This window comes from Lytechinus variegatus, chromosome 16 (assembly GCF_018143015.1).
Source record: "Lytechinus variegatus isolate NC3 chromosome 16, Lvar_3.0, whole genome shotgun sequence".
NCBI classification, from domain to species: domain Eukaryota; kingdom Metazoa; phylum Echinodermata; class Echinoidea; order Temnopleuroida; family Toxopneustidae; genus Lytechinus; species Lytechinus variegatus.
The window spans coordinates 19402735-19546913 of NC_054755.1; the positions used below are offsets into that span (position 1 = coordinate 19402735).

General features: G+C 36.9%; 2 protein-coding genes across 2 annotated transcripts; both read left to right on the forward strand.

Moving 5' to 3' along the window:
- Window positions 1-3188: 3188 nt before the first annotated feature.
- On the forward strand, window positions 3189-100686 carry LOC121430346 (ras GTPase-activating protein 3-like; the record flags this gene model as incomplete). Its single annotated transcript, XM_041627625.1, has 23 exons — window positions 3189-3331; window positions 7049-7250; window positions 9245-9318; window positions 14852-14932; window positions 23929-24001; window positions 28778-28854; window positions 34090-34197; window positions 56714-56867; window positions 74933-75081; window positions 82211-82400; window positions 84282-84405; window positions 85028-85134; window positions 89270-89350; window positions 90581-90664; window positions 91211-91281; window positions 93613-93725; window positions 94145-94227; window positions 95499-95569; window positions 96762-96851; window positions 98205-98252; window positions 98585-98688; window positions 99322-99502; window positions 100083-100686. Coding segments are annotated over 23 exons (2454 nt in total), but the record flags the coding sequence as incomplete, so codon positions are not given.
- Window positions 84651-85015, forward strand: LOC121430347 (histone H2B.1, embryonic-like). The gene has a single exon (XM_041627626.1). It carries the CDS (start codon window positions 84651-84653, stop codon window positions 84984-84986), a length of 336 nt encoding a protein of 111 aa, XP_041483560.1. The 3' UTR covers window positions 84987-85015.
- Window positions 100687-144179: the final 43493 nt, after the last annotated feature.

Sequence of the window (144179 nt, forward strand, 5' to 3'; positions counted from 1 at the left end):
ATTTCATATGAGAAGGAATTTTATTTTCAGGCGTCATATATAAAACCAAATAGTGAATGTTCTTATCATTTGTGCAATGGACAAAATACTTCATTCGGTGAAAGATCCATTCAACTTGGCTACGCCTTGTTGAAATATCATTTCATCTTTCACCTCATGAAGTATTCTGTCCATTGCACTCGTAAAATTCATTATTTGTATAATGTTGTATAGCGTGTATCACATTAGTTTCTTTTCAGGCTTAGTGAGTTAAACCGTTGATTTATTTGGTGTGATTAATTTTCAAAATAAAATGGCCCTCATTCAGCCAATGGCTGTTTTTCAGAGAGGCCTTGCATGAAAAAACATTTAAGTACAAAATTGAATCAAAAACTGTATAATAAATAAAACACAAAAATGTATAAAATAAAAAAACATAAAAATAACGAGGATAAATAAGTAAAATACATGTAGGAGGATGAAGGTATCAGGAATCTTATAATTTTATTAAAAGAAATACATGAGAATTACATGCAATTCAGTTTCCGTCAATATATGGATTGATCTTGGCATTCTTTGTAAAATATGAATTCATGTGATTGGTGTGTTTCATTTGAACAGAGCAAACTTGTATTTCATTTGATGCAAAACAAGTATTTCTGTATTCAGTTATTCATACACATTGTGGTCTATGATACTCTTTTGCCCTTTTTACACAGGATTTTCTTAACCCCGGACTATCGCTAACCCCGTACTACATGTATCCTTAACCCCGTACTATTTTTTTTTCCTTTTCTCACATGCCAAATTGTTATTGCTAACCCCGGATAAGGAATGCTTGCTTTTCACACACGAAACTCGCTAACCCCGGACTAGTGGTTTTTGTCGATCATTCGTAGTACAAGTACTTCACTCGTACACTTTTTACACACGCTACAATTTCCTTAACCCCGTACTGTAGGTGGGGCCAAATTGCCATTTTGCCCCACCTATAGTACGGGGTTAAGCTTAGCCCACTTTCGTTTTACACATGCGATCTTAACCCCGTACTATTGCTCTTAGCACCGCAATTGGTGGGATAACCCTGCTTTTTTGCAGGGCCAAATAATCCCGTACTATAGGTGGGGTTAGCCCACTTTGCAAAAATGCTGTGTAAAAAGAAAGTGGGCTAAGCTTAACCCCGTACTATAGGTGGGGCTAAATTGCCATTTAGCCCCACCTATAGTATGGGGTTAAGGAAATTTTAGCCTGTGTAAAAAAGGTATTTCTTCTTTCTAGAAAGCTGTGAAACAATCCGGGCATTTTGAATGCTTTTGGAGGTTTATAACTCATTTGTGCAACTTTGTACTCTGAATACATCTATCAGTTATAAAAGTATGGCATGTTTAGCTTTTAAATTTTATGGTATCAAGTATCGGCCTATATGGTGGGCTGGTTGATTTATCTCATATCAGATCAGATTCAATCATGCACACAAACACAAACTACAATGCACAGTGCATGGGTCACATGAAAAGAGACTGACTTGCTTTGTATATTAATGAATAATTAGAAGTGAATAATAAGGGCTTGGTTTCTATTACCAATACAAGTGGATCTAGATCTAATTAATGTATCCATCATAATATACCTGCCTATACCTAAGCCCAGGGTAGTGTGTTGGTTATAATTACTTTTGTTTGAGAGATAGAGGCCATTCTCATTATGCTTTTTAAAACTAGTTTACTGGAAACCGATTCAGAAAACCAGTTTGGGAGATCGCTTTGCTAGCGTTCCCACTTGATCATACGAAAGTGGTTTTCGAAAATTGTATTCGAAATCACTTCAGGTAAAGCGATCTTGTTGCTATGGAATCGCTCTCAGTGGGGCGACACGTTTTGCGCGAAATTCAAAACCGCAGTGTAGGCATTCTACATCTGTCGTGTGGATTGGCGCGCTCAAAATGTGCGAAGATTGCTCCTGGAAGAATGGTTCTGTCCTCACTATACGCTAAAACCAGTTTAACGAGGCAAAGCGATTTTGAAAACTACATCACGAGGTGGCTTTCCGAAATGGTTTAGTTAGAAGATAGCTTCCAAGACCGCTTTGACCGTTCTCACTACGCGTTAAACTAGTTTCCACTAAGCTAGTTTTAGGAACGTTGTGAGAATGGGGTCTTAGATAGTGAGAGAGAGCTGGAGAGAGGGGGATGGGGTTGAAAACTGCATTTGATTTTGAATTACCTCCTTCCTGAGAAAATAAGTTTCGGTTGTGTAATATCTACCTTGTAAACATTGCAAGTTTTTTTTTATAAGAATGAATCTTCTGATTTTGCTTGACATGAGTGCTTGTTAAACTCAGATTTAATACATGAACATGAACATTACAAGAAAACATGTTAATTGAAATTATAACATCCTTCATTGGGCATTGGAGAAATAGTGAATCTTTTGAAACCCTTATAAAAGTGATTGAATTCATATAGAAACATAATTGCAATCAAAGAAACAGATCAATGAAGGTTTGATGACAATATAATTGAATGAATAATTTATAGGAAATTTCTGAACTTTTGAATATTGAGATCACTAATTAATGCTATGTAGATTTGCCCCATTGGAAATTCTGTCACATACTGCATTTACAACTTTCCCAGTGTAGTATGTATACAGTATATACATTTCATTTATATTGTCTCATTTATCTACTCTATTTCTAAAACAGTGTTTTTGAATAAGAGGGCATGTAATACAGATTTCACAACATTATATCATGAATGAATTGTTTACTTGTCCTATCATTAGAATGACAAAGAGAGAGAGAGAGAGATTTTTTATATACTGTAGGGTATATTTTAGGTTCTGACCAGTAAAAAATGGAAAAACTGGGTATCTTCTACTGGTCCGACACAAGCAGTTCGGACCAGTAGAAATAAGGGTCAGTGTGGAGCCCTGAATATTGATGAGGATAATGATGGTTATGATGATGGTAATAATGATGTTAATGATGATGGTAACGATGATATTGATGATGTTGATGATGGTACCAATGATGGTGGTGATAGTGATGATGATGCTAATGATGATGGTAATAATTCTAATTATGCTAATAATAATGATGATAATTAAGTGCTCATCATTGATAATAATAACATGACTTATGTACCAAATCCATTCTCAAGTGGCATAAAGATTTAGAAACAAATGAAAAGTTTTAAAAAGATTTTTTGAAAGACTCCATCTAGATACATATTTTTTTCTTTTTCATGTGCAGGTGAAGCTAAGAACTTGAGTTCCACAAGAGATTGCTACTGTACTGTGAAATTAGACCAAGAAGAGGTGTACAGAACAGCAGTTAGAGAAAAAACACAATGGTGAGTTATTCTGTTCATTTTTAGGAAAGGAGGGAGGATAATTGAATCGCCAGAACGAAAAATAATAATTTGCAATATTTTTATCATTTGAAGGGTTCCCAGCCCATCAGTGAAATCAGGGAAAATTATTTTACTTTTTTCCAGTCAGGGAAAAATCAGGGAATTTGATAAAAAATACCTCAAATCAGGGGAAAATGTCTCACGTGAGGGAAAAATCAGGAAATTTTGATCGGCCCAAAAGTCGATAGCACGGTAGTCAGTCAGACTCTGTTTTCATTTGTTGCATTAAAAAAAAAACATCCATTGAATGACTGGTTATGGTGGTACTAATTAGTTTTACATGATTGTTTTTTTATTGAAAATATGTAATTCACTGCAACAACTTACATGTAGAAAACATGTGAAACTGGGAATGGGTTTAAATACTTGTCAGGGAATTTCAAAACTTCATCAGGGAAAAATCAGGGAATTTTGTTTTCTTGAACCTATGGAAGCTTAAAAGTGCCACCGAGATGTTGAGATAATTATCTCGGGAAGTCGACATCTTGATAGCAAAAGATAAGATGACGAGATCCTGGATCTCATCATGTCGACATCTTTTAGAAGAGATGTTGAGATGACAAGATCCCGGATCTCATCATGTTGACATCTTTTAGAAGAGATGATGAGATGACAAGATCCTGGATCTCATCATGTTGACATCTTTTGGAAGAGATGATGAGATGACAAGATCCCGGATCTCATCATGTTGACATCTTGTAGAAGAGATGATGAGATGACAAGATCCTGGATCTCATCATGTTGACATCTTTTGGAAGAGATGATGAGATGACAAGATCCCGGATCTCATCATGTTGACATCTTGTAGAAGAGATGATGAGATGACAAGATCCTGGATCTCATCATGTTGACATCTTGTAGAAGAGATGATGAGATGACAAGATCCTGGATCTCATCATGTCAACATCTTAAGAAGAGATGTTGAGATGACAAGATCATCTCATCATCTCATCATCTTTTCTACAAGATGTCAACATGATGAGATCCGGGATCTTGTCATCTCAACATCTCTTCTAAAAGATGTCAACATGATGAGATCCAGGATCTCGTCATCTTATATTTTGCTATCAAGATGTCGACTTCCCGAGATAATTATCTCAACATCTCGGTGGCACTTTTAAGCTTCCATATGAAACACTACGAACCCTGACTATTATACCACTTCATAATACCATGTTTCAAAGCACTGCATACTATTTCCCTGGATTTGATAGCATGGCTGCTCTTCCTTCATGAAACTTCTTCCTTTAGGGTATTCATTTACTCCACCTGGGTGGAGAGTGACAAGTGTAGATAAATGCCTTGCCAAAATATGCAAGTGCCGTGATGGGAATTGAACCCTTGACTGCATGTGGTTCAGTCCCGGGGGGGGCCACTTACATTGACGAGTGGATACCATGCGCGACCAAAAAAACACGTAAAAAGGATGTCCTTTTCACGATAGGGCACGTTACGTACGTAACGTGAAAAGGGTGTCAAAAACACAAAAATAATGAAAAAAGGGTATCTATTTCGCTAGGAAAATTACGTGTTTAGGATCGAATTTGCGGGGATGATAAAACAAAATTAAAATGTTTTATAAAGGATGTCCTTTTTGCCCCAACACTACGTGTTTAGAGTCCTATTTGCGCTAGGTGTAGAAGGTGGGGTCGTACTAAACCAAATAAGGTAAAGCCGACAACCAAAGGACCCGTAACAATAAAACATTCCTGTACTTGTTTAGGGGTTCATTTCAGGGAATATTTGCCAAGAGTATCGATTTGTTTCCAATACTTGTTAAGGGTAGGGTTTGACACGCCAATACTTGTTAAGGGGTGCATTTTCAGAATATGGAAATTACGTGTTTAGGGTGCTTTTCGAGACCCCATGGTCGCGCATGGTATCCACTCGTGAATGGAAGTGGCCCCCCCGGGGGTTCAGTCTAGAGGCGTATCCGCTGAGCCACAAAACCTATACAAAAGAAGAAAGTCAATGAGAGAAAGTCATTTTAGAAGGAGAAAGATGAACTTCATATTTTAGAGTCTTGATTTTTTTGGAAGTCTGTAAATTCTGCCACATGCCCTTCTTGGCATTTGTGGTGAAGAAAAAGAAACTGAGAAAATCTTTGCAAAGTTTTTCTCAATTTCTTTTTCTTCATTTTTCTTTCCATTTCAATATTTCCCTCTTTACCTTCAAATCGAATTTGCAAAGTCTCTCTTTACTTTCCGTTTGTTTCTTTCCTATTCAATATTTTCTCTTCTCTATTTCCTTCCGTACCTTCACATTCACTTTGAAAAGTTTTCTTTACTTTCCTTTTCCGAACGTAATTAATAAAACTAAAAAGGGTTTTTCCGAGACAGTCAGCAAACATTGACCCAGACCACTTGTCTTGACAATGTGCTCAATACTTCTGAGGAAAAAAAACTAAACCCCAAACCACAGTAACTCTAGACAATCGCCATGGCAATGTACATGTTAGTATAGAGCTCATGTATCTCTTTTTTAAAGTGTTCCTCTCAAGAATGTCTGAGGATGTCGTGTCTCAAATTTCTCAAATGAAAAAAAATGGCAGAAATGGATAAGAATAGGAATAGGAAATGCTGATATTGTCTTTGTAATCGCCTTATATAATGGAAGTAGTCTTGAAAATTTTTATTGCCTTAGGTCATAGAAGGAGAGTCTACGTATTTGGTCATTATATTTGGATTTCCATGCAGTTACAGGTACAGCTGACTAAATGAATGTACATAATATGGACCTCAAAAATTTGTTTGACCGAGGAGAAATTTGACTAAGGAGGAATCTGACTATTAAAGAGATAATGATGCAAATATATAATGTAGAATGTCTTATTTCTATGTTAGAGATTCTATTAACCGTATGTAACTGTAGCTCTCAGAATATTGACAGAAGTCTTGTGGAAAACCCAAATAAATGACAAACAAATCAACAGTGAGAGATCCCCTGCAAACAAAAACATGTATTTCCTTTAATATATTCCTATTCCACGCACTTCTCTCCCTTTAATAAAGGATGGTTGAGAACAAAAATAGATTTGCCAATGAGTTCAGTGCAGTCCCATGTGCCTTCATCCGCGTAGTGGTAGCTGACCAATTAAGTCAACAACTCTGCTGCAAATCTAATTGATCTGTATTGTTTCGTGCGTCAGTGGCGGTAACTGCTCATGGACTCTCTCAGCATTTGCTCCGGTATCGTTGCATCCCACGTGCACGGAGAGGCTCCCAGGGGTCCAGGTGTGCATCCGTATTAGTTGTAGGTTGCAGTAAATTGGCAACAATTGGATTTAAGGAAATAGAGGCTGGGTTCAGAGTGGTCAAATTTGGCCAAAGTAATGGCAATTCCTGAAAACCTGAAAAGTTCAAAGTATATGTTATAGCAGTAGAAGTACATGTAGGTCAAAGAATTTAGTGCATTCCATCACTGTAGGTTACATTTCGCCGACATTCTAGAAAAAAAATGGGCTTTGAATTATAATGAAGTTATGAAATGTGCATTCTAAAAACACCACGAATCCAGCATGAAGTGCTTCAAAGCGATTTAACATTTTTCTTTGTGATATTTTGTCAACTTTGAATCCCTTTATGCAGCATTGGATTTTTGTTTGTTACAATAAGCAAAATTGAGTGATAAATGATCTTTTGTTCTTATTAATCACAGTCCGTTCTGGGCAGAGGAGTACATGTTCGACATTCCCATCCGATTCCGCATGCTCTCCTTTTACATCTACGAGAAAGACAAACTCAAGCGATCAGACTCTGCGATTGGGAAGGTGGCGCTACGTCGGGGAGAGCTCCATAAATGCCAAAGCAAGGATCAGTGGTATCCGTTGACCCCTATTGACCAAGATACAGAAGTGCAGGTGGGTTTAATAAACTCTGATTTTGTTTGATAAACATATTTTAACTCTAGAATCCTTTGGCCGATTGCACAAAAAGGTCTTTGTTTGAAACTTCTTTCATGTGGGGGTGTAGTGGTCTAATGGTAAGACTCTCGTCTTTCAATCTGAGGGACATGGGTTCGGTTCCCAGCCATGTGAATCAAATATACCCACATTGTGCAGCACTCAACCCAGGTGAGGTAAATGGGTTCTGGCAGGAGGTAATTCCTCACAAAAGCTGTGAGCACCGCTATCAGTAGACTAGCTTAGCTGAGGTAATATAGGAGTAGAATTAAATAGTGTTTGAGTGATGAACAGATATTTACTTCCAAACACCACCAACAATAGAATGACAATTATTTGTTATTTATTTATGAGAAACCAAGTAGCCTGAAAATTAGATTCATTCATATATAAAGGGATAGGTTGATGTATATATGATACCAATGAAGTGAATTATTTGTTTATTTATCTATTGTTGAATATTTCCTCTCAACCACTGATTTCCCTTTTTACTTATCGCTTAACATGTGTGTGAGTCAGAAAAATAGTACCTGGATTTAGTCCAATGAGGCTTTATAAAAACAAGAGTGTCGCTAAGGCGAGCACATAATAAGCCAGTTCGTAGTTTCTTTCTGCGCATGATCAAAATATTCTGCGCATGATCAAAATATTCTACGCATGCTCAGAGGAAGGTCATTTGTACTAAAGTGACATGGTGGTTTAAAATCTAATGAGATAAGCACCAACTTTGATGTCTTGATTAATATATATTCTTTTGAATCAGGGTTTTCATTTGCATTCACAAAAAACAACAATGCGTCCACGAACGACAGTGGTATTTTACAGTTTGCCAAGTACATTGTGCAACATGCTATTATGCAATCAAAGTAGGATAGCAACAAATACCTTCATAAAGTGTTCATTGGTGTGCTATTCTAGTCACCTGGTCTATTCAATTTCTTCATCCCTGCTATGTAAGGCAAGCTTACGTAATATCTTGCTTTGAAATCTGCCTATCATAATGATAGAAATGAAAGGTCATTTGACCAAAATTGTCCATGAGGTAACTACGAACTGGTCTATATGCTCGCCTGTAATGTGGAAAATGGAGTTATTGGTCAAGCAAGAAAAGTGAAAGGTGGTGACTTCACCTTTGCCCCTTGACCTAAAAATCAAGTTCAAGTGACATATAATTGGTTTGTAAACATAACTTTCCTACTATAAGCAAAATACAGGTCCATCTTTTGATGCTCAGAATGTTTCAAGAAAAATACAAAATTTATTTAGAGAGTGAGGCTGAAAATTGAAAAATACGGATTACTCTCAAAATATTTAAGGACACCGAACAGGTGATAGGTGATAGACACAGATAAAACAAAGTGAATATTTTGGCTTAAATATGGATTATCAAGTTTAAATGTATTTCATTTATCTAATATTCAAGATTCCAATTTGAAATCACCTCACATACATGTACATTTACTGTACATTTCATTTTAGATGTCTTAAATCAGAAATGTTATTGTATTTTGCTTGCTGGAGCAAACTATTTTTACCAATTATGAAATAGGACAAAGTGACCCAGTTTTGTGGTTCGGTTAAAAAAACAAACTGTAAAATCATATAAAATACATCAGAACTTCAGAAGGATATGTTTGCACACATATACTTTACACATTTTTATTGTGCCATTATCTTTTAATCGGTGCTCAAAACATATTGAAAGTTTATGGCAATGCAATGAAATATCCAGTATTGCTACTTTTTCCCTGAAATTTTCAACTTTTGAGAGATAGTCTGGTTTCAATCTCTATGAATTCTAAAATAAAACATCAGCAATTGAATGGATGATACGAGTGTTGCCAATATGAAGAATAATTGTGATCTAATACATGCAATGCTTGAAAAAATGTATCGTCTTTTAAGAGCTTGCAGCATACAATGTAATAAAATCCTGATAATCTCTCATGCAGGGTAAAGTCCATGTGGAGATCAGGACCAGTGAATTACTGAATGGATCGTCCTCGATCACTAAACTAGCAGTAAGGTAAGTAAATTGTTGATTTGTTCAAAAGTGGGTGAAAGAAACTGTAAACCTTAAATTGGAAGTGAAATACAGAGAGAATGTGGACTTTGTGAAGTGACCAATATATAGGACTCCTGTTACACCAGATTTCCAAAGTAGTCTTTGGGCATCCCCAGACCAGTCTCAGGCTTGGCGCCCTGCCAAACCTATATCGGAAAGTTTTGGTAATTCGGTGTAAACGCATAGAAAGCTTTCTCATTGGGATTCCGGTGTAATAGGGGCTCAAAAATTTAGGTCTACTTTTTGGAAACCAGTTTAAATCTCGGGGCGCCCCAAGACCAGTCTCGGGCAGGTTTCTAATCCGGTGTAAACACCCAAACCCACCCGAGACCCCTCCCGAGCAAACCTATCTCGGACCACCTTGCGATGTGTTTCGAGACTGCTTTGGATTCGGTGTAATCGCAAACCTGCCCAAACTGGCCTGAGACAGGTTCGCTTGATGCTCTACACGTGGACCAATTATCCAAACAACAAACACATGGCGCGCTTGGCGCCCTGCCAAACCTATCTCGGACAGCTTTGGTAATTCGGTGTAAACGCACAGAATGCTGTCTTGAGGCGCCTCAAGACTTGTTACGAGTCCGGTGTAACAGGGGGTCAAAAAATTTAGGTCAACTTTTTGGAAACCAGATAGACAGATAGGCAGACATCAGTAGGTAAATATTAAAAGAGAAAGAGAGAGGCCTAGCAAGAGAGAATGGGATTGATGAAGATGGAAAGCAAGTTGCTTAATGACACGAACAACTACGTCACCGTACTCACCTACTTTCTCTTACCCTTCCAGCTGATGCTAAAATGGCTGGTAATTGTTGTGTTAGAGAGGAAATAATAGCAAAATTGCTTTTTTTCCCTTCAAACTCCCTCGTTGTAGCTCTTGGGGTTTGTTGTTAACCAGGGAAAAGTGACGTCAAACCTCCCTTAATTTGTCCCCAGAGCCTTGAACTGTACACAGATGTATGTCTTATTAGAATCAGTTCTTTTTAAAATAGCTAACTGGATGAAAAGAAGTAGACTCTCTCTTTTCTATTTTGGAGCATGTATAGTATAAAGGCTGAAATAGCCAATAGTTTTATGCTTCCATAATTTCTAGAATGTTCCGTCAATACTGTATTTTTAGATGTTTGCTTGTGTTTATCAATGTATACCAGTACTTCTTATTTATTTTTTAAATTTTGTATTAACTGTGTCCTCCATATTTCATTTCATTAGACCAAATGTCAATTGGACTGATTTGATAGTAGACCAAATGGCCTGTATTCTGAAGTCAGGTTTAACTTGGACCACGGTCTAACTCTGTGCTAAAATTATTGGAAGCAAGAAGTGTCAAAATTTTTCTTAAGTTGTATGTTTCTTGTGTTTACTGTGCTGTTTCCTGATTCATCGATGGTGAAGACGATCATTTATTTATACTTCCTATACAATTATGAATGATTTGAGAGCCAAATGAGCTGAAGTAATATATTTCTACTGTGAGCGATTTATGTAACAATTGGCTGTCCATAGTTAAACCACAACTTTAAACCCAAGTTTAAGTTAGACCCGACTTCGGAATACGGGCCAATGGGTTTATTTATCCCTTGTGGTATTAGACTGTTATGAGGTGTAGACCAATTACAGTTGAGGCCAAAAGTTTACATACACCCATGGAATTCAGTGAAATTTGTTCGCTTGCCAAACATTGTAAAATTTACTATATCTTCAGAACTTCAGAAATATAAATACTTCCATGACATATTTGGTATCAAATGAAAGAGCATATTAAGCTCTTTCACATGATTGGGATGGCGGTGGGATTAAAGTATATTTCAGGTGGAATTTTCTTTGAAGAAAAAAAAGTCATATTAGTTCCAAATGTATTCTATTGTTACATTTTCAAAAATCGTTTCATAGAAATATATATGTCAAATCTATGATTGATATTACATTTTCTATCATGATATGTCACCACCAAACAAAAAGTGTAATCTGAAATGTTTGTGTTGAGAAGTAACAAGCACAAATATGAAATGTTTTTGTCAAGTTTTTAATTTTGATTTGTCTATAATATGAAGAGTTTTTGGGAAAAAATTACACCTAAATATTTTTAACTCCTGATGACAAAGTAGTGTAATGAAGGGGCATGACATACTAATTTTTTTTTAATATCAAATTTGTTATGATAGCACAAATATTTTATAAGATACAGTGAATTTTAAGATATTTGGGAAGTGTCAACTTTCCTTTGAATTTACTGCGTGTATGTATTAAAACTTCTGGCCTCAACAGTACTTGTAGACCATGTGAACATCAGCTGGCTAATGCACAGTTTCTATTTAACCTCTGTGGTATCAGTTATTTCTCCGTAATGGCAGTATGCCTTTCAACTAAACGATGAGATTGAATTGCCCATTGTTACCAGTTTCGAGTGACCTCTTTAGCGTAATGGAGTAATTTCATCTTATCACCATCCTCCTCTGCGTTCCTTTTCCTCTTCCCCTTTTGTCGTGACCCTGTACCTCGCTTGTAATTTCAGTCTCTCTCGTCTTTCTTCGAATTTCCTTAAAGCTTGTGTATAGTTTTGGTAAATCCACCAAAATGCACCTATCACTATTCCAATTCATTGCTAGCTAATATGAATGGATATGCCCTATAAAAGTTATGATGTGGAGGATATGAAATGAAAATGTGTTTTACAGGATAAATTTTGCGATTTTACATGGAAATTTAACTTGATCGGGTCACCCGATCAAATTAAAATATCTGTGTGTTTTTGTCTTTCAATTAAATCCTATTCCAAATCATGGAATGGGCTGAAACTTTCAAGATATGTTCTTTGTCTGTAACTTTTGGATATCTAATCACTAAATTTATAAGATAAGTGCTTGAATGCCCATTTTTTAAATTTAAAACAAGCATCGCCGAGAGAGGGCGCTATATATCCAAGATTTTAATATTTGAAATTTTCTCAGAGAAGTGCAGTTGGAAAAAGATCTAACGGTCTCTACGCTTCAGTAAGACTGTCAGATTAGATGATATTCGATCATCAATCACATTATTGACCCTTTACCAAAGCTATACACAGGCTTTAATGTATCCTCTTCCAAGTCTTAATTGATGGACGATTCGATGTTGATATCCAGGCTCATACTTTCCCAAGTCGGTTTACGAATTGAAAATGGGACATATGAGCCCGAATGTCAACTTGTCCGACACTGACCAGGGGCCTGTTGCATAAAACTTTTTACCTGAGAAAACTCTGGTAAAAACTGAAAACTAAGGTTAGTCTGATTTCTCCCATTGACTTTAACACAGGGCAAAAACTCTGGTAAAAACAACCTGAGATTTCTCAGGTAAAAAGTTTTATGCAACGGGCCCCAGGGCCTCTTTGCAAGACGGGCCCCTGATGACCTAATACACCACTCTTTTCCTCGGCATCTTGTTTTTTTTCTACCTATGTCTACTGAAAATGGGATCTGATTTCTTTTCACAAATTTTGTTAATTCTGTCATTTTGGACAGCATTTTAATTTTCCTCTTAAAATTTCATAACATTTTGATACAATTTATTGCAGATGACTTGTATTAATGTATAGGAAACTACATGTATAAAAAAATACCAGTTTATCGCATGACATCTATTTTTCCTTTTTTCCACATGCTCAATACATACATGTATACGATGTCCCTTTAATGTTTTTAGTGTTGGCTCAAATCCATATGCTCTGTAGAGGCATGTGTGAGTATTGGTCTTCAAATAACTATAAAACGTTTGAATAAATTACGTTGGACTCTGCCCCCTCTATTGCATTGCTCAGCTCAGGTGGCGTTTGCTCAGTCAGTTCTTGAATCTGGCCGGGTATTAAGTGATTAATGGACTCGATCTGATCGTGGTGGAAATGCTTGAGGGTTTACTCAACAATTTGCTGGCAAATTAGTCATCGTGATTTCCGATGATCGGCCGATAATCACATTTGGCCGTTTGCCGGGTTGATTGAATACCAAGATTGTCTCATCATCATACGCAAACAACCGTTAGGTTTCCTAAATGTCTTTATTCGCAAATTAGGATCGTGCCTGTATAAGGAAGTTGAAAGACTGGGGTATATTTAATGTGGTTGTAATAATGATTGATATCATTATTTTGATTTTATGATTGAGTAGTTATTAGTACAGGAAGTGTTTGTTTGTTTGTTTATGTCAATTGAAAAAAAGAAAAAAAATGTTAAAGAATATTGATGATGATGGCAATGAAAAACTGAAGCTGATGACGTCTTCCTGAAGGATGATTGTAATGATGATGATGATTATGATGATGGTGATGATGATGGTGATGATGATGATGGTAATGGTGATGGTGGTGATGGTGATGGTGGTAATGATGATAATGGTGATGGTGGTGATGATGATGATGATGATGATGGTGATGATGATGATGATGGTGATGATGATGATGATGATGATGGTGATGATGATGATGATGATGATGGTGATGATGATGGTGGTGATGATAATGATGGTGATGATGGTGATGATGGTGATGATGGTGATGATGATGATGATGATGATGATGGTGATGATGGTGATGATGATGATGATGATGATGGTGATGATGATGATGATGATGATGATGGTGATGATGATGATGATGGTGATGGTAATGATGATGGTGATGATGGTGATGATGATGATGATGATGATATTGATGGTGATGATGGTGATGATGATGATGATGATGATGATGGTGGTGATGATGGTGATGATGATGATGATGATGATGATGATGGTGATGATGATGATGATGATGATGATGATGGTGATGATGGTGATGATGATGGTGATGATGATGATGATGATGATGATGATGATGGTGATGATGGTGATGCTGATGCTGCTGCAGATGATGATGGTGGTGATGATGATGATGATGATGACGACGATGGTGATGATGATGTTGATGATGAGGATGAGGATGATGATGGTGATGATTATGACAATGATGATGGTGATGATGAAGGTGGTGGTGATGATGAAGATGGTGGTGATGATGATGATGAAGATGATGAAGACAATGCTGCTGCTGATGGTGATGATGGTTATGATGATGGTGATGTTGATGATGATGATGGTGATGGTGGTGATGATGATGATGATGCTGGTGATGATGAGGAGGAGGAATAATGAATAGTTGAATAGGAGATAGGAAAGAAGATATGGTGACTTTCACTTATTAGCTGTTTTCCTGTATGCCATGTAGCATGATCATTTATCAATGATTCATAAAGATAATATGTTAAGAAGCCTATATGAAATAAAAATGTCAGAATGTCAATTGTTTCCCCTGTATAAAGTTGCAAATCATCTCCTGCAAATTCACTTTGGGTGCAATACAACAAAGGGTAGCAAAAATGCCAGCCCCCATTACAGGAAATAATACCCCTGTCAGGGCTCTCGCAGTAAATATTATTGTCTAATGGTATTGGGTATTTCATTTCTCTTTTCCGATAATTTCGTTTTAGAGTCGTGGAGGGAAGTGGATTAACAATCGTCAACGGCCAATGTGATACATATGCCACAGTTTCATACCATTCTGCCTCGAGGTAAGAGAATATCTCTTTATATAATTTGTAATAGATCCTTTCCTGTGGAGTCGAATGTGAGATCTGATTTTTCTGGGGAATTTATATTGAATCGGGTTCCAATTTACATTGAATTTCCCATTTCCCGTGATTTTTTTTGAATACCAAATTTGCTCTAATTTTGCAAGATTTGGTTTCACTTAGACTGCATATTTCAGACCTATGCTTTGTATCATGATGCTTCAGCAGACATTGAAAGGTGTAGTTAGTGATTTTTAAAGGAGATTTTATCTATTATGATACTCCTAAGGAATGAAGCATGAAAACAAGAAAATACCTTAAAAAGGTACATATGAAAGAGAGTTGGAGAGAGGTGGAGAAAGAGAGAGAGAGAGAGGGTGCAGCAGGTAAAAATGGGGTCAGGGGGCTATGAAGCCCCGAAATGCTCAAAGCAGCCAGGCTGGAAACTAAAAAATGAGCCGTGGAAAATCCCCATTTTGTTGCAAAAAAAAAATCTTTTGCAATGAGTCTCCTCTACAAGGCAGGGCTGCACCAGCCCAAGTTTGCTCAATCTAGAGATTTTAGCTTGATCGGCCCTCTTTGTGATTAATCTTGAGATTCAAGAAACCCTGTCTCCACCATCGCAAGAAGAGCAATTCCTGCTCGAGCGAGGCATCGATGCATTATGGTCTGATGCCACGAATAAATAGATAGAAACCTTCAATTCTTCACTAGGTTTTATATTGTGATTTCTTTGTTTGGCTCATATTGGGCCTAAATTGCTATACCAGGATAAGTTACATTTATATTACATACAATCTGAACGCAGATAGAATCGGAAAGCTGCTCCAATCCGCTAACAATACATCAGCGTTTGGAAGAACATTATATGATTTGTTACTCTCCATTACGTATTCTATTTGCACGCTAGACTTTCCTTGCATTCAGTTCCTCATGACCTTTTGTTTATTACCTACTGTGCATGTGAATTAGAAGTTTATTTGGCATTACACATATTAAGAATTCATTTCATGGTCTTTCCTTGTGTGTATAGGTTTGACTATTAAACATCTTTATAGTTTTGTTTATTTCAAGCGAAACAAAGTTTTCCTTTATTCAGACAAGATTAATATCTCTTGGGCATGATATTAGTTCAGAATATTGAATGATTCTAGTCTAAGTTACGTCTTATAAATGTCTTACATTTATGTTTCCAGTGTCTTCACTAATTGTTGCCTTTTCTGCATGACCTGAATACAGATTCTCTGCATGCTATTGATAACAGATTTTATCAATGTTTAGGTGATTTTCTGTTATTTCTCACAAGAAAATGAATTTATTTTTGTTAGTATACTCTTCAATCTCAGACATATTTTCCCAGTGACCTTAATATATCTTTTCTATTATATTTTTCAAACATCTTCAGCTGTTTTTACCTTACAGTTTTCTTGCTACAAATATTTCCTTTGCCAATATACCCATACATCTATGATGTTACAATTTGACGTGAATATATCTTCTTTTGTACATACAACAACTTTGTACAGTAATAGCTATATTCATTTCAAGTTATTCATTTTATTTTTTCCTATAGCCAATATTCTTGATGACATTGATTCATATTCGATACATGTTCTTGGTACTACATGTACAGCATGCAGTTTATTTTTCAATTAGTATTATTAAAAATGACCTTCATTTTGCTATTATTGAAAAATTTTGAAATTGCTCTTTGTCATTGTGACATGAGTTAACCGATTAATTTGTGCCCTCTTTAGTTTAGGATAAGATCTTTTATTGTAGTTTGAATTGTTAAAATCAATCATGCATATTGGCATTATTTTGCATTTTAGGATGAATTCATGCTCTTGTCTGTCCATGTTCCTTTATTTCTAGCCATCAATCTTTCTTTTTATCATTTTCATTTTTCCATTCACAGGGGAAGAATTTTAGAATTAAAATGCTTTGATCATTTATGCTGCTACAACGCTTCCATGAGTTTTTGTTCCAACAGTTGATGAGATTCGATGATACAAATCATGGCAATGCAGGGCATGAAGTGTGTCAGTGGTTTATTCAAATTCAAATTTATTTATTTCACTACCATCAGACAAAAACAAATTGTATACAGTATATAAACATAAGTATTTGTGTCCGTTGCAAAGAAACAAAAATAATAATACATATGTTGTGAAAAAAAAAATAATTTGGGCAACACATTGGAGGTTTCAAATAAGTATGCTATTTTTCAATAGAAATTAAATTAAGATGGAAATGGAGGGACTCCTAAAAAAGCAATGCTTGTACAATGCCACAGTTTATGCCACAGTCCAGACTAGTTTACATCATGTGGATGCAGTATTTACAAATACATGTAGTTTTTGCATTGTCATGTCATTCACTTCATCATTTATTGGGGCATAAATCAAAACCCATGATGATTTGTGAATTGCCGTTCCTTTTTTTAGGCAAACAATTCTGAGACTTGCCAGAATTATACGTAGCCTATTCCTGTGCTTGTCACGGACCAGTTTAAACTAGTTGTACACTAGTTGTGAAATAGTCGTGAATAGTTGTGAACTAGATCTACATATACATGTAGTCATGTATTAGACATGAAATGCATGCCACTTGTGACTTCGCCCAAACAAGCTGTGCTCAGTTTACAACAATAGTCGCCGAAATAGAGAAAGGTAAAAAAAATGGCTTGTCTGCGGGAAGGCGACAATGTTGTGCCCTTGGTATTCTTTACAGCTTGTTCATGTTTTATCAGAGATATGGCCGATCTCACAGTTCATGTTTCCATAATCATCATTTGATATCAAAAGTCACACAATTCCTCAGAATTTGATCTGCGATATCTCTCCAACGTGTAGATTCATATGTCATTCACAAGTCACTGTACGAGGACGCTCGATCGTGGCAATGTATTTTCCATTCGTTCTAATCAGTTTATTGTAATTTGTATGCAGTATGAATTCAGGCCAAATTTCCAAGAAATGTTTTGTGATATAGCGGCAATACAATCATGTCATGAAGCAAATTTGATTAACTAACTCATCACATTAAAAAAAAATGTACTGGGATGTGATTTATTTCAGACAGGCATAGTGTAAAATGGGAGCTGAAATTGAGCCTTGAAATGAAGTTCTAATATGTACTCATCAAATTACCAATTCAGGGTTATCCAACCTTTTTGGCTTCATATCACTTCATTTTTCTGCGACAAGAATTTTCTTAGAAAAAGCTCAGTAATATCCATTCTACAATGACCAGATATTGATTTTTGTCTCACCTGCGAAGCAAAGTGAGACTATAGGCGCCGCTTTTCCGACGGCGACGGCGGCGGCGGCGTCAACATCAAATCTTAACCTGAGGTTAAGTTTTTGAAATGACGTCATAACTTAGAAAGTATATGGACCTAGTTAATAAAACTTGGCCATAAGGTTAATCAAGTATTACTGAACATCCTATTAGAGTTTCATGTCACATGACCAAGGTCAAAGGTCATTTAGGGTCAATGAACTTAGGCCGAATTGGGGATATCTGTTGAATTCCCATCATAACTTTGAAAGTTTATGGATCTGATTCATGAAACTTAGACATAATAGTAATCAAGCAGCACTGAAAATTTTGTGCAAGTTTCAGGTCTCATGATTAAGGTCAAAGGTCATTTAGGGTCAATGAACTTTGGCCGAATCGGGGGGTATCTGTTGAATTACCATCATAACTTTGAAAGTTTATTGGTCTAGTTCGTTAAACTTGGACATTAGAGTAATCAAGTATCACTGAACATCCTGTGCGCGTTTCAGGTCACATGACCAAGGTCAAAGGTCAATGAACTTTGGCCGAATTGGGTGTATCTTTTGAATTACCATCATAACTTTGAAAGTTTATGGATCTGATTCATGAAACTTGTACATAAGAGTAATCAAGTATCACTGAACATCCTGTTTGAGTTTCAGGTCACATGATCAAGGTCAAAGGTCATTTAGGGTCAATGAACTTTGGCCGAATCGGGGTATCTGTTGAATTACCATCATAACTTTGAAAGTTTATTGGTCTAGTTCGTTAAACTTGGACATTAGAGTAATCAAGTATCACTGAACATCCTTTGCGCGTTTCAGGTCACATGACCAAGGTCAAAGGTCAATGAACTTTGGCCGAATTGGGTGTATCTGTTGAATAACCATCATATCTCTGTAAGTTTATTGGTCTAGTTCATAAAAAGTGGACATAAGAGTAACCATGTATCACTGAACATCTTGTGCAAGTTAGAGTAGTATTCAAAGTCAGCACTGCTGCTATATTGAACTGCGTGATGCAGGTGAGACGGCCAGAGGCATTCCACTTGTTGATGATTTATATGATGAAGTAAGTGATAGGTCTGAAATATTATGATTTGGGGATCTGGAATTGTCTGGAAAATGGTTTGATATATCAAGTGTGAAGCTTACTTAATGGAAGTTAGCCTATACACAAGGCCACGGTGTCCCTTATGTCATTTATACCAAATGCCTGCCAACTGGAAAAACACTATTCGCGGAAGGCCGGGGGAATGTGAGGATTGCGAGCCCAGTCACAGCGTTTAGGAACTTTACTAAGATTCCTCATATTAACCATTCCTCGCGACTCGCAATCGCTACCTGCTAGGTAGTGGTCAGTCAGCGAGCGTACCGTTCGCATCAATGAACCCTGTATGACCCCGTACCACAGAAGCGAACGTTCCTGGACCCATGATGTTATCAACATCGATGGTGCGGATTGGCGCATCAGCATGGTCATGAATTATTCATGCACTGTACATTCACGTGTCTACCAGCTTCCGGAAGGCCTTGCGATTAAAGTTGCTTGATCTCGCGCTCACTCTGGTCGCGCCAATTCTCTTCATAGACTGCTAGTCTTGTCTCAGACACCACGTGATGAGGAATATTGCCATGTCACGTGGCCTTTCAAAAAGGCTAGATCTAAAGGTTGTCCCAAAGCTTTTATTCCTGTTGGACTAGAGATGAATTTGACTTTATTCGAACCTGGACTTGATCTTGAAATCAATTATAATTTGTTAGTATTTGAACTGCATAAGGACAACATAACCTCAAAAGGTTATCTAACGATCTAACTTTTCCTTTAAAACAACCACCAGACGATTCAAATCTTGAGTTACATTTCATCTTCCACAAGATACAATCTGAATATTTGAGAGATCATAAGCCTATACATAGGCCACAACATGGTATATTGTCCTCCTCACGATGCCGCGAACTGGAAGAGCAGTGAGATCGGTGTTTTTTTCTCCCGAGTCCTGATTTTTCGGCGGTTGACTGCCTGTGTTGTGTAAACTTTGTGGTATCGGGTGACGCCTGATGCATGCATAAGTGAAATGCAGGCTGGCAGACGACACCCTCTCTGCAAATGCTGTTAGGTTAGAGCAGAAGGCAGATGATCGTCTCTCTTTCAAGATTATTAGCTAAAACATAAAAAAAGTAAAAGATGGGAAATTATTGACAGAAAGCCTTACATTCTTTGTTACTTGTTTTCTGTATTAAAAAAGAGAAGAGATTTTTTGTCAAGTTTAATTGATTTAAATTTGTTATTTATCCATTGATGGCAAAAGCGCTATTCAGCTACCGGTTCTGGAATGGTTCACCAGTTTCTTTATCGGAAGGGAAGTGAGAGAATAGGGGTGCGTTTATGCGCCACTTTTTTACCCTAGAATCATGATTTGAATCATGATTCAAATCATGATTCTGCAGAATCACAATTGCGTTTAGTCAAAAGTGAAAATAAACGTCTTTCATCACAAACATGATCTCAGCTGTTGAGTTGACAGTGTCAATATTAAATTGGATTACGCTGAAATTTACTTCGAACACCATTTTCAATAAACTGACAAGATAAATAAAAGTAAACAAAATGAGGTATAATAGACTGAATATTGGAAGCAAGAGATTTATTTTTCGAGAGCCAAGACGAGGAGAAACAGCGTTAGAATGAAGGTCGTCTGAACGCTGATTCTGTGGTATTGTGATTCATGTTTGTGTTTTGAATCATGATTCAAATCGTGATTCTGGATTGAGGTCGCATAAACGCAGCCATGAAGGGGTGGAGAGAGAGGGGGCTGGGAGGGGAGGAAGAGTGGGTGGGATGGGGTAGTAGTATTATTCAGAAGGGGGGGGGGGCTGGGTGTGCGAGTGTTTTCATCTATACCAGTACATTATCAATGAAAATCCTGGATAAAAAAGTACCCAACAAACTGGATAAGTCTCCTTACTTTGAAACAGGGTTGTGCACTCAGATAATCTTAACTCGTACAATTTTATTTTAATAATCTACAAAGATTATATTTCAATGTAAGCTGATGAGAATAAACTTGATTGAGAATTAGATCTGGCACAGAATATTACATTTATTTATTTGTTATTTATTATTTATTCGGCACTTCAAACATGTTTAAGATTTACAAAGCAATATCAAACGTTACATAAAATGACATAAAAATTATACAGGTACGTGCAATATTTGATAGCAGTTTGTCCAGTGTAGGAAAACAGGTCATTCATAACTGGCAATTTATGACCTGCGAGTGAGAGAGTTAGGGGAAGCAAGAAAATTGGCATAAGAAATAAAATAGGAACATGAGACGGACAGACAGAAAGAAGAGAAGATTTTTTTTACCACCGAGAAAGTTATGCTTCCTGGCAAAACAAATTAAATTGATATTTTCTACCATTTACCTCATTAGTGTGCTTCTGACAAATGATTGCCCCACAGCTGTTATTCCATATGTATAGACAAGAACTGTACACATTGGCCATTATCATAATATGCTATTCCTGGGGGCTGTTTCATAATATTCGTAAGAATAGGAGCGACTTAAAGAATGACTGGTGGACCTTTCTTACGTGCTAAAGCATTGCCATTGAATGTACCATTTACCACAAGAAAGGTTCACCAGTCGTTTATGAAACACCCACTAGGTCCCTGATACAAAGTTTAGGGAATTTTTTAATGAATGATCCTAGATGTAGGAATACTCAATGCAATCAATCGTAGAAATCAATTGCTAAGTTTTATGTTACTGGGCCTAGGTCAAGTGTATATACAGTGCGTCCCACAAAAAACGAAACCAAGATTTATCGATGATTTATCATAACTTAATCACAAATACAATAGACAAATGACCTACCATTTTAAAGCTTAGAATCTCCTCTTTCATCTGGAATTACTTAAATTATTTCTCATTCACGCATGAGTGAGCAAAAACAATTTGAAAAGGGGATTCCAAAAAGTCACTTGGCGGGCCGTATCTGGGTTTTAAAAAGAAAACCACATTTTTAAAAAGTTCAATATCTGCTCTTTAATTTGATGCCTCAATTACAGAAAATGGTCAAGGAATAACAGAGTTCTGGTTATTTGAAATAAGGCTTGAATTTCAATAATTTCATAAAATGAAGAGGTTTTACAGGCTAGCGTTCAAACTCACTCGACGCTCCGTTTTGTTGACGATCAGCCATGCATTAACTCTTTTGTTACCGTGCGATAGCTTCTGTGGGAAACTGGTGAAAAGCGTTTATTTAATGAAATCATGGAAATACAAGCATTGTTTCGAGGATCATAACTTTTTTACTTCTTGACCATATTTTGTGATTAAGGTATCAAATAAAAGAGCAGATATTGAACTTTTTACTCATGTGACTTTCTTTTTGAAATTTAGATACCCCCGCCAAATGAGTTTTTGGCATCCTTTATTTGAATTGTTTTTGCGTACTCAGTGTGAATGAGGAATAATCTAGGTAATACCAGATGAAAAAGGAGATTCTAAGCTTTACGTTGGTAGGTCATTTGTCTATTTCATTTATGATCAAGTTATGGTAAATCATCACTAAATCTTGGTTTCGTTTTTTCTGGGACGCACTGTATATTGGCTTTTTCATGCCTTTGAAGCTGTCTCTCAATTTCTCCCATTAACTTCATTCTTATGAAAATTTATTGAGCTGAGGAAGGAAATAAGGAGCATTATGGTCTCAATTTTCAGTTTGTTTTATTTTATCATATCGGGACCCTGCTTTGCAAAGGGTATGGAAAGGCACATGTAGCAATGCTAAACATCTTAATTATTCTTTATTGAAAACGTTTCCTTGATCTGATGAATATTCATACATTTATTGTTTTATTTAAGGTATGTTTGCTTCTCTTTGTTTACAAAGGACATTTTGCAAAAAGTTTCCTGTAGAAAAAAAAATGATGACAATGATGGATATCCATGTAGTTGACATTGATCAGATCAATCTTTGAGACTTTATTGTCTATAGCTGTAATGTAGGTGTTGAATATATTAGACAATATAATAGAAATGATAATACATTAGCTTTATCAAGCATATTTGATAATCAGGTGTCCATATGACAATGAATTTGTGTGGATAGTGAAATTATTGGCTTCAAATTAAATGTCTATGCTGATGACTAATCATTTGAGGGAATACTTTATGATAATTACATACTGACATGTGGACTGTTTGATCTCTTAACAGCGTTCTTTGAAAAAAAAATCATATTTCAATTTTGAGTTAATAGGAGCTTGGGATGAAGCACAACATGTATATCTGTGTAAGGGACCCCTCCGTAAAACAGCGTTGATATGTTATCAACGCTGAATAGGGCAAGCCCTCCGTCTTTTTAATGATCATTTCTTTGTAATTGTAAATGTATCAATCATTGTTATTTTTAATTGATGGAAAGTAGATACAATACAATACAAGTACTTGGAATCAAAATGTATACATGAATATTGAATATCGTGCTCATTTTTGCATAATTTTCCTCATGTGAAACAATATAGCTCAAATATTTAAGTTGTACTATTGAAGATTGTTCTACTAGTGATTGAAAAGATCAGAATCATATTGTGTATTTCATAGGAACAAAAATAATAGTGATGCAAATCATTAGGAGGCATGGATTTATCTTAATCTCATGAAAATTGAACACAATTATAATGATTTTTTTTCTTTGCAGGTTAGAAACAAAAAGGACTAAAGTGAAAAGGAAATCTACAAATCCCCAATTTGATGAAGCTTTCCAGTTTGAGGTGAGTGTATTCCATTGAAAAGTTTCCTTGTTTTTTCCTTGCATTTTTAATACCATTTCCAGTTATAGTTAAAGCATCTTTCTTGTTCCCTGCGTTTTAAAGTTTTCTTTATTAAAATAGTTATCATCATTATCATCATCATCATCTTCTTCTTTATCATCATCAACACCACCGCACCATCATAACCATCATCTTCTTCTTCATCATCACCATAATCATCATTATCATCATCATCACCATCATTATCACCACCATCATCATCATCTTCTTCTTCATCTTTATCATCATCAACACCACCATCATCGCATCATCATAACCATCATCATCTTCTTCATCATCATCATCATCTCATCAACACCATAATCATCACCACTATAATTATCATCATCATCACCATAATCATCATCATAATTTTTATTATCATTAACATCATCATCATCACTCCACCTGTCATACTCTATTATAATAAACAGTGAAGTGATTACTTAATGTTACCACATATAACAATGAACACCCACCCCTTTGTTTTTTCCTCAAGATTATAAAAACATGAGTCAGTCACTAATATTTCTCTGAAAAGGGTTTAATATTTTGAAGCATCACCCATTGGTGTTAATGTGTGTGTACCATCAACGTAAAGTCAACACCTGCTTGTCATGGTGTATTTAACACAAGGTTTTTTTTTCAGTGATGGGTTTATCAAAAGATTTGTTCTGCTATCTTAAGTAGATATGAAGTAAGATCCATAGAGCTGTGTTATTCCCACAGGAAACTTGTTTTCACGTTTCATTATAAACAAAACAATTGGAATTGCATGAAAGCTGCTGTGCAAAGACGAATAGCATGTTTAGAGCATGACTTCTGCTAATAGGCTCGGCACAGGGATTTTGACAAGGTTCCTAAGGCGTAAAGTGCATTCATGATTCATGATTTGAACTTACCTTGGTAAATATTGTAGTCCCACATGTAGACTTCCATGGTGTTGCCATGAAAATCTACATATGGGACTACATGGGACTGCAATATTTACCGAGTTTAAATTAAAATCAGAGTCGGGAAAGAGATGAATATTCTTCATTTTTCTGATGGTTTTCAACTAAAAGTAATTTCAAGGAATTATGGAAAAAAGAAAGTCATTTCATGGATTTAAAGATGTAAAATGTGAAATTTTAACAATTTTTTTTTTTTTTTAGGAGCGCGATTTTTTTATCTCATTTTTTTTTAGGAGCGCGGTGGGAGCGCCGGCGCAATCGCGCTCCTCAAAATGAAGGCCTGATCAATCGCAACTCTTAAGACGGGCCCCAGTGTTCTCTCATAATGTAATGTTCAAAATGTCAAATTTCATGTCGTTCGGTGACAAGGCAGTGGTAAAAAGTTTTCTAAAATCTTTAATGGAAGAGCTTCAGTTCCAATTATATGCACTGCAGTCCTTAATACAGATATAGCTTGGCAATTTCATGCTTAACACTGCTCAAATGGGTTTGATTGGCAGATTTTCCTTGGATTTTGTTTTTATTTTCATGATTTTCACTGCATTTTTTTCTTAAACTGATTTCCGGAGGCCTGAAAATGGCATTTTCTGTGCATTTTGTTCTCATATTTTCTTAATTTTTCACTGTTTACTGTGAACATTGTGTTGTGAAAATTGGGGAATTTATGCACTTGAGAAAATGAGTTTGCTCACTGTCACAATGTAGTATTGACCTTATCTTGAACTCTGCATACTCTGTAATCGTAGTAGCATGGACATACATGTAAATGAAGAGAATGAAGAGAGAGAGAGAGTAATGATAACTGGAGACTTTATCCAATTAGCCCCGGGCTTTGACGATGGACAATCCATACTTTTCTTCTATTATATCTTTTGTCTATTTCACAAAACCCTTCTCATTTCTCCTTGGTCCATACCCACGCAAAGTGGGGAAGACAGGATTTTGTTACAGGGAAGGAAGGATTAGGCGGTGTCAGTGTATAAGAATGATTTTCTTAATGTTCTATGCATTGTCATGTCAATTATACTCTTTTTTTTCTTTATCTTCAAGGGGTCATGGGTGGAAATCCAGGGGGGGGACAGGTCTCCCTACCCAAAATAGTAGGGGGGACATAATATCAAATGTCCCCCCTACTATTTTTGGTCTTTTATGATGGAAAGAAATACATCATTCAAATCGAATCAAATGTGTATTTTGGACGGATGATCTTACTTTTGGGGTGATAACCTTTTTTTTTGCTCGTCAAATTTTCCCTGGTCCCCCTACCTTTTGGGAGAGATTTCCACCCTTGCAAGGGGTTGATGGTGAGCCCCACCCCCTGACATACCCATACCTACTGTATGTTTAACTCTCTCACTTTTTCAATCTTCATTATTTCAATTGTTTTTCGTGCTTCTGAATGTGAGCTAATTCTTTTGTACTACCAACTCATCTGCTCCAGTCAACATTATATTTCTTTCACCCCTCCCATCTCTCACAAAAACACATAAAAGCAACTGATTTTGCGCTCTTATCATAGTTGTTACTGATGATTTCATGTTTGATTTCCCCCTTAACTTTTTTTCTGTCTCCTTCCCCCAATCTTATTCTCTCACTATCTCCCTCCATTTTGGAGAAAACCAAGTAAAAGAAACCGAGAAACTGATTTCCCCTCTTAATGGTCGTTTTAGTTGACATTATATTTTCTTGACATCTTGCCTCTTTTCTCTATCCTCTCCCCATTTCTTGCACCTACCATCTTTATTTCCTCTTTCTATCACAAAACATATAAACCCAACTGATTTTGAGCTCTTATTATCATGGCTTTTATCTCAGTTTCTTTCTCTCTCTTGGCAATGAAATGATGTTGCGATCTACCTTTGCTTAATTCACATGCCAAGGGCATTTTTCACCATCAGCAATAATTGAATAAATCTTTAATCAAATCATGCATCAAAGTTGGGGGAGGGAAGAATTAAGCGAACCAGGGTAATTTGTTTATAAAAGTACTGCTGTCCTGGGGATTGGAGTGGAGGGGGAGATAGAGAAAAAGAGAGAGTAAAAGAGAGAGAGAGAAAGGAAGAGAGAGAAGAAAAGAGAGAAGGAGTGTGATGTTCATGTGAATGTGTGAAAGAGAGAATGGGGGATTAAGTGAGGGAAAGAGTTGGAGAGAGACAGACAGACAGACAGAGAGTTGGCGAGAAAGAAAGAAAGAAAAAGAAATTTAGTAGAAGGTATATCTACTTTCATTATCTTATGGTAAAAAATAATAAGGAGACAAGAGGAGAGGAATAGATATAAGAAAGTGAACGTACATTTATTTTGCAAGTTTTTTTAAGAAGTGGGGAAGCAAAAAAGAGGATAAGAGAGAAGGAGAATCAGAATAAAGAGGGGAGGAAAAAAGAAAGAAAGAAGAGAAAATGGAAGAAAGTGACTGATCAAAGATAGGAGCTCACCAAAGGCAAACGGTTCTCTTTCTCAAAACAAATATTCCCCATTCCCTTTCTTGACAGCTGCATTCAGCTATTATCTGTCAAAGTCCTTCGATTTGTATCATTACCCGGCAATCAAGCAAATCACTTAGCAAAACGGTCCATCTATGAAATCTGATTTTGATTGAGACCGATAAAGCCGTGATGTGACAGGCAGAGGAGAGCAAATTACCGTTTTGTTTAGCTTTAGAAGTAGACTGTGGAGTATGGAGATGCATGATATTGTATTCATAAGACAATGTGGAAGAAGGCTTTTGACCTTTTCATAATTTTCTGTATAAGGTGGGGATTGAATAATTTTGAGCAATCTAGGGCAGGTCTCAAATTCAAAGAATTTGATAATTCAAAGGTGCATTTCTGTATTTTTTCAAGAGCAAAAACGTAGCATCACTTTATGTTTTTTTTTAGTATATTTATAATTTCAAATAGTTTTAATTTTCAAAGAGTTTAGCATCCTTTTATGCTTAAAAGAATGGGATAAATGAAGAAGGTTAGGTGAGAAGAGGTGCGATAGCTCATATTCCAGTGACCCGGGCAAATACGTCCACTAGTGCCCCTTGGTAAGACATTTAAATCCTTATAACCAGGTCCCTTGGAGAGGACCTTAAGCTTTTCGTCCTCTGGTTGCTTGTCAATAAGCATTCATGCCTTCTTAGCAATCAGGTAAAAAAATCACTACCATTGACCAATAAAGTCAGCTCTTCTGCACATTCAAATGATCTTTCTTGCATTGTTATTTAAAGATCAAGTCCACCTCATTAAAATGTTGATTTGAATCGAAAGAGAAAAATCAGACAAGCATAATGCTAAAAAATTTCATCAAAATCGGATGTAAAAATACAAAATATTTATATGCACTCACTATTTCTTTTGTTTCTTATTGTTTGAATATAACAATAACAATATTTCAATTTTACAATTATTTGACAATTTAAGGACCAACTCGACTGAACCATATAATAATGTTTAGCAATGGTAATTCCACATGTTCAGTAAGAAATAAAACTTTGTTTCACAGGACAGTGAGGAGAAAATTAGAATATTTCATCTAATAAAATACAAAAGAAAAAGTGAGTGATATCATCAGTTCCCTCATTTGCATACTGACTGAGATGTGCATATAACAATTATGTGAAATTAAGCAAAACTTTAAAACATCATAACTTTCTTATTTTACATCCGATTTTGATGAAATTTCGGTGTTATGTTCGTTGGCATTTTTCTCTTAAAGTCCAGAGATATACTGAACCACAACATCTGTATTATACATTCATCTAATTATCATACTGTTTCATATGTTTTTTCTATTGCAGTTGCAGAAGAATAATTCCTATGTTGAGAAGAATCATTTTAGTCCACCAGAAGAAGACATCTGCAAGACTGAACTCAGGTAAAAGAATATATATATATATATATATATATATAAGGAGCGGAACAATAAAAAAGTTTATACTTTGAAATCATCATGGTGATTGAAAAATTTATGACATGAAGATTTCTTTTTCACATGTAATATTGCTCATCAGTCTCTTGTATCAGATAGCAGTATGATAACTGACAGATTTTTTTCAATTGTCATTGAAATCTTGGTGTCCCTGCGAACATTTATGTATTTGTAATTCAGCTCAATTGAGTTTGACTTAATCTGTTTACTTTTCTCTCAAATCAGTTCAACTCATTTCATTTCAGGTCAAGGCAATAGAGTACTGAAATGTAACGCTATCAATTTTCATCTTTTGTATTTTACAATTTTTTATTCCTTATTTCGGTTAAGCATGACAAAATACCTCTACAACCCAAATTTGGAATCGGTCCATGGGGGCCTTACATGTAGGTACGACCTCATGTATACTGTAGGAGCTGTTATTTTCGCGGGGGTTTTATTTTCGCGGATTTCGCGAATTGCCGATCGGCCGCGAACTTAACAACACGCGAAAATATTGACACATTTCTTAGACAGTGCCAATGCCCCCAACAGCAAAGCTTTGCTATTGAAAACATCCTGCATATAGAGAAAATGGAGATATGCACCTCTATATGTACAAAAAATAGGTTTAGAAAGTACAGTTAGTGATTCAAAAAGTTAGCTAGAATTTCACTTTTTTTAATTTCTCAAACAAAATCAGGGCCTAAACTATTTTCTAACATTATTTTATCAATATTTATACACTCACTGTAATATTGAAATGTATTTTCCATGAAACAATTTGAGTTTATTGTCATATGATTGACTCTATACACACCCCATTGAATTCAGTGTATTATGGGCCTGGTTCCTAACATCTAGAACCAGGCCCGTAATACATTGACTTCAGTGGGGCTAATTATGTATTCATGAGGTCATATCTAAGGCCCCCATGGACCGATTCCCACCAAATTTGATATGTGGAGGTATCTTTGTCATGCTCTTTCGAAATAGGGTATCAGAATGTTGAAAAAAGGGTTTTTGTGACGTCATCAATTCGGTACTCTATTCAGTTTGTAGTTAATTCAATTGCAAGTAACTCAACTCATATCAATTTGATTTCATTCAGTTCAGTTCAATCCATTTCCTTTGAAGTCAATTAGATTCTATTCCTACATTGGCATTCATGTAGCTGGAATTTGATAGGTATATATAAAAAAAGGGTCAACATATAGCATGAACTCATCATGATCATCAAGTAACTACCAGTCTGACTTTAATTTCTTTTTTTAAGGCACTGACATGCTCAAGTGATGTCATCAATGTTACCGAATCAATTTTTACTTGTGAATTGTAGAAATCAGAGTAATTTTCGGTAATAATGCAAAATTACCAGGAGTACAAGAGTGGCAGTAATACCAATTTCTGTATATCCTTTGATGTCTCTGGATCAATATCCCCTGGTGGGTGTTTCATAAAGCTGTTCGTAAAGATACGCACAACTTTACGCACGACTGGAACATGTTCTTCGGTCATAAATCAATTACATAGGGATATCACATAGCACAAAAAAAGGATCACCTGTCGTGCGTAAAGTCATTCGTATCTTACAGCTTTATGAAACACCCACCAGGTATGCGGAACAAGGTTATTACCCATGTGTCCTCTCCTTTCAGTGAGCCTGAAGAGGCCCTTGCTTTACTTGATATGTTTCTGAAGAGATTCTTGTGAAGCAAGGGCTACCTCCATGTCAAGGACATCAGTTCCTCGATGACTTTAGCTCTTTGCATACTGAGTGTTTCTGGGGTATATTGTGGTACAATACCAAATGGACAGAGATGGAGCCAAGGTCGGCCACGAGGTCATATTTTGCCAACCTTGACCTTAGCCACGTGCAGGGACTAATAAAGGCTCATACTTCGACCCCATCTGTCCCCTCCTTTCAGTGAGGCTGAAGAGGCCCTTGCTTTACTTGATATGTTTCTGAAGAGATTCTTGTAAAGCAAGGGCTACCTCCATGTCAAGGACATCAGTTCCTTGATAACTTTAGCTCTTTGCATACTGATTGTTTCTAGTGTAAATTGCCACTTGGTCTATTCTTGCCTCATCTTCTTTCCATTTGGTCTCTTCCCACATGGTCTAATCCTATGTAGGTCTTCATTTAGTTCATAGAGAGAGACAACTGTCACTTGGTCTACTTTCCATTTGCAGGGATGGGTCGAAGTATGAGTCCTTATAAGTCTTTGCACAACGTGGCTAACGTCAAGGTTGGCAAAATGTGACCTCGTGGCCGACCTTGGCTCCATCTCTGTCCATTTGGTCTCATCCCATATGGTCTAATCCTAGTTTTTTGCAACTAATTTATCTACTAACCATGTGGTCTAATCCTAGTTCATCTGCAACTATTCAATCTACTAACCATGTGGTCTAATCCTAGTTCATCTGCAACTAGTCAATCTACTAACCATGTGGTCTAATCCTAGTTCGTCTGCAACTATTCAATCTACTAACCATGTGGTCTAATCCTAGTTCGTCTGCAACTAGTCAGTCTACTAACCATGTGGTCTAATCCTAGTTCGTCTGCAACTAGTCAATCTACTAACCATGTGGTCTAATCCTAGTTCGTCTGCAACTAGTCAATCTACTAACCATGTGGTCTAATCCTAGTTCGTCTGCAACTAGTCAATCTACTAACCATGTTGTCTAATCCTAGTTCGTCTGCAACTAGTCAATCTACTAACCATGTGGTCTAATCCTAGTTCGTCTGCAACTAGTCAATCTACTAACCATGTGGTCTAATCCTAGTTCGTCTGCAACTAGTCAATCTACTAACCATGTTGTCTAATCCGAGTTCATCTGCAACTATTCAATCTACTAACCATGTGGTCTAATCCTAGTTCATCTGCAACTATTTAATCTACTAACCATGTGGTCTAATCCTAGTTCATCTGCAACTATTCAATCTACTAACCATGTTGTCTAATCCTAGTTCGTCTGCAACTAGTCAATCTACTAACCATGTGGTCTAATCCTAGTTCGTCTGCAACTATTCAATCTACTAACCATGTGGTCTAATCCTAGTTCGTCTGCAACTAGTCAATCTACTAACCATGTGGTCTAATCCTAGTTCGTCTGCAACTAGTCAATCTACTAACCATGTCTAATCCTAGTTGGTCTGCAACTAGTCAATCTACTAACCATGTGGTCTAATCCTAGTTCGTCTGCAACTAGTCAATCTACTAACCATGTGGTCTAATCCTAGTTCGTCTGCAACTAGTCAATCTACTAACCATGTGGTCTAATCCTAGTTCGTCTGCAACTAGTCAATCTACTAACCATGTGGTCTAATCGCCATTTAGTTCACTTACCATTTTGTCTTATTTCCACTTTATAGGTTATAACCATTCCTCTAATATCCACTCCGTCAAACACAATAGTCTAAATGGCAAAATGAAATGTTCATGAGTCGCATTTTGATTTTGACAAAGTGCAAAATAAAATCTTTAGTAGACAAAGAGAATTACAGTTAGTGGCTGAGAATTATTTTAAATGTGAATTTTTTTCTATTTGTGTCATAACTTATTTCTATCATAACTTATAGGCCCGTATCTTGAACTTGGGTTTAACTTAAACTCAGGTTTAAAGTTGTGGTTTAAGTATGGATAGCCAATTGTTACATGAATCACTAACAGTAGAGGTATCATACTTCAGATCATTTGGCTCTCAAATCATTCATAATTGTCTAGGAAGTATAAATAGATGATTGTCTTCACCATTGATGAATCAGGAAAGAGCACAGTAAACATAAGAAACGTACAACTTAATAAAAATTTTGACACTTTTAGCTTCCATAATTTTAGCACAGTTAGACCATGGTCTAAGTTAAAGCTGACTTCAGAATACAGGCCATAGTCAATAGTAATTGAATAAGTCATTTTTCTCACTTGGTTGCCATACATGACATACATGTTGAAATGACATGCATCGTGACTGACTTGTTGGAAACATATAGTGATGCGAAAACAAGTGTGACACCCCCTCAAAAAAAGGAACAACAAGTAGAACTTGCTCGGAAACATACAAATTTCTTCTGCATTGTCAATACAGCTAAGTGACCCAACAAAGATGCAAAGCTTGTAAATTGATGTCCAGCTCCCTTTGTTACCATGGAAACAAGACAAGAGATGCTCAAGGGTTCATCCTTGTTGAAGGGGAGACTGTCTCCTCTTGAATTTGAAATGACTTTGTTTTGCAAACTTGGAGAGAAGTATAGACACGCATTCCATGTTTGTTTTCAGAGGATTGCACGCACATGGATGCGAGGCAGAGGTGCATGTAAATTAATATTTCTGGCGTGAGGATGCATTATCGGGTCTGGTTTTAAATTGGCAACACTAGTATGGAATTTTCTGTTTTCATATTTGTAAAATCAATACAACGTCAACAAGCCATGGGCATGAACGGTGTTTCATAATTTTTAACACTAGAGTGACACGTTCTACTTTTCCGTGGTAGGTTGAGAGCTTTAAACTTAAAATTGTTTACAACTTGATGATCAGGTTTGCAGTTATTTCTTGTAAGGTAGTCCTGAAATGGATGTTGGGTCATCTTAGTCCGTAGAAGAACTGTTGATCTTGACATTTCAAGCTAGTAAACCGCTAATTTTTTTTCTCCAACTTATTTAAAAAATGGGAATTAACACCTGTGGGTGTCCCTCGATGAAAACACCCTGAGGTTTTGAAATTCCCTATTGTAGATCGAACATAACACCAAAGTGTTAAAGTACACTGTAAAAACTGTGGTGTTAAAGCTGACACCAATTGGTGTTAATAGAGGACCACACCCTGAGGTGTTAAAATAACACCCTAGAGATTGAACATAACACCAAAGAGTGTAAATGTAACAACCATAGGTGTTGTAATAACACCTATACATGTAGGTGTAAAACTAACACAACCAATTTAACACTGGTGTAAAATAACTGGTATGGTCCTCTATGTACACCAGTTAACACCACAGTTTTTGTTGTGTAATAACCCATAGTGTTGAATTAACACCTAAAATGTTAATACTGGAGTACTATGGTTAGTGTGGTACACTAGGAATCAACACCACACTTTTTATTGTGAGATGATTAGAACAAAAGCTGGCCGGAATTTACCATCTTATTCACCATTCAAAATTTTCAAATACATATCTCTCTCTCTTTCTATATTTTAGAATTGCCTTGTGGAACTCTGTATCAGGTTTATCAGGTGATGTGTTCATTGGTGAGGTCAAGATACCAATTAGTGCTCTAGACATGTCTACGGGCCTTCATCAAGCATGGTAAGTCAGACATTCATTTAAAGGACAAGTCCACTCAAACAAAAAGTTGACTTGAATAAAAAGAGAAAAATCCAACAAACAAAATCGGAAGTGAAATAAGAAAGTTATGACATGTCAAACTTTCGCTTAATTTCACACAACAGTTTTACGTACATCTTGGTCAATATGCGTTATCCACTCGATATTTCTTTTGTATTTTATTATATGAAATATTCTAATTTTCTCCTCATTGTCAAGTGACACAATGATTAGTTCTGCCCTGTACGTATGGGATCAGCATTGTTTTATACCATATGGTTCAGTCAACTTGGTCCTTATTGTCAAATCTGTAAAAAATGAAATATTGTATAATTCAAACAAAAAACAAAAGAAATAATGAGTGATGGACATCATTGCCTGACTATTTGCATAACACTGGCCTGTGCATATCACTGTTTTATGAAAAATAAGCGAAACTTTAAAATGCCATGACTTTCTTATTTTACATCCGAATTTGATGAAATTTTCAGTGTTGTGCTTGTTGGATTTTTCTCTATTTATTTCAATCAACTTTATACTGAGGTGGACTTGTCCTTTAAGTACAGAATAAAACATCAGCATAACTGCGCATAACTTCAAATTAAACTCAACTTCAGAATACTGGCCATGGTGTTTTGCATGTGATAAAAGTTGTAGTTTATTTTAGAATATTTATATTGGACTTATGATGACACTACTGAGCAGTTACATGTAATTGTTTTAATAGATATCTTAATCTTGTGTTGGCTTCCTAGTGAGAAAAACTCTTATTCATCAAACAATGGCACATGGTGTTTGATATTCCCTATCAAAAGTCATAGTGGATGTTTTATTAAGCTATTTGTAGGTTACCACTTTATGCATGACTGGTTATCCTTTCTTGTGCTAAATATTATATCCATATGTGGATGATTGGCGCCTAAAAACATGTTCCAGTCATGCGTTAAGTCATGGGTATCATTACAACCGTCTCTATCAAACACCAAGCTGCTCTTATTCCTTTTTATCTTCTTTTCTAAAAAAATATGTGTTGTAAACGAAGAAAATGTGTTTGGTACATTTTTTAATACAAATTTGAGGAAATAACCACAGTACTTCTTGGCCGTTTGTGGCAACAATTTAATCACAATATTGATTCTTTCCTCTCTTAAATGATTGATGGAAATGGATCAAGAAATGATGGCGAGAGGAGTGAGGGGCAATTTATTGATTTAGAGCAGCTTTCCTGTGGTGTAACAGAAGATAAATCTGATTGCCTTTGTATGTCACATTCTTTAGGGATTGGTGAGGCAAAAAAATAAGCTTATATCTTCATAAGAAAAGTATCATTGATATCACTCTTATTCCTTTTTATCTTCTCTTCCAAAAAATATGCATAAGTTGTAAACGAAGAAATTGTGTTTGGTACCTTAATTATCTGTCCTATTTCATGGCATTCAGGTATACTCAGTCATGCTTCCATTTGCGTTTTGATTACGACCACCTTGGCATTCAAATGTCACTGTTGTTTGAAACATAAATTGAACAAACAGAAAAGGTGGAGGTATATAGCCCAGATCATCGGGCTGTGAATTATCTTTCACCCTCGCAACGTTCCCCTCTCAATATTGTTTACAGTTCATCGGTTTCAACCCGAGACCCTCTTACCCCCAGTGGAGCAATTCACACATGAAGCGATTTGCACGCGTAATTTCCCTCGGCATACAAGCATAGCAAATGACTTGTCATACACCATCATTTAGGCTTCCCCTCAACTCTTATTCTTTTTTTCGTGCGGTGGATATCCTCGGTTGCGCTCTCCCCTGCCACCGGTGCAGATGATTGTGTTCGCCGGGAAAATATGTTCCTTCGGGCGATGGTGGATGATGATTGCGTTTCCGGGTCTTTGACTGAGCCAGGCTGCGCAGGATATTGGTGGGTTTTAGGGTATGGATTGGATTACGATTGCGAAGGAGATGAAAAGGCTTCTGAACACCACCATCCCGCATCCGGTTGAGGGTAACTCGCACTTCTTTGCTTCTTCAGTGCAATGGCGCCTCTTCGTCAGTTTTTTCCCCAAAAAAGTCTCATTTTACACCCCTTGTGATTCAGGCCAAACTAGATTGTTCTTTTATGTTTTCTGAGTGATGGAAGCTTTTCGTTCCTCTACATGCGGAATGATGCTCTATATAAACACAACAAAAATAAACATTTCATATCTCTCCATGTTCAGATATGTTGTTTTGCTACTGATCGAAGGAGCTGTTGCTGATCATTCTCTTTTCACTCGCTATGTCCTCTCTTTTACTCTTTATTTGTTTTTATACACTGTACCTCCATTTCGTTTTCTCATAGCCTCTCTCTGAATATCTTTTCCCTCCCTCCCTCTCCTTTTTCCCTCCCTCCCTCTCCTTTTTCCTCTTCCTCTCTTCTTCTTCCTCACACCTATCTTCTCCTCTCTCTCTCCTTTAACTTCTAATTCTTCTTTCTTTTATATTCCCCTCCATCTCTCTAACTTCCTTCCCATACATATAATGTCCTTTGACATGTAAATCTTCTCATAGATTCCCTCCCTCTTTCCACCTTTTAATTGAAAAAATGTTTCTTTTGTTCGTTCGTTCATGCTTGCGTGCATGCATGCTTCCTTCCTTCCTTGCTTCCTTGCTTGCTTGCTTCCTTTCTTTCTTTCTTTCTTCCCTCCCTCCCTCCCTCCCTCCTTCCATTTTTCACCCTATTGCATCCTCCCCTCTCCGTATGAAATAATTATATTACCTCTTCATGTACTACATTCATTCCCCCACACCTCATGTAAGGCCCCTCTTTCATTTTCTGTCCTCCTTTCTCTCCAATCTCCTCTGTGTTCAAATCATTATATTGTTTTATTAAGGCCAGGGGTGTTGTTGCTTATAAACAGGTGGAGACAGGATTCGTTTGCTTAATTTGTCTCTTCTCTCTCCAGAATTCATCAAGCTTTGCTTTAGTCCCCCTCTTTTTTTTCTTGGAGAGGGGACAGTATAGATTTTTCACTCTTTTGTTTGTTATATTACATGTCAATTGATTTTAGTATGAATAAACTTTCTCATTCAGTTTATTCTCATAGATATCAGAGCTAATGGATTGGAATCCAGTCTTTAAAATTCTGAATACGTGATTGATGCTTATTTCATCATTTTAACCATCTTCTTTTAAAAATTGTCATTTAACATGAAATACATTTCAGCATAAGGATACCCATTCTAACTTCTTGCAAGTATGATGAAAACAGGTATATGAAATAGTGTCTAAATAATACATGAAATTTAAATAGCTCACTTTCCATCTTGATTAGATGCTCAAGGCGCTTCAGAGCAGAACAACAAAAACTATGTACATATAAATGTCTGAACAAATTAAGTCAGTATATGTTTTGTTTTTAATTTTGTACAGATAAAACTGTAATATTCAACTATGTTTTTAATTGAAGGTGGATAAATTTGAAAAGTCAGATAGCAGGATTCCGTTTTATAAATTCCTTTTATGTGTTCATCTTGTGCCTAATGAGGCAGTTCTTTTAGAGGTCCTGTCTTACACAGAGAAGTGATGGATTCAAATCAAAGTCAGATTGAGATCGATCTCAAGTTGAGATTGATCTCAAATTATGTCGTAAAGAAAATTGATTGATGTCAATTTGAGTTTGAATAATGTCAGTGTCTAGTTACAGGGTCGTCCCCAGGGCACCATCTGTCAGAAAGTTACGATGGATTCATATTGAGATTGATCACACTCTGTCATTAATCTTGAGATAGTAATTGGAATCAATCTTAGTTTGATCCGTTGCAGCTCATTGTAAGACAGGGGCCCTGAAGGGGTTTGAAGATAGACATGGGTTTATGACAGTTATGATCAATTCAATCAAATTCTACATACATGTACTCTAAATACGCTGATGCATGGAGAAAAAAAAGTAAAAGATCAAAGCCAATTTAAAGAGAAATTCCAGTAGTTGCAGTAAACACTGATTTCATGAGAAAGTCTGTAAAACCAGGCTTAATTGTCAGTATATCATCGAGGATCTAGATCTGGTACAGTTACATAAACTGAACTTTGTGAAATCTTGAAATCTACGCTGAAAAACGTTCACACTGAAGATCACCAACACAGATAGGCACACGTGGGACGGTGTATTATTATTGCTGGAATAAAGACCCGACGGAAGTGACCGAATCCGCGCTTATTTTGCTTATTTCTCAGCAATTACACAGTTTCTCCCAGAATCCTTTGGCACATATTTTTTATTCATACAAACAGACACTTGGGTGGTCATTATGTTAGATTCTGTAAAAAGTCATTTTGAGATCGTTACCAAAACTGGAATTTATCTTTAAAGAATTTCTTGATTAAATAAACTTACAGGGGCAGTGTCTCAGTAGTGAAAAGGGGGATTAAAGAGGAAGAAAATGGAAGGGGGTACAAGGAGATAAAGGTCCTGAAATATATCATACCCCTATAATTTTAAGGAGAAAAAAAAGTGATATCACCCCCCCCCCTTCAAATGTACTGGCATCACACCTAATAATTCATGGATGATTTAATGTAAAGTTCTTACAACCCTGCAAATACACTAAGTGTGTAAGACATTATTGAAAGGTGCTGAATTTGTGGTTGAGATATAGTGCGTTTGGACGAGAAACCAAACTTTCGATCACAAGGCCCTTACGGCCTAGTAGCGTCAGTACCTTCCGTGATTTGTGTCTTAGCGGTAATGAATTGAGCTAACAAGTCTCACGTCGTTGTGAGGCAAGCCTGTCGATGCATCAAATTCTGCTGCGTCTTTGCTTTGAGGGGAAAGTCTTTCGGAGTTGGGAAGAGATGGGGTTGGGTTGGATAAGTGAAAGATTGAAAGAAAAAAAGGTTGTATCAAATACCTCTTTAAAGGGGAAGTTCACCCTGACAAAAAGTTTATTGTAAAAATAGCAGAAAAATTAATGAAAAATATTGTCGAAGGTTTGAGAAAAATTCATCAAATAATTAAAAAGTTATTAGAATTTCAATTATTTGATTTGTGACGTCATATGCGAGCAGCATTCCTACATAGCGAATGGTAAAGAATCAATAACATGTCATTTTCTCAGAAAATTGAAAATGGTTCTCACTGTAACTTTTGTATATCAATAGACAAATCGTTTCACACCCGATCATGAAAAGAAAACAAAATTAAGTCATCAGGAACCATACAAAATTTGAAATTTATGCATTTTATATTACATAACACATGGGACAGCTGCTCGTTTATGACGTCACAAATCCAAAACTTTGAACTCTAATAACTTTCTTACTTTTTAACAGATTTTCCTCAAACCTTCACCAATATTTTTTACTATTTTTTCTGCTATTTTTACAAGAAAGTTTTCTTCAGGGTGAACTTCCCCTTTAAGGGTCAAGTCCACCACAGGAAAATGTTGATTTGAATAAATAGAAAAAAATCAAACTAGCATAAATCTGAAAATTTCATCAAAATCGGATGTAAAATAAGAAAGTTGTGACATTTTTTCAATAAACAGTTTTATGCACAACTCATTTAGATCTGAATGAGACAGTCGATGTCTATCACTCACTTTTTCTTTTTAAAAATAATAATAATGAAACGTTTTTGTATAGCTCAAAATACATAAGCAAAATTGCTTATATTGTTGGAATAATGCAATATTTCATTTATTTACAAATTTGACAATGTGGACCAACTTGACTGAACCATGTAGTATAAGCAATGCTAATTCCATATGTTCAGGGAAGAATTGTTATTGTTTCACTTGACAATGAGGAGAAAATTAGAATATTTCATATTTCATTTAATAAAATACACAAGATATAGTTAGTGGATGATGTCTTCAGTCTCCTCATTTACATACCAACCAGGATGTACATATTATATATATATAACTATTATGTAAAATTAAGCTTTTTGTTGGGGTGGACTTGTCCTTTAATTATTTTAGATGGTGTGAGAGAAGAGGGATGGATTACCTGCATGTCCTTATGTTTAAAGCTTGCGTATAGTTTTGGTAAATCCACCAAAATGCTCCTATCACTATTCCAATTCATTGCTAGCTAATATGAATGGATATGCCCTATAACAGTTATGATGTGGAGGATATGAAATGAAAATGTGTTTTACAGGATAAATTTTGCAATTTTAAACGGAAATTTAACTTGATCGGGTCACCCGATCAAATTAAAATATCTCTGTGATTTTTGTCTTTCAATTAAATCCTATTCCAAATCATGGAATGGGCTGAAACTTTCAAGATATGTTCTTTGTCTGTAACTTTTGGATATCTAATCACTAAATTTATAAGATAAGTGCTTGAATGCCCAATTTTTTAATTTAAAACAAGCATCGCCGAGAGAGGGCGCTATATATCCAAGATTTGAATATTTGAAAATTTCTCAGAGAAGTGCAGTTGGAAAAATATCTAACGGTCTCTACGCTTCAGTAAGACTGTCATATTAGATGATATTCGATTATCAATCACATTATTGACCCTTTACCAAAGCTATACACGGGCTTTAATGAGTCTGTAATCTATGGAAGACAGAAATAGTAATAGGAAAGTGAAAAGCATGGTAACAATTATTAATCACATGATGTAGCCTCCTTGCACATAAAAAAGAGAGGAAAACAGAGAGAAAAGGATAACAAATGAATGAATGAGTTAAAGAATGAAATAAAGAATTTCAAAGAAAAAGGAAAACGAATTAACAGATAGAACTAAAGCCATACAAATTTGAGGAAATAACCACATTATTTCTTGGCCGTTTGTAGCAACAATTTAATCACAATATTGATTCTTTCCACTCTTAAATGATTGATGGAAATGGATCAAGAAATGATGGCGAGAGGAGTGAGGGGCAATTTATTGATTTAGAGCAGCTTTCCTGTGGTTTAACAGAAGAGAAATCTGATTGCCTTTTGTATGTCACATTCTTTAGGGATTGGTGAGGCAAGAAATAAGATTATGTCTTTATCATAAAAATATCATTGATATCACTCCTTTTTTGTATTTTGTGATTGTGTAAATGAGAAGTGATAGGAGATGATATGTGGAAGATTTAATTGTTTACCCAAGGCACCATTTAACATATTGGAAAGCATTATGACAGGATTGAAAAAAAAGATGTAGGCTGGGTATTTCTTCCATTGATAATTTTCATATCTGGGAAGTGTAAAATCTTGATACTGATTTTATTGAGAGCACCTTTCAGTCAACATGTAAATGCATGTTAAAATATGTTCTAGATATGAATGTATATCTATAAATTCATTGATTTCTTGACAATTTGGTGTGTTCTCCTTTGTATATAAAGGACATTTTTTGAATTCCCTGTATAGAGAATTATGACACTGATGGATTTCCATAGAGTTACGATTGATTGGATCAATTGTAACTCTTTGTAAGACGGGGCCTGATATTGAGCAATGTAATAGGGAGATTTCAATAAATCCCTACTTTGGAATTGGATTATGTTTACAAATTACACAGCTAAATGCTTTCCATAATTTCCTTTTCTTGGATTAAAGTTTCCAAGTAATGTTCAGTTTCCCAAGCTCCTCTATGCTAAGATACACTATGTCCTTTTGTGTAGGTCTTCATCTGTTTCATAACTTGGTCAGGTAATAAGTGGTTTCCACCTCATCTTCTTCCCTGTTTCATTCTCATTCTCCCAAGAAGGCATCTCCATCCCCCCCCCCCTGCATCTCGTTTTTCTCCGGAAAACGCATTCAACCGGAAGAAAACATTTGTAGGAGAGTGGTTGGGGAGGGGAACTTGATGCTCGCCTGTCTGACCGTTGGGAATAGTTTCCTTTGAGCATTTTTTTAACGCCTTGTGATTTCGATGCCTACAGTGAGGTAGATTACCGCAAAGGACACCTGAGGTGTTGTGACATATCAACAGTCTAGGCTATCCATTGATGAATTTACCTGAGAGTAAAAAGTAAACATGTTTTCTTTTTTTTACCACAATACTGATCTATTTCCTGTTTGTTGTTAAATGTAGCTGCAGCATGCCCCCTCATTTGACTCTCAGGAGGATTCTATAATATCTGAAGCTTGCTTGAAGTGAACTACTATTATTCAGTAGTAGTCTATTCTCAGAAAAGCTTGCGCAAGGTGAATGATTTCGTGTGTTTATTTAATGAATTTACACAACGTATCCTGGGACTCTTGTACTTGATTTTAGATTGTGTGATATATTATTTTGTTGGTGGTCAGTATTTGTTCTTGTTCTTTTTATTAACTGTTATTTATTTTTATAGTTACCATTTGTTATAATTCATTGTTTTATCTTTTATTTCTATTATACATCATTCATCATTTATTATTTTTTATTATTTGTTATTATTATCTTGACAGCCTTAACTCACTCACGAGTGGCATTGCATTATGGATTCTTAAGGCCTGGTCACATTGCCCGAGTGTTGTTGGAGCGGTCGTGGAGTGGTAGGGAAGAGGGTTGAATTTCGCTCTCAAAATCGGGGGAAAAAATCGAAAAAAAAAAAAAACAATCGAAAATGGTGAACGGTAGTGAGCAGTGATGATTTTTTTCTCTCCGCTCCACGACCGCTCCAACAACGCTCGGGCCGTGTTACCATGCCTTTAGTTCAAGCTTTCTATTCTGTCCTTTCTGTCCCGTTTTACTTTTCCGGATATTCAGTGGATCAATTTCAGGGAACTAGATTCTATTTGTTTTAGGGGTATAATTGAGGTCAAAGTTGATATCCAACTGTTTAGCAAGCCTTTCAAAATCTTTAGAAGTTGATCAATAAATAAAAAAAAGAGAACTGTCTTTGTAGAAGGAACTACTTCATTTGTTGTTTCTGATTAATTTGCCAATAAATGATAATGATTGAATAATAAATAATGAATGAAAGCACAAAATGATTTATCAAATTACAAATGCTACATTTAGATATATATAATAATAGATTCTAGACAAAATTATAAGCTGTGAGCACCTTAATCGGTAGACTAGCTTAGCCGGGTAATATAGGAGCACCTTGAGCACCCCATAAGGTAAATGCATGAGCTATACAAATCCTATGTAATTATTATTATTATTATAGTTATTATACTAATAACATATAATATAAAAAGAAGTACATATATTCAATAATTATTAAAACAAATTTGTGGTAAGTCTGGTGAATCTGAACATCAAATACAAATTAGAAGAGAATTTGAAGAAATGCTGGATAGATTTGTCGTTTCTGCATAACATTTGTTAGAGTTGATTTACCAGCCCATCTGTAGACAGTATTTTTTATGAGTTCTCATAGAATTTCCCTTCAATCTGGAGAGAAAGTGTTATTGATAGATCTAATGAAGATATGAAATTAGCGATTTGTGAATTTGGTTTATCTATCTATAAATAATTTGGGGACATTTGATTTGCACACCTATCTGAAGAGCTATGTAGTGAATGCTTACTTAATGAGCAATAGGACATTTTCATGTTTTCAAACCTGATATGTTTGTGTAACCTGCGTAGCAGAGCGAGAGTATAGGCTTTTCCGACGGCGCCGGCATCAACATCAAATCTTAACCTTATGTTAAGTTTTTGAAATGACATAACTTCGAAATTATGTGGACCTAGTTCATGAAACTTGGATGTAAAGGTGATCAAGTATTACTGAACATCATTCCTGAGTTCCAGGTCACATGACCAAGGTCAAAGGTCATTTAGATCAATGAACTTTAGTCATGTTGGTGGTTTTGTAGAAATATCATTGTAACGTTATGGACCTACTAGTAGTTAATAAAACTTGTATATAAGAGTAATCAAGTATCACTGAACATCCTGTGCCAGTTTCAGGTCACATGACCAAGGTTGAAGGTCATCTAAGGTCGATGAACTTTCGCCATGTTGTAGGTAATTGTTGAATTCCCATAACTGAAAATTTATGGATATGAAATGTGGACATAGGGGAAATCCAGTATCATTGCTCATCTTGCTTAAGTCTTAGGTAACTTGATAAAGGTCAAATGTCATTTAGGGTCAATGAACGTAGTAGCATATCATCGTATGAGAACAGTGTGTTTTTCGTGAATAATTATTTCATAGTCATTTTCAAAGTCAGCACTGCAGCTATATTGAATTTCATAATGCAGGCGAGACTGCCAGATGCGCTCCACTTGTTGCACACTCGCATGCTGATATGGCACTAAAATCAGATGAATGATTGTAAACAGATAGATTGACACAATCTTGCTCCTTTGCCACACCTCCTGGCAACTAATACGCAGTGCAATTTCATTATGACGTAACAATAGCTTCATGCAAACAATCATTTATTAGCCAATGATAATCTTGTGGGCTTGGCAAAATATTCTTTTCATCCAATATGGAAAATATTGGATGGTTTTCATAGGCAAACACTTTAAAATTCAGTTTTGGTATTTCGTCTATTTGGAACAACCACGTAAGACGTCCAAAAATATCTGCGCCTCTCAAAATCTACATCTATAAATGATATCCTTCTTTAGGGAGTTTAATATTAATAATATCTGCACACAATTCTTATTCAGGATGTCTTTCCTTGAATTCTTATTGGCATATATTTTCAGGCGACTCCCCCTGTCCATTCTTCAATGAAAGTGACCCCCAGAGATTAGCTGGATGTATTTAACACATTTTCCAGAGGAAATAATGTACCAAGCAAGAGCGTATTTATTTGTGTTATCACCTGGTTACTTAAAAAAGAAAATTCACAAACGCTCATTTCATATCTTCATTAGATATTATACCAATGAAACATGTTTTTCTTGCCAAAGTGCAACTATCATTAAACCTGCTTCTTCTGCAGCACTTATTGGCTTCATGGAATTCATCCTGCTTTGTAAAAATTCACTTCACCTGGGTTGAGTGCAGCACAATATGGATAAATGTCTTGCTTGAGGAAAATACACCATGGTTTGGATTTGATTCCACAACTCTCTGTTTGCGGGATGATAGTCGAAACCCCAACATGCAAGCTCTTGTGATGACCTTGAGCTGTGAACACCAAAGTCACCACATATAAATAAATCAGTCTCTGTATCAAGACCATACGTTGAGAGGAGGAAGTGGGACATGTATCTTGCTGTAAGGGATTGAACTTGCTAGCATCAACTGACATCATCTGCACTTGGCCTATTGATTAAAAAGACAAGTGGTGACAGTTAAGAGCCTTAGGGGACACTTGTCTGTCCGATCGAATGGCAGATCGATGAAAGGAGGATGCAAGGGGCATTGACCTATTTTTGTTACATATTCATGTTACACTTCCTGGAGTATTTAGTATGTCTGGAGTCATGAGGGAATAGATATCCTCATTATCTAGATCTTTTTCGATATCTTTTCCTGGATGATTTCCTGGTTAATTCTTTGTTGTTACTTACAAAATTAAGAATGACTTGTCATTGCTTAAAGCAAATCAATGTTTTTGTATTGTTGGTGTTATGCTGAACATGATCGCATTGTGAGATAGCAGTCAAGGGACCAATTCCTTAAAATCCTCTCAGAGGGACTAATGAGTTTTTTTCCAGAGTCATGAACCTGGAAGTTGTTATCAGACTGTTTTTGTCTCACCTGCATAGCAGAGCAAGACAAAAGGCACCACATTTTGGCGGCGATGGCGAATTCAACATTGAAATCTTAACCAAGGTTAAGTTTTTGAAATGTTATTATAACTTGGGAAGTATAGTGACCAAGTTTGGGTCGTGTGGTCCAGTGGTTAGAGCATTGAACTCATAATCGTGAGGTTGTGAGTTCGAATCCCAACTCTGCCATTGTCTCCACTTTGATAAAAAGGCCCGAGAGTGATGTCTGTCGTCTATAACGTCAGCCACTATGACTGATTAACCTAGACGTAAAATGTTTCATAGGTAATTGGTTTTATACCAGCTTGGCGTTTACCAGCAAAATGCTGTCCTGCCGAGTTCCTACGGGAGTTACCACAAACAGAAAGAGAAGTTGGTGAAACTTAGACATAAGAGTATTCAAGTATTACTGAACATCTTGCTTGAGTTTCAGGTCACACGACCAAGGTCAAAGTTCATTTAGAGTCAATGAACTAGGACCATTTTGGGGAATCAACATCGAAATCTTAACCAAGGTTTGAAAGTTTATGGATGTGGTTCATGAAACTCGGATGTAAGAGCAATCAAGGATCACCAAATATCCTGTATGAGTTTCAGGCCACATGACCAAGGTCAATGGTCATATAGAGCAGGGTTGGCGATTTTTTTGATTTTTTTAAAAAAATCAAAAAAATCGGATTTATTTGATTTAAATCAGATTTTTTTGATTTTTTTTGATTTTTTTTAAAAGTTCCTTCGAAAAAAAGGGTAATTATCCCCCCCCCCTTACTCTTAGAATGACATCAATATTGATGTTATACATTTCACCCCTAATATTGTTCTTAACCACATATTTTGTAATTAAAATCCAGTAAAAATGGACAATTAAAAATAAATTTGAGGAATCATGTATCTGAACTTAATTCTATCATACATAGGCCTATGAAGGAATATTCCATAGGAAATTCCCAGTGAGTAGAGAAAATTCCCCTCTGGGATTTTTCATTCAAATATTTAAAAAATCCAAGAGAAAAAATCCCTTATCAAAACTGCCAACAAACCCTTTGTCAATTACTAGTATTCATGTATATTGTAAGAGAAATAATTCAAATCAATTTTTTTTTTCAATTAGTCACAGCTTTACAATAGTCAAAGAGAGACTACAACTGTATATGTTTAGGATCTTTTTGATAAAAAGCTCTTCTCTTGCTACAGATATCTTGCAAAACTCTCAGTTTTGGAGAACAATATAGGAGATAGCTTAGTCAAAGGGTGACTATACTACATTTTGTTACTGTGATTTTTTTTACATTAATCTACAATTTTCATTCCCATATTCTCTACAAAAAAAATCTGTTTGATCCATGAAGTATGAAAAAGAATCTACTTACTTTTAACTTAAAGGATAAAAACTGCAAAACTGCTTAAATTACAACATATGTATTACAAAAAGAAGTATTTTATTTTAAATGAGACACAGCTTACAACTGCCAATGATTGTAACTGAAGTACCTGCATCTTAATAATAATAATAATAATATACTCATTTATATAGCGCAGAAACTATGTGCATATATTCTACTGCGCTGCAATTTAGAGCTGGTGAAATGCTTGAAAAACAAAATTAGAAAAAGGGGTAAAAGAAATGTGTGGTAGTTATTTGAACAGATAACTTTTCAGTTTAAGTTTGAACGTTTCTATTGATGGACATGATCTCACAACATACGGCAAACCATTCCATAACCTTGGGGCTGCACAGGCAAAAGCGCGATCTCCCAAAGTTATCTTTGTATTACGAGCGGGGATGTGAAGGAGCAGATTATCATTAGAACTACGCAGGTTGTGAGAGTGTCTGTGAACTTTTCTTTGTAAAAGCTCAGAAATGTAACTGGGGGCTTGACCACTTAGTGCCTTGTATACAATTAACAAAATCTTGAAAGATATTCGTTGGCGAACCGGAAGCCAGTGCAGATCTTTTAATACAGGGGTAATCCTTGAAAATCTAGATTGACATTGACATCTTAACATTAAAATGCAGTGTTAAATGTTTATTCCGAGTTTTGCAAATTGTTGTTTATAGAGCTCTTTCCATTATTACATGCAGATACAAAACTTCCATTATTTGTAGCACTGAACATAAAATGGGCTGCAGTGACTTAAAGGTTTATAAGAGAAAGCTTATGACTGTACTACATTATGTTAATGTGATTTTTATGATTATGTTATTTAAAACATCAAATGTATGATAAATGTAACAATACGAAATAAGAGGCATGTTGAATATGTTGATTACATGCAGGTATCATTTTTTGTCTCACCTGCGAAGCAAAGTGAGACTATAGGCGCCGCTTTTCCGACGGCGGCGGCAGCGTCAACATCAAATCTTAACCTGAGGTTAAGTTTTTGAAATGACATCATAACTTAGAAAGTATATGGACCTAGTTAATAAAACTTGGCCATAAGGTTAATCAAGTATTACTGAACATCCTATTAGAGTTTCATGTCACATGACCAAGGTCAAAGGTCATTTAGGGTCAATGAACTTAGACCATGTTGGAGGAATCAACATCGAAATCTTAACCTGAGGTTAAGTTTTTGAAATGTCATCATAACTTAGAAAATATATGGACCTAGTTCATGAAACTTGGACATAAGGTTAATCAAGTATCACTGAACATCCTGCATGAGTTTCACGTCACATGACCAAGGTCAAAGGTCATTTAGGGTCAATGAACTTTGGCCGAATTGGGGATATCTGTTGAATTCCCATCATAACTTTGAAAGTTTATGGATCTGATTCATGAAACTTGGACATAATAGTAATCAAGCATCACTGAACATTTTGTGCAAGTGTCAGGTCTCATGATTAAGGTCAAAGGTCATTTAGGGTCAATGAACTTTGGCCGAATCGGGGGTATCTGTTGAATTACCATCATAACTTTGAACGTTTATTGGTCTAGTTCATTAAACTTGGACATTAGAGTAATCAAGTATCACTGAACATCCTGTGCGTGTTTCAGGTCACATGTCCAAGGTCAAAGGTCAATGAACTTTAGCCGAATTGGGTGTATCTGTTGAATTACCATCATAACTTTGAAAGTTTATGGATCTGATTCATGAAACTTGTACATAAGAGTAATCAAGTATCACTGAACATCCTGTTCCAGTTTCAGGTCACATGATCAAGGTCAAAGGTCATGTAAGGTCAATGAACTTTGGCCATGTTGGGATTTTTTGTTGAATAACCATCATATCTCTGTAAGTTTATTGGTCTAGTTCATAAAAAGGACATAAGAGTAACCATGTATCACTGAACATCTTGTGCGAGTTAGAGTAGTATGCAAAGTCAGCACTGCTGCTATATTGAACCGCGTGATGCAGGTGAGACGGCCAGAGGCATTCCACTTGTTTTATTTTACATGACAGAAGTAGTTATGTGTAGGCGAAGGATCAAAACTGGAAAACTGCCAACAAACCTTTTCTCATTGACTTTTATATATTATATATTTTTTTTTACAAACTGCTCTCTGAAAAGTTGGATTATGTGAAAACTTTATGTTAAGAATGAAATTGACTAATAATAACTGACAAAGAATGTAAAATTTCAGAAGAAAAACTCGACATAATTTACAAAAAATGAGTACGTATTGACTAAGCTTTTTCGGTATTGATATTTTCAATACCGGTATTACTAATAGCTTCAATACCGGTATACCGACTAATACCGACTAAATTCCCAATTTATTGTGCAAACAGTGTCCAATGTTTGTTTAGCCCTGATATGGCCTCGGATAAAGAGGGGATGCTTGTGGTCAGCTGAGGAATGCTCAGCATGGTCCATTCTCATTGACAAAAACTTTCTCTTTCTTTACCAAAAGTTATACGATCATGCTCTCTCCCCAACAAGAGCTGTGAATTACCTGTGCATGTGTGCAAAATTATCTCAGCAAGCACATGGTACGAAATCAATAAGTCAAGTTGCCAAATGCTACACCGCACAAACTCACTGCTACTTACTTTGCTAAACGTGTGTACATGCCCTAACTTCCAAGCACCAAAATTCCCTGCTAAAACTGTCAAGGATATATGCGTGATTTTCCCTTCACCGATCTGGCCCCACTCATTCACATTCAGATTCGCCCCTTTTGTTTACCACTCACATCAACACGTGTTCGTCGAAGGTTCAAAGTTTGTTGACCTCAAATTTTGACGTCTCGTAAATAACTTTTCTTATAAATGTCCGTTGTGTTGAACCCCGCCCCCCCCCCCTCTTGTGAATCTCCACGTTGTCTAAAAGTAAAACCCTCCCCCTAAACTTCTTATCCCCTGGCTGCCTCTTTCTCACTCATTTTTTCTTGCTTTTGTTTTTCTTTATCTCCCCAGCCCCTTAATTCTTCACTCTCTCTTTCCCATCGGCCCATTCTCTCCCCGTCACCACCCCTCTCTTACCACAAACAATCAACATCCTCCTCTTCTCCGAATCTCGATCTTCCCTCTTTTTTGTCAATTTCATCTTTCACACATGCCAAATTTTAGTTGATCAACATCTTATCACGCCACGAGACCATCATAAATTTAAATTACAATCAATCCAATAGTTTATTTTATTTTATTCATGACCGCACATGCACAAAACGGATACAACACCCATCACAAATCACACAAATATTCTCAGCCACTTTCTTCCATTTACGATCACTTCACAGATCAAAATAAACAAAGAGGGATGGCGTAACATTTTTTTCCTGTTAATGTTATCAACATTTTCTGTTTTTTTTAATTTTCATATTTAATTTATTTATTCATTAATGTATTATTTTTTCTTTATGTATTTATTTTTTTTTTTTGGGGGGGGGTCAGACGATTTTTGTAGCAGGCTTATAGTATAAAAGTAAACTTGTCATAATTGAAACAAGTCAAGAGCAGTCCAGAAAAAAAAAACATTGCATAAAGAAAAAAAAGTGTTAATCCCTGTGGTTTGTCTCTCAATGCACAGCAGCACCCCCCCCCCTCCAAAAAAAAAAACTCAGTGGACATTCCCATTGATACAAGTTAAGAGCAGTCCGAGAAAAAAAAACTTGCATAAAGAAAAAACAAGTGTTAATCCCTGTGGTTTGTCTGTCAACGCCCCAAGCCAAGGTTGATACTTTGTTGAAGCCCGCAATACACCACGTGGTCAAAAGGCAGGCTAGGGAGTGTTTCAAAAAGAGTTTTGTCAGTGATTTTGTTTGTGTAGAGGGATGTTACAAGCTAGGAAACCCTCGCATGTGATTGGCGGAAAGCAAATCTGTTGTTGAAACCACTGAAAAAAAACTCTTCATGAAATGCTCTCCGTCTCGGTCGACTTCGTTGTTTACTGTAGCTGTGTACACGAGTGCATGGAGCTGAGCCGACATGCACATCAGTAGCGAGGCCTCATGCAGCGGCTAACGGAGCTCAGACAGTAGTTAAGGGGCGATGTATTCATTTCGAGGTTAGATTATTGGATTCTGATTTCATTAAATACATTGAGAGAGCCAAAGAACTTATTGTTTTGGCTTAATTTTACTGTAAAAATACCCATAAACGACAATACAGAAGAAAATACCGGTATGATATTTTCAACTTTTGGTATGACGGTATTTCGGTATTGAAATTTCAACGGCGGTATCCATACCGGTATGACTTTCATACCGAACGGTATTACTAATACCGGTATATCGAAAAAGCTTAGTATTGACAACATACATCTGTAGTTTTTAAGGAATTAACTGATATTATTAATTTGATTTTAATTTGTTTTAAGTAGATGTGAAGACTTTGTTGATCTTTTATTGATATAAAGTTGATTCAAAGTTTTTCAGTTGACTTGAAGAATTAAAACTGCATTGAACAAATACTTTGTCCATGATTTGTACATGTTTCAATGGAAGTGATTTAAATCAATGATTTTTAAAAAAATATCATGGTGATTTAAATCGCGATTTAAATCACGATTTAAATCAACGTGATTCAAATCCGCCAACCCTGATATAGAGTCAATGAACTTTGCCCATGTTGGGGGAATTTGTTGAATTGCCATTATAACTGTAAAAGTTTATGGATCCAGTTAATAAAACTTGGATATAAGAGCAATCAAATATCAGCGAACATTCTGTGCTAATTTCAGGTCACACCAAGGTCAAAGGTCATTTAGGTTCAATGGACATAGTATTTTACTATTATATGAATTGTGTGGCTTTTTTTAAATAATTATTCAATAGTTTTGTTTAATTCAGCATTTCTGTTATATTGAATGGAATAATGCAGGCAAGACTGCCAGAGGAATTCCACTTGTTTTTCTTTTAAGATCTGTCTGTTGGACTTACTTTTACTTGTATTTCACTTCTCAGAGGGTGTGATTTATAATAGGCAGGAAGTGTGTCAATAGCTTATAAAGCTCCCACAGACTGACTTGATAATAAGCTTCAATATCATCTTTGTTTGAATCTGGAACCGGCATTCACAAGACCACCTGCATAAACCTCGAGACCTCAGCCATGGCTTATCAACATGTTTGTATTTTATCATGAAGTTAAACACAAAGTAAATAAAGAGGCTTTAATGGGAGGAAATTATAATTTGTAAACAGATTTTCAGCACTACTCTTTATGCGATCTTAAACACATAGGAGTAATGCGAAAATTTGTTTATTTGTTTACAAATTAAACACTTGAAGCTTTCTCATATATCCCTTTTTTATGGTACTTTGTTGTGTGCTTGGGATGTACCCAAATATGAACATCCATGTGCTTTCAGGAAGTTTATAAGAGGAAAAAAATGAAATCATCTTGCATGTTGTACTTTGTTTAAGCCACCGAGCTTCAATATCAAATGGTTTGTTGATATTAAATAATACATGATCCCTGGAGTGTCCTACGTTGTCTTGATCAAACCTGGGACAAGGGTTCGTGTCGTTCATTCCATCCCCTCCAGGCAGGCAGGAAGAACACTAAGTGGCTCTTCACTTTTGCTGAGGATGTCCGATCGTGCTGTTTGATGAAGATCTTATCGTTATAAGCGATTACTTTCACTCCACTTTATCCCCGTTTCCAGCATTTCTTGCGTGCGGAGGAAGAAGAAAGTCGAAATTCAATTTTACTTTTACGTGCGCTTCGGTGTTTTTTCCTGAAGATCTTATCTTAGCAAGCGATTGCTTTACCCTCTCCTCCCTTTGTCCATCGCTATCCTGTTATTGGAGAGAGGCAATGATGAAATAGTGAAATAATGATTTTTGTGTGTGGGTTTGTGTAGGTGTACAGGATGCTACATAAGCACTTGCCTGATTGCCCGGGGCAAGTAAAAGGTAGAGTCGGGCAAGTTTAAGACCTAAACTACTTGCCCTAATTGGGAAAGCAAAATTCTTGCAGTGGAATGACCAAAATTAGGGTTAATATTTTTTATATGATATCGACCTTTATTTTGGTCATAGTGGGCAAGATAAAATCACTTTGGAAAAAGTCATGCTATAACAAGGTACATCAGGTCAGCTTGATTGTTAAAGGAGAGAAGGAGTTCAATGGTTTATAAAACCACAATACTTTCTTTTGAAGAGGAATAACTTTTTTCCGAGGATTTTTTCGGGCAAGTGAAATAGATTTTGGGGCAAGTATATTCCAACTATTTAAGAATTTACTTGCCTAACCTGGAAAGTGCTTTTAAAAAGTTATGTAGCACCCTGGTGTATGTGTTCAAAAATTCAAATGGTTTTGATTGTAACAATAGACTTATTATCTCACACCCACTTATGAAAGGAAGGAAGAGATAATAGTCATTATAAAACGGGTTCAAGGATGTAGCCAATGGTGAGTGCGTATTCAAGTCACGTGTTCATGCTTTAATTATGCGCAACCTTCCAGTCGTGCTTTTTTTCGTGCAGCACTGTGCATTTTTTGTGCAGCACTAGCACTGTGCAATTGTTGTGCAGCATTAGTTCCAATAGCACGTAAAAACTAATACGCGTTCAGTAAAAGAGGCTGGCTAGGATTTTTATGCGCTTACTTAGGCGCGCATAGTAGATACGCCTGTGATGTCATAATTGACAATCTTGTGATCTCTTCGTCTGTAGCTGTGCGATCGTAAACAAGTTGGAGGGATTTGAACAAGATTTCCATGAAAAATCCATTTTGCCGACCCGTTTTATAAAACAATTAATGCACATTTTAAGCAACTCTCGGCAACTCTCGGGCATTCACAATATTATGCAAAAGCACTCGGCGCAAGCGCCTCTTGCTTTCGCATAATTGTAAATACCTCGAGTGTGCTGCATCGTCATAACACACTCATAAATGTGCATTAATTGTATATTATGAACTATTTAAAAAAAATCACAATTTATGCATTTTATAATGCATAATATATGGGATAGCTGCTCGTATATGACATCAGAAATCGAAAAACTTCAGATTCTGATAATTTGTCGAATCTTTGATGGATTTTATCCTCAAATCATTACCAATGTTTTTTTATCAGTCATTTTTCTGGTATTTTTACAACCTTTTTTTCAGAGTGAACTTCCCTTTTTATAGCGTTGAAAAACGTTTTTCAAAATAAACGTAATGACTCGGGCCTAAATCTTCCGTTTGTAACAGCTACAAAGGAGTAAAGATATTCTTCCACTGAGCTGATATTTTTTTTCCCAAGAATTTAGCCTTCATTTTTCCACCCTGTGATGTTACTTTGCTTGTCATTCCAAAGGCGTCTTAATCCAATTAAACTTGAGCTTGCCTTATCCAAATAAACAGTGTAACCGTCTTGTTTTAGTATGTGAGGAGGCTCTCGTGTAAATCTCATTTTCAATTGGCATTTCCCTTGGCAATGTTTATCCATGTTGACAGAGTGGAGGACATGTTCTGGTGTACATGTCGTTGCTGTCGGCATTGAGGGCTTGTCATATCTGGGTTAGACAGAGTCATAGCAGGACCATTACATGACTGTGGGGCCTGTACACTGAATGAGGTAGTATGAAGATCAAAAGGAATATATTCCACTTGTTAGACAGGATTGGGAAGAGAGAGATGGCTTGTAGATAGAGGGAAGATGAAGTAATAAAGGTAAATTGCCAATTCGTTTATTGACAACTCGTCCACTCATCACATGGTCTACCTTCATTTAGTCTAGTACCATTCCGTCCATCACCATTTCGTCTAACAACCGTTTGGTCCAAAAACAATTTGGTCCAATCATCACTTCGTCTAATCACCAGTTCGTCTATGACCATTTTGTCCCATAGCCAGTTGGTCTAATATCCATTTTCTTTTCATTCATTTCGCCAAATTAACACTTAATCCAATTAGACAAAATGGTGTATGGACTAAATGGCTATTGGGCCAACTGGTTATTAGACGGAATGATGAGTGGACGGAATGGCAATGAGACCATGTGGATAGTGTACAAACTGATGGTAGACCAAATGATAGTAGACGAGTTGGTAAAATAAATAATGGACGAATTGGCATTAGGTCAATTGAAAATAAACTGAAATAAATGGGACAAGAGAGAGAGAGAGAGAGGGGAAAAGTAGGGTGGGGGAGAGTGGGTGAAAGAGAGAAGGGATGAAAGAGAGAGATAGAGAGGAGACAGGATGGAGGATGGGAACGAAAGAAGGCAATGGAAAAAAAGAGAAAATTTAACAGAAAAAAGTAAAGTTTCCTCTGTTTCTTAGAGTAACATGGATAGATTTGCCTGAGTGATGCAATACCAAGCACCTTAACCCCCCAGTAAGGGAGGGGTAGAGAAGGGGGGGGAGAATGGGGCAACTTTATTCCATCCAATGTGACCAACAACTTAAAGGTGTTACACCTTAAATTGTGCAGGGATTTAAAATAAATCCAGGTGGACTGTAGTTTGGTTCCAATCAAATTCTGGATTTAGTTTGAATCCTTTATATTTGTGTTTCAATCTCAAAGGATTAAAATAAAATCTATCAAGATTTAAAGCTAAGTTTCTAGGATTCAAATTCTAGATCCTGGATTTGATTGGTCCCCATTTACAATCCAAGTACCTGTAATTCAGAGTGTATGATGGATCTAGAATCTTGTAAGTTATCTATAGTAGATGTGAACTCATTTAAATAACACAATTTTTTTTATAATCTCCTATTGTGATAGCATTTTATTTGACGTTTTTTATACGCCCTTCCTACAGGACTTATTATGGTATCACGCTCGGTGTCTGTTTGTCCGTCTGTCCGCCGTCCGTCTTTCCATCCGTTCATGAGATTTTGTTTGTAAATGCGATAACTTCAGTTTAATTTAACCTAGGCTCATACAATTTGGTGTGTATGATACTAGCATGGATCCCAGGAAGCCTATTGATTTTGAGGTCAAAGGTCATGGTCACAATGACTTGTTTTCATCTTACCCTTCATTGAGCTTTTGTTGTTTATACATTCATGTCCATAATGACGATTGAAAATGGCAAGCGCTTCCGCTTTTCTTGCTTGAGCAATAACTACATTTTCTGCGTTACAGGCGGGTGTATTATGTGCTTGCTCAAGCGACACTCGTGTTCATACATTTCCTTTTTTCCGTTTTTGATGAAAATTGGAAAATGAAGCAGAAGAAGCCTGTTCCTGAACACCCTCAAACTCTTTAAAATTGCTCTCTCTTTGGTGTCATACCGAAGAAAAAATGTAAAGAAGAAATTGCCGAGTGAGTGACACTCATTTTTTCTCCCTCAATTGTGGCTAACTGACATTTCTTTTGAAGCCCTATCTTGCTAGAGCATTTATCAGAGCCAATGCTTCAAAGCCATGCTGAAATATCTATCAAAGCGTATGCCTCATAGCCATACTGAAATATATATCAAAGTGAATGCTTTATAGCCATACTGAAACATCTCAACATTCAGCTGATTGTTATCAATTCTCCTACCATTCAAATATTTTGTCATTGTCGTATCCAGGTACTTTCTAAAGCCGAGAGAAACGAGTAATGCCAGACATTCCAAGACAGTTGGTTCGTTACGAGTACGAATAGAATATCAGAAGGATTACGTCTTTCCAACGTCACTATACGAAAACCTCAGGGAAATACTCCTCACATCGCCAGAAGTGGAGGTAAATTTGTATTGTTGTTAAACTCGTTGTGAAGGTCTCTTGCATGTTTCTCTTCTCTTAATGTCATTGCTGAAGCAATTTAGCATGCTGGTAATAAGGGGGTTGTGATGTAGGGCTTACTAATGATGCGAAGAAAGTGGTGGTGGTGTTGATGATGAATAATGATGAGGAGGATGATGATGATGATGGTGGTGGTGGTGGTGGTGGTCATGATGATAATGATGATGTTGATGGTTGTGGTGATGGTGATGATGAGGAGGATGATGAGGATGATGAGGATGATGAATCTGGTAATGATGATGATGTAAGTGTTTGGTTAGGATGATGATGGTGGTGATGACGATTGAAAGTTGATGATGATGGTGATGATTATAATGACAATTATGATGATGGTGGTGGTGATGATGATGAAAGTGGTAATGATGATGATAGTTATGAAATATGTTGATTATGATGATCATGATGGTTCTTTCCATGAAGTTGGGACATGCATTGTTTCATTTCAGCATAACTCAAGAAAACATATACTAGATATTTATTGTTTGTAAGCTTTGAATTCGAAAATTGTCACTGCTGTTCGATGTCCATGAAATGTTATATTTCCCAATTCTACATAGACACTGACAATTTTTTAATTTTCTATTGAAACTATTCATATATCTGAGGTATTGTAGTTACCTGACTAACAAGCCAATGTACAAATTGTTTCAAGTTTTGGTTAGTCAAAATTGCAACTATTTGACTTTTAGGAACAATTGTAAATATCCCAATGCAACACGAACACCATGTCCAGCATTTTACTCTGTTTACTAAATAACTTAATGGCAAATTGAGCTAAATAATCCAAAATGTTCCAGTAAAATGTATGTTCTTAAAGGGGTGGTCCAGGCTGGAAGTATTTATAGCTTAATAAATAGAGTAGAATTCACTGAGCAAAATGCCGAAAAGTTTGTCAAAATCGGACAACAAATAGCAAAGTTATTGAATTTTAAAGTTTAGTAATATTTTGTAAAAACAGTCGTCATGAATATTCATTAGGTGGGCTGATGATGTCACATCTCCACTTGTTCTTTTGTATTTTATTATATGAAATTAGGTTTATTCAAATTTTTTCCTCCAAGAACTAGAAAAATTGGATTGACAACTGATTTAGTGCATTAGATATTTATTGCTGCAACTTATTTCATTATAAGGGAGACATATTATTCACACAAGTATGAAATGATGAAAAAAATATGATTTTATGTAATAACATAAGAAAACGGAAAGTGGAGATGTGACATCATCAGCTCACCTAATGAATATTCACGACAACTATTTTCACAAAATATTGCTAAAATTTTTAAACTTCAATAACTTTATTATTTGTTATCCGATTTTGATGAAATTTTCAGCGTTTTGCTCAGTGAATTCTACTCTGTGTATTAAGATATAAATATTTTCAGCCTGGACCACCCCTTTAATACAAATGTAAAGCCTACAAACAGTAAATGTGTAATATGATTAGTATAGAGTTGTGCTGAAATGTCACAACTTGTGCACCAGCTCCATGGAAAGACCCTGATAGATACATGTATATAAGTAGTCCATTTAAATAATCAATCTGGGTAAAGCATTCAAGAAATGAATTAAGCCATGAAGTATTGACATAATGGAAGATTGAAAATTATCACCATCACCACCACCATCATCATCTTCGTCATCACCGTCATCATCATCACCACCACCACCGCCACCATTATCACCATCACCACCACCATCATCACCATCACCACCACCATCATCATCATCATCATTGTCATCATCATGGTCACCATCATCATCATCACCATCATCATCACCATCATTACCACTACCATCATGATCATTATCATCATTATTATCATCATCATCATCTCATCATCACCATCATCATCACCACCACCACCACCATCATCATAGCATAAGTGATGATGAAAATATGGATAACAAAAAACCTCTCTTGTTAAGGGAAGCATCCCAGACTTTATCACAGTCACATTCTGTTATTTTCAGCTAGTCCATACATAGTCGTATTCCCAATGGTTAGGATCTTTAAGCAGCGCCGTTTCGAGAAGAACATAACTCTATAAAAGATAGAGGAAGGTTGTCGGCAGACTCAACTCAGGCACCCTTACCATAGTAGAAAGTGCTTTGGGGTTCAACAGCTTCGCATCCAGCTTGGGTGAATGCTATCGATTTTCCTCCTCCTATTTTGTCTTAGAAGGAGAAAAAAAAGCGAGAGATACAGAGGAGAGAGAAAATGCTATCAAACCAACCCAACCACCAAAATACCTAAATTGGCAGGAACTGCCTCAGGGACCTGTTTCATAAAAAAGTTACAACTACATGTATTATAACAATGCTATTATTTCAACTACCATGGAGGAGCCGTGGTGTAGTGGTTCTGACTCTCGCCTTGTAAACAGAGGGTTGCGTGTTCAAATCCCAACGCGGTCTGGCGTCCTTTGGCAAGGCGTTAATCCACAATTTGCCAACGAGAGATACAGAGGAGAGAGAAAATGCTATCAAACCAACCCAACCACCAAAATACCTAAATTGGCAGGAACTGCCTCAGGGACCTGTTTCATAAAAAAGTTACAACTACATGTATTATAACAATGCTATTATTTCAACTACCATGGAGGAGCCGTGGTGTAGTGGTTCTGACTCTCGCCTTGTAAAGAGAGGGTTGCGTGTTCAAATCCCAACGCGGTCTGGCGTCCTTTGGCAAGGCGTTAATCCACAATTTGCCACTCTCCACCCAGGTGTTAAATGGGTACCCGGTAGGATGCAAAAACCTATGTAGTATGCCTGGCAATTGAGTCTTGGATCTCGTGTTGGAATGCTGCCCAGGGAGTGGAGAAGGTGCATATGTACATTGTATGCAGGTATGCAAGGATCCGATGACCAGGTAATAATATATCTGTGAAGCGCTTAGAGATGTCGTTCAGATGTGTTAAGCGCTATATAAATGCGGAATATTATTCAATTCAATTTATTTTGTTTCATTTTCAACAGAACAAAGTACAATGAACTTATACAGACGAAATAAATTGAGGCATGTACAGTAATGATATTTATCTATAAGTAAAAGTAGAGTATTATTACCATGGTAGCATGGCTCAGTAGCCTATCACATTCAAGGTTTCCATGGTCGTTGCAACAATGGAAAAGTTACAATAGGTGTTAGGCTTTGTGAAACAGGCCTCTGGTCTCGAAATTCCCTACTATTCTTTTCCAATTCATACCCACCCAAACCATATCCCTTTTTAGTTAAAGGACAAGTCCACCCCAACAAAAACTTGATTTGAATAAAAAGAGAAAAATTCAACAAGCATAACACTGAAAATTTCATCAAAATCGGATGTAAAATAAGAAAGTTATAGCATTTTAAAGTTTCGCTTATTTTCAACAAAATAGTTATATGAACGAGCCAATTACAATCAAATGAGAGAGTTGATGACATCACTCACTATTTCTTTTGTATTTTATTATATGAAATATGAAATATTTCTATTTTCTCGTCATTGTCATGTGAAATGAAGTTTCATTCCTCCCTGAACAGGTGGAATTCCATTATTTTAACATTTTGTGCTTCAGGCAAGGAGGTCCTAATCGTCAAATTCGTAAAAATTGAAATATTGTATAATTCAAACAATAAAAAACAAAAGAAATAGTGAGTGAGTGACATCATCGACTCTCTCATTTGGATGTAACTGGCTCGTTCGTATAACTATTTTGTTGAAAATAAGCGAAACTTTGAAATGTCATAACTTTCTTATTTTACATCCAATTTTGATGAAATTTTCAGCATTGTGCTTGTCTGATTTTTCTCTATTGATTCAAATCAAATTTTTTTCTGAGGTGGACTTGACCTTTAAGTACTTGAAGTTATGATGTGCGTAATATATGGACTGAGTAGCAGATTGGGTGTGCAATTCAAAATCACTAGCTCAGCATCTAGCTGTAATAGCTGAATGGGAAAGTTTTCATAGTTTGCTGTCACACTGCCACTATACCTGTGACCTCAGAAAACTCCCTGCGAAATTTCTCATTATTTTGACAAGTACCTACTATTAAGCAGGTATCAGGAATATTAATTTTCTTTCATAACTGACTGCCCAAAATACCTAGGGGCCATTTTATAAAGCTTTTCATGAGTTCGACTTTGAGAACGACTGGTAATCCTTTCGTACACGCTTATAACCATCGCCAATGAACATACCATGTACCCAAAAAAAGGATTACCAGTCGTTCTTAAAGTCGCTCCAAACTTACGAACAGCTTTATGAAACACACATCCAGTGGGTGTTTCATAAAGCTCTTCGTAAGATACGAATGACTTTACGCTTCCACTTTTTTTAATTGATGAGTCCACTCTTCAAACAGCGGACTCGTGAATAAAATAGCGTATCTAACCATGGTAACAGGCGTCAATTTGGCCCACTGACAAAAGCGCACATCAGCATTGGCCAGTTGTATACACGCGTGCAATACGCGCTAAATTAAGCGTAATTTATACAGGACATCTGCATAAACCATGAAGTCATCCGTGGGTTTTCAAAACCACCTTTGTGAATTCGGGCCATTGAGTCACACTCGATTCTTTTATAGTGAAACAATCCCCTGATGTTCTCAGTTTTCGAGTCGGTCTGAAAGCACTTCGAGAGACAGAGCGAGCGCTAGCACTCGAGCAGCAGTTAGTAACACCCGCCAGTTTGCCCCCCAGATACCTGTGTAATAGAAGTCTGGCGAGCACAGTCTTCTGGAGTGCTCCTCAATGTTGGAGAAATAAAGAATAAAGTGCAAGCTAACTCTAAAATTCACCCTTACATGTAATGCAATGTGCATCAATTCACCAGACTTCCTATAGAGGAAAGAACCAGTCTGTTATGGCTTCGTCCCACTGGCCGACGGACACAAAACGTATTCATAACGGATACAGCGGACAAGCAAAATTTCACCGTTGCTCCATCCGTTTTCATCCACTCCAGACAATGGGCAAAATGGGCGAAGAATCAAATCACAGTGGATGGATGCCAGATGGATATAGAGCCTATGAAACTCGTATGCAAAAAGTACACAACGAATACTTGACGTTTTTCCAATTGATGGCAAGATTTTTTTACGATTTACTACACTGCGCTATACTTACCTATACCATCTCATCAAATTGCTATTCGTTACCCTAACTCGAATAGCCACCGGTAAAAACTCCCCGAAAAAGGCTAACTGCATTCAGGTAGCCTGGGAAACCCGTCACGGAACGAGACCCATAAAACCCGGTCTCCGCATATAAGCCTCCTCTTTCGTTACCGCGACGTCGCTGAGTAAACGTTTAGCCACCGCGCTTCAGTGTTTTTCTTTTGAATCACGATGTCTGAAGAAATAACTGACATGAACATTAATTCCCAAGCCTCCCCAAATCTCAATCAAGGGGAGAATAACTCGGTCAAGACAAAGCCGAGGGTCAATATTTCGGCCAAGACAAAGCCGAAAAATAATGATAAGGCGGCCAAGACAAAGCCGAAGAACAAGAATCCTAACACTAATAACCCGGCCAAGACAACGCCGGCTAATACCTCTACACAATCAGACACCCAGTCCCATAGGCGGGAGGTAGACAAGGGTATGGATAAATCGGAAGAGACTGTTTACACTCCTTCCGATCGGGGTAGCTCCTCATCAAAGAATAGGACGGGCAAGAAGAGGCCTCGCGATGACCACTCGTGTTCTCATGACAATCAGACTCAAAGTCTTGACCCACTACAACCCCCTGTAATTCAGAAAAAGAGCCGACTGGCCCAGGATTGTGACAGGTCAGTCCATTCATTGCCAGACCCCGCCGAGGCGGCTAGTTGGATCTTGCAAGCCTTGCAGGCGGCCCTTCCCCAGCGGGCGCCGCCATCGACCCTTCCAGACCCCGACCCTCTGGATTTGCTTACCGCCAGCCCGGCAAGTAATAGACAAAGTCGCCCGAGACAACGGTCTAATGAAGACTCGACTCATTCTAGACGTAGAGAGAGGTCTAGATCGCCTCGTAACGGTCGCAGAGTGGGGGCTAATGATAACTCGCCTCGTATTAGCCGTAGAGAAAAAGTATTTTCCATTGTGGGAGAATCTGATTCGGAATTTGATTACCACCGACCTGTTACATCTCGCAGAAGAGATTGGGGCGATTTCTCACCATCTAATTCTAATAGCAGCCCCGCGCATTCCCTCCAAGCTGCCCAGCATATGGGATTCGAACGAGGACAATCACCATTGGGGGTACGAGAGAGTTCTGACTTACACGAACGCGATACTCCGGCTAGTGGGAACAGGCATCAGTCAGCCCTGATCTTGACTAAATACTGCCCTCAACTTCGGGCCGAAGACAATACTAGTAGCGAAACTGAGCGAGAGAAGTCAATCTTCCGCCTGAACTCGTCCCTTACTCGTTCGGACGAAGTTAGTCCGGCGATCAAGATGGATGCCCCGTATAAATCCTGCTTTCGGGGCCTAGATAAGCAACACTCTCGGCTTAAACCGATCAGTAAAGAAGTGTCGAGGGATTATCGATTTGCCGCTCAAGACTTTGAGGATTTTTTGTGCACACCTTCAGTCCCGGACGTTGCTTTCCGTGTCGGGGATGCGGGAGCGAGGAAGTCTAGATCGGGCCGTAACCCTCTCCGCAGCTCAAGCTACCGCTCAGCCGACTATCAGCTTGCATCGCTGGACGCGGCCGCCCGGAGCAGTATGAGACTCGCGATGTACCAGGGGTGCCTGTTAACCGCTCTTAGTGAGGCTGAGCGGCTTGGAGTCTCTACCGGTGACAAAAACTTATTGTTAGAATCACTCACAAAGATTGCTGATCTCCAGTATGAGCAAGCAGCAAGATCAACTCTACTATGCTCGAGGGCAAGAAGAGCCAAAGTTTTAGATGCCCTCAAAATTGAAAAAGAGGCAGCAAGACTGCTCAATAAGCTCCCTTGTGAAGGTAAGGACTTATTTCATGGACATTTTCAAGATGTTTTGGATAAGTCTATTTCAGCCAGCACCACAGCTGACAAGACTTTTTATAGGCTCTCTTCGAGTAGACCTAGCCCGCCAGGCACCGCTAATGCTAGACAGGGCCAGGCCCAGAGACCCCCCTTTGCTAGCTCTAGCTCCAGACCCCAGCCCCAGGCCTACAATGAACATAAGGGGTCATCCCTCTCCTTCCCTCGCTCTGGTGTTGACGCCAGGATTGAAAGGGGCCGCGGGGAAAGTCATAGGAAACCTCGGGGTGGAGGTCGGGGCCGCCAGGCCCACTTTCAGCACACCGAATTTAGGGCCCCCACTCAAAACCGGGACTTTTGACAATCAAACACTAGTCATTCCCCACCTTCAGCAAGTCCCAGTAGGGGGAAGACTTTTTCTTTGCTTACAGAACTGGGAAAAGATAACCAAAGACAAATTTGTTCTAGAGATACTAAGGTCGGGATACAATCCAAATTTCCCAAGAGTAATTCATCCTTCCCATTTTCGACAACAGACCCCCATACCAAGGGATCCTTCACGCCGAGAGGCTCTCCAATCAGAAATACAGTCTCTACTCCACAAAGGAGCTATCATAACAGTCCCAGACCACAAGTCCCTCATCCTCTCCCCCGTTTTCCTGGTAAAGAAACGCTCCGGGGGTTTTCGCATGATAATCAACCTAAAGAAGATAAACAAACTCCTCCCAGATCAAACATTCAGAATGGAGTCCCTTTCAACCATCCTACCTCTGATAAAACCCAATCAATGGGCAGTCACTATAGACCTCAAAGACGCTTATTATCATGTTCCTATAGCCCCAGAGGCCTGCAAGTTTCTGGGCTTCAAAGTAGGAGACGTTTGTTATCAGTTCATAGCCCTTCCGTTCGGCCTAAAGCCTGCCCCAAGGATTTTTTCCCGACTGGTGAGAGTCCTCGCCGCAGAGTTAAGAAGGCGAGGCATTACTATCTTCTGTTACCTGGACGACTGGCTCCTCCTCGGCCCTTCCAGGACCTCTCTTGCCTACAACGTAAGCGTTGTCCGAAAGCTAGCTTCGGATCTAGGTTTTCTGATCAACAAAGAAAAATCAAGGTTCACACCAACAAGATCACCAGAGTTTCTAGGGGCGATAATATCCATCCCAAACTTAATAGTTCGCCCTTCCCCTCACAGAATAAAGAAGATCCAGTCAGTAGGTGCAGAGCTCTACTCAAACTCATGCTCGCCAGCCAGAACTTGGCAAATTTTCCTCGGTCTATTAGCAAGCCTAGTGGATCTAATCCCGCAGTGCAGACGACATATGAGGCCACTCCAACTGCACTTCCTGAGACACTTCAGGCCCAGAATTCACCCCAGGGACCATCTTGTTCCCATGACAGATGCGATGATGCATGCAATTCATCTGTGGTCAGCATGTCGATTTCTGAACCAAGGGAAGCAAACTCAGAACCCAAAACCAAACCTCACCCTAACGACCGATGCTTCAAAGCTGGGTTGGGGAGCACACATGGGGAAATTCAAAGCCTCCGGCCAATGGCAAGAAAGAGATTCAGCACAGCATATCAATGTTCTAGAAATGAAGGCGGTTCAACTGGCTCTACTTGCCTTCCTCCCCCAAGTTGCCAACCAGTGCATTCTGGTAAAATCAGACAACAGCACAGTGGTCTCCTACAGAAACAGGGAAGGAGGGACAAGGTCATCTACTCTTTGCTTCCTAACATTGGAAATTCTAGCATGGTGCCAGAACAATCACATAACCCTAAAGGCTTGCCACATCCCAGGGAAAGAAAATTACATTGCAGACTTCCTCTCTCGGGGAAGTTATCTCCCATCAGAATGGCAACTCAATCTCACCATAGTGGAGAGAATCTTCAGTCAGGGCGACCAGCCTCAGATAGACTTATTTGCATCAGCCCTGAACAAGCAGCTCCCGACTTATTGCACGAAACATCAAGATCCCTTAGCCTTTGCGACAGACTCCCTAACAATCCCTTGGAAGGGGATCCTGGGTTACGCCTTTCCGCCCTTTCCCATAATACCTCAAGTGCTGGAGAAAGTGAGGAAGGAAGAAGCTTACGTTCTCCTCATCGCACCTTGGTGGCCGAGGAGACCATGGTTCACAACACTTACAGATCTCCTAGTGGGGACTCCCAAAAGACTACCCCCACTGGTGGACCTCCTAAAACAACCCGGGACGGACACTTATTACCCGAACCCGGAAAGACTTTGCCTAACACTCTGGCCCATCTCAGGAAATCAGCAACTAAAGCGGGCCTTTCGGAGAGAGCTGCAGACATGGCCTCTAGATTCCTGCGATCCTCCACCAGGAACACTTATGATTCTAGACTCCAGAGATACTTCCGGTGGTGTGACAGTTTACAGATTGATCCAACCTCTGCCTCTTTAGGTAAGATAGCAGATTTCTTACTTCTACTATTTGATGAAGGTTTATCTGTCTCCTCCATAAGGGGTTACAGGTCAGCCATAGCAGCCATTCATTCAGGCTTCTCTAATGGGGAAACTATCTCAAATTCAGTTGTCCTTGCCAGACTAACAAGATCCTTTTTCTTACAGAATCCTCCTCGCCGAAGACTCTTCCCCAAATGGGACCTTCCGCGGGTCCTTCGGGCCCTGGCGAAACCCCCCTTTGAACCCATGCATAAATGCTCCCTCCTTGATCTGTCCATTAAAACAGCCTTCTTGTTGGCTATAGCTTCAGGTCAAAGACGTAGTTTGCTTCATGCACTCACGGTAAGGCCGGGTCATATCCGTTGGGAGAAGGGCAGAGTCCGCCTGATCCCTAGACCAGGTTTCCTAGCTAAAAATCAAAAAGAAAGCTCTAAACCTTGTGAAATTGTTCTTCCAGCCATTAACAATCTCTCGTCAGTTTCCGAAGATAGGTTATGGTGTCCTGTACGTGCCTTGAAGTGGTACATTGATAGGACTAAATATATTCGCACTTCCCACCAACTTTTCATTAGTTCAATAGAACCTCACGGCCCTGTTAGTCCAATTACAATTTCCCGATGGTTAGTACAGGGGATCAAGTCAGGTGGAGGGGACGCCATATTATCAGGGTCCATTAGAGCCCACGATACACGGGGCATAGCAACATCTTGGGCGCTTTTTCAGGGTACCTCTATAGAGGAGATTCTCCAGGCAGCCTATTGGACCAATTCCAATACCTTTGTATCTTATTACTTATCCGATGTTATAAGCCGAGACACAGGTTTTGCCTCGGCGGTTCTGTCCTGTCCTAATCGTTCCTAAACTATTTCCAGTTGATATATTTCATTAATGAGGTTGATGTTATTTTTACCCGTCATTCCTAGGGTAGCTTCTCCAGTTGGGAGACTGCTCCATTTTATAGTCTATCAGTTTCTTTATCGTTATGATATCATGTCTGGAAAGGGTCTCATTTCTGCCCCTCCTCCAGTTTTTTCCGTGCTATTCTAGCAATTTGATGAGATGGTATAGGTAAGTATAGCGCAGTGTAGTAAATCAGAATGCTCAGTAGTGAGCATATTATTTACTAACAAGCTATACTTACCTATAACTCCCCACCCGTCCTCCCCTGCAGACTTCGCCCCTCCTTGGCTACGAAAGAGGAGGCTTATATGCGGAGACCGGGTTTTATGGGTCTCGTTCCGTGACGGGTTTCCCAGGCTACCTGAATGCAGTTAGCCTTTTTCGGGGAGTTTTTACCGGTGGCTATTCGAGTTAGGGTAACGAATAGCAATTTGATGAGATGGTATAGGTAAGTATAGCTTGTTAGTAAATAATATGCTCACTACTGAGCATTCTGTTTTACATCTTCTCTGCATCCGTAAGTGCAGTGGGACCGAGCCTTTACATGCACATGTAGGACACAAAATTGACACAATCAGTTGCATTTTAGTACACACACACAAATAAAGAATTTTGAGTAATAACGGTCTTTCTATAGTGCATAACATATGATAGCATTTCTAGATGTACTTTCAGAGGACTTGGATATTATCAGCCCGCCTTTTACTAGTCCGGTGTGCAAACCCTTCTACTGAGTTAAGGGTCTGAATTGCAGACAACTCGTGCCTTGTGTACTGAAGGCCCTCAGCAAGTTTTGTCTGTGCTAGTCTTTGGGTGGAGACCCACTTGTTAATCAGAGTTTCAATCAGGGTCTGTGCCCGCAGACTAGCCTTTTACAGCGCACAAGTCAGTATTTCGGACTGAATTCTTGTCAGGTATCCATATATCTCACTTTGGTTAATTGCAGCACATTGTGGATCTATGACACCATTCTCACTACTTTCCTAAAACTAGTTTGCTGGAAACTAGTTTAATGCATAGTGAGAACAGTTGAACCAGTCTTGGAAGCGATCTTCCAAGTTTTCAAGATTGGTTTGCCTCGTAGCGTGAGGATACAACCGTTCTTTGGGAAGCAATCTTCGCACATTTTGAGCGCGCTACTCCATAAGACAGGTGTAGAATGCCTATGCTGTGGTTTTGAATTTCGCGCGAAACGTGTCACCCCATTGAGAGCGTTTCCATAGCAACATAATTGCTTTACGCGAAGTGATTTTGAAAACCACTTTCATGTGATCAAATGGGAACGCTAGCAAAGTGATCTTCCAAACTGGTTTTCAGTAAACTAGTGTTAGAAAGCGTAAGGAGAACTGCCCCTATATCTTCTTTAAAAAATAAAGCAATGACATTAATTTGAGTAGAAAAAGATTATTCTACAATGTTTTTTCTAAATGAAAAAGAACATAGTCTTCCAAATAGCCTGTATTCAACCTCATTTACTTGTAAAGATGTCTACACTATCAGCTCTGTTGATTGTGTGAACATTTGCGATCATTCAGTTACAACATCTGCATATGATTGTAACAGAACTTAGCAAATACTCTCACAACAAATTGTGAAAGCCACTCTCCCTGAGGTGTTGAAATTACACCCTACAGATTAACATGATATAAAAAGTGTTAAAGTAACAACCCAAATGTGTTGTCATTCATAACTTAAATGGTTTAGCACAAACACGATAAATTTAAAGGTCAAGTCCACCTCAGAAAAATGTTGATTTGAATCAAAAGAGAAAAATCAGACATGCACAATGCTGAAGATTTCATCAAAATCGGATTTAAAATAAAGTCATGACATTTCAAAGTTTCGCTTATTTTTAACAAAATAGTTATATGAACGAGCCAGTTACATCCAAATAAGAGAGTTGATGATGTCACTCACTCACTATTTCTTTTGTTTTTTATTGTTTGAATTATACAATATTTCAATTTTTACGAATTTGACGATTAGGACCTCCTTGCCTGAAGCACAAAATGTTAAAATAATGGAATTCCACGTGTTCAGGGAGGAATGAAACTTCATTTCACATGACAATGATGAGAAAATCAAAATATTTCATATTTCAAACAATAAAAAACAAAAGAAATAGTGAGTGAATGACATCATCGACTCTCTCATTTGGATGTAGCTGGCTCGTTCATAAAACTGTTTTTGTGAAATGAAGCGAAATTTTGAAATGTCATAACTTTCTTATTTTACATCCGATTTTGATGAAATTTTCAGTGTTATGCTTGTTGAATTTTTCTCTTTTTATTCAAATCAAGTTTTTGTTGGGGTGGACTTGTCCTTTAACACCACAGTTAAATGACTGATCTGGTCCACTATGCATACTGGTCAATACTACAGTTTTTGTGTGTGTATATTTGTGTTTTTGATTAAATTTACTAAAAAAATACATTATAGATTAAGTAATTGAATAAAAATTGTACCCTTTGGTGTAAATTGTCGAAGACTTCTGTTGTGGTAAATCCTTTGTAATTATCAGTGTACCAATAACCATATTTTTCTTTTTTTGGAATGATATTGATTTAATGAGCTTCCCGGCAGTTGCTGCATCGATTTCTGCAACATGAATTTGCAAGCTATATGTTTCATATATTCTGTCTATAAATAGCAGTGAATGGCTATTCGAAAAATGCCCACTTCCTCAGTATTATTCAACAAATGTTATTTCTGTTCATAATAATCCATATTTAACAACTTCTCTCTAAAAAAAGCATTTTATTCGTTAGCAAAATTTTTCAAAAATCTTAAAGAAAGATGAGTCTCCCAGAAGAATAACTATGTGGTTGAAATTCAGCGCCTGTCGTAATTCAATTTTGTCAATAAAAGTGAAGAAGATACCTTACTTCAATGATGTATCATGTTTGGTGACAATTCTTGAGCAAATTACTGAAAGGTATATTTTAAAGAATTTGTTTGAGACATGTAGGTGTAATCAACATCTCTTATTTTTTTGAGGCAGTTATCATTCTCTCTCTCTCTTTCCTTTTCTCCCTGTCTTCTTTGTTTCATAATGCCTACAGCATTTTTACCATGTTGGAAAGGGTACTATAAAAATATGCATTATTGTGAATTATTATAATTGTATTGTAATTGAATATCAGTATTTTGTCCAGTGAAATCTGCTAAATGAATGTTCTCAAGAAAAGTTTTATCATCATTGAAGAGTGATCAACTTTGCCCAACTTTTACTGACTCTAGACATTGCATTCAACATCTAAACTTAATTTTGTTTAAACCAAACTTTGTACGCACGTTGAAGAAGTACCATCAGAAACTGTGATTCTAAAAACAGTTTGTATGATAATTGTTCATAAGCATGGTGCAAGGCCAGGAAGCAATCAAAATACATTCACCTGTCAAATGAGCTGCATAAACCAGGCTTTTGCTGAACTCCCGCTTCCAAATTAAACCTCATGAACCAGTTGCGCCTTCGAAGCCCGCCCCCTTTCATCGGCGGAACGGTTCTCCCAGTCAATGTATTCAAACCATGGGGGACTCGTCGGCTCGGATTTCACTTTATCACCTCTGCTAATATTGCATTATCAAATCAGGATGGAGATGGAAACGAAGAAATTTGATCAAGTACCCCCGTCGGAGTCAATTACGGCTCTAAATGCGAGGCTCAGATATGAATTTACAGTGATGCCTGGTGCATAGGTAGGATTGAGAAATATGGAAGAGACGAGGAATCCATGGTCCCTCCAAAGCTTTCAGGGTTGGTTACTTTGTTGGTTGCTTCAGGGGGTTTGGCAATCATTCATGAACTTGAAAAAAAAGAGATAAATATATTTATATGGCCCTGATCTTTCGAGGGCTCAGTTACATAAAACTTACAATTGATCATAAGGGTTGATTTCTATGATTGATTGCATAGACTATTGTGTGTGATTAATCTTAACAATTAGACCTAAGATCAATTTCTTAGTTTTATGTTACAGGCCTGGTTATCCAACACTACAAAATGTTTGAGCTTGTTGGTATTTTCATTCAGAATGAATTGTGCATCTAAGTGAGTAAAATAAAATGAGTGAAATAAAGAGGAAGAGAAAATGGGATAGTGAAAAATTAGTAGAGTTGAGAGACTTACATGAGTATTGCACAAAGTACATGAATACTGTCAAAATGAGAATGAAGTCCATTCATCCTCTCACCTTAAACCAAACCAAGAAAAAAATAGATATTATTCATGAAAAAGTGAGAAAAACAGTGTTTTCTTCTCTTCCATTTTTTTGACCTACATTTAAATAAGGAATTTCCAGTGAAATGGCCTTCATGCTAGTGCAGAGCCGCTCTTTGCTCAGGTCCTTGTTTGCACAAATTGCATCACATCGATCAATTACCTGCCGTAATTGTGGCAAAATATGCTTGTTTTTCTGAGAAAACTTGGAAAATGTGTGGAACGTGAAGAGATGCTTTTCTAAAGATTTTTTTTTTGTCTGGGGGAGACTTTGCACACCCTTTTTTTTTTGCTGATTTCAAGAAACTTTTGATAATATAATGATATTCCAAGATGAGGCAAATATACAAGTAGTTAGGTGGTCTTATGTACAGATTATATCAATGAAGTTAATTACAAGTGATGATGATGATGATGATGTAGATGACATTGGTGATAATGATGATGACGATCCTGGTGATGATGATGACTATGATGATGATAATGACGATGGTATTGGTGGTGGTGGTGATGGTGGAAGTATTGGTGATGGTGGTGATGATGATGATGGTAATGATAATTGAGATGATAATGGTGTTATCACAATGATGGCTGTGATGATAATGACTATGATGATGATGATGATGATAATGATGGTGAAGGGGATGATGATGATAATGATGATGGTGGTGGCGGGGATGGTGATGATGATGAAGGTGATGATGGTTGTGATGATGATGATTAGTATTGTTATGATGTTGGTGGTAGTGATAACAATGATAGCAGTGATGGTTTTCTAGGGATCAAAAGGTCGAATGAGGTCATTTCCATCCTTTGTTTGAAATTTATGTTCAACTTGCACTCATTTCTTTATTTCTGCTTCAATTTTTATCAGACTTTTTTCAAATGATCCTTCGGTAATGCCAAATATTGTTGAGGATGATGGGGTCAAAGGTTCAAGTTTTTGTTCAACTTGCTCCCATTTCTATATTTCTGCATCGTGTTTACACTTGGTATAATAAATCTTTGGGTAATGCCGTATATGTGCTCATGAGGATGATGAGGTCAAAGGTCATCTAGGAGTCGAAAGATCATGTTTCATATTTTCTGGATCGCAAAATCGCGAAGATCACGAAATCAGGAGAGGCTCGTGGTTCAAAAACCACGTTGTTTCATAAAGTAATCATTAAAATAAAACCCATTGATGATGATAAAAAAACAACCCATCTTAACATTTGAAAAAAATTGACAAATTTCAATCTATAAAACAAGTACATATTTCAAAGAATGTCTCTGTGTGATATTTGTCATTCAGAATACAAATATGACCAAACTCAAAAAGACATTTTCTGATTATTTTTTCAGGAGACCTATTTCAATACCAAATCAACTTGGCATTTCACAGTGTGAATTCTAGATGATGTGTAAATGTCAAACACCTCCAGGCATTTTGTCTACCTTCAATGCATTTGTCTTTTTTCATTTCTAACCCCCCCCCCCCCCCCTCTTACCTTCCCAAGATGCGGAGTTTATTCTTCATTTGCAAACTGGCTGGCCTGGAAAGGGAATAATTGGTCAATATTTTGTTCCTATTTTTGATGACGTTGATAAGGGCAACTTGCATCACGTTTGTGAGTGCCCAAGAGAATGGGTCAACTGACAAAAGCGCTATTGGGGAATTTTTTTATAGGCTACAGATCGAGTTGATATTGATCGTGATGATATTCTTAGGGTGGGTTGAATGTCGGTTTCCAAATTGAACAGGCAACATGGATCATGATTGAAAACGTGTTTACAAAATGCGAATGTAATGAGAATGTAGTGTTAAATGTCCTCCTTTCCTAGTCGTAAAAGTAAACGTCTTTCAAACGCTGATTCGGAGGAAAAAAGATGCACTTGTAAACGCGATCAGCCTAGAATTCATGACTTTCAGCACCGCGAATGCGACACTGAACACGATTGAGTTTTGCACTGTTTTTAAATTTGCTATCGCAGTGGAAGCCTACACAAGAAGGTGCACGAATTGACCTTTCTTGTGATGGGTCACACTGCACTAAAGCTGCGCTAACGAATGAGGGAAATTTCAAGACGATCGACAAATAATCAGCTTTATATTTTTGTCACTGAACAGTGCACCGCTGATCGTGTTTGTGTTTGACGTTTTGTAATTGAGTTTTCAATCATGATTCATGTTGTTGTATAAGTTTGAAAATCAATGTTGAACACATCCTTTATAGCTAAGACAAAATTACATGTTTATATATTTTTATATGCTCCAGAAAATGCACCTTACCACCTGAACAGATTTAATCACGCACTTCTGGGTACAGCACTTGCCATGCAACATTTGACTACTCCTCCACCTTGTAATGTGAACGATACAATCTTGAAGATCTGGTATCAAAAATGAAATTGATGATTGATCTAAGATGGCTGTGTCAAAGATATCACAGAGCCACTGGTTTGAGAGTGATTAATTATAATCAGAAGACGCAGTGGAAGTCACAAAGGCATTCAGTTCCTTTCAGTTCCCTTGTTGTTCTTAAATTTACTGAGATATCTTGTATTCTTTTCTCCCCTTCTTTCTTAGCGCTTTGAAACTATGTATAAAGCGCTTTATAAATGTTGTATATTACTATTATTATTATTATTCAAATTTCCATATACTGTATTTGTTTAAACCTGTTTGCAGTGTTGAGCATAGAAATTGATGTAGAGAACACAGAAAATGCAATCTGAGAATCATTTCTTTCATAGTAATGGATATATTAAATGAATCAATTTTAAAATGGGTGTCTTTTCGTAAATAACCAAATATTGATACAGTGATTGTTACTAGTAAATGTTAAGTGATTGCATCAAACCGACTGAACTATTTTTACTTTGAATGTAGCAAAAAAAATAGTTTTCAGTAATGGAGCCTCATTTGTTCTCATTTCAATAGGGCAAATGGGGCCCCTAACAATAATATTTAATGCTCATTAATATGCAAATTAGATTGATAAGTTTTATCATTTCTATTGGATAATGTAGGTCTACTGAAGATTGATTGCATTCATTCTTTTTCATTCCAAAATTCAATGAAAGTTACAATGTAAGGCAAAACACAAAAATATAATATACAGATATGAAAAATAAATATAGTATTTTACATTGTTTCTACTTCTTTGCATTAAAATGATATAATTGGAATTATTAGGGGGGTGCTTATTTACCCCTCTCTCCCTGGTGTACAGGGTGTTTCTGTGTGTGTGTGTGTGTGTGTGTAACAATCGTAACACCTGATAAAAGCCATTGATAAGAATCTGTAGTAAATGATGATCTTTGGTTCAGTTGAATTTGTATTGCTTAATTTTTTTTCTACTTTTAGACCAGCTGGATTGCATGACGGGTAGATTACATGAATAATATGCGATCAATCCATGCTTCTTTGAAAATTCTGTTAAGACCCAATTTCCCCATGGTAAGTGACATTTGTGACTCTTTATTTCTATTAATCTATTGGTTTAATTCTTTTTTTTGTATCTTGACCATTCAGCCAACAACGTCCAGTGCTGTTTATATCCTTGGGGAGTTTGTGAAGGAGAAGATCACAGCCGCTAGACCGCTGGTCAGATTATTCCATCACTACGGTCAAATACTTCCAATCATTAGGGTACTAGCAGAGCATGAGATCTCAACCACAACGTGAGTATATATTCCATTCTATTCAAGCACTCATACCCCTTTCATAAACCTATCCTGAAATTAGCCGCCTAAGAGTAATGCGGATAATTCAATAAAAATTGCGTTCATAAACTCCGAAAATAATCCGCACTATTTTTACGAGCGCCCGTCCTGAAAAAGGAGGATAATCGTCATGGCAACCGCACACACCCCCTCCGATGCGGTTGCATTGGAAAAGGGTGACCTTGTGACCGCTCCATGGCAATTATCCGCATTACTTTTGAAATGCGTTCATAAAGTCAAAATCTGGTCCCGATGCTGCTATTATGCGGGTAATTGCAGCATCAAAATAATGCGGATAACTCTGGTCCTCCTCCGATCTTACGACCAAATTATGCTGCTATTAGCCGCATAATTGGGTTTATGAAAGGGGTATTACATTCATAGAATTATCTGTTGCAATCCATTCTTCAATATACACTTTATTTTTCAAACGCTACAGAGAGACATATATTGTAGGCCTATTTATAAAGTCTAATACAAAAGCCTCTTACAAACCATATCCCATGTGATTATTCTGTATGGAGAATAGTTTCAGTTTTAACCTTTAAAGGACAAGTCCACCCCAACAAACGGTTGATTTGAATAAAAAGAGAAAAATCCAACAAGCATAACACTGAAAATTTCATCAAAATCAGATGTAAAATATGTAAGTTATAACATTTTAAAGTTTCGCTTAATTTCACAAAACAGTCATATGCACATCCTGGCCAGTATGCAAATGATTTCATGATTTCACACAGATAAATCAACAAGATCTAGATCTGTATATATCACGATATTGTGACAATTAACTGTGATTTTAAAGTCCTTCTAATAAAATAATTGTTTGCTTCATTACTTTCCTCTAACTTTAAATGAAATCTGTTAAGAGAATTGAGTATGATAGATCCATAAATATTCAACAATGCTATCAGGCTGTTTCATCATTTCCCGGCAGGCAGATTGCTAAAGCCTCCAGATTTTATCCTGTCTTCGAAAGAGATTATGTTTGCATTTTAATTTGCATCCTTGTGAATGTCCCTACATTTAAGTCCTAATGTGGTTTGTATTGACAGTGATGCAAATATCTTTGCCGTACTAACAGTATGTGGTTTCCCCTCATTACAAAACCGCAATCCCTACCATTGGTTATGGATACGGCCGGTGTTTATAGACTTCCCTGAAATGGTAATTCTATTACACCTAAATAGGATTTATATCACATGTGGTTTCTGGATCAACCAGTGGATTTTAGTGAGTATCATTTAAAACCCTGATGAATTTTGATTATTGATATGAAAATTGATATTGATTTGGTACTTTAAAAAGAATCCTAGTATTTTTAGTGTTGTCATATGATTCATATAATCATGCTTCATTTTATGTTCATTCATTATAGCTTCTTTTTTTGGGGGGGAGGGGGTCTGTTTCAATATTTCCAATACATAGTTATATTTGAAGCCCCTTCCCTCATTGAAAGTCAGATTTAGAATAGGAGTGGGCATAAATGGATGATTTTTGGTTTTACTGCACTGTAAAAACGAAGTGCTAATTTAGCACTTACGGTGCTTGTATAGTTACTGCACTGCGAGTGCTGATTTTCAAGTTCAAATTCAAACTAGAAAATCAGCACTTGTAGTGCAGTCACTATACAAGCACCGTAAGTGCTAGATTAGCGCTTCATTTTTTTTATGTTCCTTTTAACTGATCTCAACATGAAATGACAATATTTTTTGTCTCGGGCCCGGGAAAAATATGTACCAGGCCGTAATCCATAATGGCCGTCAACCCCCCCCCCATCACACATTTGGCCACAACTTCTGTATTTGGTTGTCTCTTTTCTGGTTTCGGTGTCTAGAATTAGAATGTATTGTACAACGCCTACTTAGCTTGTATGCAAGCAAATTGGAGACTGAATGTCAAACATTTGTACCATTGCACACACGATGTACCGTCCAAAATGTACCGTTGCACAGCTTAAGGAGGTGACGTCACAATACAATTTCATTCATTGCGCTCAGTAAAAATGAAGGTGCAATACGCGTATAGCCTGCTGGCTAAATGCACAATGCCGCCCAAGGTCATGTGCGCTTGTGGGATTTTGCTTTTCGCTTTCAATATATATGCTCCCATAGGTTACTGCAGGGAATAGCTCTTGGGGCTTTTTTCGCTAGATTCCTAGACGTTGTACAACACAAATAGTGAATATTCCTATTCGTTGCAATGATGCGAGATTTCGCATTCGGTGAAAGGAAGAGATGCTCTGTTCACCTCCTGCGAAATCTTGCACCATCCACTCATGCCTGTTTGCTATTCGTATATTACTAAATGAGTTCATGTTTGAACATGGCTCCACAGTATAGCAACCAGAGTGAAGAGTAGATTCTTTTGAGCCTTGGGGGGTGGGGGTGTAGCTGAAAGCATAATGCAAAGATCGATCTAGACTGTAATTACTTCATTTATTCAGGGACGTATTGTTTGGATGTGAGTCTGTTCAGCTATAGGGGGTACCTCATTGACTGTTTAAGGGTCGTTAGGTACCGTCTGTAGAATGACGTCAGTAAGGTAGCTCGCGTTTACGATTGAGGGGAAGAAAGGAGAGAAAAAAAAGAATAAATGGGGTATATAAATAACTGAAATATATTAGACAAGGAATAAAACGGGAAGGAAACTTTAAAAGATGTAGATAATAGATTTAATTTCAATTTATTTTCTTTCCAAGAAAATTTAAGTCAAAGACTTCTGTTCGTTAGTAGGGGTACTGTCAACGACTGTTTAAGGTTCATTAGATAACGTCTGTGGACTGACGTCAGAATGTTAGCTCGTTGTTAAGAGTGAGGGAAGAAGAAAAGAAGAAATGGAGTATGAGAAGGAGATGTGAGTGCAGGAGCTTATGTTAAGGATCGACAGAAGAAGTTATTAATGGATGGAAATGAGTGAAGATAGAGGCGGAAACTTGAGGAAAGCAGTTAGAATCATATCATTTCACTTTATTTCATTTCATCCAACGTAAACATCGGGTGAATATAGTATATTACATTTACATTTACAATTACGTAATTGAAGAAATGTTCAATTACATTTACTTTTCAATTAAATGACATTTTTTCAATTACAATTACGTAATTGAAGAAATGTTCAATTACAGTTACTTTTCAATTAAATGACATTTTTTCAATTACAATTACCAATTACGTAATTGAAGAAATGTGCAATTACATTTACTTTTCAATAAATGACATTTTTTCAATTACAATGACCAATTACGTAATTGAAGAAATGTGCAATTACATTTACTTTTCAATTAAATGACATTTTTTCAATTACAATTACCAATTACAATTTCAATTACTTTCTATGAAAGTAAAAAATAAAATCTATTTGTATTCTGTACCTAGTACCACCTATTTCAACATAATTCTAAGTTACAGAGAAACTGACAAGATAAAGGTTTAGGTCAAAGAGCACGGATTCTGCCAATTATACTCTTTGATGCTGAAGCATTTGACATGAAATTATATCATAAATTAAGTAAATTTGTTGTTAAGTAATTGCCATTAATTGAAGTCAATTACATTTTCTCAATTAAAATTGCAATTACTTCCCCTTTCAAAATTTCAATTGCAATTACTAAAAAAATGTTATTAATTCTGCAATTAATCAAATACCTTGTAATTGAGCCCAACTCTGTTCAATACAATAAACAGCTACAAGCCATAAATACAATCGTCTTTAAAATGACAAAAAAAATGGACGAGTACAGTAGCTTATGTTTAAAAGTTGATTGAAGAAGGAATAAACTGTGGAGTATAGATGGCTTGAATGGATGGCACACAATGGGTGATTTCAAGTTCAGTGTTGACCTTTTGGTGTTGGTGTTGCGTCAATTTTTACACGATTATAACACCAAACATAAAATCAAGATGGTCCTGAAAGGTCACTCACTAGTTGTTGAGATGTCAATAATGTGATCTGGATCAGTTTTACAAACTCAGAATAAGTTTTGGAGCTAGGGGGAAGCAACCGAAATTTCAACACTAAGACCAACACCAAGGCCAACATTGAACTTGAAATCACCCAATGAGGATTGATTACACTGTATCCTCTTCCAGCGAAGAGTCGATGATGATGATGATGATGCACAGCATTTGTATAGCGCCGTATATCTGTCAAAGACATTCAAAGGCACATTTTTGGAGTAGCCAGCCAATCTGGGTCGCCTAAAAGGGTGCACACACAGAGCTGTGACCCGCAGGTGGACCACTACACCGGGGTCTCCCCCTACTCTTATTCGAATAGTGCAGTGTTTTCATAACATGCAAAGGTGTTGACTTGACTCTCCTCTACAAAGGGCCTCCATTTAACTTCCTATCCGAGGGACAGAGTGTTTTCCACTGTATCATACCCTGCACAATTTCAAAATTGCTAACCAAGTAATGAAAATGTCAATTCAAAAGTTTGAAAGACTATATCATCAATCTAATCTAGCAACTATTTGGTATAATGATAATTTCGCGCTTAACACATCGGAATGACGCCTCTGAGCACTTTACAGATATATTATTACCCCGGTCATCTGATCCTTGCATGCCCGCATACAATGTATGCACCTTCTCCACTCCATGGGGAGCATTCCAACAAGAGTTTTAAGACTCAATTGCTAGGCATACTACATAGGCTTTAGCATCCTACTGGATACCCATTTAACACCTGGGTGGAGAGTGGCAAATTGTGGATTGATGCCTTGTCAAGGGACGCTAGACCATAGTGGGATTCAAAAACACGACCCTCTGATTACAAGGCGAGAGCCAGAACGGCTACACCACGGCGCTTCCACAAAGAGGCCCTTCTTTGAAATCCACTGCACAACACAGCTTGTTCCTCTAGATATCATTGTTGGCTGCTCACATACAGGGAGAAGAATTGAAAACATCACAGAAGAGACAAATTAAGCAATTAAACAGTCATTTTTGCAGTACTTTGTGAATGTTAGAATGAATATGGTACTGCATTAAAAATAAAGTCTTTTTTTAAATATAATTTCTTTGCTTCTAGTGCAATCACTAAATATTAAGGCTTCCCAACGTGTTTTGCTGGTTAAAGCTGTAAAAAGATTTTTTATATTGCAAGGGAAGGAGAGAAATGGGAGCTGTAGAATCAATACAGAAACCGGGCGTATTGATGAAACTTATCGCCATGGCAACGCACTGGGCGTGGGCGGCCATCAGATAGTGGTAGATGCTTCATTCGTTTGGAGAAACCACCTCGTCTCTTTGTCCCGGTGTTTGGTGGCGAATTATTTATTCCCCACAATTTCATTTCCTTCCTGCCGAGCTCTTGCCATCGTATTTGTTTTCAGTTCTGCCGAAGAAAAGAAGAAAATTAGGTCAGAAACTTGAGAGGGAGGAACGTGGGTTCGGTGTTTACCCTATTCTTCTGTCATCTTTAGAAAGCTATCTTCAGGAAATTTGTTGTCTTCTGGAATTCATCTTCTTGGAAGGATGCATGTATTTTGTATTTCTTTCTTAGATACGATCTTCTCAAGTGCATTTTCCCTGTAGATATGGTTACTGTGACCAGTGAGAGAAGTATATTAAAGTCAACGAGTGAGCGGTGGGTGATTTAGTTTTTATGCGCTTCTCCTACGTGATATACTTAAAAGTGTGAACAAACAGTTGTATTTACTGTTGCTCTAACAAATCAATTATTTAATTTGAAAGTTTTTAAGGTATTTTCCCCCTGTGTAAGGTTGTTTAAAGCTGAAGGAATGCGTTAGAGGGAGAAACAGATTCTTATGGAATAAAAATAAAAGGGGGGAGAGGGAAAGTGCTAAGATTTAAAGATAATACTTTTGGTATTCTGATAAAGATAAAAGAAAGAAAGGAAAGAAAGAAAGACAGACAGAAAGAAAGAAAGAAAGAAAGAAAGAAAGAGAGAGAGAAAGAAAGAAAGAAAGAAAGAAAGAAAGAAAGAAGGAAGGAGAAGAAGAAGAAGAAGAAGAAGAAGAAGAAGAAGAAGAAGAAGAAGAAGAAGAAGAAGAAGAAGAAGAAGAAGAAGAAGAAGAAGAAGAAGAAGAAGAAGAAGAAGAAGAAGAAGAAGAAGAAGAAGAAGAAGAAGAAGAAGAAGAAGAAGAAGAAGAAGAAGAAGAAGAAGAAGAAGAAGAAGAAGAAGAAGAAGAAGAAGAAGAAGAAGAAGAAGAAGAAGAAGAAGAAGAAGAAGGAGAAGGAAGAAGGAAGAAGGAAGAAGGAAGGAAGAAGAAGAAGAAGAAGAAGAAAGGGGGCAGAGTTGATAGGGCAAGTAGGAGGAAAAAAAGAATGAGAGGAAAATGAAGAAATAAAGAAGAAGGAAGAGGCAATACTTGGGGAGTTGACCTGTATGTATCAATTTCAAAAGATAAGAGAGAAAGAAGAATTGATAACAGATTTGTAAGGGGCCAGAGAAAGAGAGAGAGAGAGGAGAAAGATCTGAATTAAGATCGTATGTATAAACAGGAGAGAAAGACAATTTTGACACAAAGAGGAGAAAATGATAAATGAAAGAGAGAGAAAGAGGGAGATCAAAAGACAGAACAAAGGAAATAAAGATACACTCCTGTATGTTGATGGAAATGAGAGATGCATTCTAAGAGAATTAACCTTGGACTATTTGTATCGATTTCCGCTAATGGACAATTCCTCTGGGAGAAGTAGACGGAAATGTAAATCGTTTCAAGGAATACATCCGTCATAATACAGTACACAGGGAAAGGAGCAGAAATCATTACAATTACGATCTACTGACCGCTTCTCCATTTATCTTTCCTCTATTTACAAACAAGTTGCATGTCTTTGTTTATTCAAGTTCATATCTGTAACAGATCTCATTGAAATTGAAATTTCATGTTGGTGGAGCGGTGCCTCTACACAGATGTTGACATCATGTAAAACACATTTTCTTTTCATATTCTACATATAGTAACTGTTTTAGGACATTCATATAATCGAGTTATGAAGTGGACTAGTGATAGAAGGGTCGGGGTGGGGCGGGGCAGGGATTTTACCAATTTACCATAGCGATAGACAGGCTTTAAGGATTTAATGTCTCTGTTTCTTTCTTTCTCTCTTCCTAGGGATCCGCATACGATATTTCGTGGCAACTCGTTGGCGTCAAAGTGCATTGATGAGTTCATGAGGTTGCAGGGTCTTCATTACCTACATGATGTCCTGAAGGGTGTAGTGGATGACATCTATGAAGAAAGGAAACAATGTGAGATAGATACTACCAAGTTTAAAGATGGAGAAAACTTGGAAGCTAATCTTGTAAGCATCGTTCATTCTTCCTCTTTTCCCTTTTTGATTTTCTTCTCCTTCTCTGCCTCCATCTCCTTTTTCTCTTTTTCTTTTAGTTTCCATTCTTATTTATCTTCTTTTTTGTCTTCTTCTTCCTGCTCTTCTTCTTATTCTTCTCTTCTCCTACTTCTTCTTCTTCTTCTTCTTCTTCTCCTTCTTCATCTCCTTTTTCTTTGTTTTCTTCTTCTTCCCCTCCTCCTCTTCTTTTTCTTCCTCATCTTCTTCAAAAAATTGAAAGTGATTTCATTTTTTGCTGTGGCTATGCATGTGTCATGAGACACATCATTTTATACCCCCTTTTATGAAAAAAAATCATGTTCAATTACATAAAAATGTACTTCATGAAGGAGCGAGTCGTTTATGATGTCACAAATTCAAAAAGTCTGAAAAGTTATTACTCTGTTATTCTTTAACTTATTCTAATTCTTAGGGATAAATGTCCCCTTTAAGACACATCCACTCAATCTATTGATGATTATTTGTTTTTCTTGGAATTGTTTTTCAATGTTATTAGATTTGATAGATTGCCAGCATTTCAGATCCTTTGATACAGAAAATACAGATTCTGCAATCCAACCTTAATCCCATTATTTTTATGAAGCACGCTTATATCATTATTCATGCACTAGGCCCAGGTTATATTGACAACGAAATCGTCATGAATTAAAATCCAACAACAATTGTGATCAGCCAACCCCAAAACAACTATAGGTCACCAGGGAGGGTTCTCTGTAAATAGCCTGAAAAAGTAATTTGGTCTTCAAAAAGCAAAAATTTGAAAAATAATTTATCTAAAAGAGAAAGTCTTTCATAATGTATAAATTGAATAGAAAAGCAAGATATAAGAATTTCTTTGACACAAGATTTTGCAGACTACTTGGAACTTCCACTGACATTGCACATAAAGCGTACCGCATGCTTGAGTGAACACCAAACGTCAAATGTTTTCTCCTTATCTGTTTTGAAGCTCTTGCTTAATTTATTCTGCATTTAGTCAAGTGCTTGTGTGGGTTCTTTTTTAAAATCACGTTTGACATGTTGTACAAAATTTCAACGCTTCGGATATGCTTTTTCAAACTCACCACCATTGTCATGCAGCGAATAATTTTCCTGGTATCGCATCAAAATTTGCTCCACATGTTTGAAAGACTGCTACGCATAAAGTCTTTTGAATAGCATATTTTTACATAGGACTGTACAGTACTTAGTTGAGAGCTTTTCTCTTCTGACCAAAAAGGCTATTCAAATTTGTAAAGCAAAATGATTCCCTGTCATGTTATTTACTTTATGCATGGGCGGAAATCCCAGGGGGACAGGGGGGACGTGTCCCCCCTACTCAAAATAGTAGGGGGACACAATATCAAATATCCCCCCTACTATATTGCTATTTTGGGTCTTTGTTGATGCTAAGAAATATATCACTCAAAATGTGAATAAAACGTGCGTTTTCTGACGAGATGACCTTTTTTTTTTGCTTGTCAAATATATTTTCGTTGAAATGACCTTAAATTTTAGGTAATAGCCTTTTTTTTTGCTTGTCAAATTTTCCAGACCCTTGTCCCCCCTACCTTTTGGGAGAGATTTCCGCCCCTGACTTTATGTAATAATAAAGTAGTTGAAGAGTAATGAGTATGGTAAACAGTGAGAAAATGCAAAGGAAACACAAATGGAGAGGAGAGGAGAGAAGGAGTGGAAGCATCGTAGGCAGGTATTGTGGGCCTCGATGTACATCTTTGGAACAGACTCCCGCAAATCTCTATGAAACACTAACTTTATTAGCCTCAAGCAACAATTTGTACCCTCTGGAAAGGCACTATATCAATCAAATTGTTGTTATTGTTTGTTTTACAGGCCAATTTACAGCATTATATTGAAAAAGCATTTCAAGCCATCGTCGGCTCGGCAGCAACATGCCCAACTTCAATGTGTGAAGTGTTTTATTACCTCAAGGAAGCCGCCTCAAGACAGTTTCCTGGTAAGTGATAGAAGATAGAAGGTCTGGAAGGTAGATGATGCAAGGATAGAGAATGAGGGGAAGAATAGAGAGAAGAGTATAATAGTGGAAAAGGTATCCTTAAAAGATAGCTCAAAGAAGAAAAAAAAATAGGTTTGAGGAAAAAGAGGATATTGTACAGGTGTTCTTTCGATTAGCAATCAAATAAATCTGATTTGTGCACATGCTTCGGTACTTTCTCCACAGAGCAGCTTACTTCATTCATCATGGCTCCAAGAGGTCAAGATGCCAAGAAAGGTTCCAAGAAAGCAGTCAAGGCCCCACAGCCCAACGGTGGCAAGAAGAGGCACAGGAGAAGGAAGGAGAGCTACAGAATCTACATCTACAAAGTCCTTAAGCAGGTTCACCCTGATACCGGAATTTCTGGCCAAGCCATTACGATCATGAACAGCGTCGTCAACGACATCTTCAAGCGGATTTCCGGCGAACCTTCTCGGCTGGGCAAATGCAACAAGAAATCTACCAGTCTATTGACTAAACTTTTTATTTGGCCTATCAGTGACAGATTTAGTCACAATGTTTGGATTCCTGTATACACTTAATTGCAACACAACATGATGATCTTCTTTTTTTTCCCTATTAGATGACCCTGATGCCAAATACTCCGCTGTGAGCGGTTTTGTCTTCCTTCGATTCTTTGCTCCTGCCATCCTCTCCCCGAGGTTATTCCACCTCAAGAAAGAAAACCCTGTAAGTATAATCACTTCATGAGCTTAACAAGATTTGTTTTCAGATGCGTTCATAATGAAGAAAAATACTTCACTTACATTCCCAGAAAATAAGTAACGATTTGAGCGTCAAATCATCCATAATTTTATTTCAATCAGTTTTTTTTAGCTCACATTAGGATTTGGTGTTAGGTCAGGCAATCGGGGCCCCTCCTTACAAATAGTTGCGATTGATCCTATCAATCGTAACTCTATGGAAATCCATCAGTGTCATAATTTTTTATACAAGAAATCTGCAAAATTTCCTTTGTAAACAGAAGGGAGCACACTGAATTTTCAATAAAGCAATTTATGAATACCGTAAGTAACGGTGTATTAACCGCACCCCCAACTTTGGACTAAAAAAAAAAAAAGAATTCTTCTCACATTTACATGCATATTTGAGGTACGAAGAATCAAAATCTAAGTTTTTAAGATTTCAAAGTATCCAAAGAGATTACCGGTATGCGGAAATCTGCTGTTCTTGATCAATTCATCTACAAATGTTAGAGAGAAAGAACGGTCCCGACAATATTGGCAAATTACACACTCACTCACCTCACAGTCACAGTGTACACACACACACACAGCACTGCCATTACATTGCAAACTACGATACAGTACCATTCATGCCAGTACATCTTATCAAATTATGATCTGTGTCTTTCCCAGCGTAGGAGGAAGAAACATTCACATTGCTTCTTGCATCACAACCTCACAATCACTTTCAGAAATTTGATGTCTTAGCATGAATTTTGGATACGGGATTACAGGAAGGTTCAAGAAACAAAGAAATTGACATTTTTTCCAGTTGTTTTTTACGGCTTCGTGCCGTCTCTCTTGTGCGTGGTTTACATGGTATCTTACGAAAAGCAAACAGGAAGGAAAAAAACAAGCTGGCGCGATGACAAAATATTACCGAGTATGCTTGGCGTCTCTTTCAAATTAGCCAGGGGACTTCACTACTTTGAATGGAGAATAAAGTCAAAATTAGTGTCATGAAGGTGGGTGCGTTTGTTATGGACAACATTTAATTAATATTGTAATAATCGCTTCCCATTACCCGTGGCTCATGCCCCTCTAAACGACATTGTCTGGGCGGCTACGCCCGGCCACTCGATGTGTTGTGAACTGGCAGACATCGTACATGTACGGAAGGGGTTTACGGCGGGCTGGCTCAGACCCGTCACCGTGTATAAACCGCACCCCCGACTTTTGCTTCCAGAGATGCCAACCCTCCCGATGAAATCGGGAGGCTCCCGAAAATTCATCCCAACTCCCGCCCTTACGATTACCATCCTTATCCTCCCGAAATTACGATTTTTTTGCATTGATCAAATTGGATTGGAAGGACATGTATCGTCTGCTAACTTTAGCATGTAGTAACTCCATTACGTTCGCTGCTACTAAATTCTGTGTGAAAAGTAGACAAATAAGGAGCAGCGAAAAGCTGGTGCATGTGATATGCCCAACGGGAATCCACTGTGCACCAGGCCGGTAGGCCCGGCTAGCTTTGCGAGGCGTGTGCGCTCGCGGCCACTGGATTTGTCGAGTCGTGCGGTGGAATATCGGTGTGTGATTTCGGCGTATTGATGGGTTGATATTGACACGAAATGGCGGAAAATCAACAAAAGAAGACCAAGAAATGGTCTCAGAAGTATAAGACTGAATACAGTCTCCAGTACCTGTGTGTTCGGAAGTCGGAAAGAGGAATTACCATGCATTTTGCGCAATTTGCAGCGTGGACATTTCAGTTTAGCAGGGAGGTCGTGATGATAATTCAGAAGCACTTTCGTTCGGGAGCAAACGGCATAGGCCTACGGACATTGCGATGACAAGATCTTCGAGCTCCACTAGTACCCTGTTGTCTTTATTTCACCAAGCAAGGGACCAGCTTTTCTTTACTGGATTTATAGTGGAACATAACCTGCCTATAGCCGATAGTGATAATTCATCCTTATTATTGTTGTTGAACAGGTACTTCTTTTGTCCCCTCATTTTTTATTTACATGTGAAAATGCATATTTGATATTTTTTATGTTAAAAAAGTGGGATTAATGTTTATTTCAAAACATGTGAAATGCCCCAAAATAAGGGTCAGATTGCACCAGAGAGCATCTAGAAACCCAGAGCTTCCAGGGCCCTAAGGCGGGCCCTGGACCCCGGCCGCAAGGGTCGAGCGCTCCGCGCTCGAGATGTGCGCTACGCGCACATAATTTGGTGGCGGTTGCAAATCCTCCCTAATTCTGATTTCCAAAAGTTGGCATCTCTGTGCTTCATATCCCGCCGAGAAAAAGTTGCGTTTAATACTTACGGTATACATCATTTCTAGAAAACATTTTGAATAAAACATGGATTTTAGATGTTGATGTTGCTGGCTTTCCATAGTTGTGATTGATTGAATCAGTCATTACACTTTGTAAGACGGAGCCCTGAATTGTGCTTCTAACACAGAACTTGAAATCAGACAAAGAATCAGAAATTAGACTCAATGGCCCGTATTCTGAACTCAGGTTTAAAGTCCTAGTTTAATTATGGAGAGCCAATTTCGGCACAAATCCCTAACAGCACACATCCATTTTAGTAATTCATTTGACACTCAAATTGTACATATATTGGGGGGATTGATAAGTGAAATATTTTCTTCATTATGAAAACATCAGGAAATAAAATATTATAGTAAACATAAGACACATACATAAATAAACAGAATTTTTGAATTTTTGGCTCCCCATAATTTCAGCACCGAGTTTGACCGTGGTCTAAGTTAAACCTGACTTCAGAATACGGGCCTATGTCTTGTATCCCAAACCTGGATTTAATGGAAACTTTGGCCTCAAGTTGTGATTTAACTATGGAAAGCCAATTGTGACACAAAGCTCTGACTGTGTAGGTTGAATGAATCAGCCCAGTCAACTCTCAAGTCATAAATGTCTGGGAGTAACAACTAAAACAGTTCTCTTCACCATTGGAGAATGGGGATAGAACATTGGAGAATGGGGATAGAACAAAGTAACCATAGATGTTGTTTGAAGGTTTGCATGGTGGCATGTACAATTGCTGATGTGGTTTACGGTACACCATGTGGAGTGTTATAGAAACAGTGGATAGAAGAAGAGAAGAAGTGGATAGGCGAGAAGTGGAGATTTGAAAGTAGAGTATTCTTTCTCGAAAGTACAATGTAGTCCTGAAAAGGACTGTAAACCAGAAGTAATGGTGAGTGAGAACAGCTCGAGTAGTAGAGCTGATGAGGAGATGCTGGCTTGAGTCGGCGAGTAGAAATGATGAGTACTCTACTTGAGTCTACTCGCCGACTCAAGCCAGCATCTCCTCATCAGCTCTACTACTCAAGCTGTTCTCACTCAACATTCTTTCTTGTTTACAGTCCTTTTCAGGACTATTTTCCAGAAAGAATACTCTACTCTCAAATCTCCACTTTCTCGCCTATCCACTTCTTCTATCCACTGTTTCTATAACACTCCAAATGGTGTACCGTAAACCACATCCGCAATTGTAACCATAAGAAACATACAATGTCAAAAGAATTTGACATTGTTGGCTTACCATAATTTCATAATTATTTGTAATTTCACAGAGTGAAAGTTAAACTGGACGTGAGAATATGGGGCGATGTATTAATAATAATAATACATAAGATTTATATAGCGCACTTTCCATCTTGATTAGATGCTCAAGGCGCTTCAGAGCAGAACAACAAAAACTATTTACATATATTCATGTAATACATGTCTGAACAATAAGTCAATGTCTATCAAAAAACACTCTTATACCGGTAAGTTTTCTGGTTGCTCTTGAAGGTGGTCACTGAAGTCTGGGTTTTCAAACTGTGTGGGAGAGAATTCCACAGGCTAGGTCCTGCATGAGCAAAGGCCCGCTCCCCGCATGATTTCTTAGCAACTGGAATTTGTAAGAGATTAGATGATGAGGATCGTAAATTTCTTGAGGGTTGGTAATGATGCATCAAAGACCTATTGTAACTGGGGGAAGTTCCATTGACTTTATGAAAAATCAAAAGAAGGATTTTAAAGACTATGCGTTCCTTCAGGGGCAACCAGTGAAGAGTTTTTTAATGATCTTTTATTTTTGTTCGTTCGTAGGATGAGTTAGTCAGCAGAACACTTAAGATGGTTTCCAAGGCGATACAGACACTGGGTAACCACGTCAACCCGGATAAACTGGTATGTTCGTGTAATCCATATTTTTTGCTCAACTTTTAAATGATATGATTATGTATGAACTTGCAAGTTCCTTGGTATGGGGGTAATGTTAAATTTGAGTGAATATCAGTCAAGCATTCTTCTACTAGTATATAGGAAAAGATTTGTCATCAACCTGTGTATTTAAGAGGAACAAAAAAAGTAGGATATTCCTCAACTTTATCATCATAAAAAAAAACTATTAAATCAGCAAATTTGGTGGAAATTAAAAAAAATTATGCATTTCATTCCCAATTTCTCTTTTCTTTTTTACTTATATATTTGTTTGATGTTTATGTATAAATTGTCTTTATTTCAGAATTGAAATCAGTTAATGAACCAAACTGAGCTAAACTTTATCCAAAATTATTTAGCTTTTCTCGACTACAAATTAATGACATAATCGGTGCAATTCAGATTTAAGAGAATTCAGAGGACATTGTTAATCATAAAATAATTTCTCAGACTGGTGTATGATATGACAGCAGAAAAGATAAATGAAAGCAAGGAAATCCTAAATTTGTTGACAAGAAGTGACATTCCTCGAGAAGCATCATTCAACTAAGGCTGTGTTCAATGTTGATTTTCAAATTTCAACAGCAACATGAATTATGATTGAAAACTCAATTACAAAACACCCAACACAAACACGATCAGCGGTGCACTGTCGAAAATATAAAGCCGTTTACATGTTGACAGGCATGTTGATCGTCTTTAAATTTCCTCTTTTTGTTAGCACAGCTTTAGTGTGCACTTTGACCCATCACAAGAAAGGTCACTTCTGGCACCTGTTTGTGAAGGCTTCCACTGCGAGAGCAAACTCAACTGTGTTCAATGTCGCATTTGCGATGCTCGATGTTGTAAAATTTGAGCTGATCACGTTTACAAACGCATTTCTTTTACGTTTAAATTTTCCTCCGAATCAAGATTTGGTAAACGTTTATTTTTATGACCGGGAATAGAGGACATAGGACACACTCTTTGTTTCTCATTATATCCACGTTTTATAATCATGTTATCAGTCCTGATCCATGTTGCTGTTTAAATTTGGAATTCAACATTGAACACACCCTTAGAGATACTTACAAATCAAAACAACATTTCCACATTTGGATGACAAATGTTTACAACATAACTCTTAGACCACAAGACCACTATCTCAATCTGTATCCTTTTCGCTCATTCTTGTGTTTTCCTTGTGATTTATTTCAGAGTTCTGTCAATATGAAAGAGGAGTATATGACACCACTCTACTCAAACATACTGGATAGAGAACATGTACAAGGAATCAGAAAGGTATGTTCACATTGAGTTGATTTAACGTTTCGCTATTTGTTTAAAGGTATTGAATCATAGGGGAATATGTACAAGGAATTTGAAAGGTCTGTTCACATTGAGTTGATCCAAAGTGTCACTCATTTGTTTAATTATCTTAAGACATAAAGAACATATACAAGGAATCCCCAAAATCTGTTTACATATTGTCAGTCCTATGATTGCCCCATGTGTTTCATTCTATGTAGGGTCTTGTTCATCTGTCTGTTTTCTCTCATTAAACTAAAGAATCATTTGAGGGATCATCTTCAAACTTGGTCAAAGTGTACTTGTAGGAGTGATGATGTTCTGACAATATTTTAGGGTTAAAAGGTCAAGGGTCACGCATCACAGAGGCCATTGTGTTATCTTGATGATTAAAAAAAAACATTCTAATGGTCAACTTCATATGGTCAACATAAAACTTTATATCAATAAAAGAAACAGTAAAAGGATGAAATGCTTTATTCTCCATGAATTCTTTTTTTTTTAGGAATCATGTTGAAATTATTGTTTGTTTTCCTTCAGTTTCTGGAGAAAGTATCGTCAAGTAAATCCAAGACCAAGTCCATGGAGGCCCCAGTGGTATTAAAAGAAGGGTAAGATAATAGTAATTTGATATTGATAACAATAGTGTGGATTTCTAGAGCGCATAAACTGTTCACAAGACAGTCATGGCACCAGCCCAGCACCAGTTGTATGGTATAACACAAGCTAAAAATATTAACAAAATCTATCTAAATTCATCTGAAATATACGATGCGAAATTTCCAAACATTGGCCAGTATATGCAGTGTTTCATCACTCACTAGCTACATCATATTTGGTAATAAAAAGATTGAGATTTTTAAGAAATTAAATATTTATGTATATTGGCTTAGTTTTTTAGGGTAATTTCCTTATGCAAGGTTATTATTTACGTTAACTCAAACTGTAGATAGATATCTTGATACTTAAAGAAAATCGATGTTACTGATGAATTATTGACTTTGTTTCACAGTCATAAAACACACAAATTTAATGGACTTTGTCATTTGATTATGTTGTGAGGGAATATGATTTCATTTTGTGTCTCACATTTCATTTTCCAATAAAAGTAGATCCAGTTTTCTCTGAAAGTGTCTAATTTACTGAACCAAATGACATTTCAATTTGGGTTTTTTTTTAAAATTAATTTATGGTCATTTACTTTTATAGACACTCATGTATTTTGCATTGTATCTGTTTCACTTATTTTTTTTTGTATATTATATTTTTATATTTACATTCATTTTGCATGCTATTTACATTGATAGGTGTCTAGAGTAAGCATTCTTGTTTGCTGTGATGATCTGAACACATTGGCCTGAAATAAAAATGTGGTTTTGAAAATCGTCGGTGAAACCCACGGTTTATGCAGATTTCTTGTACAAATTATGCTTAATTTACAGTGTATATATAAAAGCGTCCACTGCTGATAGATAATCGCTTTTGTCAAAGTGCACTAAATTGATGCCTGTTGCTATGGTTGAGCATGCTACATGTACATGTATTTTATTCATAAGTCCACTGTTTTGGAATCATTAATTCAAAACAGTGGTATCCTGAATGAAACAGTGTGCTCAACAATGGCATCAATGTGGCATAATGTGACAAGAGCCTGGACATTTTGTTACACACAGTTATGCAGGAAATCTGCTTAAACCATGGGTTCAACCAACAGATTTCAAAACCATCTTTGTGAATATTGACTGTTAGTTTAGTTTCCATTTGTTTGAATTTAATTTTTTTTAACCAATTAACTTGCCTTAGATTAGATCGATTACAAATATAAGTAACTGTAGAAGATTGATCATGGGCATTTTCTAAAAATAATCAACCTCTTTGTATTTTTTTTTAAAATTCATCAAATCATATTTTGAAACTCTGATATAATATCAAACACATTTGAAACAGCATTTTTATGAATATTATGTGTTTATTTGATTTATTGTTGGTAAAATAGAACCTCAATTAGGCAAATGTATTAGAGATGTAGTTCGTCACTGACGTTTTGAGTTTGAACTAACCCCACGAAAATGGCAATCTCCATCTAGAGACTTCATATCTGAAGGAGCCCAACTTTGATTTGTTTATCTTTTCTGGCTGCTGACTATCATCTATAGGTTTTTACATGTATATATGAAAAGATTACTTTTTAAAAAGTTAAAGATAGGGTTGGTAGGATCATCAGCCAGTCGGAATCAAGATGTTCATAGTAATTACCATCAGGGCAAACACAGCATTTATTACTTAATCAAAGGACAAGTCCACCCCAACAAACAGTTTATTTGAATAAAGAAAAGAAAAATCCAACAAGCATAACACTGAAAATTTCATCAAAATCAGATGTAAAATAAGAAAGTCACAACATTTTAAAAGTTTTGCTTCATTTCACAAAACATTTTTCTGTGGTAGACCTGACCTTTAATGGAGTATGATACATGCTTATGTATACATGAAATTAGCTAACAATATATAAAGATGAAAACAGATAGGATTTTTTTAAATACTTCAAGTGATTCTGCTGAGAGGATCTTTAGTGGAAAGAAGGTCATTCCAGAGAGATGGAACTGAAGAGGCAGCAGCCTTTAAAAAAAACAATCTTAAATCTTAAAATCCATATTTTATTGTTCAAAATAGACACCAGAAATAAAATACTCCAAAAATTTGTTTTGCCGAATTGATCGTGGGCCCGGCAGCCGCTGTGCAGCGCCAGATCAACGAGGCACTATCCCTTCAATTGTTGAACGCCAAACAGGGTATCAGCAACTCCCATCTTTTAACGTCTTGATCTGTCGTGGCTGGGGTTTGAACCCCCGACCTTCCAGTCGTGAGACGGACGCTCTACCAACTGAGCCAACACACCGGTTTCCGAGAGTTAACTTTGTTCTTTGTACATTTGTTTGTAGGTACATGATAAAGAGAGCGCAGGGTAGGAAGAGGTTAGGTATTGGTATGAAGAACTTCAAGAGAAGATGGTTCAGGCTTACAAACAGAGAGCTTACATATTCTAAGAGTGATGGTAAGTCTCAACCACAGTCACATTTATTTATCTATTCATTATTTATTTATTAGTGGCAACCCCTGCAACCTTCTAATAATCGATTTGTTTTAATAGAAAATGCACTTTTTTTTTCCCTACATGTATGTTTTGCTTGTCATGTATATGTATATTATTATTGTATTTTTTTGTTAATGTGTTTATGAAAAAGTGTTGATAGGGCAAAATGGTGTGTGTTATATGTTATATAAGATAGTGATATGGATCCTTGTTTTTTTTTATTAACCATAGCTTAAAGAAAATTGTTTATATCAGTCCAAATAGAATCGTATTAAGTGTTAAAGAAATTGATTTTTAAATTAACTTCACTTTTTTAAGTACATGAAAATGTTTTTTATCTCTTTATCTTCCTCTCTGTGTCTCTCTTTCTCTCTCTCCAGACTGTTTACCGCTGTGTACGATACCCATCTCAGATGTCTTAGCTGTGGAAAAACTAGAAGAAGAATCATTCCAAATGAAATTTGTAAGTTTTCAGATGAATTCACCAATCATTTTTCATATTTTTAAAACCTCTCACAATAGGTGGTGACAGGTTATTCGTCTATCTCATTTTAATTCTGGTGATTACTAAAAAAAACACTGTATTTATCAACTTCAAACTTCAAAATTTACACTTGAGGTAGTCCAGAATCCGTTTTCAGTCTCACCTGCATAGCAGAGCGAGACAAAATGCTCCGCTATTCTAACGTTGGTGTCGTCAACATTGACATTTTTTATTCAAGGTTAAGTTTTGAAATTCACCATTACTGAGAAAGTATATTTACCTTGTTCACGAATCTCGGACATAAGGGTAATCAAGTATTACTTAATATCATACCCGAGTTTCGGGTCATATGACTCAGGTCAAAGGTCATTTAGGGTCAGATTACCCAGGTCAAATGTCAGTTAGGGTCTAAACTTAAACCATGTTGGAGGAATAAACATCAAAATCATAACCTTAGGTTAAGTTGTTGATACGTCATCATAACCTAGAAAGTATATAGAACTAGTTCATGAAACTTGGACATAAGGGTAATCGAGTATCACTCAACATCCTACCAAGAGTTTCAGATCACATGATCAAGGTCAAAGGTCACTTAGGATCAATGAACTTTGGCCCTGTATTAGTTGAATTGCCATCATAACGTTGAATGTGTATGGATCTAGATCATCGAACTTGGACATAATAGTAAAGTATCACTGAACATCTCATGTGAGTTTCAGGTCACATGACCGAGGTCAAGGGTCATTTAGAGTCAATGAACTTAGATTAGGTAGGGGAATCAAAACTAAATCTTTACCATGTTAATTTTTTTTGAAATGTCAAAACTTTGTAAATATATGGATCTAGTTCATGAAACTTGAACAAGAGTAATCAAGTATTGGTGAACATCCTGCACGAGTTCCAGGTCACATGACCAAGGTCAAATGTCATTTCGGGTCAATGAACATAGTATTCTATTACGATTTTTGTGTGTGTGATGAATTATTCCATAGTCTTTTTCAAAGTCAGCACTGCTACTATATTGAATCGCGTGATGCAGGCGAGACTGCCAGAGGCATTCCACTTGTTTTTTAATACCTGCATATTTTACTGGTTGATGAGTTATCCCACACTTTGTAAATTTTGGTTTATTTACTGCTTTAATTTAGGTAGGTTTGTAATGTAAATGGTTATGTCAATTATAATTTGATTGAGGTATTTATGTATTTCTAAATAAATAACATTTACCCTTATTCATCTTTCATTAATAGATGTTCCAAGTTGTTCAACCAAAGAGAGCCCTATACGTCCAAGCCAGCAACTGTGTAGAAGAGAAAGCCTGGTAAGAAAATCTTTTCCAACTTATTATTCTTTTCATCAGAATTTTCTTATTAAAATAAAAATACACTTTTAACATTTTTGCTGAGTTAAAGACAAGTATTCTCTATATTTAATTAAATCGATTTGTCTCACTGCATAATGTACATCCTGTCGTTCCATTTATGTCTATTATCTTATTACATTGACTTAATCCCTTTGTTCCATCACAATTAGTTTGTAGCAGTCTTTCAATGCTTTTCGGAAAAATCAAAGAAAAATCAACTTTGTTAACTATTACAAGCAACATCAAAATAGAAAGACTATTTTGAGGTAATAAGAGGATAAAGAGCTAGATTATTGAGTATTTGAACATATAGATATATGTTGTATGAGGGAATTTGTCAAAGTTCAGTGCTGCATCTTCTAGCTGGTGTCTTGCTATATAGGTGCTTTTGTAGTGGCTTTCTCACACTCTCCAATGGGTGATTTCAAGTCCGGTGTTGGCATTGGTGTTGGAATTTGGATTGCTTCCCCTAGCTCCAAAACCTATTCTGAGTTTGTAAAACAGATCCAGATCACATTATTGACATCTCAATAACTAGTGAGTGACTTTTAAGGACCATCTTCATTTAATGTTTGGTGTTATACTCGTGTAAAATGGACCATACACCAACACTTAAAGGTCAACACTGAACTTGAAATCATCCATTCTTTTTTATCCATGCTGAAATATGGGGATTGGTAATGACAAGCAGCCGTTAGCTGGTGAGTGTTTCATAAAGCTGCTTGTAAGATAGGAATGACTTTACGCATGACTGGTGATCCGTTCTTGTGATGTGTGATATCCCTATGTAACTGATGTATGACCTAAGAACATGTTCCAGTCGTGCATGAAGTTGTGCGTAACTTTACGAACAGCATTATGAGACCCCCACCAGGGGGGTGTTTCACAAAGATTTAAGTATGACTCAAGTCGCAAGAAATGCCTGGTTGTGTACGGTATATGACTGCATGGGTCAGATCGTGCGAAGAGGATGCGCACTACTGCGTATTGATTAATAAGATTACATGTTACAAATCATGTAGGTGCAACTCTAAGTCATACTTAAATCTTCGTGAACCCCCCCCCCCCAGGATTCCTACTTGAAACGTGTGATTCTGACTTTTGACAAAGTGCTTAAAAATGAATTATTCTGTCTGTTTGTACCTCTCAGGATCGACATTCTTTCCAATATATGCAAGAGCAATCGTCATAGATTAAGCTATTATCATCCCGCTGCCTTTGTCAATGGTCATTGGATGTGGTAAGTGTTTAGGAATTAAAAACAACTCACTGTCCCTTTCTCCTCCCTGAGCCTATACATGTATCTCCATCTCTTCATATCCTCCTCTCTCTTCCCCCAGCCTTCCCTATACCCCCCCCCTTATTCTCTTCCACTTTATCCTTCACTCCATCCATCCATATTCCTTTACTCCCTCATGTTCTCCCCCCCTCCCTCATTTACTCACTCCCTTTCACCCCCCACCCCCCACCCACTCTTCCTCCCCGGCTCCCTGAAGGGAAGGGAAACCAGAGAAGGCATGGAAGAAGTAATAATAAAATAAAAATGGTATGTTATTTCAAGATTGTTCGCATTAAGAGCTGAATTGTACAGAACTTTTACATAAAAAACAATATAAACCATAACAGTATCAAAATAGGATTATAAAATTACACAAAGCATTAAAAAATATACTATCATTAATACTTTGGGGGTTAATATGAATCAACAGAATATTTTCAGATATAAGTAATTGCAAAACCTTTTTAATATTTGCTTAAGATATAGTATACAAGAAAGCAGAATGGAAGGATTTATGATTAGTGATTAGAAGAGGAGAGTGAGAGGGTTTGGTTGATAACGAAGGAAGCAGGCAATGACAGAAGATAGGAATAAGACTCCTAGGGGGCGTTGGAACAAAAGCCCAAGAGGGGTTACTGGTTTGTTTAGAAAAAAATTGACAAGTTCGTTTTCACTTCCAAATGGTTATTTCTGTCCCGTACCCTTCGGAAATAAAGTTATATATGACTCTCCTGGGGAGATCTCCCTATGCGTTTATTTGGTAATAGAGGCCCGATGATGTGCAATATATAGCTTGCCAACCAAAGTGGGGGTGGGGAGGGGGTGCTTCTGCACTTTTTCTTTCCAGAGCCACGATGCTCCCTCCAAAAAAAATTTGCAAGAAATCTTCCAAACCTAGTAAAAACTGGAAATTTTATATTTTTTGACCCCCCCCCCCCCCTCCCCAACAACACACACAAATAAAGAATGTGCCATCTCACCATATGTTTGTAAAAACATTTATTTGTTAATTTAATTTTCATCCAAAAGAAAATGCAAACAAATAAATTTTTGTATAGGAGCGGTGGTTATCAGTGTGTCTGTCTACCCCTTATGGTGACAAACACAGGGGCCCGTTGCATAAAACTTTTTACCTGAGAAAAAGCGGGTTGTTATTACCGGAGTTTGTGCCCTGTGTTAAAGTCAATGGCAGAAATCAGTCTAACCTTAGTTTTCAGTCTTTACCAGAGTTTTCTCAGGTAAAATGTTTTATGCACAGGCCCCAGATTTAAACTTTGGATCTGTCTTTTATTTGCATTCTACCTTTTTTTTCAGTTGTAAACTGCAGAATGAATCAGACAGAGGCTGCACACCAGTAACAGGGTGAGTTATACATGTATATACTTTATTTTAGTTACACTGTCAACGACCATCCAAAGAACAATAATGATAATTAGAAATTGTTAAAGGGGTTTGAGACACCATCCTCACTACCATTCTGAAACTTGTTTACTGGAAATTCGTTTAGTAGAACTTGTTTTACCTGTAATGAGAACCGTCAAATAATCATAGACAAAGAGTAAATCAGACATAAACTTACATGTACCACTTCACCAAATTTTGTGCATTAAATGGGCTTTGATGATCAAAGTTGCCTAATTAATTGAGATATATTTGCATTATACTTTTCTGTTGTATTTGTCTTTACTCTGTAGGGTGGTTCCGTGGAGCGTCACATTAGATATAGACCCAGACAGAGAAATGGAAAGAATCTATACGTTATTCAAAGCCAACATTGCCAAACTAGAAAAACTTGAAGGTGAGTTCAAGGTGAAGGTTTAAATTTAAAATGCCTTAAATCTGTATGAATCGTTCAGTGGCTTCCTCATTATTTAACCCTTGTTTTACTCAACATGTGTTACAGCGACCGCACACCTTACAATTGGTCTGCGACCCTATTTCAGAATAAAATGTTGTAGAATTTAATGCTAATAATGAGACTTGGAATATGTGTAATGTTCGAAATCATTGTATGAATACGTGTACCTATGTTCAAATCTGTGACTATGCTATCATCCTTCTTAGAATAAAAGCAAATTTGATATCTAGTCGTAATGACGTCGTAGCAGTCGTACCATTGGCTACGATTTGAAAAACCAATTTGGCCATTACTCCAAAATAAAGGTTTGCAATCTTTCAAAATGATTATATTAGTACTCTCAATTAATTTTAACCTCAAATAAAACGTTATGTTCCATTCACATTTTCAAAAAATTAGCAAAGTGCGATTTGTTCCAAAAACGGATCGCCAACAGTCGTAAGGTGTGCGGTGGCCTTTAGAATATTATGTTCAGCCTGAAGTACCCCTTTATAAAGCCTTCTTCCAATGAATGATTTCCGTGGTATGATTAAATTTCTAAACTTACTTGTTTTCAAAATTGTATGTCTTCAGATGCATGTGCATTACAAGCCGTCTACCAAGGTACAAGGTCGGAAGCACCTCCCATGCTGGTTGAAGACTCCAAGAGCTGCTTCGAGACTGTCAAAGGTCTGCTGTACGAGCTACAGCAAATAGAGGAGTCACATGTCAATTACAGAACGAGGAGAGAAGAGACCAGAGAGTATGGAAGCAAGTACGTATCACTTCACCATGATTATGTGGGAACTGTCTAGGGTCTTCTGACTGATTGAAGAAGTTTGTCTTGGCTCTAGGGTGTCATATTATTAGGAGAGGGGAGGGGAATGGTCAAACGTGTTGAACAAACAATGACCATATCAAGAACATGCTAATAACTTTGAATCTACCAAGGCAAGCTGTCAAAAGTGCCTCTCTTTTTTGCTGCTTACTTACTTGAAGTTTTGTTTCGGGGCTGCTAAGGGTCTACTGAGTTTTTGAAGAATCAACAGCAATTAGAATAAGGAAAGAAACAACCTGGGAAATGTTCCATGAAAACAAAGATTCATTTTTCACAAACAATTTTCCACTGCTTCACTCAGAAATAAGGATTCCAGTGGCTTATAACAAGTAGTTGGTTAGAAATCACTGACTTTTTCTCTCATGAAATAATCTCCTGATAGTCTACCAAGATTCTTCTTTCAAGGAAAGTATTTGGAATCACCACAAGATCTACTACACTTTGTTTTCATGTCACAATAGTTCTAACTGAATACCGTCCATGCATATACATGTATCTCTTTCATCATTCCATGTAGGCAAACACCAATCGGCGATGAGAACTTCAACAATTCCTTCAAATGACAACTAGTCATGGCATTGTTTGGAATTTGCCTGGTTGGTCTGTACCATGCCAGCATTACTACCTTCCACTGATGAACAGTGCGTCATGGCTTCAAGAAGAATATCCTCTGATGATCCGTTTCTTCAAGCGTTGCACTTCTTGCTGCAGCATGTTAGAGGTTGCATATCATCAGGATATCTTTTGACACACCTCTCATTGTTTTCACAGTACCAAATGCGGGCTATGTCTTAAGGGGTATCTCTGGCAAATGAACAGGTCTATTGACAACCTCTTCTGTGGAAGAAGAGCCTACATTGTTGATCAGGCAGCATGATTTCTTCACAAACATTCTTCGCCGAGGCTCGTAGAGGTGACTCATTTTCAGTCATCGGTGAATGAATTTGAGCAGTCAGGATTTGTTCCAATGTACTCCACATGACAAGTTAATGAGTAATTTGAGCGTGGTATGTTAAGAACCAAAAGAACATTCATTGCTGGACGCTTTGACGTAAAGCTCAACAATTGCTCACTTACTGATTTCTACAATCAAGTGCATTGATTATTGGTTATGATCAATTTTTAAAAAATCAGTCCCACGGTTTATCACTAAGCTTTTTTTAGAGGGCTAAGGTCATCCCTCAAACATTGCGTTTTTTTCTGAAGCTCTTCAGAATCCATTTCTATCGAACAATTAGTAAATCATTTCATTGGTCAGTATTGTTTGCATGTTAGATGTGATTAGCTGTATGGCACTGCGGCATTTTGTAGTTACAAGCAGACTTTGCTTTTCAAGTAAATGTATCTTTATATTTAATGCCGACCATGCTTGATGCCATTTTCTGAAAATGCAGCCGTTGTTTTTTGTTTTTTTAATTACTGTCTTTGCATCAGACTTCCATTGGGTTATCAGTGAAAGTTATACACATAGATTATTTCTGTGGCATTCAAATCTTCAAAGCCGTAGGCCTGTAATCTGAAGTCGGGTTTAAATGAGAATGAAACCATTGGAACAAGATAGCTTGTGTGAAAACAGAAAAATCAAAGAAACAGATCAACGAAAGTTTGAGAAAAATCGGACAAATAATGAGAAAGTTATGAGCATTTGAATATTGCGATCACTAATGCTATGGAGATAGCAAATTGGCAATGCGACAAAGATGTGTGATGTCACTTGTGAACAACTCTCCCATTACTTTGGTATATATTTCACTAGAATTGCCTCTTTTATCACATCTATCCATAAATAATGTGTTGTGTTTACAGGCATGTAATACATATTTTTTAAGAATACATCATGGATAAAGAGTTTGTATCATCATAAGAAAAAGCAAAAAGAGACATTTTGAGGGTATTTTATAGTCCACCAAAGGGAAAGTTGTTCATCAGTGACATCACACATCCTTGTCGCATTGCCAAAGTGAGGATCACCATAGCATTAGTGATTGCAATATTCAAATGCTCATAACTTTCTATTTGTCCGATTTTTCTCAAACTTTCTTTATTCTTATTCTTTGATTTTTCTGTTTCTACACAAGCCTATTTGTTCCAAAGGTTTCATTCCCCTTTAACTTAGACCACGGTCTATGTCTGTGCTAAAGTTATGGTAAGCCAAACGTTTCAAAAATTCTGTTTATATTGTGTATTTCTTCTGTTGACTATTTTGTTTTCTTTTGCTTTCATAATGAAGAAAAATACTTCAGTTATCATTCCCAGACAATTATGAACAATTTGGGTGTCGTATGAGTTAATAAACTGAATGTGTACTGTTAGGGACTTCTGCCCCAATTGGCTCTCCATAGTTAAACCACAACTTTAAACCAGGGTTTAACCCTAAATAGACTGGGCTATTTCGACGCCTAAGAAGACTGGGGGGGGCTGATTCAGCCCCCCCTTATGATCTCGGCCGTCGATCGCGCGATCGCGACGAAAATTGGCACACGCGTTACCCATGGCATTATCTACAAAACTATAACATCAAATTCTGCAAAAATCTCATGTTTCATTAATTATGCTAATTTATGCGTAAAATCATAAGTTTGCTGTAATTAATAAAATAATGCCCCTGAAATGCTAATTTTCGTTTCACATACTCTAGATAGGCATCTGATCAAATTTATTTAAAAAAATTTCAACATCACATTTATTTTCTTATGTATTCTATTGTTTTCTAAATTTCTTATGTATTTCTTTGTTTTTCGACTTTTTGTTTTTTATTGTTTTTTCAATGGAAATTGTCGGGGACTTTATTTGGACCATAAAAAAGATAAAATTAATTGATTTTAAGCAGTAAAAGGAAAAATAATGATACATTTATGAATTTTGGTTAAAAACACTATTTGCATTGGATTTGTACACAAATTCACGTTTTTGAGTAATTTTGGGTGTGCATGCACTTACGAAATGTTGCGTAATTTCCGAACCGCGTACCCGGGGGTCACAATTTTGGTCTCAAAAGTTGCGCGAGACTTGAAAGTAAAAAGTCAGTGAGCGACGCGGTCAAAAAATTTTGCGCGGCGGATTTATCGCGAAAAATGTCGAGGGGGGGGCTGAATCAGCCCCCCGCCAGTCTTTTTAGGGTTAATTTAAAACCAAGTTTAGAATACGGGCCATTGTCTTTGTTCAGCACTCTGCATTCAGATTTAAAACAGTGAGCAGATGATGCTTTAGATATGATAGTCACACTGGACACTTAGGCCTGTACTCTGAAGTCAGGTTTAATTTAAACTCGGGTTTAAAGTTGTGTTTTTAAGTATGGAAAGCCAATTGTTACATAAATCACTAACAGCAGAGATATAATATTTCAGCTCATTTGACTCTAAAATCATTCTCAATTGTCTAGGAACTTTGAATAAGATAATTGTCTTCACCATCAAAGAATCAGGAAAGAGCACAGTAAACATAAGAAACATACAACTTAATAAAAATTTTGACACTTTTGGCTTCCCATAATTTTAGCAGAGTTAGACCATGGTCTAAGTTAAACCTGACTGCAGAATATGGGCCTATTCATGTTAAGTAAATGTTGTTGAGAATACTCTTAGCAAACAAAACCATTTTACACACTAAAGTATTATAAAATCATTAATAAAATCATGGTAGTCGGCTGAGATTTCAAAATAGGTCTGTGGATGAAGATGTGTGAATTAAAAGTATTTTAATATGAAATATTGGGTAAGAGGGATAGAAGCTGAAATTCAGTGTAGATATATGTTAAATGAAACCTATATCCAGTACTTCAGAATTGGAAAGTTACTCATTTAGTACTTTGGTCAATAATCCTTATTATTTCCAAAATGTGATTGTCACATTAATAGGATGAACATTGTAATCTACTTGATTTCAGTATTGTGAAGAATATGGTACTTAAAGAAAAAAAAAGATATTAGTACTTTTACTAGGAATGCAATAATAGTAAATACGATTAGCTAAAACAAATTGTTATCATCATCTCATCTTAGTAACATCATCATCATCATGGCTATCATCACCACCACTGTGAATACTACTGCTGCCGGATTTGTATTGTTTATTTATTCATACGTTGTTTAAAAGCTTTTTCATTATCATTATTTTGTAAAAATTTTAATCCAATCCTCATTTGATAAATAGGGCTATTACCTTTCATTTACGAAAGTGCTGCAATTCATACCATCCATCCCTTATCAACTCTTTGCTAGATTTACAATTGGAAATTCAAAATTAATTACTCTTTACAATCTGCTTTTAATAGTCGAGGCTTTAAAACATGTACTAATTGTTCTTTTTCCAAGTGTTCACATGTCATACTAGTAAACTGAAGGTCAGTACTATGACAGATTTTGTTTTTGGGTCAATATAGTGTACATAATGTACTTTTTCAAGATGACATTCCATGTTTCCATTGTCAATTTCATACTTTATTCCTTTTCGCCATCCTTTAAAGGGACAGTAAACTAACGGACACTATGGCCCGAATTCACAAAGGTGGTTTTGAAAACCACGGTTGAATCCATGGTTTATGCAGATTTCCTGTATAAATTACGCTTAATTTAGCGCGTATCTTCCAATGTCCAATGCTGATGCGCGCTTTTGTCACAGTGTGCCGCATTGACGCCTGTTACCATGATTGGTGTACGCTATTCTATTATTGAGTCCACTTTTTGAAGAGTGGACTCATTAATTCAAATCAGTGGACTTATTAATAAAATAGCGTTGATAACTATGGCAACAGGCGTCAATTTGGTAAAATAAGCATGATTTATACAGGAAATCTGCATAAACCATGGACTCAACCGTGTGTTTTCAAAACCACCTTTGTGAATTCCGGCCCTATGTGTAGTCTCTCATCGTGTGTATCATTAATACCCAGTCTTGAAATATTCCTTTGCGATAACTATAATAGCCTACAGAGAATAAAAGAATTGTAAAGAGGAACTAAAATGTTGTGAAAGGAAAAGTACTTGTTTTGTTACATGTTAAAATAATGTTAATAATGACTGTGATATCATTCAAATGGGTCTGTATTATAAGACTACACTGCTTGGAATGTTGCATTGTGGGTTATATGAGTCTCTCTCGTCCCATGTCGGTCATCAGCTTTCAGCAGGATGTTTTCGTGTACATTAGAATGAAATCTTAGTTCATGAATGCATGTGAGATTGACAATCTGATTAGGTTCTGCTTGTAATATGTGAAGGCCACGGCACACCTTTCGACCTGGCTGGTCTGCGACTGAGTGAGGGGAGATGAATCGCAAGGTAGTCATATGCCTCGATACCGCACACCGTGCGATCCGACTACCATGCTGTCTGCCACTCATGCCTGCGCTTTTTGCCGTAGCAAATGAGAAAATGCGCTTACTACTGCGTTTTTGTGGTATCTATCTTGTACACGTTGTGCAACTCTGCTGTTTGATTGGCTGGAAGCTGGACTGAGCTTGCGATCCAGTCATAAAATGTCATTTGCCACCTCTTTTTTTTATTCATGTAATCTTTGTAAATGTGTGTGTGTGTGATTTTTCTGCTCTGCAAATCATCATCATTTTCATCACTGTCAATATTCTAGAATCCCCAGCTCTCCGCAATATGTCAACGAATAAATATTTAAAGAACACACAATATACATACACAGAATTTCACAGAAAAGATATTGTTTCAGGCCCCCCCCCCAAAAAAAAAATAAATAAATAGAAATGTTCACTATGAAAAATATAGTGGAAATCAAAGCTAGATGCAAAGAGAAAAACTGTCACTGGAAAACACTGCCCATCAAATCTGTTTCACAGTGTTAAATGTGCTTTTCAAGTTTTATTTTCATTCAAAATTGCACTATTTACCAGTGTTGTATATGTTTTGTACAGGTCACCTGCGAACAGAAATGTGATGAAATTTGGAACACTGAAGTATCGGCATTTTAGAAAAAGCAAAACTGGGGTCTCTATATATTCCCATCATCATCAGTCAGTATCCTTAATCTTTTGTTTTTGACATCCTCCCCAGTCACTGTGATTCAATGTTTATGTAGGTCATACATGTATCCCATTTGGGGCTATGTAATAGTAGTGAATGTACATCGAATATACCTCTACATGGCAAGATTCCAGAGTAGGATATTAAAATTATAGAGCGAAGCACAGGTACATGTGTATAATTTTACCATCAAGTGCTAGTGGCGTAGTAGTAGAAGCAACAATTGAGAGCTCTAGGCTTGCACCGACTCGATGCTACAGGTTCGAATCCTTAACTTAATGGCCGATGTTAATAATAATTTTCCAGATGCAAATTGAAAACAGCATTTATTCCATCGAAATAAGATCTGACAATAATGAATTTTGACAGCAAAAACAAGACACGACTATTGTCCTGGCTGATTTAATTGGCGACTGAGCATAATAGTAGATTTGGCCCCTTTGTTACATCATAGTCTTCTTGAAGTGGTTGACTGGGGTATCATCTTCAGGGGAGGCCCATCCCTCCATTCTGTTCTAATTTTGTTTGAGTAGGATTTGTAGTGATCTGAGTCTGGGCCCCGTCTTACAGAGTTACGACTGATCCAATCTCGTAACTCTGGAAATCCATCAGTGTCATAAATTCTACATAGAATTTGCAAAATGTCCTCTGTAAACAAAGGCAAACACACCAAAATGTCAAGAAAACAATAAATTTATGTAATTTACGTCATCTAGAAAGCATTTTGAACAAACATGCATTTTTGATGTTGACATTGCTGGCCGTCCATAGTTGTGATTGATTGGATCAATCGCAACTCTTTGTAAGACAGGCCCCAGGTCTTAAAAAGCAGTTAATGTTATAATTCTATCGAGAGGAAATGTTTTGGGCTAATAGAACCTTGTATCTCAAAATTTTAAGGAGACAACTTAGGGCAGCATTGTAACAGAAAGGCTATAGGCTGTATTAAAAAAAAAGATAAAGCAATTTGTGGCAGTCTCATATTGTCTGAAAATAGTCTCCTGCTACATGCGAGGAACTCTTTCGAGGCAAAGAAGATTGCTTCTCATGTTATATCTCTAAAATCTAGCTTATTCTGAGCTGTCGTCAAAATTTGTACATTAGAAGATAGGAGGTTATATCAACTCAGCCATGGTATACAATGTACCTTTGAAAACAGAGAAATTTTTAAGCGAATGATGACGTTTGTATGAATAGCCAGAAAAAGCTTTGACCAGACATATTCATTTTAGATGTTGGGTTTACCTCACCATGTGGCTTTCAATAGTTTCAATTCATTGGATCAGACGCAACTCTTTGTAAGACGCTGCCCTGATTGGGGATGTCCATGACATTTGCTCTGGCGACAATTGATCCGCTACGCATTCCATGCATCAATGGAAAGACCCACTTCAAACCCGGGATTTAACATTATTCCTAAACCTAACATAAAACCCTATTGCAACACTATGGCCCGAATTCACAAATGTGGTTTTGAAATCACACAGTTGAGTCCATGGTTTATGCAGATTTCCTGTACAAATTACACTTATTTTACCGGGTATATTAAAACATGTCCAAAGCTGATGCACGCTTTTGTCACAGTGCGCCAAATTGACGCCTGTTGCAGTGATTATCCACGCTATTTTATTTAAGAGTCCACTCTTCAAACAGTGGACTCATGAATAAAATACTATCTAACCATGTTAACGGCGTCAATTTTGCAAACTGTGACAATAGCGTGCATCAGCATTGGACATTTTTATACACGCGCCCAATACGTGCTAAATTAAGCGTAATTTATACAGGAAATCTGCATAAACCATGGATTCAACCGTGGGTTTTCAAAACCACCTTTGTGAATTCGGGCCTATGTCTTTGATGAAATAAAGCCTGGAGCAATTGTCGCCAGAGCAAATGTCTTGTCAACAATTGGGGAGATCTGTGTTGATAAAATCTAAACTTATTAGCAAAGGCATACGTTCTGATTGAGTGCATTTGAGAAGCGGATTACATGTAATTTTTTTTACTATTATGGTGAAGAGCATGGGAATCCTTGTCATAATTTCGTAGAATTTGATTTATTTTTCCGTATTATTTAATTGCAATCATTCATTTTGACATACAGGTATTTACTATTCAACAATCACTTGTATATTTTAGAATTGTTATTATCATATGCAATCATTGAGTTATGTTTTTTCAATAAATTGTGATTATTATAATAATGTATCGTCATCATCACCACCACCACCATTGTCATCATCATCATCGTCATCATCTCATTGTTGAATGGGTATTATAAATTTTACTTTGTTTAATCATTTGCCAATTACTTTTATGCTCATGTTTATTGTTCAATACTTACAATGTAAGAAATGAGTATGTATTATCGATGTATATATTGAGAGAGAATTCATGTTTATATACATATACCATGTATAAATTATGTACAGAAATTGTAATAATGAACCTATTGTGATACAAGTTTATGGTGATGACTGTTCACTGTTTTCATCTGTTTTTGATAAATAACCCATCATGTGAAATGATATTTTTTACCATGTTTAATCATTAAGAACTCATGAAGAATGTATGCATGATTTCTTGAAACTTTATGGAAAACAGGCCCAAAGAGAGATATTGTTCTGTTTATTTCTACTTCATGCATGATAAGCTTAATTTTTGAAAATTGTTATTTGAGGTTGTGTAACTTCTGAAGGTTTCCATGGCGAAGAAGGAATAGTAGTGGTGACACATTGAGGTATTTTTTAACACTTTATTTCTTTGGCTAATAGGTTAGCCCAGTCATAAGATTTGAATTTAAAAGCAGTTTTTGCCGGCTAGAAACATGCCATTTCTATTTTTATTTTTTATGTTGTCTTTAAAGTTGGTACAATATCTGTGCTTTTAAAGCCTGTGTATAGCTTTGGTAAAGGGTCAATAATGTGATTGATAATCGAATATCATCTAATATGACAGTCTTACTGAAGCGTAGAGACCGTTAGATATTTATCCAACTGCATTTCTCTGAGTAAATTTCAAATATTCAAATCTTGGATATATAGCGCCCTCTCTCGGTGATGCTTGTTTTAAATTAAAAAAATGGGCATTCAAGCACTTATCTTATAAATTTAGTGATTAGATATCCAAAAGTTACAGACAAAGAACATATCTTGAAAGTTTCAGCCCATTCCATGATTTGGAATAGGATTTAATTGAAAGACAAAAACACACAGATATTTTAATTTGATCGGGTGACCCGATCAAGTTAAATTTCCATGTAAAATCGCAAAATTTATCCTGTAAAACACATTTTCATTTCGTATCCTCCACATCATAACTGTTATAGGGCATATCCATTCATATTAGCTACCAATGAATTGGAATAGTGATAGGTGCATTTTGGTGGATTTACCAAAACTGTACACAAGCTTTAATAGTGTTTTATAAGGCATTCATGGCATAGATGTATATGCTTCAATCATTTTGGCTGCAATTTCTTCGTAGTTCATTTCATTTTACAAAGCCATAATTTTATCATGTCTTAATCCTTGCATTTTATACACAAATGTTTGATCATGTATGATGTTGAATGTATTTTAAAAAAGACATATTTTATTGGAAGATATTTTGATGGTTACAGATTTTAGATATACATATATGTGCAAGCTATAGTCAAACTCTTTGTTGAAGAGAAAATGTGGTTTGTACTGATTTTACTCATATAGTATTGAATGTATAAAACATGTGGGCCATTTTTTTTAATTTGCAAGTGTCTTAAGACAATTCAAATCGTCCATTTTGATTTCATCTATCACCATAATGCCTTTAGATCACATGTAAGAGTATTGTTTTCTATAAAATGAACGAGGAGTAAGGCCAGATTTATTTTTCTTTTCTAAAGAGTGGATTAATAGAATCAAGGCCTCTCTACCCAGTCCTGGGGCATGTTTCACAAATACTGACAGGGTTCTGCAGCCAATCAGAATTAAGCTTGCCATTTTAGTTATTATCATTGTATTGGGGTGTTGCAAAAAACTTGCGATCAATTGCAAGTCAATTTCTGGTCCCTAAATCAATCATATGTCTTGCAGTTAATTGCAAGTTAGTGATTGATTGCTAATTTGCTCCTTGAAACAAGAAGTTTGATCTGATTTGGTACAGCTAACGTTGATCTATCGGTTGTAAAATTGCAACAGAATTTTTGCAATTGATCGCAAATATTTTCTTGCAAGATACCTCTATCCTAATGAAGGTTCGTTGATGGTGATTTGTCCCATCCAGCCTTGTCAGGGGTCAGGGGGCCATTTCATATAGCAGTTCGTAAGTTAAGAGAGACTTGAAAAAATGACTGGTGTTCCTTTCTCATGTGCTAAACCATCGCCAATGTATATACCATTTACAACAAGGAAGGATCACTGGTCATTCTTAAAGTTGCTCTTAACTTAGCTTTGTGAAACACCCACCAGTATCTTAAAGAATTACAATATTGGTAACTTTGTTTCATTATTGTTATTAACTCGACAACCTTTTCTTCTATGGCATTTTTCAGAATGTCCAAACCGCTGTTATTGTAAGTCTTGATGAAATTGGCCTCTGTGTTCCGTTTCATAAAGACTTCTTATAATAACAAATACAAAATTTCTATAACAAATTTGCCATCAAAAGTGGTAAAAGTAAAAAAAAAAAAATTAACATCTCCAGTTTTAGTGGACTTCATGCTCTTAGCATCCATCCTAACAAAACACCCTTTCATTTTGTGCATACAGGAAGGTTTTATAAAGCCATTCACAAAGTTATGCACACTTTTATCAACAAATGGAGTATGGCAAGCCAAAAGTTTTTTTCAACAATGATTAATTACATGAACTGAGTTGATTACTTGAAATATACATCCATAATCATATTGATTAATAGTCCTCACATTAAGCAGACAAAATATATTTTTGGGTCGTATCTGGAATATAGATATTTGAAATGAGGTCATGCTTTTTATGCCAGATGTCACACAATATTGGAGGTCATAAATATTGTATTAGCATGTCATACTCTATTCAATCATATGTTCATACATTACTCTGTGAACAGATGTTTCATATGCGCTTAGGAAATATAAGATTAAAAAGTTGCAGTATATTCATAATGTTGCAACCTTCTTATGTTTGTGATGAGAATATGAACACTAAAGTGAAATTATAAACCATTGTACTGCTTAAGTTGGTTTTATGATGATAAAGTGGTATTTTATTGTTTTCTACCATTGGTTCTATATGCACAAACAGGATAGCAATGTGTTTATTTATTCTTTTTATTGGTTTAATATTGTTTTGACAAGCAGGGTCCTGTATTGATGTGTTTTGGTTTTATTCAACCTGCTCTAAAAGGACTATTCATTGTGATTCGAATCTTCATCACATTACCAATTTGAGGATTGCCATAGTCTTAGTAATATCCACATTCAAATGCTCATAACTTTATCATTGTTTATCCATTGGGTAGAGTATTTTATTGGTCTTATTCTTAGATTTGTTTTCATACAAACTTGTTTGAAGGATTTTATTGTCTTTTAAAATTAGAATTTTAACATCTCGGGCATTTGTGTATCCAGGTTTTAAGCAATCAACTCTATATATTACTCATAAGATTTAGGTACCCCCCCTCACCCGGGAAAAAGGTGTGACTCGTTTTTGAAATCATGAAAGTTGAACTGAATTATCATTCCAACTCTAACACTGATGAATATTTTTTACCATTTTGCATTGAAGTTGTTTGAATCACCAGTATTATTTAATTAGGTAGAAATCGCTTTTGACATTCATTGAGATTCACAAGAAAAATGTGTGTCATTATTTTTCCAAAAGTCAGTTTGGTTTCATTGAATGTATCCATGCAAAGTTAAATTATGCACATATATTTTTGTTTACTTTATTCAACTACACTCATGGATGTTATCATGTCAACAGCACTATTCTTAAAAGGCAGTTATTATTGTAATGTATGGTACTAGATTGTTTATGTGCATAATGATTATATTACAATCATATTAAATGAAGCCTGCTCTATATTACACTGATGTGTCCTGATATCAAAAGAAGTTGCAATGTTTTTTATGGGAGATTTGTGGTAGAGTGGTTCTGACTCTTGCCTTTCATTCATAGGGTCGTGGGTTCGAACCCCATCCGTTCATCTAAACTTTGCTGCACTACACCCAGGTAAATTAAAAGGGAACCGGCAGTTCACATTGTTCCAATAATGTCCAGGCCTTTTTTGCTCTCTTTTCTTGTTGAGAAATTTGAAATATCTTGATTACAAATCTCACACATTTCAAGTAACGTTGCAATTCTTTTGAAAATTGGTTCACAGCTCAGTCGTGTGGCATGTGGCGCATATCAGATATCCAGAAATATTTTTTTTTCTAACAATCTGAAGATGTAGTATGGTGGTGTATATGTTACAAATGCAGCAGGTTTGTGTCAGATGTATTTTGATATTTGTTATACGTTTCAGTTCTTTATATAAGAAAGCAGAAATGACTGTACATATTTATTTATAAAATTATAAATGTCAAAAGGTCAACATAGCATCTTTTGTGTAATTGATCGTTGTTGTTGTTTCCGCTGTGTGAATGCCTAAATGATGGATAAATTAAATTTTTCATTGTTTAACAATAAAATTAAACAAAAGAAGCAATGACGTAACACACAAGTATGTGAATGTGGAATGAAGTTGATAAGAGAAATATTGGAACGTTTAAGATTAGCTGCTGGGGGTTTGAGAGAAGGAATCATCCCAGTCCGCCATAATGATGATTTATTCATATACATTCCTTTTTGGATACATTTATATACTTTTTCACTTACAGATTTATTTTTACACTTACTTTCTTCTCTTAGTTTGTTTAATGCTCTATCATACATACTTATGTCTTTTGCACATGATCAGTTGTTCCCCATTCTTCCCTTTTTCCCCTTGCACCAATTTATTATGCCTTTCTTTGTTACATGTTTGACCCACCTCTCACTAATTCTCTTGTTATTCATCTCTTCCTCATACCCTCTCACTTTTTTGTTCCAGATCCAGTTTGATGTTGCCTCATATCCTAATCCCTCTCAGCTTGATGTCTTTCTTTGGCCTTACACTAACTTCCCTTTGTGTCTGCCTACTCCTTTTCTTTCATCCCCTTCATTAACCTGATTGGTCATCTCTTCTCACTAATGCCCCTTTTGTCTCCTTGTTTCTAGTGTTGCTGTTGGATGTCTGTGGCCCCTTTTGACTCTCTAATAATGATGATTACTGCAGCACATTCGAAAACAAGCTTTGAGAACTAGTCTGCATTCACAAAGGTCCTGTAAATATGGTTCATAATCATGACTTTAGATGAGCTTTAGCTCACCTTAGTAATGGTCAAATATAGAGTATACAGTGTGTCCTCCCCCCCAAAAAAACATTAACAGATGACCTATCACTTTAAAGATTGGTGTCTGCTCTTTTATCTGGTAAAACGTACAAGATTCCTCAACCATACATAAGTGAGTGAAAACAATTTGAAGAAATGATATAAAAAAAGTTACTTGGTGGGCTGTTTCTAAATTTCAAAAGGAAAATCACGTGTTTGAAAAGTTTAATATCTGGTCGTTAATTCGGTACCCAAGGAAGGAAGGGAGGGAGGAAGGAAGGAAGTGGAAGAATGGAAGGGAGAGAGATAGATGGAGGCTAGGAGACATGGTTTGTCAAAATGTAAAGTTTTAACTGTTGTATCAATTGAACCATCAATTGTTTCATTCTCTCCTGAACCTAAAAAGAATCGTCAGATAAATTCACAACGATATAGCTTAAATTCAAGAAAATACCTGTCCACCATTCCTAACCCCATGGAGATCTGTTTCATTTTACACAAAAATCAACGAGTAACTTTAGGCAATTTAAAGCAGCGTTTCTCAACTTTTCTTTACTCAAGGTCCACTTTCACTCTCAGATTTTTTTCGAGGCCCACCTTCCAGATTTTTAAGAAATTAAGAAAAAAAACATGAAATTTTAACACAAAGCTCTGCAGCACGTTCGAAAACAAGCTTTGAGAACTAATCTGCATTCACAAAGGTCCGGTAAATGGGCGACAATGGTTTAACATCAAAGTTAGATCGAAACGATCATAGTGTGCATGTACATTCTAATTTACAACATGCATACCTAAGCGTCAGGGGCGTCGATCCATTTTTCAGATTGGGGGGGGGGCAAAATCATTAACATTCCAAAGGCGCTCGATCGTACAAAACACCTACCCACACACACCCTCATACACACACACATATATATATATATATATATATATATATATGACTCATGAGACGCAGACACGTATCTCACCAACAAATTAATGCGAGCGCGAAGCGCGAGCTAATTTTTTTTAGTATACTGACAGGAAAAGCGTGCCTGTTTAGGACTGTTTGTTGTAACTCATGAGGAGGATACATATCTCACTACACAGATATTACGAGTGCCGAGAGTGAGCTGAAATTTCTTTATATTTTGACCTGAAAACTTGATATTCTAAGCATTTTTGGTACCAATGATTAATATTTGTATCTAAAAGAAGAATAAATGCGAGCACGAAGCGCGAGCTGAAAATTTTGATAATTCGATCTGAAAAAATGACAGTTTAATGGACGTTTTTGATAAAGAACAAGATATATATCCAAGAAAAGATGATTGCAAATCGAAGCAGGAGTTCTTTTGAGGCTTAGAACTGAAAACGGGACATTTACATTCACCTATTTAATCATGAAAAGTATGGGTGTTTGCTACAGAAATGATGCGAGCGCGAAGCGCGAGCTGAAAATTTTTATATTCCAATCTGAAAAGCGAACATTTTGAGCTCGATTTTAAATAAAGAACGAGTTGTTTATCTCCATCTCGCTTGCTGAACATTACAATCTTGTTTTTTTAATGCATATCCGGAATTATTGGGGGGGGGGCGGCAAAATGATATGTTTGCCCCCCCAATATTTTCATTGGTGGGGCGATCGCCTGCCCCCCCCCCGGATCGACGCCTCTGCTAAGCGTGCTTTAGCTTAGTTTGACCCACGGAGACCGATTTGACAGGTCTGTGAAATATACTGTAGTTTTCCTTATTTGTTTTCTCCTACTCGAGCTTCTCGTGGCCCATCGATTGAGAAGCGCTGATTTCAAGGGAATAACTTTATCGAACGGCATGGCAGTTTCATGACGCTCTTCGAGTATTCGTTATTTTCAAATCTGCCAAAAACATGACATATATATTTAAAAAAGTCGAATGTATGAGACTATCAACTATCTTATTTGCATACTAGTATCTCCCTTGTTGAGCATTTATGTGCATAAAATGATGTCCTATACTAATCTTTTCGTTGCTATATAATCCCATTTTGCCGAATGTTCGTGGTTATGCATATTTCATTTGTGTAGATTTATTCAAAATCGGGGCGGATTTGTGCTAGGGTAGATTTGACCTTTAAAACAGCATTTTCTTAGGTTAGTTCGTATGTTAGCCAACGTAATAACTTGCATCAAACATCTCACCGAACATACAAGACCAGTAAACTTTATGTAGCAAGAGAAATATAAATCGCTGTAACGTATATCCCTTTGCGTGTGTTCTCAGTAACGGAACAACAAAATAGTCAGTGGGTCTGGGGAAAATGTAAACTAAACATAATTATTATTTTGGGATCGTTTACTGAAAACCTAAATTCATTTTATCTTGGATTAATACATTTTCTCAAGGGAGGTGTGAATATCTGTAGGCCTAAAATGGGGTACTTGTTCGTAGTGGCAGCGCTATAGGGCATTCCGATAATGATAATGATAATAATAACAATAATAATGATAATAATAATGATAATAATAATGATAATAATAATAATAATAATAATAATAATAATGATAATAATAATAATAACAATGATAATAATGAATTGCTTATTGCGCTTAATGCAAATTCCTGCTAGGTACCCAGTTTCCTCACATGGCCTGGGTTGAGTGCACCACATTGTATATCTTTATTTTCTCTGAAAATAATCTATGCCATGGCTGGGATTCGAACTCATGCTCCAGAGACTGAGCGAGACGATGTAAAGGCAGCATAAGCTCTTGCCAATTGAATAACTGGAGTGATGGCAACGAATAAAAAAAATCACTATGTGTGTTGAGAATAATTGTCGCCCAATGGTTCGTCTGCGGACTTTGAAACATGGGGTCGTGGGTTCGAATTTCAGTCATGGCGTTATTTCCTTCAGCAATGTAAAGCACTCAACCCAGGTGAGGAAAATGGGTACCGGCAGGAAGTAATTTCTCAAAAAGTTGTGAGCACCGGTATGCCAATATAGGAGCGCCTCAAGCACCACAAAAAAGTGGATATAATTACAGTGTATTATGCAATTATACTGTAAATATATATTATTATCATCTGTGATACTATTTTCTTTTCTTCCTCCCCCTTTTCCTTTTCCCCGTCCCTTCTTTACTTTCCCTACATGAATAACCATGTGTGTGTATAGGGAGAGGGGTCGTGCACTGCCCCCTCCCAATAGCGCCGTCCGTGTATAATATACACGGACGGCGCTATTGGGAGGGGGCAGGTGCACGACCCCCCCCCCTCCCTATACATTATGTCTATCCAGTGCGTCCCACAAAGAAAACGAAACCGAGATGTATCGATGATTTGTCATAACTTAATCACAAATACAATAGACAAATGACCTACCATTGTAAAGCTTAGAATCTCTTCTTTCATCTAAAATTACTTAGATTATTTCTCATTCCCGCATGAGTGAGCAAAAACAATTTGAAGAGGGGATACTAAAAAGTCATTTAATTGGCGGGCTGTATCTGGGTTTCAAAAAGAAAACAGAATTTTAAAAGGTTCAATACGGCTCTTTAATTTGATACCTCAATTACAGAAAATGGTCAAGAAATAGCAAAGTTTTGGTTATTTGATATAAGGCTTGAATTTCAATAATTTCATGAAATTATGAGGTTATACAGGCTAGCGTTCAAACTCACTTGACACTCCGTTATTTTTGTTTTGTAATAGTATTTATTAATCATTCAGTTCAATACAAATCATCGTACAAATACTCATGGTATTAACATAATCATATACAATGGATAAATTCAGTAACAAAAATTAACCACTTATAACCAATATAAATTCACAAAATCATACAATAGTTATGTAAAAAAATTATTACTCAACATTGATTAAACTGAATGAAATTCACAATTAAAAAAAATTGACGCCCAGGAATGCATTAAGTCTTTTGTTAACCATGGATAGCTTCTGTGTGAAACCGGTGAAAACACGTTATTATGGAAATATAAGCATTGTTTTGAGGGAACATAATCTTTTTTACTTCTTGATCATTTTTTGTGATTAAGGTACATTGTATCAAATAAAAGAGCAGATATTGAACTTTTTCGGCATGTGATTTTCTTTTTGAAATTCAGATACATTTTTGGTATCCTTTCCTCAAACTGTTTTTGCTCATTCATGCGTGAATGGGGAATAGTGTAAGTAATATCATATGAAAGAGGAAATTCTAAGTTTTACATTGGTAGGTCATTTGTCTATTGTATTTGTGATTAAGTTATGCATAAATCATCGCTTAATCTCAGTTTCGTTTTTTCTAGGACGCACTGTATAATCCTTACCGAATTTCCAGTCTGATCATACATGCTCTTAGTTTATCTTCATATCCATAACTTTAAACCTGCAAACTTGCCCCATCCTTTTTGTTTTCTTATATATAGTCTGCTGTCACACAGCATACGTTTATCTAGACCAAAAGCTTCGGTCTCTGTTATGTTGGTTGTTCAGCTGAACTCCGTTGGCTTCACTCACCAAATACAGAGACCGAAGTTCTAGCGCGATCTGTACAGGGGACTCAACGGCCATATGTTTATGTGCTTAAGATCGGATAAAACGGTGACAGCCCGCTAGACCGAAGGTCCGCGAGACCGAGGGTCCGCGAGACCGAAGGCCCGCGAGGCCGAAGGTCCGCGAGACCGATTTTTTCCCTTCATCGGTTGCCGGTTGAAAGCTTGATATTCCAAGCATTTTGGTAACAATGATTAAGATGGGTAACTAAAAGAACAATAATATTGACGCAAGCGCGCGAGCTGAAAATTTTGATATTTCGATCTGAAAAAAATTGACAGTTTAATGGACGTTTTTAATAAAGAACAAGATGTATATCCAACCAAATATTATTGCAAATCGAAGCGGGAGTTTTTTTTAGGTTTACCTGAAAACGGGACATTCTATTCACCTATTTAATCATGAAAAGTATGGGTTTATTGCTAAAGAAGTGATGCGAGCGCGAAACGCGAGCTGAAAATTTTTATATTCCACTCTGAAAAACGGATATTTTGAGCACGATTTTGAATAAAGAACGAAATGTGCATATCAATTTCGCTTGCCGATTTCTGTCTAACATTACAATTTTATTTTATTTTTACACATCCGGAATTATTGGGGGGGGGGGGTAAAACGATATGTTTGTCCCCCCCCCCTTATCCCCCAGGATCGACGCCTCTGATCAGGGTGACCAGATTTTACAAAATGAAATACGGGACAATTGACTAATAAAGATCAACAAAGAAGCCCACGCGCAGTGTTATAGACTTGTGAAAAAATATAAAGAATTGGAAGGGAGGGTGAACGAAAGAATGAAGGAGAGAAAGAAAAGAGATGAATTGAGAAGGAAAAAAAATTAAGGGAAAATATAAAATAACAAATAGTTAGAACAGAAGAAGGACGAAAGAAAGAATAAAAGAGAAAAAAAAAGGTTTCCGTCATTCTTTGAAATAAATATAGAAAGAAAGAAAGATTGAAAGAAAGAAAGGAAGGAAGAAAGAAAGAAAGAAAGAAAGAAAGGAAAGGAAAGGAAGGGAAGATGAATGATGTGTGAAAGACAAAATAAAGGAGAGAATTAAAGGGAAAAAGTAAGAAAATGGGGAGGAAAGAAAGAATGAAGGAAATAAATGTATTTCCTTCATTCTTTGAAAGAAAGAAGAAAACGGGAAGGGAAGGAGAAAGGAAGGAAGGGAAGAAAAATGGAAAAGAATACGAGGAAAAAATAAAGTAAAGAAAGGAAAAAAGAGAGGGAGGGAAGAATGAAGGGATTAGAGAACGAAAAAAGAGAAAATAAGGGAAGGAGAGAAAGAACGAAAAGAAACAGGAGAGGAAGAAAGAAGTCAATGTAATTTTAAGGAGAGAAAGAATGAAGGAAATAAAAAAGGGAGATTTGAGGAAAGTAAGAGAAAGAAGTAAAGGAAGAACAAGTGGAATGCCTCTGGCCGTCTCACCTGCATCACGCGGTTCAATATAGCAGCAGTGCTGACTTTGAATACTACTCTAACTCGCACAAGATGTTCAGTGATACATGGTTACTCTTATGTCCACTTTTTATGAACTAGACCAATAAACTTACAGAGATTCACCAAAAAACCCCAACATGGCCAAAGTTCATTGACCTTACATGACCTTTGACCTTGATCATGTGACCTGAAACTCAAACAGGATATTCAGTGATACTTGATTACTCTTATGTACAAGTTTCATGAATCAGATCCATAAACTTTCAAAGTTATGATGGTAATTCAACAGATACACCCAATTCGGCCAAAGTTCATTGACCTTTGACCTTGGTCATGTGACCTGAAACGTGCACAGGATGTTCAGTGATACTTGATTACTCTAATGTCCAAGTTTAATGAACTAGACCAATAAACTATCAAAGTTATGATGGTAATTCAACAGATACCCCTGATTCGGCCAAAGTTCATTGACCCTAAATGACCTTTGACCTTAATCATGAGACCTGAAACTTGCACAAAATTTTCAGTGATGCTTGATTACTATTATGTCCAAGTTTCATGAATCAGATCCATAAACTTTCAAAGTTATGATGGGAATTCAACAGATATCCCCAATTCGGCCAAAGTTCATTGACCCTAAATGACCTTTGACCTTGGTCATGTGACGTGAAACTCATGCAGGATGTTCAGTGATACTTGATTAACCTTATGTCCAAGTTTCATGAACTAGGTCCATATATTTTCTAAGTTATGATGACATTACAAAAACTTAACCACAGGTTAAGATTTCGATGTTGATTCCTCCAACATGGTCTAAGTTCATTGACCCTAAATGACCTTTGACCTTGGTCATGTGACATGAAACTCTAATAGGATGTTCAATAATACTTGATTAACCTTATGGCCAAGTTTCATGAACTAGGTCCATATACTTTATAAGTTATGATGTCATTTCAAAAACTTAACCTCAGGTTAAGATTTGATGTTGACGCCGCCGCCGCCGCCGCCGCCGCCGCCGCCGTCGGAAAAGCGGCGCCTATAGTCTCACTTTGCTTCGCAGGTGAGACAAAAATGAACAGAGAGAGAAAAAAATGTTCAGGAAAAAAAAGATAGATGGAACGAAAAGGGGCATGCAGGAAGGATAGGGTAGAAAAGAAAGAAAAAGGAAAAAAAAGTTCAAACTTCAAGTAAACAAACAAATTTAATCATCTAACAAAAATCATAATGTTATTTGGTGTTTTTCTTAATGTATTTTTAAAGTTTCAAAAAGTAAAATATTTTAGAAATGAATAAAATTTCAAAGTGAAACATATTGTCAAACTTAATAATTAGATGAAACATCGCGGCATCGTACCCCGCATCGTACACACCAAGACTCAAAACGAAAGCTGAAAAAATAGATCTATGAAAAGTGAATAACTTCTTGCACCGATTACATCTCCGAATCATTAATCTGAGAATAATTACAAGAATTTCCTGCCGACTTTGTGACTATTTTGGTGGAAAAATTGTTTATCATGTGAGATTGTTAGCACCATTGAGAATTTTTCTCCGATCATACATGCCTATAGTTAGTAGCCTGCCACACACACATAGCCAGGAGGCCAGTTCGTTTGCAAGAAAATCACCGCAGACCTTGCAAAAGTTTACAGTTATCGATTTAATTGTTCTCTCTGCTTCGTCATAATTATGTTGGTTATTTATAATCTAATGAAAATTTGTCACTTTCAAATGTATTTTTGTTCAATATTCTGAAATACGGGACAATTAGGCGTCCCGGGGAGGGTTTGTCGGGACGCCAGGACAAAGAAGCAAAATACGGGACAATCCCGGGAAATACGGGACGTCTGGTCACCCTGGCTAAGATCGTAAGTTTATACTGTAAGTAGCAGAAACACCCCCTCCCTGCACCACACCCCCCTATAGAGAGACGTTTCGTGCGCGCAGTACGTGTTTCGCACCACCGCTAGGGCGGTGGTGAGCAGGCGTGCTCGCATTATAATTTGTTGGTGAGATATGTGTCTGTTTGATTCTATATAGTTACCGGGTATTATTTGGCACCCCCGCCCCCCCCCCCCCCCCCCCGTTAACAGGCACCTGTTACGCCACTGCAAAGAGGCGTCTTAAACCACTCGACCGCGGCAACCGATGAAGGGGAAAAAGTCGGTCTCGCGGACCTTCGGTCTCGCGGGCCTTCGGTCTCACGGACCCTCGGCCTCGTGGACCTTCGGTCAAGTGGTCGGACCCCGATAAGACGGGGAAGTGAATTTGCGCGACAGCCGAGGTAAGTCACTGTTTTTGTTCCTTTTAACTTGATTTTTCTCCGGTTTTGGGCAATTGGATCCATTAATTTTCAAAATTTTTAGTCATTAAAGACAAAAATTGAAGAGCCCCGACGGGGGGATTTTACATTGCAAGTCCCCTAATGGTGGCTGCACGATCTAGCGAGCCGTCTGTGTACGAGGAGAATAAAAAAAAAAAACGTTAAAAAACTCCTCGAAACAGACGGCTGCCAGCTGTCTAATGTTTATCATGCCTTATATTCCCATATAAACTGAGTGGGTGTGGATAAGAACGAAATGATAATAGAACTGGAGATTGAAAACCCAATATCCATCTAACATTGATGAATCTAAGATGATTATTTTCGAAAAGAGTCATCGAACGAAAAACTGATCCTAGATATTTTTGACAGAAAGTCATTTTCATTGCATTAATCAATGCATTCCAGAGAAAATGATTACTTTCGTGGCACTTACAGCATATCCCAGACTGCATTCATTATCCCACATAACGAAATAATGTCTAGTATTATGTGTGCTTGTAAGTTGTATCTTTAATCCCTGATCATGTTTTTTTTTTCAAAGATCATCGCATCTTCTCTCATGAATAATAAACGTGAAACTGCTTATGAAATGTAATCCTATGTACATTATCACTAATCTACGAATCATATAAGCCGCCTGGCGCCTTTTCATTTCCAGTTTATTCAAATCAACTCAATCTCAATGTTTCTTTCAGCCTGTATAAAGAAAGAAGAATAAGATTTTTTGAAAATCCTCAATCAGAGATATATCAGGGATTCATCATCAAATGAATAGTGTATCATCTTTTCTTTTACATATTTTTCTTTTTCGTCGTGGGTAACAAAATACATTTTCATAGACAAACAAGTGACGAACGATTTTTTTGGATTAAGAAAATTTTATTTCATGACAGTTTCAACTCATATACAAATCAGAATACATATAACAAATAGAATATCATCTGTTTACAAACTAATAGATACAAGATGAAGGACTTTAGAATAGATGTGCACCTTCAATAATTGAATCTTTCCCATGAGTGCTGTATCCCTTTGCTGTCAAAGGTTCAAGAGTGTTTTAATTTTGTTTAAGATTTCTTTATAATTAAGATGTTCTTTCTTATATTCATCAAGGATGAAAAATACTCTTAAAACTTTAAGAAAATCAGCTTTTTTTCCGAAGGAAAAATCATAATCCAAATGTCGACATGAAACTTAGTTTTTATTATTTTAGTTTTGTCGTTATTAATTTTTAGTCCAGAAAGTTTTTCAAAGTCTGGAAATAACTTTTTTTAGTCTATCAAGCTGATTATTCATTATGAGCAATAGCTGTCATATCATTCTTAAATACAGGTGCAACCTTGGCTACTTTAAGTTGATCTGGGAAGACTCTTATGGCAAGAATATAGAACAGAGTGGTATACAATACTGTTTATAAGTTATAACTCTCTTAATTAAGAATATTAATTGTTATTTCGTTACATCCGGGACTTGTGTTGTTTTTATAAGCCCATTTACAATTTCTAAAATCTCTTAGTTCCATTATTTATTTGGGAAAAAGTATACATATTTCAAGATAGAGACAATTACTGTGATTGATTGTCTATTATTTTTAATCCCATTAAAGAAATGATAGCGTTGAATATCCATCTCTATAGGTCCATGGTGCTACCAACAAACAGAAGTTTCCTTCACAATATCACCCCGGATGAGTTTTTTGAGTGCATACATTCTAGAATAATAATTGTTTAGAATAATTATTACGAACTTGTGTAAGAAAATTAGTTGAAAAGTATCTATACTTCGGCAGCTGGGTTTTGTCTCACCTGCATTGCGGAGTGAGACTATAGGCGGCGCCGGCGGCGGCGGCGTCAACATCAAATCTTAACATAAGGTTAAGTTTTTGAAATGACATCATAACGTAGAAAGTATATGGACCTAGTTCATGAAACTTGGCCATAAGGTTAATCAAGTATTACTGAACATCCTATTAGAGTTTCATGTCACATGACCAAGGTCAAAGGTCATTCAGGGTCAATGAACTTAGACCATGTTGGAGGAATCAACATCAAAATTTTAACCTGAGGTTAAGTTTTTGAAATGTCATCATAACTTAGAAAGTATATGGACCTAGTTCATGAAACTTGGACATAAGGTTAATTAAGTATCACTGAATATCCTGCATGAGTTTTATGTCACATGACCAAGGTCAAAGGTCATTTAGGGTCAATGAACTTTGGCCGAATTTGGGGTATCTGTTGAATTCCCATCATAACTTTGAAAGTTTATGGATCTGATTCATGAAACTTGGACATAATAGTAATCAAGCATCACTGAACATTTTGTGCAAGTTTCAGGTCTCATGATTAAGGTCAAAGGTCATTTAGGGTCAATGAACTTTGGCCGAATTGGGGGCCGGTATCTGTTGAATTACCATCATAGCTTTGAAAGTTTATTGGTCTAGTTCGTTAAACTTGGACATTAGAGTAATCAAGTATCACTGAACATCCTGTGCGCATTTCAGGTCACATTACCAAGGTCAAAGGTCAATGAACTTTGGGCGAATTGGGTGTATCTGTTGAATTATCATCATAACTTTGAAAGTTTATGGATCTGATTCATGATACTTGGACATAAGAGTAATCAAGTATTTTGGTTGATCGCAGTAGTAGAATGAGGAATGACGGAAATCATCACCTTCATTATGGAGACCATTACGGGGGGGGGTGTACAACAATGGGATTAAAGCTATACGTGCACAACCAAACAAATAGTCACTCATGCGTGAGTGAGAAATAATCTAAGTAATATCAGATGAAAGAGGAGATTCTAAGCTTTAAATTGGTAGGTCATTTGTCTATTTTATTCATGATTAAGTAATTATAAATGATCGCTAAATCTCGGTTTCGTTTTTTCTGGGACGCACTGTATATACTCAGGCTGAGATTGTTTTGTGTGTCTGTGTGAGTGCGCGCGCAAGCGAATTGGCACCCCAAGTCTATTGGAGGCGGCAGGATACGATAAGAGAGCAACATGATCTAAATGTGACGTCATAATATTGAATCACAGGGGTATCATAGAGTGACACGATCCATGGCTACTTTTTATACTCTCCTTCCTTCTTTTATTCAGATTTCACCCCTCTTTCTGCTCTTTCCCGTGTATTTCACTGCTTAGATAATCATAGGGGATGTTACCTCTGCCCCCTTGTGGCGCCGCCCTTCCCCGAGCTCCGAGTGCTCGATATACTCTCAGACTGTATCCTAATCGGCTCCATTAATGAGGATCGCTTGGAGAGATAATCACACAATAAACATGCGCTTCTCCATTGATCTCTCACACTTGTAATCATTGTCTCCTCATAAAAGCTCATCGCTCGCATAGGGCTCCTGATATTTGAAATAGAAGGAATTTTAGATAAAAAGCAGAAAAGTGCTTATTTCCTAACTACCAACCAAGGTGCACTGTGTTCGAACCAAGAGTTTAATTATTTGGTAAGTATAATATTTCTCATCCGTTCATAAAATTATTATCTAACCTGGGCCCAGTTGCATAAACCATTATGGTAACTCTGTCATCCAATGGTAACTACCATGGTAACGATGATCAACAGCCAATCAGAGTCAAGGATTCCATGCAAGTTATCACTGCATGGCAAAGTTACGATAATGGTAACTTTTATGCAACGGGGCCCTGCGATAACCATATTAGAGCGTTGTGGCCCAGTGGATTAGTCTTCTGACCTTGAAACAGAGGGTCGTGGGTTCGAATCCCAGCCATGGTGTAATTTCCTTCAGCAAGAAATTTATCCACATTGTGCTGCACTCAACCCAGGTGAGGTGAATGGGTATCCGGCAGGATTAATTCCTTGAATGCATGAGCGCTGAAAGGCAGCTCGATCTAAAGCCGGGGTAATAATAATAACATCGTGCCTCAGAATTAAAACGCTTCTATATGTATGGCGCTATATAAATGCCTATTATTATCATTACTATTATTATTATCATCATCATCATTATCATTATTATCATTGTGATTATTATTCATGAACCAATATTCACTACCTTTGATGATCTGGGGCCCGTCTTACAAAGAGTTGCGATTGATCCTTTCAATCGAACCTTTGGAAATTAAGTCAGCAAGCCAGCAACGTCATCTCTCTAAAATACATATTTGTTCTATAGTCTAAAAATGACATACATTCACTGTTTTTTTTTTTTTACAAAATCAGTATGCTTCTCTTTGTTTTCAAAGGACATTTAGCAAATTTCCAAAAGAAAATGATGACTTTGATGGATTTCCATAAACTTGAGATAGATCGATCAATCGCAACTCTTTGTAAGACGGGGCCCCATTTGCATGTGTGGGTGGATGTGGGTGTGTGTATATTTGTGTTTGCATTAGTTTTCTATTCTAGTAGTTTAGCATCTTAAACTTATTGTTTCCAGTGCGTATCAAAAAAAGTTTACACTTTGAAAAAATCCTGTAAAACTATACATTTGCAATATCCTGAAGATTCTTCCACATTTTTAACATTGGTACAGGTCCATTAAAGCAAATGACGATATAACTGTCAAAAAAATTTCCGCTTGAGTGAGCACCACTTACTTTTGAAAAGTTAGTGAAAAATGATTTGCGCAGAAATTTGAAATAGTTATGCGAATAAAAGTAGACCTTAATCATGAAGAACATATGGAATTTAGCTGGTAAAATTGATTTGAAGATATCTTCTACATTGTTTGACTTGTTTCCTTGCCCATAACACTTCGAAGAGTGCATTTCGCCCCACCCCTCTCCCCCACACACCGAGGCCATCGTGACGATATTTGCTTTACACTGAGCTGTGATTTACATGGAATGGCTTAAGCTTGATTTTCACGGGATTTTCATTTGGTTAATCATTGCTAAGCTTGGGAAAAGTGTGGAGAAACAAGTATTAAATGAAGAATGAAATGTAAACCAACTTTCAATGATAAAAACTTAGTGAAAAAATGCTGGAGATGTCTGATATAAACTTTTGTTCAGATTCAGTTATGTCCTCAGATCCAGCTGGCACAAATAGGGTAAAGGTTGTGCTTAAAGTGTTGAAATTTCAATTTGGGTGGCAAAATTGTTACAAAATGCTTGAATATATCCGTTTTGTTCCAATTGACTAAAAGTGCAAGGGAAATGTATGATAAATCTTTCGTAGTGTAAGTTTGATTTCGTCCTTTCCCCTTGACACAGCATGAAAACGAGCAATTCTGCGCAAACAGATTTCTGCGAGCTTTACAGAAATGGACAGTGCTCACTCAAGTGTAACATTCTGTCAAAACTTTTACTTTCATTGGATAGATGAGACCCAAACCCGAGATTATATTTGAAAAAATTACCCGCATGTTTTTTAATTCCCAGGGCTTTTTCAAAGTGTAATTTTTTTTGATACGCACTGCATATACCGTTTTATATATATATATATATATATATATATATATATATATATATATATATATATATATATATATATATATATATATATATATATTTATATATATATATATATATATATATATATATAGATGTATATATATATTGTCACGAAATAGATTTTATTTCGTGTTAGGAAATTATCTTTGGTTGATTTATAATGATTTTGTCGTAGATGGCGAGATTACATGCATGTTTCTACACTAATAATGACGTAGACAGACATTGAAGTTATGCATGTTTTGAACCGTATTTGTGGAATAACAATTTCCTGGAGATGCTTAACTGATTATTATGGTTATCACTAGCTTGATCTAAATAAATGCTTTAAATCGATATGTCATTCATGCATATCCGGTTTTGGAGACCAAAGTTATAGCTGTTCTAAGATTGTAACAGAGGTTACAATCTATAACAGATATTGTATAATTAATGCATAAGTACAGTTAGTTGATGTATTAGTCAGGCTTTGCCGATGATCTGTCGAAAAACGGCGCCCACGGGGTGCATTGCACGTAAAGTATGCAGATCGATTTGGATTCGCTATCCAATAAATAAAGTTGATGGATGCGATCGAAATGATTTAAATGATCGTTCGCATGTCTTTCCACGGGAAACCTAATCCTAGGCGACGACTGTGGTTAGATTTCATTGTATGTAAGGTCTTTTGCACGCCAGCAAGAGACTATACCAGGCTCTTTTGAATCAGGGTACTAATGGATAATTCGTTTTTCATACCCGTTCAGCGTACAGCGAAAACGGAAAATCAGTACGTGGTTCGGTCTTTGAAAACAAAAAACGAAATCACAGCGTGAAAACCCGTGCTGTGATTTCGTTTTTGTTGATCAAAAACAGAATATGAAATCAGAAATGTTTTGGGCTCTCTCTGATTTCTCATTTTATATTTGTGTTTTTATGTATCAAAAACAAAACCAGAACACGCTCTCCGCTCCTTGATTCCGTTTGTAAAAACGAAAACAGCGAAGACGAGATCAGAGACTCCCTTTTCCAGTCCCTGCAACGTGATTTCGTTTTTCGTACAACCTACAGGCATATTAAAGAGCGCCCTCCAGGAGGTGAGGCAAGTTTCAATGGAGGTTTTCATAAACTGTACCACACATATTATGTTGAAGCCAGTTTAAAAGGAGGTGAGGCAAGTTTCAATGGAGGTTTTTGTAACTGTATGTTGAAGCCAATTTAAATGGAGGTGAGGCAGGTTTCAATGGAGCTCAGTTTTTTAAAAGAATAAACTGTACCACACATTATGCTGAAGCCAGTTTGAAAGGAGGTGAGGCAGGTTTCAATGGAGGTTTTTTTCGAATAAACTGTACTCTAAATTATGTTGAAGCCAATTTAAATGGAGGTGAGGCAGATTTCACTGGAGCTCAGTTTTTTAAAAAAAATAAACTTTACCACACATTATGCTGAAGCCAGTTTTAAAGGAGGTGAGGCAAGTTTCAATGGAGGTTTTTATAATTGTACTCTAAATTATGGTGAAGCCAATTTAAATGGAGGTGAGGCAGGCTTCAATGGAGCTCAGTTTTTTAAAAAGAATAAACTGTACCACACATTATGGTGAAGCCAGTTTGAAAGGAGGTGAGGCAGGTTTCAATGGAGCTCAGTTTTTTAAAAAGAATAAACTGTACCACACATTATGCTGAAGCCAGTTTGAAAGGAGGTGAGGCAGGTTTCAATGGAGGTTTTTTTCGAATAAACTGTACTCTAAATTATGTTGAAGCCAATTTAAATGGAGGTGAGGCAGATTTCACTGGAGCTCAGTTTTTAAAAAAAAATAAACTTTACCACACATTATGCTGAAGCCAGTTTTAAAGGAGGTGAGGCAAGTTTCAATGGAGGTTTTTATAATTGTACTCTAAATTATGGTGAAGCCAATTTAAATGGAGGTGAGGCAGGTTTCAATGGAGCTCAGTTTTTTAAAAAGAATAAACTGTACCACACATTATGGTGAAGCCAGTTTTAAAGGAGGTGAGGCAAGTTTCAATGGAGGTTTTTATAATTGTACTCTAAATTATGGTGAAGCCAATTTAAATGGAGGTGAGGCAGGTTTCAATGGAGCTCAGTTTTTTAAAAAGAATAAACTGTACCACACATTATGGTGAAGCCAGTTTTAAAGGAGGTGAGGCAAGTTTCAATGGAGGTTTTTATAATTGTACTCTAAATTATGGTGAAGCCAATTTAAATGGAGGTGAGGCAGGTTTCAATGGAGCTCAGTTTTTTAAAAAGAATAAACTGTACCACACATTATGGTGAAGCCAGTTTAAAAGGAGGTGAGGCAAGTTTCAATGGAGGTTTTTTTAAAAGAATAAACTGCATGTACCACACATTATGGTGAAGCCAGTTTGAAAGGAGGTGAGGCAAGTTTCAATGGACACACTTGAAAAGGCCATCTTGTAGCTTCTCGTCAACTTCTTGATTCACGATCACGCACGTGGTAGTATAAAAAAATGCCTGAACTGTATGTACTGACTCGATGCAGGCGCTGCGTTCACTTGTATAATTATCGTAAAGGGTGCTCTTTAATATGCCTGTAGCTCGTACAAAAAACGAAATCACGGTGCAGGAAGTGGAACCTCCATTGAAACTTGCCTCACCTCCTTTTAAACTGTCTGCACCATAATGTGTGGTACAGTTTATTCCTTTAAGGAAACCTACATTGAAACTTTCCTCACCTCCTTTTCAATTGGCTTCACCATCATTTGTAGTACAATTATAAAAAACTTCCTTTAAAACTTGCCTCACCTCCTTTAAAATTGGTTTCACCATAATACCAGTAGTTTTTTCTTTTTAAAAATCTCCATTGAAACTTGCCTCACCTCCTTTTAAACTGGCTTCACCATAATGTGTGGTACAGTTTATTCTTTTTAAAAAACCTCCATTGAAACTTGCCTCACCTCCTTTTAAACTGGCTTCACCATAATGTGTGGTACAGTTTATTCTTTTAAAAAAAACCTCCATTGAAACTTGCCTCGCCTCCATTTAAACTGGCTTCACCATAATGTGAAGTACAGTTTATTCTTTTTTAAAAAAAACCTCCATTTAAATTTGCCTCACCTCCTTTTAAACTGGCTTCACCATAATGTGTGGTACAGTTTATTCTTTTTAAAAACCTCCATTGAAACTTGCCTCACCTCTTTTCAAACTGGCTTTACCATAATGTGTGGTACAGTTTATTTTATTCTTTTTAGAAAACCTCCATTGAAACTTGCCTCACCTCCATTTAAACTGGCTTCACCATAATGTGTGGTACATGCAGTTTATTCTTTTTAAAAAACCTCCATTGAAACTTGCCTCACCTCCTTTCAAACTGGCTTCACCATAATGTGTGGTACATGCAGTTTATTCTTTTTAAAAAACCTCAATTGAAACTTGCCTCACCTCCATTCAAATTGGCTTCACCATAATTTAGAGTACGTTATAAAAACCTCCATTGAAACTTGCCTCATCTCCTTTTAAACTGGCTTCAACATAATATGTGTGGTACAGTTTATTAAAATCTCCATTGAAACTTGCCTCACCTCCTGGAGGGCGCTCTTTAATATGCCTGTAGGTTGTACGAAAAACGAAATCACGTTGCAGGGACTGCAAGGGAGTCTCTGATCTCGTCTTCGCTGTTTTCGTTTTTACAAACGGAATCACGGAGCGGAGAGCGTGTTCTGGTTTTGTTTTTGATACATAAAAACACAAATATAAAATGAGAAATCAGAGAGAACCCAAAACATTTCTGATTTCAATATTCTGTTTTTGATCAACAAAAACGAAATCACAGCACGGGTTTTCACGCTGTGATTTCGTTTTTTGTTTTCAAAGACCGAACCACGTACTGATTTTCCGTTTTCGCTGTACGCTGAACGGGTATGAAAAACGAATTATCCATTAGTACCCTGATTCAAAAATATGGTCGGGTGAGCTGTTGGAGCTGACAACAAAGAGTGTAGCCGTCTGGAGGTTGCCTGGTGGTGGTACTGACAGGATCGAGGCGTGTGCAAGTGTCAACTGCGGCAGTATATCTCTGACAAACGGATCCACGTCTAAAAGTTTGGAAATCGACGTGGCGACACACCCGCCGGCGGCAGGCATCATGACAAGAGCGAGCTGCCGGCGGTCCGAACAACCCACGCCGCCGCCGAGTATGTCACAATATATATATATATATATATATATATATATATATATATATATATATATATATATATATATATATATATATATATATATATATATATATATAAATACTGTATATATATATATATATATATATATATATATATATATATATATGTATATATATATATATATATATATATATAAATACTGTATATATATATGTATATATATATATATATATATATATATATATAGTAAAGAGTGGTAGTAAAATACGAGCTGTGATTGGCTGGATTTGTACCACGTGACCTCCCTTCAAAAAGTTATATTGTACATATGTACAATATAACTTTCGATTTTGGGATGGCAAATCCATGATGGGGGGCGTAGATTAAGGGACCTATTTACTATAATAAATAGTGAACGTTCTATCATACAATATTACTGGACTATGTGAACTCCAAATATAAAATTATCCCTCGTACAAGCCTATTTCACCTCGGCCTCGGTGAAATAAACCTGCACTCGGGATAATTTTATATTTGTCGTACATATAATCCAGTATATTGTACAATAGATTGTACACTATTTATATAATATATACATGTATATATGTATACATGCATCCTCAGCCAGTCATCATAGCAACATCTGTCTGAGGATGCGCTCTTTGATTGATACAACACATTGTAAACTCTTGAAGAAGACGGAGGACCGTCGAAAATTCGAATGAACAATAAAAACTTTATTGGCAATGAAAGCATTATCTTCAGCATTATTTTGTATTTTATATATATATATATATATAATCTTTTTTTAATTTTGGAGATTAATATATCCTGTATTTTATGTAAATAATCATAAGTATTCCAGGGCCCCACTCACAAGCTTTGCTTTTAAAGTGGTCCTAAAACCAATTCGTCTATGATATAATCTGCAGGGGCGGATCCAGGATTTTGAAATAGGGGGGGGGGCGCCAGCGGCGAGGGAGTGAAGCGACCGAGCGGTAGAGGGTGTGGGAGGGGGATACCCCCCTCCCACGGCAAGGACTTTTTCAAAAAATCATGTCCAAAAGTCGTATTTTGAGAGCACCTTTAGAAGAAAAATGCACATCGACTTCGAGTATGATGACAGTAAAACTCTCAGTACGGCATCCTTTCCAGTATACCAACGTCAGAATTGAGTTGTACAAAAAAGTATGAACACGTGCACGCGTATAGCTTGCCTCAAGTCACGTCAATCGGACGGGTGCGCGGAGGAACACATCAGGGAGGGGGAAATCTGTCTTCCACCAACCTCCTTGGTCAGATGGATTTGGGTTTACGCGCATATCATCGGCAGCGATCGGGGGGGGGGGGACGTGTTCTCCCTCAAATATTTCGGGGGAGGTCGTCCCCCCCTAGATTTTTAAAACTATTTTTTTTCGATTTTGCTGGCAATTTTTTTTAAAGATATATTGTAATCAGCAAACCTATAGATTATCAAACATTAAAAATGGGGTAAGGGGGGGGGGGGGGGTTAATGTCACAATTTCTACTTTTTAACAATACACAATGTGTCCTCGGGACGTTTTTCCCCAGCACGAAAGTATTTTTATTCTCCCCCCAACCCCCACCCCCCCCCCGTCACATAAAATCTTCGCTCCTTACGCTGACATATAGCTGCCTATACACAGCAAACGCGGAGTGGGGTCGACTGGTGATTGAGAATATACAATTTTGCTCCTTGATAATTCGTTGGAATGATTGCTTCGGCGAAATTTAGTTGGGGCGCCCTGGATAATATGCCTCTGAATCTACCAGAAAGTGTAAAAGTTAGTTTACATTAAATACAAATATGTCTGACCTATACATTTCAGTGAAAACGTACATGACCAAGGCAGAATGATAATGCTGCGCACGTGGCACCCGATATAGGGCTTCATCTTTGAGTGAAGAATAATCTCGGGGATAGACATTATCATTCGCATCGTTGACACTTTCTCTCGCGATCTGTTACTTACAATTTACATGTATTTGCCATAAAGACGGACAAACGCATGTTACAAAAAACACAAAATTTCGGGAAAAAATGATATCCAATCCAACATCTTCACACTGGTCACTGCACTGCAACTCCCGATTACAAGTGGTGCAACTTTCCAACCAATCGACTTGCGCGCCCTGGAATTCCGGAATTTACATATTGCAATACAGTATGACAGAGGTGCATTTGTGCGAACACAAAGGCCATGAGCGTAAGTTAAAATATAGTTTTGACTAGATCTAGCCCTTGAAATTGACTACATTGTACCAATCCAGTAAATATAACCATCAAAAAAAATAAAAATCCGGCGAAAATAGGGGGGCGGGGGGCGCGCGCCCGGGGCGCCCCCCTCTGGATCCGCCACTGATCTGTGTTTATGTCCTCATTTGCGTTGTATGTATATCTACTTTGATTATGATGTGATGTTTTGGTTTTAAATAAATAAACTTGAACTTGAGCTTAAACTTGATAGGACATATATTTCTGCGGCATTGGCTCCTGTCTTAATATCCCAGACGGTTTAGTGTTAGAGGGGGTGACTCACATGAATTTCAGGGCTGAAGCTGGCGTCAAGGCGCCTTCAAACCACATCCGAAGCCCGCACTCAGTCCTGAGCGGATAGTATATAAGAAAGGAGGTGACAAACTTTATTCGTGCAAGTTACCACCTCATGGCAAAGTTACTATAATAGCAACTTTTATGCAACGGGGCCCTGCATGCCCATCATAATTATCATTTTACACCTTTTTTTTATTGTTTGATTGTATTTTGCAGGAAAGCTGAAGATGGCAGAACGACGGATGGGACTTCCAAGAAGATCATTCTTAGCTTTGTCCACACTGATTGGCTTGCTACTCTTTGCTACTACTTCTGCAATTGACATATGTAGTTATTGCTCATGTGTTAGTTCTGTACAAAGGGTGTCATGCTCACCAGGGGTGTTCCGAGTGAAACCTCAACCGTACCACAATTTGGACGATGCTACTCTCCAAGGTTTTGGTGTTGATCAACAGACTCTGAAGCTAGTTCCTGATCTTTTCAAGAACCGAACAGGGATCGTCTTTCTAGGTTTGATAGAAAACGACCTAAAGTCGATCGATGATGAACTTTTTGTGATCCTGAGACGGGTCAAGTATCTTCGTCTGTCCATCAATCTTCTTACAGAGATCCCCTGGTTTCATAATCACACCTCACTCCGAGAAGTTAGTCTGGTCTCCAACAACATTCGAAACATCGGTAGTAACCTCAAGAGAAATGCTCCAAAACTGAAAGTACTTGAGCTGGGACATAATAAAATCACATTTATTGAAGGAAATCAGTTTCCAAGGGAGCTCGAATATCTATATTTGAATGTCAATAGGATAACATCTATCAACAAGAATTCCCTTGCAAGTCTCCTACATTTGCGTAAAATAGATCTAGAAGGTAACTGGATCACGCAAGTATCTAGCGGCTCTTTCGTGCTGCCTGCTTTGAAAACTGTCATCCTCAATAACAACAGGATCAGTGAAATCTCCAAAGAAACCTTCCACCATGCTCTTAGGGTACTGCATCTCAGAACTAACCGTTTGTCTGAACTGGGTAATATCAGTGGTCTTTCTTCATTAGATATCCTTGATGTATCACATCAGCGCAAAGCCACTAGAATGCGTGAATTTCCTTTTCTGGAAAGCCTCACGCTACTGACCATGACAGCAGAAAGTCATCAAGATGATGCAGATGGATTGGAAAAGATGTTTTCACAGTTACCGAGTTTGCGGTATCTCTTGATTCCTGAGGGGAATATGGACATTGTAGCTATGACAAAACACATGAGCCTTGCTATATTAAACGTCAACTCTTGTTCGATACGTTGTATCTTCAATTTAACCATGATATCTTCACTGACCTACTTATTGGCAGACAATAACCTGATGACGTCTATTCCGCTTATTTCCGGGCTAGGTAATCTTACCAATGTTCATTTGCATAACAATAAAATCACCACAGTGTCATCTGAAGATCTTAAGAATTTGCCAAGTTTGGAAGTCATTACTTTAGAAGGCAATGAAATAGTTTCGATATCAGGACAGTTTCTTGGTCCAAGTCTTATTTCAATAGATCTCTCAAAAAACAATATCGTCACTATTTCAGGCCATCCATTTTCTAACATATTTGGATTGAAATACATCAACTTAAGATACAACCCTCTAGGATCAACCAGTGATGTTGAATATGTCATTGAACTGGTTGTTCTTCACCTTCAGAATACTGAAATAGCAGTAATCGATGTCAACTCCTTCAGAGGAATGCAATCTCTTTCCTTTCTCGATTTGAGTGAGAATCTCATATCCGAATTAGAGGGTATTTCTTTTCTTCCAAGATTGTCCACACTGTTTCTGGATAACAATCCACTAACATTTATTTCACCCAACCTATTCCAGTCCCTTCCCAATCTCTTAAGACTTTCTCTCAAAAACACTAACCTCCGGGATTTCCCTGTAGTGCATGGGTTGTTCCCCCTTATCAAGATATTACTCAGTGGGAGCTGCCTTGAAAGCATCCCACATCATATATCAAATAATTTCCCGAACCTTAAGACTCTGGATCTGTCGAATAACCAAATAAGCAACTTTGAACTCGAAACCCTTACAACATTCAACAACCTAGTGCAACTCTTCATTGATGGAAACCGTATTTCATCCTATGACACGAACACAACCAGGGATATTACTTTAGAGCACATTTCACTTGGATCAAGGCATACTGAAATCTTATCTACTAGGATTCTTGATGCTTTGTCGAACGTTCGATTACTTGTTGTGTCTGGTGGACATCTAATGAATGTCTCTGGCAGCGTCTTTTGCGGCAATCGTTTGCAAGATATTGAGATCAGAGGAGGGATTCTCCAGGATGAGCCGGAAAACTGTCTATCAACACACTTGATTTCATTCCGAATCAAAAACGTCGTGATCACTACATCTTGGTTAGAAGCTTTACTCTCTCAAAGCATTCGAATGGGATTACTTACAAACGTTTCAATCATAAACAATTTAAACGGTAATTACAAGAACAAACTGTACATTACCCGTATGGAAACACTTTATTATCAAAACTCTGGTCTCGTAAAACTCCCGAGATTTTTGTCTACATCGATGGTCTACCTGGGTGTTCAAGAAAATCTCTTAGAAGAATTTAGTCTGAAGGACTTGACCCAATTTTATCCCAATTTGGAATTCCTCGACTTGTCCAACAATCGTATCAGGTTTCTCTCGAGCTGCGGTGTCAATGATGTATCGCACCGTCTGAGAGTCTTAAACTTGAAAGGTAACCATCTTTGGCAGTTCTCTGCCTGGAAGTGCGGAAATGGTTTTACGATCCTGATGTATCTCTCAAATCTATTATTGGATGAAAACAGACTATCGTACCTTGAGAAAGGATTAATCCCAACGTCATCATCCGACCAACCAGCATTCAAGACATCGGTAAGTGCAGGAGACAACAGACTAGTCTGTGATTGCCGCCAACGGTGGCTAGTCAACGTCGAAGACAGTCTTAGCTTTACAAAGTCTACATGTTTTACACCAGAGAATCATGCTGGCAAACAATTATCGGACTTACTGAAAGACGATTTCTGTTGCCCATTGGTTATATCGGATCTCGAAGAAAGTTGTGTGATATCGAACATCTCCGAAGTTTTCGTGCGGTGTCCCGTCGCATCTTACCCGTTTCCAAAGATCTACTGGTCCACTGAAATATCTGGTGTAGACCAATCTATAAATACTAATCTGTCAGTGGGTTATTTGACGACCGTTCTTGAACAAGATGTAGATGGATTAGAGTGTATCAGGTTAGACACAGTAGGTTTCAATTATGACGAAGAGATCGATGTTACACTAACATGTCACGCCGTCACTGACCTGGATTCTCTCGACATCGACATCATCGTCCACATCGAGTTCACCAACAGTGGCGACCAGGGTGACTATTCCAACCTGTCTGTCGTGTGCCATCCAAGAGTGAGGGATAACAACAACATCCATCGAGTATTGAGCGTCTCGGCAAATACAGGAGATGTGAGGCCTACAGCTGAATCAGGAATGGGAATGACCGGAAAGGGAAATCTTCAGCTACATGAGGTCAATCTCATCACAGTTGTGTTTGGAATTACTTTCTTCATCTACTACGTCATTTGGTCAGTGTCTGGTTGTCTCTAGGACAGGTCGTTATGTTTCGGAGCCCTGTAACGATGGAGAACGGGATGCTATCCTTCATCGGGAAGTGTCGGGTTGGAATCCTATATCCAGCCGGGAGTGTCATTTTACGAATTTCGTCTCACGAATCCGTCATACATGTCCTAGGCCTATAACACTTAATGTTCTCATATATAGTTCTAGGACAGTGACCACCCGGACAATTACCCCCCGAGGATAATTACCCCCGAGGAAAATTACCCCCGAGGACAATTACCCCCGAGGACAATTACCCCCAGACAATTACCCCGGACAATTACCCCCGGACAACTACCCCCCGGACAACTACCCCCGGACAATTATCCCCTGGACAATTCCCCCCGGACAATTACCCCGGACAACTACCCCCAGACAACTACCCCCGGACAACTACACCCCAGACAATTACCCCCGAGGACAATTACCACCCGGACAATTACCCTCGAGGACAATTACCCCCTGGACAATCACCCTGGACAATAACCCCCGAGGACAATTTTCCCTCGGAAAATTACCCCTGAGGACAATTACCCCCAGAAAATCCTCCCTTTTCTCCAGCATCAATGTTAGAATAAAGCGGGACCCATTTTAAGTTTTGGTCGGTGGCACAGGTTTTTCTAAATATTTTCTACTTTATCTTAAGTTGATTAATTTTTTCTTTCTCTTTTACATTGCTCTTTTTCCTGTTCTCTCACTTTCTTCTTTTTTTCCTTTTTTTTGTTTAGCGGCGCCTTCTGCATCATGAAAGATGGGGGGGGGGTCTTGCACCCGAAATCTCCCGTTTGGCTATGCATATATTCATCAGAAAATGTGTAAACTGGCCCTCATACTAAGTTTTCATAGATCAATTGAACACGATTATTCATAATAATCACAAATGCTGAATATCTCTGATTCCAACTGATCTGATTTTTTAAATATTTATTTTGGGTTCAATTTCAGGAAAGAAATCAGGCAAATAGATAAAACGTAAAAAGACACCTTTATAGGTAAAAATATATTGAAAGTCGATAACGCAACTATCAACACTAACACTGTCAAGTAGGACCTATAATCCTGTTATTTTAAAACAATTCGACTAACAAGAAGCTAAAAATTATGAAACAATTGGTGCACATTCCAGTAAGCTAAAAAACTTTACGCAAAGATAATACACACAAGATCACCTTGTAATTTTACCATTTACGCACTAAATGGTAAAATTACAAGGGGCCTGTTGCATAAAACTTTTTACCTGAGAAAACTCTGGTATTTTTTACCAGAGTTTTTGCCCTGTGTTAAAGTCAATGGCAGAAATCAGACTAACCTTAGTTTTCATTTTTTACCGGAGTTTTCTCAGGTAAAAAGTTTTATGCAACAGGCTGAAGGTGTTTTTTGTGTATTATTCTTGGATGAAAGCAACATTAAAGAAGGAAATTAAGTACCAAAATTGCTAAATTGTAAACAATATGACATAATCAAAAACAGTGTTTTTTCTAAACAAATTGTCAATCATCATAGTAAACAATTCATTTAAGGTGCAATTTAAGGACGGTTTGTAAGAATTTAGAAAGAAGTAGGCCTATGCAAATCAAATAATGCGACCAAGCAGCGTGAGCTAAAAATATTAATATTTAGACCTAAAAACGGACATTTTACAGAGCACTTGAAAAAATCAATTGGTAAATTGAAAAATAATGAAAGCTCGATATCCGAGATGAAATGTGTTTTGTATATTGATTCCAAAACTTGATATTTTAAGCTCCATATTAGCCTATATTGGGCAAGATATGAATCTCATCGAAAAAGCAATGTGAGCGCGAAGCGCGAGCTGAAAATTTTTGGAATTGCATGTATATACTTTAACCTGAAAATTGACTATTCTGGGCAATGTTTGTGAACCTGAACAAGATGCGTATGTAACTAGATAATTACTGCAAGCGCAAAGCGCGAGCAAAATTTTTTAATATGGTTTCTGGTTTGATCGAAAAGGGACCTGTTAAGGAGGTTTTGCAGTTAGCCATTAAAACGTTACATATTTTGACTATTAAATAATGCGAGCGTGAAGTGCGAGCTGAATTTCTTTTGACGTTCTGACCTAACAAACATGACATTCGTTGCACTTTTTGTAATCATTAACGGTATAGGTACAAAACCAAACAAATGATGCGAGCGCAAAGCGCGAGCGGAAAAAATAATTGAGATTTAAGACCTAACAAGTGGAATGCCTCTGGCCGTCTCACCTGCATCACGCGATTCAACATAGCAGCAGTGCTAACTTTGAAAACTACTATAACTCGCACAAGATGTTCAGTGATACTTGGTTACTATTATTTCCACGTTTTATGAACTAGACCAATACACTTAGAGATAGCATGGTAATTTAACAAATACCCCCAATGTGGCCAAAATTCATTGACCTCACATGACATTTTGTCATCATATGAAAATGATGACTTTCTTATTCCTCTTCCTAAGCGCGATATGAAACATATGAAACTGTGATATTGTCGATATTCTTTCCTGAAAAGGGACAATTTAGTAATTAAGAATTTAAGTCATTGATTACGGAATAATTGCCTGGGGATGTGCAATACAAACACATCTAAATAGAATACTACTTCTCCAGAAAAAAGCTCTAAGAATAATTTTTCAAACACACTTTAGATCACATACTGATATCTTATTTTTTGAAAATAACATTCTCAAAGTAAGTGATATATATCTCTTTGAACTTAGCCAATTTATGTTCAAATTAAGCAAGGAGGATCTCCCCACTATTTTCTCAAATATGTTCCATAAAAATGCATCAGTACACTGCTACCCAACACGGCAACGACAATATCATCACCTTCCTTTAACAAGAACTTTATTTACAAAAAATTCATTTGTCTTCTCCGGGCCTGCCTACTGGAACTCTCTGCCTCAAGATTTTAAAGAATCCTCTAATATACATATTTTTAAACGCAAACTAAAAAAAGTGTTAATTTTGCAATACTCGTTGCAAGCAGGTCATGCCGAATAACTGTTTTTTTATCTTTATATTCTCGGCGTTTATGTATATGTGTATTATATGCTCTCACATTATATACATATACATGTTCAATTTGTTATTACTTTTTTCTTTTTAAATCGCAATTAGCCAAAGTACCTGCTCCTGCTGCCCGCTTTCTTTCTACGTCATGTACACTGCACTTCTCTGTCCCTCCCCTCTTCTTCCCCCTCCCTCCCTAATGCTATAAAACAAAATATTTTTTGCATGATCCACCTGTTACTTTTTTTCGTAAAGTGCACCAAAATTGTTTGTATTTATTTGTAAACAAAAGCTCTATATATCATTACGACCCAGTTTTTTTTGGGTGTAATGAAACTAAGTTTATTTAGGGTCTTGCCTTTTGTACAAGCTTTGCTCTTTTCGGCAAGACCCGTTTTACTTTAAAATACAAATGTCATATTAGGTTTTTTTATTTGTTGAATTGTGTTCCTTAAGTCTAAGAGTATGTTATATAAATTTTATTATGTTTTGCAGTATTTTCGACCTTGTCATGTTATATTTATCATACTTATGTTGTGAAACGGAAATAAATAAAATCAAATCAAATCAAATCAAATAATGTAATAAGCATAATGGGTGAGTGAAATGTGTTGACACTGAGGCCTGAAAACTGGATATTTTAAGCACTTTTGTAATCATGAAAAGGATTTGTGAGTTGATATATTTTAAACAAAAATGCGAGCGCAAATCGTGAGACGAAAGTTTTGGTAAATTGTCATAAAGGATGGGGGTAGTAGTTTGTTATATAATTTGGCAAATCAAATTTAATATAGTGACATGAAATAAATTTTAAAATCATTTTCCAAATCTTTCCTTGACCTTTTTTTCCACTCGTCTCCCTCCTCTTATTTTACCTCTTCTTTTTCCTCTTTTCTTTCCCCTTCTTTTTCTTCCCCCCCCCCATTTTTTTGCTCTGCCAATAGGAGGGGGCGGGCCCCTCGCCCCCCTCCTGGATCTGCCTATGGATGGAGCTCACCTTTACAGCTTTCTTACGGCGTTCGTTTGATTCCAAGATACTCGAGTACTTCTTACGTCAAACGTACGACCGACGTATGACTCTATGCACTCCTTTTGTCTCGGGGGTTATTGTTCCCGGTGGTAATTGTCCTCGGCGGTAATTGTCGGGGGGGGGGGGGGGGTAGATGTCCGGGGGGTAATTGTCCGGGGGGTAGTTGTCCAGGGGGTAGTTGTCCGGGGATAATTGTCCAGGGGGTAATTGTCCGGGGGTAATTGTCCGGGGGTAGTTGTCCGGGGTAATTGCTAATGAAGAAGAAGCTCAAAGGGTCAGGACTCACATTAGCAGAAGACTTAGTCAATGAAAAGTTCAAACTTCTAATGGCCGCGCGAAAAAATCCAATGGTTGAAAACGCATGGTCTTATGACGGAAGAATTTTTGCCACTGTGAAGACAAACGGAAGTGAGCCAATAAAAAAACTTATAACATCATAAGTCAACTCGACAACTTGTGTAAAAGCCTTTAAGGCTCCAGGCTCTGAATAAAATCATAAGACTAAAGAACAGCTCCATATCCCTGTTCACTTGTAAATAGTCTGTTGTAGTAGTCGTAGTAGTGCTTATTAGCTAGTGTTGCTTTTCGACTGCCTTATTCTTGTTTTTATCTCCATTGTTTCATGGTTGTTGGTTCTCTCTCAAAATTTGCACTTTTTTATTACTATATACTCGGATACATGTGGCTTTATTACCGTTTTTAGATGTTTCTCGCCCAAAATGCTCACTGCGTTTCCCTTAGTTCCTATACTATTTACATGTAGCCATACAGGTTCCATTGTGAATGGTACTTTCAAGATAATAATTCACTTCAATCAGTATGTAAATGATCAACAATTTAACGTTCGGTGAATGTACTTGTGACTGTATAGATGGTACTGGTGTACAATGCACTAACTGTTTGAAATATCATGCAGATAATTGTAGATTGGTATCAAATGTATATCAAAGATACCCAACTGATTGGATATGCTATGAATGTCTATGTAATATTTTCCCATTTAATCATATTTCTGACAACATAGAATTTATTGCAAATGTTCTTGATTCTGTTGAACATGATGATGACACAGAATTGATTACACAAGTCACACAGACTCTTAATGGCATAACTAGTAATGAGGATGATGATGTCATTGGTCTTGATCCGGACAGGAATTTTACTCCGTTGTTTCAAGATTGTCAATAGACTCTTCCAGAAGATTTTTGCTGTAAATATAGAGGAAAAAATGATAAATTTGACTTTGGTTTATTGCATATAAATTGTCGAAGCCTAAATAAGAATTCATCTCATATAGAACAATTGATTCATTCCTTAGATTATCCGTTTTCAGTGGTTGGGCTTACGGAAACCCCGGATTTCGGATAATTCCCTCCCTATATTTCACATTCAAGATTATTATATTATTCATTTAGATCGAAAATCAAGTAGAGGAGGCGGTTTAGGTTTTCTTATCTCAAGTACTGTTACATACAAAATACGGAATGATCTAAGTCTGATAACAAATTGTCAAGAATGTTTTGCTCTCGAATTCCAGTCCCACATAGGAAAAATATATTGATATTACTTGTCTATAGGCCACCGAATTCAAATATATTAGAATTCAATGATAATTTGGATAATATTCTACAGTCTCTGGAAAAAGAAAACAAAAATGTACATGTATTAGGTGACTTTAATCTGAACCTATTAAAGTCTTCTATTGATACTAGGGTAAATACTTTTTAAAATAATATATATTCAAATGGTTTAAGGCCTATGATAAGTAAACCAACAAGAATTACAAAAACTTCTGTGTCATTAATCGACAATATTTTTATTAATTCATACACTTCAGATTTGAAAAGTGGCATCATTTAATCTGATGTTTCAGATCACCTACCGGTCTTCGTCATAGTAAGCAGCATGCCAATGTATCAGAAGAGTGAGATACAAATGAAAACACGGGTAATCAATGACAACACAAAGAAATAATTTTTTTTCGCAAACTATGTTGTGAACAATGGCTAGATGTTTATGAAAGCAAAAGTCCTAATAATGCATATAATCTCTTTTTTTTCTAAATTTCAAACACATTACAATGAATCATTTTTACTTATTAAGAAAAGTAGGAGAAATAAAATAAAGAAACCATGGGTAACATCTGACTTGCTAAAAAAAATCAAACTGAAAAATAAACTGTATAAAAAGTTTCGTTGCTACCCTGTAAAAGAAAATGAAAAGAAATATAAGGCAATTCGAAACAGTATTTCATCAGAACTTAGAAAAGCAAAGAAGGTGTATTTGTATCAAAAATTTAATGATTGTACAACTAATCTTAAGCAAACATGGCAATTGATAAATGATGTAATTCATAAACAAAAGCCTATTTTACCACAACATTTTATACATAAAGGAAACACTTTAAGCGATCCTGAGGTAATATCTAACACTTTTAATAAATATTTCAATAACATTGGACCAAAATTAGCATCTTCAATTGAAAATAGTAATTACAGTGATAACTATTTTTCTTCTTTTTTGGGTCCTCCTCTTAAAGACTGTTTATTCTTGAAGCCTACTAATGAGGATGAAATTATCAAAATAATTGGTTCATTTAAGAATGGTAAGCCTTGTGGATGGGATGACATTAGTCCCGACGTTGTTAAATATGTTAGATATGCAATAGCAAAACCCCTAACTCATATAGTTAATCTTTCATTTAACGCAGGGATAGTACCTTCACATTTAAAAATATCAAAAATTAGTCCAATATTTAAAAAGGGGGATAAAGAAATAATTGGTAATTATCGCCCTATATCACTCCTTTCTTGCTTTTCAAAGATTGTTGAGAAAATATTTTACGATAGGTTATATGATTTTTTAGAAAAACATAATGTATTAAATAATGATCAGTTTGGATTTAGAAGAAATATTTCTACAGATTCTGCTTTGATATCTGTTCATGATAGAATTGTTAATGCTTTTTATTCAAACCAGTTTATTTTTGGTGTTTTTATGGACCTAAGTAAGGCCTTTGATACTATAAATTTTTCTATACTTTTTGAGAAAATGGCTAATTATGGTGTAAGAGGGATAGCATTGAAATGGATCAAAAGTTATTTTTCTAATAGA

Bases quoted from the DNA above. Each gene is read 5' to 3' on its own strand.
- LOC121430347 (XM_041627626.1), top strand. From the start codon at position 84,651: ATGGCTCCAAGAGGTCAAGATGCCAAGAAAGGTTCCAAGAAAGCAGTC.